This window comes from Calliopsis andreniformis, chromosome 3 (genome assembly GCF_051401765.1).
Source record: "Calliopsis andreniformis isolate RMS-2024a chromosome 3, iyCalAndr_principal, whole genome shotgun sequence".
NCBI lineage: Eukaryota > Metazoa > Arthropoda > Insecta > Hymenoptera > Andrenidae > Calliopsis > Calliopsis andreniformis.
The window spans coordinates 24,187,525-24,314,243 of record NC_135064.1 but is presented as its reverse complement, the minus strand read 5'-3'; the positions used below and the strand labels follow the sequence as shown (position 1 = coordinate 24,314,243).

The following is a 126,719-nucleotide window of genomic DNA, read 5'->3' as shown; positions in this document are numbered from 1 at the left end:
ATTGAAATAATAATAATATTAATAATATATATATTATATATATAAATATAAACATAAATAAATAAATATATTATATATATATATGGTGTCAGGAAAAGTCTGACGACAGTAAGAGGGATGATATTTTATCGAGGAGATTTAGATTTTGTATTTTTCGCGCGTTTCGTCGACGGGATGACGGGTGGTCGGGGACAGGTGCGCTCACGCCGACAAAGACAAAAAAGAAATAATTCTAAGGGAATCATGAGGAAAACGGAAAAAGAAGGAACGGTGGCGCTTACGAGAATCGGAAGCGTTTCAAACACGGCGAATCGCGGGTGCGCGAGCATCGCCTCTCGGATCCAGGACAAGGGAAAGGAACACGCAAGAACTTCTCCCTTCGGAGAGGAGAGAGAGAGAGACTTCTCCCGTAAAGCGTATTTCTTTGAACCGTAGAGTAATAATCGAGTGACGATTCGCTCTTTCAAAGATGGATTACGAACGATATATGATTGTGTATCGTTCCATGTGTAGGGATCGACGACCCGTGTATATTTAGCTTTTTCTTTCGAGAGTCGTAATTAATTGTATTCTCTATTATATTGCATTATTGTATCCGCATAGATGTGTATACCGGACGCTATACGAATACGTGTTACTCTACCACCTCCTCTTGAGGCAGCGTCGGGGGAGGAAGGACGACTCACGGTTTCCCTTTTTCTTTTCCTTTTTTTTTTTCTTCGTTTTACACGTCCCTCTGCTCTCTCGTCCTTCCTCGCGATCGTCCTCGCGGATGGGCCTCGCGATCTCAAGAGGACGAAATCTCGAGCCGCGACGCCTACCCCCTCGGCGCAAACGAGAGGGTGGCTGGTACGTCTCTATGTTCTGTGTTCCATTCGCTATATGTTTCTTTTCCCTTGATATTGTTTTGAAGCCGAAGAAATCTCATTATAGTTCGCGTAATCGCGTTTCGAAAGGGAAAACGAGCTGGACGAGCGACTCTTACCGAGCGTAACGAGCGCGTCGTCCCGCTGCTTCTTTTTTGGATCTGTACGGAAAGGAAAAGGCCGAGGAAACTATATACTAGTAGCTGTTAAGCGGGGAGCCATAGGGCCGTACAAGTTCGACGGTCCCAGCGCTCTCCAATTTTTTTTTTTTTTTATTATTTTATATATATGTATTTATGCTGACTTCGATTTCGATTCCCTATTTTTTTATTTCGACTCGTGTTCTTCGTCTATTCCCTCGTTTTCGTCCTTCGTTTCGTTTCCTTTTATCGTCGAAACTTCTTGTCAATCGTTGCCATTTTTAAACGAAGATATGCTCAAGTCGCAGCTCCGAACAAGTCGAGGTATATTACTAATACATATTACATATAAAAAAAAAATATATATATTATATATTATACGCGTCACCCGGCGTCAACGGGTGACGGGAGAGAAAGAGGATATTTTTTCGATCGTTCGAGCCGCAGCTCTGTATAGCGGGTGTCTCGGTAGTTTCTCACCCAGACTCACCCCCTTCGTTCTATATTTTTTAATATTTTTTTAAAATTTTTTATTAGTTTTGTTTAGGTGTTTTCGTTCGCCGTGCGTTTCGTTTCGAATGTTCCCCTATTCAACCCTCGTACCCCTGAATCCCTTGCCCCCCACCCCCATCTTCCCCCACCTCCCGTCGTGTCGTTCTCTTTGTTCGGAAATGGAAACTCTTCCTTCTTGTCGAAACGCGTTTTTATCGCAAGCTGCTAACCAGAGAAGAGAAAAAAAAAAAGACACAAACACACTCACATGCAAGGGATACATACACAGATGGACAGACAGACAGTCTCTCACGCATACATACGTTCATTTGCACGCACGATCGCGCGTGCATACGCGGGCTAAAATGAAAGAGACGCGCGACGATTACGCGCGAGTGTATATTAATATATATATATACATACATAATATATTATTTGTTACTGTATTGAAGCATCATTCATCTCGAAGAACACATACGCACGCATCGACACTTGCAACAAGGAACATAGACACACGATCATACGGGCAAGCTCAACAACAACCATCTGCGAACACGCGTGAACGTGAACACAACTCGCCATTCATGGCATAACACAAAATCACAAACACATCCGCACTAACACACACATACACACATGACTAAAAAATCGTATATTTATATAAATATATATATATATATATATATATATTATAATCAACGCTCGAGAGAGAAAGAGAGAGAGGTTTATTATATTTAAGTTCGAGGCAAAGTAAATTCTATATTTTTTCTATGTTAAGTATAAATTAGAGAGAAAGAGAGCGAGAGAGAGAGAAAGATGCGTAAAAGGTACGGTGATGACATAAACATATATATATATATATTATTATTATATTATTATATTATATTATATATATTATTATATTATTATTATATTATATTATTATATTATATTATATTCTATATATATACATATAAACTATATTTATAGGTATTCTCTTTAGCATCTACGTTCCGATATACGAGGACGCCACCGCGCAGATAGCGATAACGAAACAGGAAAGAGCAAAAGAGAGAAAGAATCTTTGGGAAAAGAAAGCACGCCAGGCGTGCGCGTACGTGCATATGTAGATCATGCCAGATAATCGTTCATCGCTGCATAAGTCTGATCTGATTCTCACGACTCGTGATCGGGGGGAGGGTTGGGACAGGCAATGAGAGGGAAAGATCGAAGGGGTTGTAGGTGACAGTGAAAAAAAAAAGGGCAGGGTGAAGTGGCCGCGAGTTTTCGCTCTTGTCGCATCATTCTTTCTTCTTCTTCTTCTTCTTCTTCTTCTTCTTCTTATTCTTCGTTTCTCCGGGACTCACGAACGAAACTCTTGCGACTGGAACCAGCGCCCAACACTCGCGGGTTCCTTCGTCGCGACGAGGTACAGAGACGGGGACGCTGACGATGCGTAGGCTGTAAGCTTGTATCCACGTGAAAACCTAGAGACCACATTCAGCCGAGGATCTCCCGCGAGGACATCGGCGGGAGAACGAAGAGTAGGGTGGGGGTTGCCAGAACTCGGGCCGATTCGCGAATACCAAACGAGCGAATCGGAACGCCTGTGTGTGCATGGAGTGTGAGCGCGTTTTCGACACCCGACGCCCCTTCAGCTCCCTGGACTCGAGCCACGGGGACGTCTTCCGGACCTTTGGACGACCCTCGGTCTCCGGAGGAATCGCGCTCGTCGACACGCAGTCTTCCCCTCCCCCGACGCGCTGCTTCCGGAAGACGATACCCAGTGGTCCGAGGATGGCCGAGGTGTCAGAGTTCGCGGGACACGAGGCAAGCTTGTCGAGAACCTCTGCTAGACTTCGGGGCAACTCTGCTAGATAATAACAGTTTAACTATCCCACGCGCGTCAGGCAGCCTTCACTTTGGCCGAGGTTCCGACACGTCGCGCAGAGTCGGCGTCATCGTTCCTCGCGGTCGTCATCTTCGTCGGACAGCTCACGCGTACGCTACGTGCTCGTTCCAGTTTACTCGCTCCCACCGATAACGCCGTGGTACCATTTTGGACTTCCGGTCGCGAGGACGCGCGGAAATGTCACCATCTCTTAGCGGGGATCTAGAGCAGCGCTGTGCAGGACTTCTATTCTCATTTTCATCGTCAGGGAGACCATGTGACACTGTAATAAATTACTGTCTATTGTTGAGATCCCAAACATTACCTAGTAGTTATTAACACCTTTGCTGCCGATCACGCGCTAGTGCGTGAGACATCTGTGTTCACTTAACGGCGAGCTGTGTAGCTGGCAGTTTTGATATGGTTCGACATTTCAGATCGGCAGCAAACGTGGTAGTAGATCAAAAGCAAAGTCGAAAGACTGAGAAAGTTGAAGCTGTTCAACTAAAGGGTTCCATCTATCTGCACAGCGCTGATCTAGAACCTCCTTCAGCAATCGATGATCATCCTTTCCGCGATCATTCTTCTCATCCAATCTGTAAACCATCGTAATCGACGCTTGGACTCGCGCGTACTCGCTAGAGGGAGGATTTGCCAGTGCCATACGTGAATCAAAAATTTCGCCTAGTTTACTTGGTACGAAGGGTAGCTGAGCGTCCGTGTTTTCTCTGATTCTTCATTCATCCTCGTTTCACGTTTGTCGTGTACGACGCAGCCGTCGCGCGCGCGAATCGATCGTCACGGTGACGCATTGACGAGGAGGAGACAACTCTGACTTCCGCGAATCGATCGCGGGGAAGGCTCGCCAGAAGCAATCGTGTGTATCGTCTTCCGGCAGCGTTCGCGAGTTCTTCTGTGCGCGAGGGCGCGGGCCACCGACGCGATGTCTGACCTTTTAGTTCCTTTCTTCACTTAACGCTGGGATCGGTCCAGTGGTGGCGGTCAACGATGTGTCAGACACAGGGTACTGTTAGCGAAAGGCTGCGACGCGATCTTTTTCTCCGATTGTCTTTCCACTTTGATATTCTGTGTTTTTTTTAAATCCCCTGTTTTTCCTCATTTTTACGTTGTTTATGCGCTTTCGTGAGAGAGTATGAGAGGAGGAAAGAGAGAGGGAGAGAGAGTTATTATATATAAGTAAATTATGTAAATGGATATATATTATATATATATTTTTATAAATATCGCAAAGTAGCGTACGTATATTATTGTATTGTTATTTAAACTATTTTTTTCGTTGTTTTATATATATGAACGTATTGAAGTCTTATTTTTTTATCGAGCAAAAAAAGGTGAAGTGTATTAAAAGTATATTGGAAAATTGATTATTGTTTTATTAATCGTTTCTCGCTGCGGAGCCCGACTTTTACCTTGTTTCGTTTTCTTTTCTCTCTTTTTCGTTGCTTTCTACGCTCGCCTGGGTTCTTCGCTGCAAACGAGTCACGCGGAAACAATAACATCGCGGATCGCTGGGAACTCGTAAGACCCGAGCCAATATAAACGCCGCGAACGTGTCGCGCGGTCCGAACGTTTCAATCTCGCAATTTCGCCTCGACCGATGCTTTACAACCGCGGCCACCCCCGCGAGGAAGGGGTGTCGGATCGATAAGGACGCGTGACAGTCTGACACATTTCGAAACTCGAAGCGAAACTCGTCGGTGGATCGTCCGCCCCCGCGACAGCCGCGACCAGATCGTCGATCCACGATCGATTCGCGATCCTTTCCTCCCCTGTCGACCAACAGAAGTCGAGGGATGGTCTCCCCTCCGCCTCGAGCTCAACGAACACGCGTACCGGCCCGAGCGGGCGAGCGAGCGAGCAGCAGCGTGCTGTGTATCCTCGTAGCGCGTTCATCTCCGTAGAAGGCATTTTTACCACTACTAAATAACGTATATAATGGATATAAATGCGTCTATAAGGTTAACTAATATCGTAATCGTATTAAAGCGTAATGTATTAATGATTATTGATATAGCCATTGGCTGTGACCGATAACTGCCATTTTCGTAAAACAAACGACGAGAGACAAGAGACACAGAGTTCATGAGCGCGCGTGTGTCGCACGGTATGTCACGAGTAGATTGCACGCGATGCACACACGCACCACACGATAACACGCATACAGACACGGACGGACACAACCACGTACTATTCGCGTCGCACAAGAAGTCCCCTGGAAAACATTAGAAACACTGCATTCTGGGGGACTTCTCGTGGTGCGCGAATAGCACACGCAGGTGGTTCGCCGCGGAGACGTTTCGCGACGCGGAGCGAGGAGGAACGGCGAAGAACGCGAAGGGTCCGGGCGCGCGAGCTCGAGGACGATTTCGGGTGATCGAGGCAGATCGGAGAGAGGATCGACAGAGGGAAAATGGGAGATCCTCCCCTTTGTCTCTGGGATTTGTTCGCTCCATCCACTTCGTGCTGAGAACTCGACAAGGGCGCGAAAATTCGAACAGTGGCGCCTGAGATCGACGGAGGCGAGGGTGAGACGGCACGCGAGAAATCGAGAGAGTAATTGCAAGAACGCGTACACCCACACGACGATACATATCTCAAAGAATAATAACTAAATGTTAAGGGAGAATTTATAGAAGTATAGTAGACGAGTAATAAGAACGTAATCTAAAGCGTATGAGGAGAGATAAGGGAGAGAGCAGATAAATGCAGATTAATAAATTAATAATAGGTATATCGAATCTTATATATATAAATATAGATGAATATATATTATATATACATAAAAATATATAAATATATAAATATATATATATATATTATAGAAAGAGAGAGAGAAATAGATGATCGTTGTTGCTTAATTTGTCTCTATTTACTATATTATTATATTCTATTAAATAACTATATTTGATTATTATTATTATGAATTATATTCTCATCATTATCATCATTGGGATTTATTATGATTATTATTGATCCACATGTAATATATACGTATCCATTATAATTCGCGTGTATTTCTGCCTGCGAGTAGCGGATCGCTGGATCAATTTCCGCTCCGTTTGCGTTCATATCGTTCGGTTCTAAAGTTACTTTCGTATTATTTCCCGTTTCGAGCGCTTCTTCACCCTCGCGGAAATTCGAGCTTCATCTTTGCGCCCTTCCTTCCCGGTCCTTTCGTAACTTACCCATGGCACGTTTCGTTTACGCACCCCCTTCACCTACACCCTGCCCCACGCAAGCACTGTCGACCGACAGGATGGATAGTGATTGGATATGAGTGAGACCGTTCGAATACATCTAATATATTGTACACATATTATATACACATACGTATAATTACTATAGATACTGTACCGTGCGTACGCGTGTTTGTATATGGCGAATGAGAGCCTTCGAGGGTGAACCGAGACTTGCTGTGTCAAACTAGGGTCTATTCGCAACAATTAACTGGACTGTTTACATGATGCATAAGGCTGGGTAAATGTTAGCAATTTTCAGCCTTTCTTACAGATTTCATCGTTTTATATAAGAAGACAAAGCCACAGAATTTGTAAGCAACTTCTCTGCAAAGGTTGCTGAGACGCGACTGACAATTGTTAGCGACTACCCAGCCTAATTGCTCAAGTCGCCGAGGTATATTAGTGATCTGCCAATAACTGTCTCTCACAAGACAGATCATCGCGTGCCTCGTACACAAAAATAATTGAAAAACGTGTTATGTAAACGCTTCGACTAATCACTGTGCATTGACCCTAGCGATCAATCGACAGATCGAATCGTCGCTTGGACGAGCTCTCGAACGTGCCACCGCATAATTACTTACTCGACTACTTATCTACCCACTACTTAATTCGCGATAGAGGACGAACGAGAAGCGGTAGCCGTCGTCGCGTCAGCTCCATCCAACGAGATTCGCGACGTCGAACCATCGAGGCTCGCTTCTTTCCAGCACCCAGTCTGGCTACCACCCCCTCGATCGAACCAGTTTGTGTTCGCGTGATCTCTGAACGCGTGAACGCCCTCGCGTTATCTTCGAATCGGATGGACGCTTGTAGGGTTTCCCATGGGAGCAGCTAGTGCTTCGAAGCTCGCGGTCGAACGAGGGACTCTTAGCATTTTTTAATGTTACGATATTACTCCGAGAGTAGAGACTTCGAGGTAGAGCGCAGATTCGATAGAGTAGCAGTCGAAGTAGAATAGAGACCTAGTGTCCAGTAATCGACGTGGATCCTTGGATTTGAAAGAACAGCTTCTCGACAGAACCTGATCGACAGAGATTCTCACTGTTTTATTGGATGCAGAGATGAATAAATGGATAGGGAACAAGGGTTCTTGAATGTGCACAAACAGTTTAGAAATAGGGATCTAGGACGGTCCGGTAGCCAATGAGATAGAGCCAGTATTGCGGGGTTTCGAAAGGTAGAAAGTCGACGGAACGCGGACGAATCGAGCCACTTCAGGATACGACTTCTTTCGAGCTTCGTCCTTCTTTTTTACCTTTTCTTACCTTCTTGAGTTCCTACGCCGCTGTTGCGACTTTGAGTTCATCCCCACCATTATCGCGCTGTTTTCAACCTCGGAATCATCATCTTCGTATCGCTTCTTTCATCGTCTTTTAATCGCAAGGCTATTTATGTTTCTTCTGAAATTTTAGAGTCAGACGTACGTTCATGGGCATCTGCAAGGGATGTCGTAGATGCAACGAGACACGGTTCTCCTTTTCGCAGGGGAGCGACTTTTAGGCAATAGGGGTGTGCGTGTGTGCAATGTGTAGCTACTTGCGTGCGTGTGTTCGCTCGAGGAAGGAGAACTTCCATTAAACGCGATGCGGTCCGAGGGAGGCAACCCCTCCGAGACTAGAGAATCAGTATTTCAAAAGAAACGTATATATTAATGAATGTAAATGTATATTATTAATATTAATATTATTACTACTAAACCGTCGTGTAACACTGGGCGTCGAAGAGGTGTATTTTCCTTGGTTCCCCGAGGAAAGGGTAAATGTAGGGATTTGGTGAAGTGAAAATGAAGGGTTGATTAACGCGGGAAGAAAAGTGTGACGACATTTACGACTGACAGACCGAAAAGACACGCGAATGATATCGAGTAAAATTGAAAAAGAAAGAAGAAGAAAGTGGGGGTTCGTGGGTGGGGTGGGGCGCGCGTGGGGATGGGATAGTGAGAAACGAACAGTACTACTGACACTGAAATTCTTCTAAGCTATTCTATTCAGCGATCATATTTACAGAGATGCATGTAACGTGTAAACGTATTATCATAGTTATCGCATTATTACAATTATAATTATATATTATAGATCTATATATATTGAATGTTGTGCTTAGTATTCTTTTGAGATCCCCCTGCGAGGCGACGAGCAAGGGGGCAAAGGGAGAGAGATAAAGAAGCAAAAAGAAAGGACTCAATTGCTAAACTGAGAATCTTAATATATGTAGCGAGGAGTATTTTATATTTATAGGATCTTGGATAAAAAAGGAAACGAACAGCAATGGGATACGAAATCACTAGTTCTTTTTAGTGCCATCGGTTCTAGTTGATCTATGGGGACTTCTAGATCCCACAATTGATCCTTCTGCGTTGACATTCAGTCTCGAATGTCTACCAGTATCTCATAAAATTGTTTTTTTAGTAGATAGTAGTACCCCTCGGGAACATTTCCATCACCCTTTTAGGTAATCTGTAACAAAATGATACTGTTGTTAAACTAGTTACTTTTGCGTTTACCGCCTGTTCAATAAACCAGGTGGTTTTAGCTTAGCACCAAGCTTTTATAAATATCTTTCCATTTCAAGGATTCTTTACATACATGAGAGAAAAATATCTCCACACTGGCTCATTTATGTAGTCCACAGTGCTAGAATGTCAGGAATGTTACAGTCAGTGTTATAATTGTTAGGAATGATTTGGTGAAATTGGTGACTTCGTCTCGTTAACCATATTGGTGTTATGTTGTACTCTTTCACGAGACAAACTAGGTATACAAGTATCGTACTATTCTGCCCACCAATGTGAGAAATTAGCTTTAACAATGTGGTAGGTAGACTACTCAGAAGATCTGAGATCGAATCTCGTTGCTGTTCGTTTCTTTTTTCATCCCGAGTCCTTCCAGGGATCCTTTGGGATGCATGCAGAAAAAGTGTCTACACACTGACTCATTTACATACGTAGTCCCCAATGCTAATGTTAGGAATAATTTGTTGAAATTGGTGATGTCTTCTTCGTAGCTATGCAGGTATTAGGTTGAACTCTTTTGTGAGACAAACTAGGTATATGAACACGAATCCCGCGATTATTGTTCTGGCATGACCCATTTGTTGCTATGTCCTCTCTTCTTATAATTAGTATCCATGCATGGTACTATCCGTACAACCTGCTCGTCTTAGAAAATAGGCAGACCACTTGGAAAATCTAAGTTCGAATCCCCGTTCTGACAACACACAATCATCGAGAAAAATGGATAGAAAGTGTCGTAGTCGCATTCTCAGGCTCGATTTCTAGTTCCTTCCTTCATTCTCCGACGACTGGATCGTCCCATCGTTTCCGTTCTTCTTTCTCCTGTCGTGATTACGTCCCTTCTTCAAGAAAACCTTGTTCGATCCATGAAATAGACTGAATTCGAACTCGTGACACCTTCGTTGGATCCGGAAATCATGTCACTGTGGTCATTGGTGAAACAACGAGGAAATCACGAATTTCTGTGTCGTTGCATTTCTCCTACCATATTCCTTGTTTCTTTGGCAGAAATTGTACTGTCGAGTGTCAACCATGTAGATGATCACTCTTTTCTTTTCTATCCAAACAGAATGATATAATTATTTTGTGGATCAGCATGATATAATGTATTCAAAATCATGATCAGTCAGCTGATCTTAGTACCTATGCCTAATTCTTCATTATATATTATCCACCACTTTAAATAACCTATAAATAAAATATTCAATAATAATTAGTCAGAGGAGAGAGCGAACAGAGGGTCGAGTAGTCGTACCCTTCGATGGAAACGAGTCAGTCTGGGCATTATGTTCTCGCGAGTCGAGGGCCTTTTTGGGCAGGGTCGCGCAAGGGAACGTGAAACATGATTGGTGTGTGTTTGACGAGGCGTCGAGGAGCATCGTGTCGCGTATTATCGGGCCAGGGCGATCGGTCGCATCGCTCCGATAACTGTAATTAATCTCATGACGACGTTAACTGAACCAGCAATAATCCATTCGCGAGCCGATACACCGAGTCTGAATTCGATCGATTAAGGGAGGATTCTGCTTCTGTCAGCGTGACACGATCGAAGCTTTTTTCGTCCCTAATGACTGGTTAACGCATGGCTCCCTTGTCATTTCTTCTTCGACGATAACGTTGCACGGTGTTCGTCGTCGCGCCCTCGTCAATGTTCTCGTCGGGGGGACAAACTCTTCGTCAACGACGTCAGGGTTCTGGTTACGAAACGCCGCGATCAAAATGAAATCGACAAGAAAGACGCATACACACACATACACACAGGGGCACACAAATGCATACAGATCTCACAGCAGCACGGGAGGACGAAAGCTCGAAGTACTGTACGTGTACATTAATGACGATTAATGCGATCGCTGTATTAACATCGGGATAATTGACGCGTAGCTCTGTAGTAGCGATTACAGGGCTGAGAGTGAGACAGAGAGGGAATGCGAGAGATGGAGAGGGAGGAGAAGTGATTCGGTTAAAATTATTTTTTAGGGTGAGACACGGCGAGACAGAGGGGGAGGGGGAGTTTCGGGGTGAGAGGGGAACAAAAAAATTAATCACGGGACGAGCGAGTGCGAGTGAGAAAGGGAGAGAATGAATGGAGACGAAAAAAAACGAACAACAAAAAGAAAGAGAATATAATAGAGAAGCTACGAGTTTATTATTTTCTATATTTTTTTATGTAATTTTACGGACATGCGATAATATATATTATTATTATTATTATTATTGATTATTATTGATTATTATTATTATTATTATTATTATTATTATTATTATTATTATTATTATTATTGATTATTATTATTATTATGGATATTCTAATATATAATATGATTTTCATACATCGTGTACTTATGTTCTCCCTGTGTTCTCGTCCGGTTGTTCAACGAAGCACTTTATGTTTAGTCGATTGGTTGTTAACATAATCGAAACGAAAGTTGTCGCAGCGAAGATAAAAATGATTAATCGAAAAGATGAAAAAAGAGATGACAGAGATTTATATATAAAATACGTATATTATATGTACATTATAACATACATTATGTATTACGCGTAGTCGTTTAGAGGACAATTTTCGCTCGGTTCTCGCGCGTTGATTCGTCTGCGGTTGATTGCGTTTCATTTCATTTTTTCTGATCATTTTCTGATCACGATCGAACCGAGAGAAAGTGCAAATAAGAAAAGAAAGAAATTACATATGTCAGATGCAACAACTCGACAGTCCTAATTTAATTATTAAATTGAACGAAATATTTTATGATTATAATTATCTTTATTATTATTATTATTATATTATTATTATTATCATCATCATCATTATTATTATTAATATTATTATTAAGTTTATCACTGTCATATATATATATATAGATACATATATATATATATATATACATATTATTGTCACTGATATTATAGTTGATACTATGCATATGATTAGCGCCTGCGAGAGCAATTAAACTATCGATAACGATTATTACTGTTCACGGTAAGAACCGAGCTACTTATCGAAAAATGCATATTTTATCCCGTAATATATTTTTGTCGGATGATTTTTTATATTTATATATAATATATATATACGATAATATATATGATTATTATTATTATATATAGATTGCGAAAGAGCATTCTCGATAATCTTTGTATGTCGCGCGAACAGCCCGAGACACGGCGGATGTCAATTTCGAAAGTGCATCGCCGACGTCCGTACCCCGTCGGCTGCAATCCTACTTCCAAAATCGTTTATTTTTATACAATGGCGACTAAGAAAACTTGTGTTCTCTCCTATTATTCATTTGATTCGATCGAGCGGCCGCGGATGAGAGCCGCGCGATTTTCATTTCTGTGAACGAAAGAAAATCGGTGGTCGACTGCGAAAAGAAAAACGATTTAATTCGCGATCTCTCTTAGACTCGAAAATACCAGAAAAAGAAACCGAGAAGGAAAAAAGAAATCGAATTTGTTGTGGTCTAATGTAAGAATTCCTACGAAGCGGTACCAAATATTTTATTAAAAAAGAAAGATACACACACACATACGCGCGAAGACTAGAAAAGACGTTGAAAAAGGAATATACAGCCAAGAATAGCAACACGTACACACCATGCATTACACCTATACTGGAAAACGAGTTTATAATAAAATGTTACGTGATTTTTATACATCGACTCTTAATTTTTCTCATTTTCGTTCTCTTTCGTGCGTTTCGCGTTTCCCGGACTCTATCATTTCTCTCCTCTCTCTCTCGCCGCTCTCTGTCCTCCACGATAGACCGCGTCGCGGGCATTGAAACGAACCCAAATGGGACACGAAAATTACGCCGCTTTCATTTGCGCATTCGTCCGCATTTCATTTCTCTTCGCCGTTTTTCCATCGAATCTTCTCCGGGTATCAAATTTCCATCGGACTCGAGGGGTCGACGGTTCCAGAACACGTCACAATCGCGCGTTTTTCATTTCTCGGCCGTTTTCATTCTTTCAATCACCGAACTTTCAATCGCATCGTTGCGAATCTTATTAATTATCCGTCTGCGCTCGCTCGGGAACGATTAATCATGCCGTGGAGGGTGTGGGAATTAGGACCACGTGGGTCTCGCGTTTCTCGACACGGTCCTGGTAATAGCGTGTCCGCATCGAATTAGAAAACCATGTTCTCCTTCCATCACTCTCATATCCCTAATTTTCGTACGTTCATATTATATTTTTTTTATGGAAAAAGTTTTTTTATTTGTTACTGAGTTTGGGGGTTGAAAACAAGCCTCTACTGAAACTACCTTTTCTATTAATTATAATTATAACTTTGAAAAGTAACTGTAACAATGTGGTTCGTAGACTCAACTAAGCGTGGAAGGGATATTTTATTATCATATATTGTTGATTTTTAATTGAAATTTCACAATCTCACTTATCTTTCTTCACTCAAAAAGGTCCATGATCCTACTTACTCAGATAGGGGTTCATACACAGGACACCATTTACTGTATTCCTTACTCTATACTAAACTACTTTAACCTGGAAACTCTATTAACAAGTTCGCTACCATGGCAGATTAAGAGAATTCATAAGACACAATATTTCTGTTTCCTTACAAAAAATCTTTATACTTCCGCTTATGTAAACATTAAAAAATAGCAGATTTCATTTATTCTTATAATTATAGAATAAAAAATTCGTATTATTACATAGATAATCCAAAAACAAATATAGAAATCAGACTTGATGTGTTCCACGTCTCTTACATCTGACGATGGTAGCAATCGTGTCAACGAACGGTCTAGAACCTCTATACAGCGTCGTTCTCGCTATAAGTTCGACAGATGCGAAGGAATTAGGACCACGTGGTTTTTGCATTGGTCGAGACGGTCCTGGGGGTCGCGTGTCTCCGCCGACCAATGACCGGACGCGCGGCACAGGAGCGTGCCCCGAAAATCTGTCCACGGCCCCCGGAGCGGCTCGGCCGCAAGGGCTGTTGCCCGTTGGGATGGCAACGTCGCATTGCAGCGTTGGGGCTGCGGTCGATGCCGTCGTCGTGATGGTGGCGCGGGTTAGGGTGCGAGGTTGCCGTTCCCCGATACGTCCGCGGCCTCTTGCCTCTCTTTGTCTCTCTCCTTCTCGCAGGGTTCCCGCGAAAATGTTCCCCCGCGAACTTCCCCAGCCGTGTCTCTTCTCGTGATGCCCTAATAGACCCATGATCAGAATAAACCATCATGAAAATCGAAAGTTATTAATAACCGTGCCTCGCGGCGGTGTGTTTGACCTCGTCGAGTTCGAAAGTGGGTGGCTTACACTCTGAAACGATGCCAAGGAGACTCGGTAGACTTTATTCGCCCCTTCGTAAAACGCTCGTTTTTGCGTTGGCAGAAGTTATGTCGGTGGCGAGGAAATTGGCAGGGGAAGTTTGGAACTTGCCTTGGCGAGACGGTCGCCCCAGAACAACTGCTAGATTCGCTAAAATCACTTACGTGGGATAGGGGAAAGAGGACTATAGTTGGGCCCAGTAATTCTTACATCGCATTCTGGACCACAGTGGAATCTCGATTAACTAAGCCTCGAATATTCAAAATTTCTACTATTTCGTGAGAGAACAGGAGGCCATCGATTAGGACTCCCACAGTGAAGTATTAGTATCTTGCTGAAGAAAATAAGGCCAGCCATCAAGAGAATTCTTCAACGTTCGATTTCGTGGTACTTCGCATAATCAAGGTCCTACTGTATTTAGCTTCTGCTTCGTCCCTCCCATAAGAAGCTTCAATTCTTAATTTCTCTTCAGGAGTATTATTAACACTGATCATGAGCAAGCCCCTCACCACCCACGCCACTGCATTGGGGCCAGCGGTGGCCCAATCGGGACCACGACGAGCATGGAAAACGGTGTCGAGTCGGGTGCAGCGATTTCCAACCACGCGGCACGACTCGGCGAGCATGACCAGCTCACCCCTTCGACCATCCCCCTTTCTCACTTTGCCACCCCCGAGCTTCGACTTTGTACTCTCCAGCAGCCTCCGTTGCTCCGCAGTAGATCGATAACGGCAACCGCGCTCTAGCTCTCGCACGATTCCGCTCTCTGATATATGTAGAAGCCAACACACGTTGCTGGAAAATCGCAGTGAACGCTCTCTCACCGTCGGCAGGGGTTGAAGGGAGAAGAGACTCAGATAGGGAACGGGGGAAGAGAAAGGAAGACGCATGGGTTCTAGTATCTCGAGGCCACTCTCAGGGCTGTAGGCGACTGTCTATCGTGCCCAGGACATTATTTTTTTTTTTCTGTCTCGCCTTTAATAACTTCGAATCGCTGTATCGGGGGTGGGAAGAGGGCTCGTTACGTAAGAGAGAAAAGAGACTGAAGCGTTATCTTCGATGTCTGGCGCGTTAGGGGCGCGGGGAGTTAATGTCGTTGACAAAGGATACGACACAGCACTTGCAATAATTCGATGCATGAGTGAGCCTCTCGAAACGAAGGCAATTGACGTATATAGCGTTTGTAGAATAAGAATTCTCGAATCATAGTGCTCGTAGATCTCCTTGTATATCGTAATGGTTCCCCGAACGTCGTCGTCGAAAGTTCAAATTTACCCTTTGAATATTTTCAATTCAATCTCGTCGCTCGATAAGTATTTCATAAAGGCTGATCCGCGGCGAACGACGGTACTTTACAGTAGCCCCGTCAGGAGGGCACCAAAACGCCTCTCTTCGAAAGGTTCAAGGCAAACAATCGAAGAGGGGCGTGGAGAAGATGTTTAAGATAAGAGGAAAAGTATATCTCGATGTCGTACAGTTTTTAGGATAGGTACTCGTACTCATAGGAATAAGATTCTAGAATCTCGATTTTTGATGTGGCAGGAGGCGTGGAAGGGTTCATCGATAATTCTAGGTTAGCTCTCTATTCCTCTTTTTCCCTCTGATGGTTTCCCACCGTCTCGTTAGAATGCAGCGCGTCACGGGAGTTTAAGCTCCGTTTTCAAGGTCCGTGAGGCGGGTCAGCGTCACGACGCGGTTCCGCGACGCTCGATCTGGATCGTGCGGCGATCCCAGGGAAGCCTTAAAACGACCACCGGTTCTCCACTGTGAAACCAGTAATCGCGATCTCACGGAGGCCTTACAGCTCGATACACTTTTATCTGCCACGCTTTATTGATAGAATTTATTTTTTGCCGAGGGGACGACGCTGTTCTCAACAACTCTGGCAAATCTCGAGTAGAATCGTTCTTAATTACTTTGCTAAATCTGGGTCTGTGCTTCTTCTTTAATATTTTCGTATTTCTAATCCTTTTCTGACTTATTTCTCACCTCTTCGGGGATAAACTTATATTATAAGAAATCAATCATCACTCATCACAATCACAAGTCTCCAAACTCCTAGTCAGCCCCTTTCAGTAACACTCCAATTACTCTAACGAGAAAACTATCCATTCCCATTACTCCTCTCTTCCCAGTGACCATAATTTAACCCTTTTTCAATTTCCAGGTTTCCATAAATTCGTCTCCCTCATTTTTCCTCTTGCCACCCATATTTTCGTCTCAGAGCTTCAATATCGACTACGATTCATCGCTAATAACCCCCAGCGATCGGCCATGGCTTATGGGTTCATCGAGAATCGATCCGTCTGTGTAACCCCCCTGCAGATTCTGTCGCGTTTTTTTTCCCTCGTTCTCCTTTAAGGGCACGGAATGCTCTCCGACGGTGGGCAGGGGGACGATGTAGGGCGTAACTGTTTTGCGAGACTAGTAAATGCTGCTCGTTCCTCCTCGCTCTTCTACGAGCACCGTTATTCCTCCCTTTCTTTTCTCCCTTCGGTTCCCCTATTTCTTCTGTTGCTGGCCCTCGGACGCCCTTCTCTCTCGGCGTCGACCCTCTCTTTCCCTCTTCCCTTTCGGTCGATAGCTCGTGGGGGTCGCGGAGACGCGGCGACGCCCTGTCCGACCACCCTCTTACAACTTGCCAGTGGCTCTCACTCGCTATCAGATAGACGATCGACGATTTGCGCAAATAAATGCATATTATTATCTCGCATGTCCTGTGTCTGTGTGCTCTCTTTGGTTTGAGATTGACGAAGGAAGGAACTCGTCTCTCGGTAGGCTCGTGACTATCAAGATGCTTGGGATTAGCTTCAGCCACTTTCAGCAGACATCTGCTTGTCGAGTGGTGCTCCTTTGGGCTTAACAGCGAGATGTTTTAGAGAAGTTGTTGCTGGAATTTAGACTTTGGTGGAAAACATGGAAGGTAATGCTATGTATCTGGAGTTCGCCAGTTGGCGAGGGAATGCTCGTCGCCCGCAGGGATTCTCAGCCACCGTTTGCTGGGGAATGCGTTTATCGGAATTAATAATACGTGCATCGATGATCCTCTGTAATTTTCGGAACTGGTTTCCGAGATTTATATTTCGAGGCGTGTAATTTACGTTATTGCTTCAATTTGAAACTTATTTTTTTGGGGGAATCGTTTCTTCTATTTTTTTTCTGTTCTCGTAGAGACATTACAGATTCGTTACTTGCGGAATGGATGAAGAAAAGAGTAGCTTGGAAAGAATGTCAGTAGCAGCGATCGTCTCGCTATTTCCGTAACGCGATTGCAGCAAATTTTCAAAGCTACTTTCGAGGTCCGAAGTCACGTAGTATTTACGTTGCTATGCGTTTTCGGTGCACAGTGTTTGCGGAGTAAACAGCCGGACATTTTATCGGCGCAGGTGCCACAGAGTGAACGAACCGACTGAGGGTTGCCCACCCCTAAGCCGCGTTCACCCCACCGAAAATAAATCGGGTTTTTCCTAGTTTGTCATAATTAATCATCGCGTCCACGCGAGCAAAGATTAATATATTGGTTCGTGTAGAGTAAGTCCACAATTTTTTTGATTCTACTCTTCGTTGAAAATATTCGAGATAATTATTTGAATCTCCCGTGTCTAAAAAATCGTTTGCTGAAACGAACAAATTCGATCGCTGTGAATTAGTACGAAACTGTTCGGAATATTTCGACTGCGTCATTGTCCAAATTTATGTGAAAAAGGGAGAATTGAAAAGTATATATTATATATACATAGAGGTATACATATATCTATAGAATAATAATTAAATCGGACAGAACGATGGGTCGGCGGTGATTGAAATCTTCCGACGATCTAGACTTTCGAGACATTCACGAGCATTACTAGATATTAGTTAGTGTTCCCGTGTAACGGCGGTTCGTTTTTAAGTCCGAGTGTAGAATTATGCAAGAAGTACGGAGCCAAGAGTGGTAAAAGAGAAAAGTAAGAAAAAGAAATTCGTAAACAGAGCTGGCAGCTATTCTGTCAGAGATATCTGAAAGGTGCGAGGAAAAAAAGAATAAAATTTAATATTAAGCAAGATACATAAATATATATATATATATATATTAATTAAAAATGAATATATATATATGAATATAAATATAAAACAAAAATTATATATATATATATTAAAAATTACATATTATGAATGTAAAATTATAAAACGCGTATTACATAGATATTTATATATATTATATATATATATTATGATTATTATTATTATTACATTATGAGTATGATTATGATTATGATTATTATTATAGCATAGAGCCGTGACCTCTGGTGAAAACGAGGTTTTTTCTATTTTATTATGATAACGATCCTAGGCGATAGAAAAACATTTTGTCCATGCGACGCGTTTTCGAGACGAAAAAAGAAACTGAGTAAAAATAAAAGAGAAAGGAAAGCGCGAAAGGAACGTATGCATATATTAAACGTAAAATGATTGTATTTGTCGAGTAAGGATTACGAGATGAAAGGACACACGAACTCGAGCGTAGGCGACGCGCAAAAGACATACACGCACGACACATGTACACAGAAACACGCGTATTCACACATTTATATGTAAAATGTATCGATTCAGAATGCATCTATACATACGTATACATAATTATACACTATATATATATTCTATATATATATATATATATATATATATATATAAATATTCGCATTAGTCGTGTTAAGAAAGAGGCGTCAACTTGGAAGTCGCGATCGTTCACGAACGTCGAATTAAGGGGGAAAAAAAGAAACGAACAAGGTATTCGAATTCGTTGAAATCGAGACTGATCGATGCTCGAATAGATTGGAAAAATCATTGATAAGGTGGGAAAATGGAGGAAAGGTACGCGGGAAAACGGAGCGCGTTGTTCGAACAGAGAGACTAATAATTATGAAAGTGTGGGAGAGAAAGGGGAGAGCGCGAGAGACAGAGAGAATGAGGTGACACGGAGCACGTGATAAAGAATAATTAATTTTATACTTTTTCGTGAACGGTGCGAAATGCTCAAACAAACAAACAAAAAAGAGAGAAAAAAGAATGAAGAGAGAAATCTTATTTATCGTAATTAATAAACTGGCGCGTGTGGCTCATTTAAACTTGGACACGTGATTCGCGTTGGGCTCAAATCGATCGGACGGGGTCGCCAGCGTTCGAGAAGCGTCTCGACGAACGACTCGAAATTGGAGCGAGACCTGGGCGAACCGAGGCCCTAATCCAGAACTTAGATTTCGAAATATACTTCGTTTATCAACAGCCACGTAGCGAAGTAACGAAGCGTTGAGATCTGTTGTAAAAAGGGTCCAAAGTTCGCGTTTGAAAGACTATGCCCGCGAATAAACATGGACAAAGTAAAGCAACGTAGATCATTGTGAAATGATGTGAAAAAAGAAGTAGCTAAATCGCGCGATATTCGAACTCCCTCGATCCAACAAACGCACAAGAATATTACAAATAAAAAGAATTGCTGATCGAGTATAGACGCGCGTGGGCGGGACACATTCGCAATGAGCCCGATGAAAGAACGATAACTTCGATAAAATGACGGTGTGATGAAAGAAGTGACATCGAGATGGACTTATTATCAGGGCGTTCGTCGATTCGCTGCCGTGCTGGTGATCCGAGATGGACAAGAGAACGAGAGCGAAGGAGGAAGAAAGTGAATGAGGGAAGGGAGATGCGAGAGAAATTAAAGGGAGAAGACATGGAATGGTCGATAGCTGGAAGGTGAAGGGAAAGGATGGAAAAGATGAGAAATTATTAATACAAAAATATTAATACCTAAATGCCCGGTTTATTTTTATATTTATTTTTCGATCTATGAAACGTTATAAAAGTTTAAAAGTAATATTTAAATCTAAATATATATGACGATAAATATTATATACTTACGCTCTGTGTATGATATATAAATATATATTATATTATTATATTGATAATAACGACGGATGAATTAAGTATTATCCAAAACCCGTATCGTAATCGGTACGATGCTATTACAGATTGATATTAATAATCGCGTAAACGTCCCCCACCCCTCCGAGCAACGTAAAAATTATATACCCCCCTCGTTTACCAACAATCCTTCGACGAGTCTACCACCCCCCCGCCCCCTAATTCGTAACATTTACCCCTTAAGTGCGAATTATACAGACATCGACCCGCTCGTATAACATTCCCGACGTAAAACTGTATTTGTAGATTAAACGATCCTAGTTGCTGTAAAACGAGTACCATACACACATATATACGCATACACACATACATATATATTTATATCAATGTAGTGTGGTTAATCTATCGAAGAGAAGAGCGCGTGTGACGTGGGGCACCGTAGGTTTTTAGTTAACGTCACTGCTGTTAGGGGACGTCCTTTCGGTCGTCGGTCAGCAGCGTCGCAAAGTAGACAGTGAAAGAGATTGGAAAAGAAAACGAGTGGGACGATCTGGGAACGTGAGAACTTTCTTTGAAATTTCCTATTTCTTTCAACAATTATTTTCTGTTCTATTACTAGTTTCTTCGCTCGTTCCTATCGTTCTAAATATAGTAGAACCTCCATTCATCGGCTTAACAGGAGACTTAAACCTGAAGTACTTTATTGATGATTAATTCTATTCTTTGTGGCTAGTGTTAAATTATAATCCAAGCCTCAATTGACATTTTCTTATTATCGTTATCCCAAATAGCAGTAGGTAACGTCTACTGCACCTCGATCCTCTCCCAGCTTCTTGACATTTCCTATCAATAATTAGTTTATTTTCCTCATTTGTTGCTTCCTGTACCAAAAGATCTCTCATCATCTTCATCGACACTTCAATTTCATTCCCCTCGAAATTGTAAATCCAGAAGGTACAAATCCAGCGTTTCGCTTGCAACCTTCACTCCAAAAATCGTTCCCAAAGATCGTCCCCGGAACAATTCTTCTCCAATCGCTGGAGCTGGTGGTCGTTAGTCGTCGCACGGTCGATCGGTCGGGTCTCGTGGCCGGTTTCGTCGAACAACGAGCGAAGCCAGCCGTGAAACGAACGGGGCTGGAACGGCTGGAATTCGTTTACCGATAAATCCGTTCGCCAGAACTGGATGACGGCGGACGAGTGGCGGGCAAACCGGGCCATCCACGGAATTCGGTACACACTCTTCCGCCACTCGACTCGATTTCCGCTTGATCCCCTTGGATCGACGCAACGCGACGTCAAAGAACGAAGGGAGAAGAGGACGAAGCTGGAGGAGCGAGCGAAGTGAAACAGATCTGTCCTCAAAGGGGAGGCGCAGTAAGGATGACTCCGATGACGGTGACCCACTTAAACGACAGATGACGCGACAAAGTGGAGAGCGTGCTGGAGGGAGCCGAGAGAGGAAGCACGAACTACTGCCCAATGCTCCTATAGTTACTTAAGATTACTTAAGAACGCGTGCTAGACGAACGACAGACGCGCGTCGACGTTTATGACTGATCCGTGGATAAAGGAGTCCTCAAACCAACGCAGGATCTTCGAGATAGAATCGAGAAGACTTGAGCCAAGAATTTGAGAAATTTGGTTTGAAATGTGAAATTTTCGCTGACGCTGGGAATGTTTCTCAATGGTCCCTTGCTTTTTCTATATGATCGATGGTCGAAATAACAATGGAATAAGAGTGTACTCATAGTCGGATGAAAAAGAGACACTTCTGTTCCTCATCTTGTTAGAAGAGCAAGAAAACGCCAATTTTATAATTGTTCCCTAGAACTCCTACAAGCTAAACCACTACACAAATTCTTATATCCTCTTGCAACTGCAATCTACTAATTTCTCCACGATTCTCCAGAAAGTTCTACAGAAAACCAGACGCCACAGCCTCGCAGTCGCAGCCAAAATTTGTCCCCTCAGTCCAACGCATACATTTGCCACGAACGTAATTGAATTGCGAATATTTCTGGCTGGTTTGGTGACTCCTCAACATGTCGCGTTCGCCGATCGACCGAGAGAAGACAGAGCGAGAGAAAATGTGGAGAATGTAGGGCATCGCGATGATCTTGCGTCGAGCAGCGAGCCATCTAGCCGGGGCTGGCCGGTTGGTAAACCAGCGAGGGATGAAAGCCCGAGGGGGAGAGGAAAGAAGGACGATCGAACCGGAGACGTTGAACCGGGGGATGAATGATATGGAGGGAGAGAACGAGGACGCTGCTGTCGGTGACGGGCAGGACGTTCAACCGAGAGGCGATCCGCGCCGCGGGCGGAACGCGAGCGCGGATCGGTCGCTCGCGCCCGCGTGAGACTCGCGTTTCATTCCCGGATCTCGCTCGCTCGCTCACTCATTTTCGCGTTCGGAAACTTACCTAAAGACGTAATGGCTAAACACGATCGATTTTCGCGCGGATTAAGGTGATATACACGTAAATACATAGTATATATATATTATATATGATATATATATTTAACGTTATCCTGTATATATATATTTATTTATTTATTTACAATACGTATATGATATATGGTACATTATTACGACGCATAGCTTTCGGACTGATTATCGTAACGATTCAAAACAAAGACACACGCGGACACGGTCAACACACAGGTACACTGGGGAGGGAGACACACACGATTGTACGAAATACGAGGACAAAAGGAACAGGGACAGAGGGAGGAGGCGCAGTGCATGCACACGGTCCTCTCGTACGAGTGGAACGCAAACAGAAGCACGCTTCATCATCCCCTAAGGTGGTATCTCGCGCGTCGGTGGCAGCGCGCGCGATCTACTCGCAGGATCGAGATCCTCGGTCGCCTCGAACGCGTCGATCCACGAGCAGAGACGGGAGCGAGCGTGGAATGCGCTCGAACCGAATTCTCGAGCGAAACGCGGGGAACCCAGTTCGCGAGGGGCTTCGCGTCGCGACCATCTCGCGATATTGATTTCCCGCGTAATGACGGAGCAGGGATCGTGTGAATCGGTTCGCGAGCGTGGGAGAAGGTTCTCGAACCAGGGTGGAAACTGGGTTTCGTGCTCGCTGGTGCCCTTTCGAAGTCGCGAGGTTTCGGGTAGCGATAAGGGAGGGAGGTAGATTTTTCTAGGGCAGTAGGGAGAAGTGTTAGTGGCTAATAATAAGGAAGTAATTATTAGAGATTTTGGAGGAATATTAGCTGCAGGTCGTTTTAGTTCGTAGGATACCTTAAGGATTCCGATTTCTCTTTTAGGATAACATATTCGATCGATAGACAGAGTTGTGACTAGACTTTTCTACTAAAGATTTTCATTGAGTCTAAAGGGGTTTTTACTAGAATACAAATTAGGGTAAAAATTTGATTGTCAGTATTAATCCCTTCGCTTGAACCGTAGTTTTCGACTAGCTTCGTAATTCAACTTTCGTAATAGTCCTTTAAGAATCACGGGCAGATTCACCCTCTCGAGCAACCTTTCGCTTCGTCGCGGTTCCACGCTCGACGATCAGCAACGAACGCAAAGTGGCGCGTCCGGACCAATGTCGAAGAGTATTACTTTAAATAATAGTTTCCACTGATCGAAGCGCTGAAGTAACAATAATATATATTTTTATAAATAAAACGGAGGAAAAGCAACCGATATAGGGTACACGTCAGACGATATTACCTTGAAAAAAAAAAAAGTATAATTACAAAGAATTCAGTGCAAAATGGCGCGAGACAGCACCAAGAGGTACGAAAGGGTTTTCCAGGGAGAGGAATGGTAAACGAAATGGGGGATCGGTATCGTTTCATCGGGTCTCGTTTATTCGCGATTCGCCCGTTCGATGGGACGTGTTACTGGCGATTTTCGTCGGGGACCGAATTTCCGCGATACGTCGACCAGTCGATGGGTGGATTGGTTGCCATTCGAGTGGCTCCAATTAGTCTCGCCGTTTAATGATCGACGCCGGGGACTCCGTTATTAATTGCCGGCGCGGCCGCTATGATTTCTGGTTATATATAGCAGGAGGGAGCCATCAGATTATATTTTTACGCGGGTAAACTCGTTACGCGACGAGGAGCGGTCCCGTTGCTCGCTGATCATCGCACGTTTAAATGCTTCGACCTTTCTGCCATAACATTATTACGTTCTTCAAACTTTAGGTAGATATGTGGTATCTAAACGAATAATAAAGTAGGATTTACTTTACTTACATTTTTAAAATTTGTCGAATTTTTGATTTCCTCTAAAGAGCCTTTGTTACGAAGATTTGTAGAATTTCGTAACCAATTGGCAAGCGTAAAGTCAATCTCAAACGCCAGCCTCAAATTCCTTTAAATCTCCGCCAGCGAAAGACTAAGAGGATTCCAGCTCGATATCTCTGCTCCGAGGCTCTAATACTATTATTTCTGCTACATACGAGAAAATCAGTAGGAAGATCCGACTCCGAAAATTCCAGGCTACAGTTTCCTCTCGTTTAATTCCTCGGACTCAGTGAACTGAAACACCTCTCCGCGAGTATTAATCTCGAAGCCCAGGTTCTCGCGTTTTTCATCAACGATTTTTTCTGCTTCGATAACCTCGAACGCGAGGAGACCTTGTTTAACAAGACGTCGCAATTTTCATCGCGAGTTGACGATACTGAAGGGTTTAGAGCCTCGTTTTTTGATACGCCAGCTCGAGAGTCGCGACTGCGTTCGATTTGAGAGATGTTCGTTAAGCCTCGCCGTGGGAAATCGTGGAACGGAGTCCCTGTGATGGATCTCTCAGTCAGAAAACTGGTCGACGCTCGCGAGAGGACGATGCAACCGAGGATCGACGAACTTTGCGTTTTCTACGCGACGACTCCGATCAAGGCCTAAAACGAACGAGCAACTGACGCGCGTGTGGACACTGACGCGTTGGGTGCAAGAAACGCGTGGGTACACGGCGAAAAAGACAATTAGAACAATAACAAGTACACGCGTAGACACGTATACCTCCACTCGACTCACGAAATATTCATAGGAGCACTGACACTGACATGTACACGGATGAACACACACAAATTATACACGAGTAAAAGTATAAAAAGTATATATGATAAAAGTATAAATATTAATGATATTTAATACGCTAATAATCTATCATTTTTACGTACGTTACATGGTGTCATCGTCTACTAATTATCTAACAGAGTTCCCCTCCCCCTGTGAATGTTACCCCGTTTCACCCCTCATTTCGCCCTCCATTCCCCAACCCCCTCGTGGAAAAGTGAGACTTTTCGACCCCCCCGCCTGTTACCCCCGCCGTCCTTTCCCCGCGCATCATTCTCCACGGTGTTTTCATTCTCGGCCGACGACACGGGTCGGCCGTATGCGTCTTCAATACGGAATTTCAAAGCAATAAAGTAAAGATGAAACTACGTTAAGGTTACGCGACGTGTGTGTGAATGCTATTTGAACGAGTAGAAAACGAGGACAAACGAAATCGAAGAATTTAGAGGGAAAAAATGGGATGAAGGAAAGGAGAGAGAAAAAAATATGAAAAAAAAAAATGATAGATAAAGTAGATACGAGAGATAGACTTCAGTTCGATGGTTGTTCTTTTAGTGGCGAGTGAATGATGCGTAACGTCGTGTCGACGATCTGTGAAAGGAGCTCCACGTTTTTCCCTCCACCCCTTTGTCGTTCTCCTCTCGTTTCCGTCGAGGCATCGAAATCGGCCCGATCTTCCACCCACCCTCTCCTGGCGCCCTACTCCTCACCCTCAGGATCACGGTTACTTGGAATCGAAACCGATCTCGAGGCGCAAGCTTAAGGGTAACTTCAGTCGACGCGCGGATTAAGGAGTCGAGATCTCGTGGAATTTAGATTGTGGAAGGGAATTTGTTATGGTGACAGAGAATGGGCCTGATCTCGAGATCGGATTAGTGGGAGTTTTGATTTCGATTTGGTACACAGATGTTTGGGGCACACTAGGCAATCTTTTTTTCAGTAAAATGTGGTCAATAGATTATTATGCCGTGTTCTTTTTGGAAAATAATTATTTTTTGATTTCTTATATCGAATATTATGTGAAATACTTGTGATTTGAATTTTCAAGTTCGTACGCTTATAGACTATATTCAGTACTTATGATTTTTTAAGTGAACTTTTTCAGTTCTTTTTTTGCGATAAATATAGTTAGTTATATACATAAAAAACGATATTTATTGTATCAAAAGATCAGTAAGGCGTTCTACTCAAATTTACATGTATCTATAATAACTCAATTTTTATTCAGAACTCTACTGACTATTTCTATTCTAATACCATTAAATTCCTAAAAAGTTACACCAAACTTATAAAAGTGTCTACAATTGACATCAAACCCCACTGCATTCTTGTAATAATCGAAGTCCACGTAGCCGTGATCAACCCCATCGCTATTCCCAGCGAAGGATGCTTCGTGGTGCATCCCCTCAACCCTGCCAATTTCCGGATGTATCGCGAGTAGCTCGGATACCCCTATCGCGCTCTCGGATCCTCTAATGCTTCTGACACTTCCCTCCGAGAAGCCTCTGTTCCCCTTTCGCAGTTTTAGAGGCAATAGAGAAGGAGAGAGAGAAAGAGAGAGAGAGAGAGAGAGAGAGAGAGAGAAAGTGAGAGAAAGAGAATCTCGACGGCTCGTCAGATTTCCTAGGCCGCAGCTAGAACGCGTCGATGAGAGACGTAAGGCGTTCTATATGCTGCTGCTGTTGGATACTTGAGAGAAGTGGATTGCGGCGTAGAGAGTGAGAGAGAGAGAGAGAGTGAGAGAGAGAGTGAGAGAGAGAGAAAGAGAGAGAGAGAGAGGGAGAAAGAGAGATCGCTACTCTATAGGATGTTTCCTGATTCGCGTATGAAAACTTGGTACTCGAAATCTCTTGGTATAGATTCGGGAAATAATTTGAAACGGAATTTTGATGTAAGTCCCATGATATTTGGAAGTTTTACGAGAAGGTATTCTACCCTCGAAAGTATTAGATTCTAGATTCTTTGAATTTCTTTGGTCAGAGTGTATGCACTTTCCTGTGAGGGGATTCAAGACAAATATTTTCTCCTTTCAACGAGACAATATTTTACAGAAATAAAAATCCATCTCAAGTGTCTCTAGTTTCGACTGAAGATTCTTCAAAATTTGGTATAAATTAATGTCTCTGTGACCGAGTGGTACGCGTTGTATGCGAGCCAGGAAACAGTTTGTAACAATAGAGAGGCGCGAGAGGACAGGGAGAAATGAAGTAGAAGCGGTTGGCGAACAGGTAGAAGGCTCACCACTGATCGGGGTGGACAGTGTCGTCAACGAACTGCTCGCTCCTCTCTCTTCACGAGTATATTTCTCGAACTCGATCGATTGTGTTTCTCGAAGCTTCCTGTTTTCGTCTTGACGATCCAATTGCACGCGCGCGATGCGTTTATAGACTGGAACAGATTATTATAATACATTGCCGTAATATTTTTATAATTTATCGGGAATAATGAACGAAAAAAAGAAAAATAACGAAAACGACAAAAAAAGAGAGAGAGAGGGAGAGAAAGAAAATAAAACGATGAAGCAGAGAAACGGCAAGAGCGGTTTAAAGTTAACAAAGAGAGAGAGAGAGAGAGAGAGAGAGTGAGAGAGAGAGATAAACAGAGTAAAGTGAAGAAATTGTACATTAGATGTGCGATGAACGTAATTTACGTAATAATTATATATGATGTATATTTAAACAAGGTATGCCGTTATAGCAGTCGAGAGCGTGGCATCGGGATATTTTGTAAAAATTTCTTAGTGATCGATTTTTCTCGCGGGAGAGTTTAAAGAAATAATATGGGAGAATGAGAGAGAGTGAGAGAGAGTGAATGGGAAGAGAAGAAGATAAACGAGTCGTCATAGGATACTTCGTAAAAGAAAAAAAAGTTGCATAAAATTGCATATCCTGCCTGTAATAACGTATATGTGTTAATTTGAATGATTGTGTCGTATATCGATTATATATTTATATATTGCTTTATGTATGTAGGATATATATATATATATAAAATATATGAAAAATAATATATTGAAAGAAAATATATATTATCTTCTACAATACGGTGTAAAGTTATTTTTCATTTCGTTTCGCCACGTTTAAACCGACGCAATCTATTTCTCTCAATACAATATGGAGCAGGACTCTTCTTCTTTTTTCGCCCAAGAGTTCGTCACGAGTCGAACATCGTTTCCTTAAGCTTAAACATTTCTTAAATGTACCAGACCACCAGAAATTCCTAGCGATTTTCAGCGCCCCTAGCTCTCGGTGTACCGTCGACTGTCACGCGTTCAGAATTCAAGACCGAACGTTTATTCCACCCCACCATACGCTCAAACGATCGGGAAACCAACTACGCGAGTGGTCGACGCGTTCATCGAAACGCGACCGTCTGCTCTGACTGCAACCGCAGCGAAATTATGCCTGGAATCGAAACGCAGCTCTGCCCGGCGATAAGAAAGGCAAATAGCTGGACGATAAGGCGGCCATCGATACGACAATACGCGACACGGACGGTGTAACACGTTCAGACAATTTCTTCCCTAAAGGAATTCCGTGGACGACCATATCAAACCTCTCTGTGATCAACGAAGACTGATCGTCCGTTTCCACTAAAAAAAGATCGGGACAGTGTAAAACGCGAGACAATGGACGCCGCGGCGATGCACCGTTTCCGTTATCATCATTCGATCCTGCGCTGCCAAGGTAGTCAGTGATAGGCGTTTATAAAGCGGCACTATAATGCACGTGAAAATAATACGATTTGTCTTCTTTTTTCTCTCGAATACGACTCGCTCGAACGATCTCGGATCCTGGTAAAAAATTAATCTTAAATCGTGGAAGCGAGAGGGTGAGGCAGAGGATGGATGGAAAACGAAAATTCGCTTCGTTCACGGAGCAATTTCTCTTTCGAATAGAATTATCGTATTATGATAAATAGACGACGTGTTTAACGAAAGCGCCAAAATTGAAATGGTTACGATTAAACGAAACTATACGACTCTATAAATATATGAATATAAATATAGATATATATGAAACGAGGAAATCGGATATACATATTATATATATTTATGGAGAAATATATCGTGAAATGATAAGACGAGTGATTCCTTTACGACGTAGTAGTTTATACACGAGCGTGTCTAAGTCAGTGTATAAATTCCTGCGATAATATACACGTATAGATCGTAGAAATCTTAAAACGTAACGTAGAATAAAGAATCTTCTATTTATCACTTTATTATGAAGACACTTGTAGAAGCCAGAGCAGAGTATCTTCCGTTTTGTTTTATGCGACATCAAAGTCGTTCCATGAATCGAAATAATTCTCCTCGGGACATCGAGTCGCAGAAGAATCGTTAGCTCGACAATTTCCAACTAGATTCTCCTTCGCAAAACCATAATAGCATCGTTCGTGGAACTTCTTCACGATCGCGGGGATAAGACGCAAAAAGATGGCGAGCACGCATAATTTCGATTCGAGGAACGCTGATCAAAGGTGCGTTCCAATTAAGATTCCCGTATGTTCATTAGAAATTAATCATTCTTCGCTATCGTGAATCGAATTTAAATGTTAATCACACGTTCTTCGAGTCGTCTACGCATCTGATTCCCCTCGGACTGTAATCTCGTCCAGCTTTTGTTCCTTCAACTATGCTTCCCTAGAATTACCTACTGGTAATTTTATGCTACTGTTCAAAAGCTTGGATACACGTGTTAATGCAAATGAAGCTCATATACCCTGGCGTAATGGAGTCAAATTAATGCAGTGTGGATTATATGAGATTTCCTATAGAATGTCTGTTCCGTCAGCATCCACTTCCCCTTTCTTGTTACTGCTTTCCACGGTGTTGATATTCTGATTTATATCTTAGAATTTTTGCACTATTTACCATATAATACTATTTAGAATATTTCATAGTCTCCTGAAACATTATTTTTCTGTCTTATCAAACAAGAAAAATCATTCTATACTTATACTATATACCTACATAATTTATAGGTACTACAAAATAAAGGTTCCTTAAAAACCACGTAGTTATTGCAGTAGAAAATTTCTTCTGGTTCAAGATGAACCATTACTACAATAATTGTAAACTTCTACATTCCAGTGTAATTAAAAACTAGTCGAACATAGTTGTGAGTAATTATCTAAACTTTCTTAGCCAGTAATTTACAAAATAATTTTATTTATAATCCATACTTTTATGATTTAATACAAAAAAAAATGACCAAGCTTTCGATCAGGAGCATATAACCCGCAACATGTCTCCCCTTCACCCTTTTCTCTCTCTTTCACTGTCTGGATCGTTTACGGAAACCAAAGTTCCTCCTTTGTGGCCTCGTTCGAATTGATTTCACCCGATCACCGTTGATTTCCCACCTATCGCCCACTACCTCGCTCGCCCCCTGTATCAGCACACATAAATCGCTCGAGAATCCTGCTGGACGACCACCCCCTTTCGTGGAGCCCCGCGTTGGATCCATCGCAATGAACGAGACGCATGAATCCTCCCTCTATTGGCCTATCTCGGCGAAACGGACGTTTCCCCTGATGTGTATCTCCGCCCTGTGTTATAATCCCGCGAAGAATTAGGGAGGGCGACGAGAAAATGGGAAAACAGATGTGTTTTGTAAATGACGAATATTTCGGAACGAAAATAAGCACGTACTTTACGCGTACATTATTCTAGAATTAAAATGAAAGTAGAAGCTTTAGATCACACCTTCTAAACGGGGTGTTTATGTACTTGGTAAGCCATAGAGGTAAAATCAAAACGAATTTTTTAACAGTTTTAAATGTATCTGTTCACGTAATATCTGTTTTTATTTTCAATAATCAAGCAACTTTATCAGTAGAATTGAGTGCATATTTTATGCTCAAATATATACATGACTACTTCTAATCGGCAGTTCCTCGATCCAATAGGGTAGGAAGGGAGAACGAGAGATGAAACGAGAGGTGATTAGACCCTTCGAGTGGGAGAGCAATGTACGCGGGTCTCGTTTCAAAGGTCTTTATCTGCTCGCTTTCCAACCCTTGGTCTACCCCGTTCATTCACTCCGCGTTTGTTAACTCATCGTTCATTATCGTTAACGAGAAGTTATCGCTCTCCTGCTCGCGATAAAGCCCTCGCGTTCGTATTTGTCGGTGCACGTTCGAGGATCTCGCGGAACGAAAAATCAAAAGCCACCGAGTGCTTTCCACGCTGGTCGGTATTCTATGTTTTCCTCCTTCTTTTTTAATCTTTTTCCCGTTAGATGGACACGAGCGCGGCCGCATTCGTCGCGCTTTCACCGCGACTTCAAACTGATTGGCCCCGAGCATTTTGTAAAGCGACTTTGTATCGTTGCAGCGCCGTCTCGTTTATTTATTTTCGCATCGTTGCCGAGTCTCGTTTCCTTCTCGGTTTATTTCATTGAACTTTGCCCAGTGCAACTAATTCCGCGATGCAGCTATAAAAATCGCTGGGTAAAAAGGAGAAAAAGAGCTAGGGGGTCGTTCACCTCTTTGGAGGTCTATTTCAATGAAAATAAGAAATAAAATTGGACGATGGTTTATAAAATCGTGTGACAGAGTAATCCGTGGTATTAAAATCAAAGAAATATTCTCGGAAACGTTAATTCGATTACCTTTTTCCAGGGATTGGATTATTCAAAGGGGATGCGAACTCTAGCGCACGAAATCGCAAAGTAGAAGGAATTCGTTAATGGAAGCGGTGGAGGGATGAATCCAGCAGGGGTGGGATGCGAAATGGTGCAAGAAGAACGCGCTGAAAAATTCATCGAACTACTTGTGTTCAGTTCTGAGCCTCGCGTGATTTGATAAATGCAAGCAATTTTATAAAAGTCTTCGCGTGAAAATTGTCGAGACCTTTGAAATGATTAAGAAGTGTCGTAGCAATAAAGTACTAGTTTCCTCTCGAACTAGGTACTAAGTAGAAGTTTAGGCTCATTTATGAACTCGTTCATAGTTGAACGATCTCTTTCGATGCTCTGGACCCATTGTCAAACTTGCGACAGCACTGGAGGGGAGTACAGAGTAGCTAAGAAAGAGATTTCTTGCATTCCTTGTCTTAAACGTAAAACTCGAAAGGCTTTACTCCGCGTTAATCGATTTTTGCTCACCGTTAGCGTCGATCGTAAAATGATCACGTGGAAAAATAGATGAAAGCAACGGGGGAGAGCACTCTCCCATATCTGATCGTCATTTATCGCCATTCATTAATTAACTAGGCGGGAGTTTTCTCTCGCGTTCGCGGCCGACTCACCCTCTTCCTGTCCCCCTTCGCCGTTTAGAAGGCTACCTATGTACAAGGTGGTTCGAGAAAAGGGCTGAAATATTCTGGAGTATACTACGTTTACAACTATTGACAATAGAAGTTCAATTTTAATTCAGCTACTGAAACACGTTACTAAAGTACTCTAAACATCCAAGTACTTTAAATAAATGAAACTAGTTCCTCTAAAAACAATAATTTGCTCCAACTCTAAATCGCATAAGACACAAGAAATTCTGCCATAAAATTTCACCATGTCTACCGTAACAAAACACCTTTCACTCGTTTTTATGAGTACTATATCTATCCAAATGCTTCGACCTTTTTCTGAAATCACCCTGTATATGCGCACATACACAGGTGTGTACCCACGTTTGTGAGTAAATGCAAGCAGAGAAGGTGGGAACGCGCTGTGAAACAAAGGTAATTAAATATCGGATTGACAGTAATGAAAATTGAAGGGACAGGGGGCAAAGGAGGGGAAAGGAGTGGGAGCAGGCAGAGGGAGAGAAAGGAAAACGCGTAAACGGATACTCGCAGAAATCGCAGTCACAAATTCGGTGCCAAACATTCTTAACGTTAAACGAAGCGCTACAAAGATTATCGTAGAGGCGGGGGAGGCACGTGCATCTTGTTCTTGAGAGATACGAATGAGACGCAACAATCATGAACACGCACATGCAAATGAGGCAGGATGCACGAGCACCTCGCTGTTATTCCGAGAATCAAACGAAATAAGAAGTCTGAGAGTAACGATGAGATAATTATTGTATCGAATCGGTCGAGGAGGAACGCTGGGCGATGCGTTTATTTTTTTCAGATCGTATCCGCCGCGTTGCTTTCGATAAACGGAGTATTTTATCGTCCAGAGTCACGACATGAAATTTCCGCCTTAAGAAATGATATTTTCTGGCCCCTTTATTTCATTTCGTATCATCACGCGTTCCTCCGCGGCTCGGGTATATTCGTAGCCTAAACTAAATCGATCGCCCTCGATTTAACTCATTTATTATAGTCGTCGATGTGCAATAATCAGAAGCTATTTATATCGGTCGAACAGGTCGTCGTGAATTCTGCAATATGTGTACACTTAAAAACGAACAGAAAATACATCTATATAAATCTCTCTATATATACATACATACATATACATAAATCTATGTGCATACACCATACTTTCGATACCTGTGTGTCCACGTTCTATCGTATCCGTTTTTCGTAAAAAAAAAAAAAAAAAATGAAACGCGTTTAATCATACACGAGTATGCATTCGCGTGCATCCATATTTCACAAGGTGCATACTCGAGTACTTGCGTGCATCTGTGTTTGAAAAACACATCGGCATAATTACATACATCGTACATGATAATTGTTATTATCTAATACGTAATTATTACATAAATATATATATTATATAGATCATATATATATTCTTATATATACATGTGGGTGTACATTCGTAAGAGCGTGCAAGGAAGAGGAAAAATACGAATGTCAGCGTGGCACGAATGTTTCCAGACAGAGTTCGTTTATTTTCACCGTGACCACGTTCGTCCCAGCCACTGACGAGGTCCCTCGACGTCGCCGACGATCACGTCGTCGGGAACGACGAGGCCGCGCACGGCGACGAACTGGGAATGCATCGTCCGCCGTAAGTGCATCTGTGGCCAGGCTCTGCTGCAATAATAATATCGACAGTGCCGGTGGCGCGTGCCGTGACCTCTGAACCAATGCCACGTGCCACCGACCTCCAGGTGCAATAGCACTTGCTCGCGACACTAAGCCGCGGTGCACCTGCCGGCCGATGCACCGAGCGCGCACACGTTGTGCAGGTCAGGTACGCCGCCGAAACGACGACGTCGGACGATTAAGGACATGCGACACGCGTCGATGGGAATTGGTTGGTTTGCTCCTTTTTGTGATAATCACACCTGTCTCTGCAGGTACGTAGGTTGTACAGGGTGCGTGCTGGTTAAAGTTTTTTGCAGAAAAATTGAATGTACAGGGTGTTCGAGGAGAGGTGTCGGGAATTTTGAGAGGTGATTCTATATGTTGATGTGGGACGAAAATTAAGAATGATAGAATTGCGTTTGACAATGTCTAAAGTTCGTATTAAGCGCGTCTGACTGGAGACTTATTCTACTGCGAGTGTGCATTAGCCAGGCTAGATACAGCGGTGCCAGTAGAATACGTCAGTAGAATAAGTCAAGTTAGACGCGCAGATTTTAAGCGTATCTTTAATAATTAATATCTTGGAAACGAAGTCTCAAGCACAGATTCATCATTTTTCATTTTCATCTTATTTTAATCTTTAGAATCATCATTTAAGATCTTTGACACCTATCGTCCAGCACCCTGTAGAGTGGTCAAATGTGGAAGGTTGAAGTAAAGTTAAATTAAAACTAGAAAAATTGTTTGCTCTTTGCTTTGGATAGAAAAGCTATTTCTTTATTTTATCGCTGCTGAGGTATACAGGTATAATGAACATATTATCGTCGTATAAAATAGTGTAACATGCATACGCATACGAAAGTGAATTTTTTAAGTAAAACTAGCTAGCTTTGATATAAGTTATCAAAGGTAGAACAAACTTTAAAAATAAATTGATCGTCATACAACACAAAAGCTAATAAAAAACTTCGCGTAGTAATTGAATTTCTATGGTATACCATTTCTCCAAAATTTATATTCGTATATACCGCAGCCAAAGCAAATGCAAACGTATCTCACCTGCAATATTAAACAAATTTCGCTCGAAGCGCAAGGAGAAACGAATCCATACAATTTCTACTACAGGGGAAACGAATTGCTCTGAGTTCGATGGTAAAAAAGATACGCGTAAAACAGAGGCAATAAGATGTTCCTTGTCACGCTATAAAAATATTTTCTACTGTAACAAACTTGTTTACGGTGTTGGCTGCCATAAACCAAGATATTCTCTTTTTAACAGCGACGACTTATCCCCAGTGACTAAGTCGACGATTGAACAACACAACCCCGTGACGCACTTTAATTTCAAGCTACGTTCATAAGACTAGCACTCCATGTGTATCCAAATGGAAGTCTTCGAATAAACGTTTCAGCTTGCTGTAGACGAGCGTCGAAGGCAACAAGGCTCGCAAACCGCTTCAAACGGATGCCTCGAGCCAACCAATTTCATTTGTCGGCGATATTCGCAATCTTCGTGATCTTTCGGTATCTTCCTTCTATGTGTGCGTGTGTGTGTGTGTGTGTGTGTGTCGTGTATATGGAAGATTGTACGCACGTCCAAGCAATTCAACGTGTTTTTATTAAAAATTAAGAATCCAAACTCAACGAGAAGGGAACTTATTGTCAGACTCGGTCGCTGCTCGAGGGTGATGAACACGGTGATCGATGTTTCTTGAAGGCTGACATTCACATCGCGAGTCGACACACTGGAAAAATCTATTTTTGCAATATTATCACCATTGTACTAGGCATCTCGGCGAAAGGAGGAAAACAAGGGTGACGATCCCCTTGAGAGAGAGGGCGGCGAGATGGTGTGCTCATCTCTGCAGCGAGCAGCGAGGGTCGGCGAAAAATGGAGAGAATGTGCTTTTAGCTTTATTGCGATTTCTATGATTTCGACGTGATCTGTATTGCGAAGGATGTGTCGGTCCATTTCAGACTTGGATTATACAAGTATTTCTTTGAATAAATAGATGTTTGAATAAATGTACGATGAAAACTGATTTCCTGCTATTTAATTGTAATAATATTAAGAACTTCGTTCATAAAGAAGTGCAAGTATAAAATCAAATATCTATAATCGCAGAGTCTATTTTGAAGAATAATATAATTTGTATCGTTAACGCGTAACGATTATTTTTTATATTTTTCCTGCTGACAATTTCTAAAATATATATGCCATTGCTTGCAGTTCTTCATAATATAAGAATATACTTCGGCTACGCTACTTGTTCTGTAATACAATCTTCTAATTAGATTTAACTTCGCTGATCCTATGTGTACACTTTAGGAATGGTGAAACGTTGATATATAACACGGCGATTCTGTTAATTTTAAGTAAAACGAAACTGTGATTGCTTAACGTTGAGTTGCCAGTCAGTTCCCAGGCCTGTCCAGACGCGCGAATCGTGCGAGCGTGGAGGCAGGTCAGTTACGTCGAGCAGCGCCCCGCTATCGATCATTTCCAGGGAGGAGGAAGAGCACTTGACTAGCTCGTTACGCGGCCAGCCTGATTCTTTAATCAGCTTTAATCACCTTTGACAGACTCTGCCGCCGAAAGAAATCATCATACATATCCCCTCGACCGAGAGCACACTTTGCCGCGCGATCGATCCAGACTACTATCGAAGTCACCCACGGACACGGGAATCGACGCGATGGCGTTTCATAAAATATCTCGAGCCTCGTCTGGTGTCTCCCCCATAATCGACCGAATTTGCATGCATGCTCATGGGGAATTCTGTATTTCGGCAAACGCGACACTCGCGACAGGGAATATCGGCGATCTTAATACTCCGCCTGATTCCTCGTTGGAAATTGGTAGTTTCTCGCTGCTCGACGCGCGATTCGCGAGCGATTGTCACGAAGAGAAACGATTCGTCGAGCCAAACGTGTTCCACGAGACGGCTGGTCGGTCGACCGCAGCCGTCGTTAAAAAAAATTGTTAATTAAGCGAGTTCGTGAGTGTGAGAATACGTATATGCGTGGATGCCGAAAGATGTAGTTTCGTGTGCGTAGTTCGAACAGTTCTTTTTTTAATTAGGTATATGGCGAAATGTATGGGGACAAGAGGAGGGGGAGAGTGTTATGCGTGGATGAGACGAAGAAGGGTGGTGAATTATTGAAAAGATTGTGTTTGTGTGCGGGGACGTGTGCAAAAAAGGATGAGAGAAAAGTGTGACGCAGCTAATCCCAATCTATCAGGGTTTCACGTATGTCTAACGATACGAAAGAAAATAAGATAGATATATGAATAAATATATAGACAAAAGATTATATAAATGAATGAAAATATATATACATACATACATACGTACGCACCCACTTATATATGTATATATATTACGAAATACATTATATTAATAAATAATATCATATCTGATGGACGTGTTATTCGTATCCCTCCTCAATTTTAATTTTTCTTGACATTTCCTTTGTTCTATACAATATTTTTTATTATTAGAATTGGATAGTGAATTTGATAGAAAGATATTTCAAAACAACCCTTATTAATCTAAAAAGTAATTTTTACGTACATATAATATTTAATGGCGAATAACAAAAAATAGAGGTCTCGGTTTTCATTTAATTATTTTCACAAAGTCTAAGTAACAATATTTATTTTTCTACCAGTATAAGATAGCAGTATCGTGAAAACGTAGTAACAGTTGCTTTCGGACTCGAAATACACCTCAAATCGACCGCATCCGTAGCTATCAGTCACTTAACAAGGATCCCAGCTGAGAACCGCTGTCGGGGGTGCAACAAACTCGTAGGTCGACGGGGTTGAAGCACTCGCTGCCGTCCCAGCGTCGATCGGAAAGCGGAGAACCGCTGGCCCGGCGGATTCGGTGCAACAAACGACCTGCCAGACAGCGGGGGTTGCAGGACGACCTAGGAGAGATGGTTGGAAGTACAGCGGGTAGTTTCGGAGGGATGAAGAGTGACTCAGTGTCTCTCTCGTTCCGGCCCTCGGACGTCTCCTTCACCATCTACCGTCCTCCTTTCTCTCCTCCTCTTTCAGCCTCCCTTAATACGAACTTCCCTCTCTCTCCCACCCCCAGTTCACCCTCCTCCTCGCTCCTGACTTTCTCTCGTTCCTTTCTGCGCCCTCCCTTCTGCTACTCTTTCCTTTTCATTCGGCGCACCTCTTCGTCCCACTTCCTCTTCCTATCTCCACCTCCTTCCAACTCACCCTCTCTAACTTTTCTGCTCGCTCTCCCTCTTTCCCTCTCTGCCTCTCTCTCTCTCTCTCTTTTCGCCCCTGCATTCGTGTACCCTCCGCTGTCGGTGAACGCGAATCTCTGTCTGGTCTGGTGGAGCGGAGGTTTCGTCGTCATGACAACGAACCCAGGAAACCCAGCCACTCTCTCACACCCTCTCCCGTATCTCCTGCTTCTCTCTCTCTTTCTCTCTCTGCCCCGTTTCGCCTCTCGTACCCACGACCTCCGCCACCCTCCTCACCTCCCCTCAGCTACGCCGATTCTCGTCTCCCACCCCCTCGCGGACCACCACCGTGCAGCCTTCTATTCCACGTTTTCTTTCCCTGTGTGCTCGAGAGACGTATTCGTGTTTCCGCGTGTCTCTGTCTCCTACGTACGCTCGCGTACGCGCGCGGGCGAGCCCGGCTCCGTGAATGCAAGAAGACGCTGCTCGCCGGCGTCTCGGCGCTGGTGGTCGTGCAACGCCGCTGTGCGCGTCGCCCTACCACCCCTCTGTTCCTTCTGTGTGGAGACCCGCGTGCGTGTGCGCGTAACTCTGCAGACTGCCGCCCGGTTCATCCACCTCCACATCCTGCTCCCAGGCTGCTGCACCCCCGCCCGACGAGTCTGGCGAGGGTGGCTGGTGCACGCAACCCTGCGCCACGCCGGGTCGAATGTGCGTGCTCGAGGAACGACACCGGCGTGTCTACGCCCGGCGGAATGGAAATGCCAGGCTGATTGCGATCGCAGGTGAAGCTTTTCGGTCGAAGACGAAAGCTGTGGATTTCTTGCGATTGGGTGGGATGGGGAAAAGGATTTTTGGGGGATGTTTGTGGATCCTGTTAGGGGGAGAATCTTAGATTTTTGCTGAGGAGTAGAGAAGGCTAGGTTAGTGCTTGTTGCAGAGTTGTTGCAAATGGGCTATGTGAACGTGACTGAATCCTCAGCTGGTGTGGTATTAGTATTCATTATGATGTGATCTAGTTGAGTCACTGGGTTCTTGTAATCAAAAATCTGTGACTATTTTTGCAATACTTATTTCAGAGCAGTAATAATTTTACACTAGGTAATTTTTATTTATTGAATATACCCATCTATTTTTTGCGATCTTTTCCTCAGGAATTTGATTTAGCTAGTTAAACAAACCAGTAGGTTATTTTTTACGTTACTGTTTTGTTCTCTCATAAAACCTCAGTCTCTATAAATACAACTTCGAGATCGTCGATATCCCAGATCCCTCCCTGGCTTCGCCGGGCCCTTGGGGTCCTTCGCTGGGTATCCCAAGGGTGCTCATTCAAGGAACAAGGGATTTGCCTTTACTTTTGTACTTTTTCCTTTTCCACTCCCCTGATATCCCCTGATCTCCTCTTAGCCTGGACCTAGGAAAGTTTCTGTCCTTATTCTTCCTCTTACTTACTATCCCCTCATCCTCTTTCAATCTTCTATTCCCTCCCTACTCTTACTACTATTCTCTCTCCTCTATGTTTCCTCTACAGCTCTCCTTCATCCCTCTACAACTCTGTCTTCAGTCCTTCAGTCTCTCCTCTTCGTCTGATTTCTTCTATCTACAGTTCTCAGTCCACTCTTCTGCACCTTTCCTCCTACCCCATCACAAAGTTCGTAAACTCAATAATTTTCTGCCTCTCAAACCTGCAAACTATTGAGGTGTACAAAATGAAAAAGTCGTTGTCGGCTTTTTACGAGAATAGAAGTGGAAGTAGAATTAGAATCAATTTTATGGAGAGCGCAATATGCGATGATATCACTGTCTGAAAATAGAGTTATTAAAATTATAATTGCTGTTTTATGAAGCCCAATACACTATCCTATTATACTCCCCAGTTTCTACTCTCTCCACCACCTACTAATATTCAAAATTAGTGAACAGAATTCCCATTGATAGCAACGAATCGACTCACTGAATGCGCTCCCGTTGATGATTATTAATTACTGCTGTCCTTCCGCGGCAAGGGTGGGGCGTCATGAATATAATGTCGCGGGCTGGTTATTTAATACGCTCGCCGATATAATGAAATCGCCGGTCAGTCTGCGGTAGCGCGCATCGGGAGAATTAATTTACATATCGACGGGATTCCTCCATCAACGGCCGCTCGGAAATATTAAGCCCGACAGCTCGAGCACGCCTTTCTTTAGGATCAAACGGAGAATGGCAGTTGTACGCGTTTCCCTGCCTAATTAACCGAGGTAACTGCGGTTGCGAAGTCGGCGAGCATCGCGCTTGGAAGGAGAGGGGAGGAGCCGACCGCATTAAATCGCAGTTACGATTACCGTCCCTTTTAACGGGGCGGATCTCGATTTCGTCGTATGCGTGAGCGCGCTAATTAATCTCAAACACACCTGAACCACCTCTGCTACGCTCGGGAGGGTCGAAATAATTCACGAGTCCCGATACAGAGAGCTCGAAACTGCACCCTCTGCACCCTGCCCACTTAACCCTTTCTCTTTTTCTCTTTTCGGCGCACAGGCCTCTCTTTCGGGGGGAGGTCACGACATGGAGGAACGCTTTTCAGGTAAAAGTGGGCTGGACGTGTAGAAGCCATCGAGCATTAAGAACTGGCAGAATATTAGCTTTTAATGATTAACCGTTCTGACGGAAAAAGGCATCAAATTTCAAAGCGTTTGATGGCTTTGGGGAAATTTAAGCAAGTTTTGAAGCTGTGTAGTGAAGGTAAATAAAGCTTTCTAGGTTACTAATTAGTGAAACAGTGGTTTCAGGAGAAATAGCTTTGCGCTTTCTTTTTTAATACACTATTAAACACTTACTAAAATTAACTCGCAATTTGGTAGCCGACAGTTATTAACCCATGAATTCATTCGTCTGTAAACGAGCTTATAAAAAGCAACCAGCCGCAGAAGTTTATTTCTCCACATCTTGCCCAGCCAACAGTATGTTAAAGTCGACCGAATTTCGAATCAGCCCCAAAATTAAAGTCCTATTTACTTCTAGGAAAAGATACTCCTCCAATTCCTGACCTTTCCTTCTACTTCTCCATATCTCCCTCCCCGAACCATAATCCAATCTCCCATCTCCACTCAATCTCTCGGATCCTTACTTCTCCCAAGCGATATTTACAAACAAATCGTCCAGTCGTTCGCATAGAAATCACCACTGATTCGCTACGTCTACGCTAAGCAACCTTTAGTCAGGCAACCAAGTGGATCAACCCAAAGTTAATCAAACTAGTCATTTCGACTTGCTTAAAACGGAATCCCCACAGACAACTTCCATCAATTTCAAGCCGATCAACTCGGTTACCCGACCAAAAGTTGCCTAATATAAACACAGCTTAATCGATACCGCGGCGTATGCAAAAGAGCGTCGAGGCTACTTGGCGCGTCGGCCAAAAGCCACATGCCTAATTGCCAGCGCGCACGTAGCACAGGGACACGCAAAACAAAAGACTAGGCGAAGAAGACATCGAGAGGATGCGAGGGAAGCGGAAGAATACGCGAGAAAGCAGGAGGACGGAGAAAAGGCAGCCAGGAGGTTGCATTCTGCCGCTCCCTCGCTTCTACCCCCGAACGACTGCGGTTTTCGGTGCGGATCCGCAAAATAGGACGGAGCCACCCTCTTTTCGAGAGGGCACTCGCCGACAGAGACGCACCGAGCGGGTTGGAAGGGGCGCGAGAGAGAGGGGTCAAGCGAGGAGGTGGATGAACCGCGCGGAGGTCGGTGAATGGCGAGCTCCAGGGGGGCGAGAGGTGGGGGGCGAGCATCGACGGCGGAAAAGGGGGCGAGGACGGGCGGAGAGCACGCGAAAGGGTGGCGCGGGATGCGAAAAGGGACGCGACGTCCTGGGACCGGAGTCTGAGCCGCGGGACGGACAATGCGAAACTTTCCCCGTGATTATTTCAATGGGCAGCGCGACGAAACGACAGAACGTAAATAAAAAGCCGGAATCCCGAACAATACCGATCCACCCCTCGTTCGCCGCGCCACCGAGACTGACGACTGTGTGTAAACAGGTTGTGGGGATGAAACGCCGGGGGAGATTCCGCCGGACCTGAGCAACCCTGAATCGTGTCTACGTCGCGGGGGTTGATTAGGTGGTGCTGGACTGGCTGATAGGGAAATTATATCTGTGGGTTTAAGGTATAAGTCGTGTTCCCAGAGAATTCAGTTTATGTCTTGACATTTATGCTTCTGCTCTTAATCCTATCTTATTTTTACTGGTGCCGATTGCAAACTCGGTTCATGTAATTTTTTATGTTTTAAAATATGTAAAAAAATTCTTAAGTGCTCTTCCAAGTTCCTGGAATATCATCCAGTAGGTTTTGTTTTATGTCACCTTACATTTTTGTAAATGAGACAGGAGAAAGTTGTAGAGTACAAATGGTTTACGTCGTAAATGACGCAGGTTGCAGATGGAGGGTTAAATGTTCCATAAGATAGGTCTTATGTTTTTGACAGAAGTTGATTACATTAAGTCTAATTATATCAAGCTGAGATCATTCAGAGTCTCAATTGAGATTTCGAACAATTGGAATTCAGAGAACTAAAAGTAATGTATCTGTGTATAATGCGACTTCCAAGTAAACTGAAGGTCTGAATATTCGAAAATTGCAAGAATTAGAAAGATGGGCTGTAAATTTGAAAACTTTTCGGATCAAGTGGTTCTGATTGCAATGGCTTTGCGATATCCAAGGAAACGTCTGGGGATAGTGGCCGGTTCAACGTATAGGTTACAGGATAATGCAGTATTTATTCCTCCGCTTGCGAAGGTACGAGATAAGGGAAACTTTAGACGATAAGGAAATAGGAGAGATGTAGGCGGGGTGGTGGCAAGAAGGGATATGAGAAGACAAGAGATAGGAGCGTGAATATTAGTTTTGCTGTGGAGGGTAAGGTGTTGCAAATGAAAGAGCCGAGGTGGGGTGACTTTTTTTATAAAAAAAAATGAAAGAAACGGGAAGTAAAGTTTCTCTGCGAAGAGCTATGGTTGGGGATATAAGTAGAAGTGCATGGGTAATGGACAGACACGTCATCCGAGTCAAAATCGATTATTCTGAAGACGTAGTCTAGAAGGCGAGCTTGCTTTTCACAAGCTTTTCTCATATAAAAAACTGTCCTTGTAATATAATTACTGAAACCAGAAGTAGAAGTTTCAGATATGAGAATTGTAATCGTGCTAAGAATAAAAGAAGCGGACTACCATACCCCATTCCACAAACCCGAAAGCACAGAATCTACAAATTCCACGCAGCCACCACCCCCAACACCTAACCCAGACCTACCAGCTTCAAAGGGATCAAATTTTCGTGGAGCATCCTCGAACCCAATCCCAAATCTCCGTACGCCTGAGCTTAATAGCCGGTGGTTCCCTTCTATTAACAAATTATTCCGCTCATCGAGCCCCGATCCTTCGTGCATTACATATACGACGCTCCCGTGCTGAGAAGGCAACGCAGTTCGCAAATATCACGTGATACAATACCCTTGTCGTGCATGGGCGAATGCGAGATGAACGCTCGCGGGAGCAGTTGTCGATATTATGTCTGCGAGAGGGAACAAGAGAGACAGGTGCATCGAACCAGGGGAGAAACGAAGACGAATCGGAGGCTGGAGAGAGTCGGACCACCGCGAAGAGGGAGGCAGAACGACTGTGGACGTAGAGAGCGAGGAGAGACAGGAGAGAGGAGGCCGAGCGGCAAGGAGAGAGAAGAGCCACTAGATGGAACACAGTGGCCACCACCGTGTCAGTATCCAGGCATTCGCTACCATCCCCTGGATCCCTTTGCATCCTCCTCCAGCGGCAGCCCCGTCTGTCCAACCCCTCCGCCAGCGACTTCTCCCGTTCCTCTTTCTCTGCTCCAGCCACATCGGCAGCGCCGCGCAGTGGTCCGGGTCGAACAATTTAGTGACATTTTCAGAAGAAATTTCATTTCGTTTCCTTATCGATATCTACTGTACTCCATTACATCTCAAATATTCATCAACCTCTAAAATAATAATACCCATAATCAAATTTAATAAATTGTTGAATGACCTGGAAACTATGTTTCTTATTCGATAAAAGTGCTCCTCTTCTACGACATGTCCTGATAATCTCAATAGTTTTATCTCCTTTTTTGGAAATGAAGAGTGTTCTTCCAAAGTCAGGTACACGCTACATTGAAGAAAGAATAAATAAAATGAAGACAATTTTTTCAAAAATCTTCAGAATCGACAAGGAATAGTTTCAAACTCTCATAGAATCCCGCGCGAGCAAGGGAGCTTTTATGATGCCATGCTGTGGCGGCCCTGGGTTTATGGCACGGCCGCCTATGAGCTGCATCGTCGCGCCGCGAGTACGACGAACTGTCGGCTCCGTGCCCTCGCTGCTCCAGGTGCAATATCGATCGTCGTTGCACCTTCGATCGCGACTACCGTTGCCTTCCTTCGCCCGCTGACACTGGAGAGCGCCACGCTGGAGCTGAGGTCGAGCGCGATCGAAAAGAGATTAGGAATCCGCCGATTTTCCGCTGACCCGCGGCCAATGGTAATCGAAAAGTAATGGCTCGATTTAGGGAGTCGTGATAATGAGAGGAGATGGTCGATCGTTGAAATTAACACGTCATTGGCGGGGTATTTTCAGCTGCGCAAGCTTGTTCGAAGAGAAATAAAATTTATATTAATAGAAATCTTGGATTTTGTGAGGTGAATGGTTTATAAGCACTTAGAATTATTGGAAAATTGTTTGAGATAATTGTTTTAAACAGAATTGCGATGTGGTGGATGTTATATGGATTTAATTGTGATCTAGGGAAAATGGTACTAGGGGATATTGATCAATATTTTGTTTGCAGGATTTAGTAAAATTGATACTGTGGAATTAATGGACATTTCCTGGGATTAATTAGAATTATGTTTCATATCATATTTTATTTTTAATTTTAGAATTCCCTGTTTAAAATTCATTTTAACAGTGATATCTCTGAGAATAATAAACCAATCTGATCAGAAATTATGCTTGAGGCAACCAGTACACTTAAAAATACTTTTCTGAATGAAACGCTTTGCTGCAATGTCACGCTTAATAATTAATTAATTGATATATTAATGTAGCGAAAGTACGATAATACAGCTACATGGAAACGAAGACAAATACAGTCTTTGGATTTGTAATCTCGGGTGCAACAGCATCTGAAGGGTACTCCAAGTTACCCTCGGTGCTTTGCCCGTAGCAGTCATAGGGTTCACCGTTTCCAAACTTCGGATTGACTTTCGAACTTTGAGTGGAAAATGAAACGTTTCTGCGTTTCGAAAACTCTCATAGCACTCGGCTGGAAACTTTCGTAGCACCCTTTGAACCCTTCTACTCACTATACCCATCTTCCATCTTTATAGCTTCTATATTATCCTAATAGACTCACATCTTCCTCAATTATTTCATACATGAAAATATTAACAGAGGAAGACGAGTGAGTTCATGATTTGGAACTCCCCGCAGACTGAAGAACACAAGTCTATTTGTCGATAAAAAAATAGTTCTAAGAAAAACGATACTCGCTACATCTAATATCAATTCATCTTTAATTATCCAACATATTAAGTGCAAGAAATTTCATCAAATCCTGCTCCTACGGTCTTAATTTCAAAATTATTTTCCATCAATCACTTCATCCATTCCGTACACCCTTCTCTATTCCACCACACTTTATTAAGGATACTTATTAATTTGATTTATAGTGTTGTGAAGTAATATTATTCATAGTTGTGCAAATGAAATTATCATTTATACATACACAGCTAACGTGCCACAGTATTGGATATACAACTCTAAATACATTGGCGGAGTTCCTCCCCAAGAAATGACTCGATTAACGGGTTAACTATAATACGGATGCAATTGAGGGTATTACATCTTTCCGGTCGTAAAGCCGATCGAAAATTGCCAACCGTGAAAGGTATTCTCGCAGGACGTGCTTCGCGGACAGTATTTACGACGAATCGAACATCACGTCTGTCAGCGGTGAAATATACTTGTGTCGGTTGCGTACGAGCCTGGACAGGTGCAATAAACGCACCCTTCTGCTTCAGCTGCGACGCGGATTCCCATCATTTCATGTGCCATGATCTTCAACACGGTTCGATCGCCGAGGATCCGTTTCGAGCTACCCTTGGACCAGCCTCGCTTCGCCACGCCGCCGATATTTCGCGATGATTTACGCTAATGCACTTGGTCTGTAGTTTGACAGTATCGTGTGCATACATACGTGTATAATCTATAGCTTTCTTAGTTTAAGGACGCTGATACTGCTTGGGGATTTCGCGGGATTAACCTCGAAACTTCGCTGAAGTAATTCATACCTTTCGGGTCATTTTATATATCTTCAAATTTTGCAACACTCTCAGCGTAATATGTATTTCTTCTTCCAGGAAGCTCATGATGTTGAAGATCTTGTAAAATGTATCTAAGTAATTTTGAGGTACAAGTGCGGTAGGAAATCTTCCTTAACTCGCAACGTAAAGCTCTTTTCGCGTTGGAAAATTCTGCAAAATTAATTTGCAAGCCTGGTGAACTTATGCTTGAGGATTCCATTTAGAATTATATTATAATACTTGGAAGTTCTGATTATTATAGAGTAATTACGGAGAAAGTGTTTAATCCATTCTCTCCATCAATTCGAATGCATTGCATATATCTTCGTCTTTGGAAAACAGAAATTTTCATTCGTAACGCTGCCCCCAGGGGTTCTTCTTCTATAATTAATTACAAAATGGTAGCTCGTCTGTCGACGTCAGACGCGTCGCTACAGAGTATTATCCCTTTTTCGTGTTTTCGCGACGTTTTTATTTATAGTCTGGTAATTAAGGAGTTCACAGGCTGGGGGCTGCAGTCACGTGAAGGGTAACACACTGTCTCTGACGGGGCATAATGTTCTCGCCCTCGTCTTCGTCGCCGACGTCGTTCTCTAAGGCCTGCGTTTCGTGGAACGTGGATCACCGCTAACCCTTGCGTTTTCAACCCTCCCCTGACGTTCCCCGTTCAAGGCCAGACTGCTGAATATTTCAAGGGGCAATTTCGACCCTCGGTCGGGGCGTTCTCCGCGACAAAGACAATGAAATTAATAGGCGCGCTCTCTCCCCCATGATCGTTTCGCCCTTCGATTCGGTTGCGAGTTTTCTGAACCTTCCTTTAGCTCGCTGGAGTTTGGAACCAATTTGGGGAACGATTCTTCCATCAGAACAGTTTTGCAGAGGTTTCGAAAATGAGTAGTTATGGAGGTTGAAAATCATTGAGGGTGATTCATTAGATGCGCGTAAATTGGATCTAGATATGCACAGTTATCGAAGCATAGGTTAAAGAGGAGAGAGAAGCAGCTTGATTCGATTCTTTGGACTATTCTTGAGGAACGTTCTACATCTGGTGAGAATTGAATGAATGCATTGAGGAACAATCACACAGAAAATAAATAGACTTAATACACTCTGACTCTAGGATCCAGATACATAAAATGCACAAAACTACACTTCTATTGGAATCCAGAAACTAGGAACGAGGAGAGACACTATTCGGATGAAATACCTCGAAATATGGTATTTGAACTTGTACTGCTCCTCGACTCACTGATTCAATTTAAATATAAGATTATCATTGGAAGGATTCAAAAGGTAAGTACCTACATAGTAGAGAGTTCTGATGTAAAGCAACTCTGTAGACAGACTAGATCGACTGCATAATCGAGGCTTTTCCCCAGGCATAAAGGGGCAACATAATTCGATCGATTCGCTACTTTTCTTCCGATGCGTTTGATCGCACGGAAACCACGTATTGCAGGCTGTATGTGTGCACAGAGTTGCGCATTGCTGACAGAAAGGCTGTTTAACGGTGGGCGGCGAGCGTACAGCGTTGACACAGCAAAGTGGCAATTAGTAAGTAGGTAAATAGACGGTAGACACACGGTAAGCAAAGGTACGCGCGTCTGGCGCCGTGTGCGCGATTCCTTCGCCTGGAATCGCAACTTTCCCGAGGAAATTTAATCAAAGCGTTCCGTGAATTCGGTTTTGAGCGCGGTAGAGTTTGTCCTTCCACGGCCGTTATCGCGCGAAACGTTGCAAAGAGAATATTGGCACAGAGATTGTCCCCTGACGGGGTCAACGCGACGAATTTTTAGCGAGTTAAAGAACGCTCCGCCGCGGTAATACTCCCTAAACTAATTACAACTTTCCAAATACAGCGTCTGCTGAAGTATCTACTTTTCTAATTAAGCTTCTCTTGAACGAGACAAGTGGGAGAATGTGAAGCAGAGGTATGTTAAATTTTAAAGATTGCTCCGTAGATTAAATAAGCATAAATGGTGGTAATTTACAAAAGAAGCATGAGAAGTCGATGATTTTGCATATGACCCTGGGAAAAATTGTGTTCGTGCTTAATGTATGCGATATCAGTCCGCAATGAAACGCGATACAAAGTAAGCGACTTCGTGAGTATCAGCGAAGGCCACGCAGACTTCGGAACCCTTGGTGGTTTAAAAAGTTGATCAAGAATTCATTTAAATTAAGGGTCTGAACTTATTGAATATAAATTTGCATCTGCAGTAATTTGCACCTTTCTTGGAAGGCCACAGTTGCAACACTTTTTTTAATCAGTTAAATTTATCTTGTTGAAGGTACTACTCGTATATAGGAGACCCACTTGCAATGAGTTTGAGAATATGCAAATGCATCTCTTTCTGTACTGTAGAAGTGAGCTATCTGTCTTCCTGACCCTTCACTTTTTCTTCTACAATTCTACCTTTTCTATCTTCTACAATAGAAGAGAGCAAAGAAAGAAGAAAAAGGAGAGGGAAGAGAAAAGAGAGAAAAAATTTAGGGGAAGAGAGATGCGAAGGAGGACCAAGGATAGAAGACTTCTGAGGTACGGGTCATGGACCAAGGTACGGCTCCCCTTGTGGGTGTATGGGAATGGTCCAGAAGACAGGGGGACAAGAGAACAAGGGAACAAGAGGACAAGGGGATCCCCTGACCCTTGAGTGAGTACTTCTCCCTCCCCAGGGACCCCAAGGGAGGTCCGTCCCTAGCGACGTCAGTGAGGGCTCTGAGGAATTGCAAGTCCCAAGTTCATATTTACAACCTTTCGATGGAACAACATAATGAAGTCAATTCGATTAATTGATTGATTGAACCAATCAAGAAATCTATCATAAAAAATGGATACTTTTTAGAGAATAGTAATTGAAATAAAATAGTTATCGACAATTCGAGCTAGCCATATTATTAATCGCAACTTTTCTATTATTAAACGATTTTATGGTGACCAGTGCGTTCACATACTGCAGTGCATGCTCCTGCATCCACACCAACGCGAACACCACTGACGAGCAATATTTGCCAACACTATTCACGAACAGTGTTCACAAAATTTGTTCGCGACGGAGTCGATCTGAGGTAAGAAAACAGGGAGGGAAAACGCGGCGTGAAATAACGCTAGCCGGCAGCGCAGGGAGGGTTGCAGAAAGGCCAGGGGTGCCGGTTGCAGCGAGGGGGTGGGGATAATAAGAAGCAGGTGGTGGCGCGTGCTCGTTTATACAGACGGCGTGGAAGCGATGGTGGGGACGGAAAGAAGAGGGTGTCGCGAGGGAGCAGAGGGGAGCGAGGCAACCGCGGGGCCGCCAAGACGAGCAGGAAACCGAGTGGAAGAAGAAACGACGGCTGTGCCGCCGTATAATGCACTTTTTCCTGCGTCGACCAACAAAATTGAGCCACGAGCCCGTCCAACGTCGAGCTTTCGCGTTTTCTTGCCCCCCATTTCTCTCTATCTCTCCTGCTTCTCGATCGTCTTGCATCGAAACCGTAGCTTTTGTGGACGAGGGGACAGATGGCGGCGAAAATTGGAATGTTTTTCCTCTGAGGTGAAGTTTTCAATAAAAGTTCATTCCGTTTGCAGTGGATAGAACTCTTTACAGATAAAAGTTTTATGGATAGTCGGTTGTCAATGCTGGCTAATGGTTTTCTTGAAAAATTCGCGACGTTGAGGCGTGTGCTGATAAGCACGTATAAGGCTCGCTTTGAATAATGGAAGCGGAGACCGTAAAAATGACGGCGAGACGAAGAGGATGATGTAAGGGAATTACTGCGACACCTGCTTTTTGCCCGCATGAGGAGCACCGTGTCGTCTTACCTGACAATGTGCTAAAGAAAAGAGCACGTGCAAAAGCTGAGGGGAATGGTTAGGGAGACGGCGTATCCTTCTTTCTGAGCGAGACACTTGACAACTCAGAATTTTGTTTATAAGGAAATATGAGCGTGATGCGTCGTATGGCTGAGGCTTATTCTACTGTGTGGTAAAAGGCTTATTCTACTGTGAGGAGAGAGTGATATTTTGCGTGTCTATTAATAATAGCTAGATACTTTATCTATCTGGCAATATTATAATGATACACTTCACTCTTAACTCTTAATTATAAAATATACTTAAACTTGAATTTAAATAAACCTTCTTTTTAGCATTAAGAGGGTGGTGGATGGATCAAAATGAACCATTTGCAATTTTCTAAAAATGAGTTTTCAAGGTAGAATAAATAAGAAAAATATATTGCTGGATTCAAATGACACAAATTTACTTTTCTGTAAAGAGAAACTTCAGTCCTTCTGGTGTTAATTACTAAATTATTCCATTAACTCTCAGAATATCAAGGCAGGCACACTCAAAGACCCCAATATTTCCACCCCACCACGATTCAATTCAAGTTTCCAGATTCTCACACCTTTATATTTCCAATTCTTTAAATCTTCGAATATTAAAATCTTCAACTTAATTCAATTTGTTCATTTTTCATTTTCTGAATTCCAATCCTTGAAAATCTGTATTTCAACTCTGACTAACTCTACTTTAATATATTAAGGATTAATCATAATGTCTTTCTTCTACTTAAATTTTCACCAAAAATTTCGTTCCCTTAACTCAACTTCGAAATAATACTCAACACTCCATACGACAATCGGTCCGTCAGTAATAAGAAATTAAAATCAATTACCAATCCCCATGAAATTAAAACTTCCTCCCTTGTTATCTACCTCAGACCAATTAATAACCCGTAATCTGATCGACTCCCCAAAACCCCAGTCCAAATCAGAACGAAAAAAGGTCCTCCAAGAAGCATCGTTCAGCCCCCCGTCTGAAAAGTCCCGTGGCAACATAGTTACACGGGCTCTCGACGCCAGCCGCTCGACGAAGGCTCGGCATCCGGTACATAGAAATAAAGCAAGACCACGCGTCAGCCGTGTCCCGTGCTGGCGAAGAAAAGCACACTAATAATAGTAATGAGAAGGAGATGGTGCAAGAAAAATGCAGCACCTGCCGCGCACCCGCATGCAGGAGGCAACGGTGCCGTCTCGCGGCGCTGCGAAAAAGAGAGGAGCGAGCTGGTCCGGTCCGAGAGGGAGACCCGTCGAGGAGATAGGCGAGGCCCCCTTTTCGGTTCTCGAAACGGGTCCTGTCCGTCCAAGAAGGAAGGAAGAAGAGCAGGTGTTGCGCCGCCTGGCAGCTGCCTCCCACCTGGGACTCATCGCTCGCCTCGATCTGGCTCCGCTGTTCCCATTGCTGTTGTTGCTGTTGCTGGTGCGTGTTGTTGTTGCCGCAGCGCGGCGCGTTCACGTGTTATGTGCGTTATGCACTCGGTACGTGGCCGTCGGGACGCGTTTGCGCAAACCTTGTAATTCGGGCGCCACCTGGCTGATGTCGGTGGCCTGCCTCGTCCTTAACCCTCCTCACGCACGAAATTTCTGCCTCGACCCGCCGACGAGAGGTCGATGCGATCGGAGTCGATGCACCGGGGAAGATATCGCTGGGATGATAGCCTGGGATCCTGTGTTTAGAGGGGCGTCTAGAAAATTATTTTCAAAGTGCTGGTATGGGCATCTACCTATCTAGCTGGAATCGATGGGAGTGATTCGGAAGATCGAAGGGTTGCAATTGACGAGAGATTATGATTTGTTGATTGAGGCGTGGTCTGCGGCTGTTTTCTTTATTTTCTGCTCAGATAGAGACTAGGTAAGGAGTGGAAGAGAATTGCATTCGAAGTCTATTAAAATTTTAGCTTAAGGAAGCTGAAGCTTCCGTCTCTTCCTCGATAAATGTAAATTACCAATTCCTACGAGGTATTCTCTTGAAACGAAGAAACTTGGCACCTCGATTTACAATTCTCTCTGCTCTCTCTCTCGCTCTCTCTCTCTTCCCTCTATAAGAAGACCATAAATCCATTTTAAAATCTCGTGTTGTTGCATTCTCATGCAAATCAACATCGATATTGTAGTGTACACGTCAGGGTACTTTACGCAACAATGTGCGTAAAATTCAGGATTGGTTATACCTGAGCGTTGCGAATCGATGCGCGATTTCAAGGTTCCCGCAATTTTTTTATCGAGTAATGGCTCGACGATGGTGGAGGATGGATCCGAAACAAGAATCGATGCAGCGAGGGGGCTCATTCGGTTGCTTTTCAGTATTCCGACGAGTGACCAAGACGATTTCACAAAATTTCGATGTTGTAGCGCGCGCAAAACCGCGGGCCAATAAGTGTGCCCGCGTCCCATCGAGCTCTCTATTCTCGCGTTCCCTCTTCCTCTGCTTCCGTTTGCGATTTTTGCCCAAAAATGGTGGATTTCTAATTTGCAGAGTAGCTGTGCAGCGGTTTCGCGGCTGGAATTTCGATCGATTTTGGGCACGCGTTTTAATGGTCGCGATCCTCGCCACGATTTCCAATTCGCCGTTTCTTTTCGATGGAAACCGCTGAAACGACACGCGACGATCCCAGGGAAAATTCGTTTGCCACGGGGCGAACGATGGACGTGAAATTGACGAGCTGTTCCTCGTTAGCGAGAAATTAGTGGGACGGGATTAGTCGTTAATGAAGGAGCCATGATTATCCGACATGTTTTATGGTGTTCAGTGGCATGGGACATCCGTGCAGGGGTTTTAAATGCATTGTGGATTCTGTGTAGAGCACACTCTGTCTGTGAGAATTTATAATCATATTAGTAGATATATATGGAGTGTGATGAAAATAGATAAGACTGGAAATTGATTCAATAAAGTAATTACAAATGTAGGTTCTCAATATTGAAACAGATCAAGTTGTTGAATTTTAATGTAGCCAAACTTTATGTCACTAAAATGTATTAGTTCAAATTCAGTATCTCACAAAATTGCAATTGTTAATATACATATATATATTACCACTTCTCAACGTAAAGCTAAGGCATAGACACACATTTATAAAAGTTCCTTTTTCCATTCGCAAAAAGATACTGAATCTAGAATTCAGCTATAGAAACGAGAGACATGTTGGACATGTAGAACACTTCGCCATTCATATTTCAGATCCAGTGTCAGTGAAAAAGAGTCTTCCATGACTTTTACATACATTTCATTCTTTTCTGACTTTAAACACAGGATTACTATTCCATTTAAAAATTGCAACCGCAGTAACCATTCAATGTTTCATTTATCGATATTCCGCCTGCGTCCTAAATAAAATATTCCACCAAAAACATCCACGGTGCATCCACGTATCCCTCATAGTTTATCAACAGCTTCACGCCAGAGGCGTGTCTGAAGACATCCAACATATTTAAATATTTGCCAGGCTTCTGCCATCCCCAGGGTTCCGTAATGCAGCGCGCACACCAGCATCCGAGGGAAGAGCTTTCCGATCGGAACGACATTCTAGCACAAGTGAGCCGACTGGTTTCCGCGATAGCGAACCGTCGTCACCCATCCCGTTAGACAATGACAGCGCTTCGAAACCGTCGGCTCGTTACAATGCATTTTCATCTTGGCGCGATACATTTTTCATCGGCGTTATCGCCTCGAAAATCCTGTCCCATTGTGAAGCGCCGTCTCGGTAGGCAGCAGCCACCCCCCGCGCTATGCATTCGTTCCGTTCCCCGCTATTATTCGTCGTCCATAAAACTGATGAAATCTCGCGACACAAGCCTCTCTTCCGCGTTGCGTTCCGCCGGAACGGCGAGGAGGACTCGGCTCGTTGAGAAATGACGATTAATCCCTTCGACTTCCTGGCCACGTGCTCCTGTCGCCGTTTCCCTCGCGACGCGCTCCAGCAGGACGTACGCGAGCAAGGCTTCGTTTGGATATTCGTAACGGACGGGAGGTGAACGAGGCTAAATATGCATACGCGGATATAGTGGTCCTTAATGTACTTTCAATGCTCCTTACATCGAGGAGAAAAGACGCCAGAAGGGCTTCCTCGTGGCGAATGTCTGAGGCTCTGGTTCTCAAACTGGGAGATGGGACTTGTGAGGGGCGTGGTGTTGAGGTGGTGTTCACTGAGGTGGAAGTTTTTAGAATTTCTTTTTAGAAGAGAAAATGAGGAGAGAAGTTGATTAGGTCTATAGAGGTAATTCTACATGTTAAAGTAAGATGAAAATCAAGAGTGATAACACTGGGCTTAAAGCTTCGTTTCGAAGTTATTTATTATTGAGAAAACGTCTCAGAATTTACGTGGAATGTGTCTGATTTAGGATTTATTCTACTGACTTCGCTGTGTCTGACCTGGCATTTCCTTGAAATCTCTGAAAATCTTCAAAAGATTCCCCAGTAGAAAAGTTTGAGAACCAGTGGTCTAAGGACTCCACGGTCTTGGCGCACGCGAACGGGACAGAGACGAAGGTTCATGGCGTTGAAATTCTCCCTTCGCTAGCCGTCGCCTGACCACGTGTATTTGCCTTATACGATCTTCATGTAAATACGGCTAGGTAATGAATAATATTTAGCGACTCTGGCGGATTATAAATATTCATGTTTACGCGTGGCTTATGTGTATCTATTTATGCGCGCGCGGCGTTTGATCGCGACTCCACGCGTGTACGTGTAATTATGATGGTGCATGACGTACGGCTCCCATCGAGTGTGGATCGATCTGTATGCGTACACCTCGAAATCAGCCGCGCGTGTGTGGACGCTGCACACACGAATTTGCAATGGCGATATCGGTGCACGCGCACGTGCTGTGTGTTCGCGCGTAGATTCGCTTGACTCGGCGCTCATTTGCGTGGCCATACGTTTACACGATCCCCACACGTGCGCACTGTGGTTCGTTTATGCGTGCTTCAGGGCATATGAATAATTCTTCTGACTTCTATGATTATTTGTAAACGATTTTGCGCGGGATTTGTTACTACGAGGGCTCGGGCAACGATTATGGTAATTCGTGTTTTCTAGTGTTGGACAACCTCTTTAACGACGATGGGTGCAGAATGTTAATGAGCATCGAAAATCGAGTTTATCTATTGTAGAAGGGAAGAGCTGCATGCGTACGAGCGCATTTCAAACATTTATTTTCCGTTTAAATAAACACTCGCGTATGTAGTGTTATTACAAACGTTATTTTTCCTGAATTATTGCAATATTTGGGTTGATGCTTGATTCTATAACCGATGGAGGTGAATAAACTCATTTATTGATTCCCTCGGAGAGAGAATTTAATGTTAGCGATCAATGGTAAGCGATAAAGTAATATTAACTCATCTGGGAATAATATCGAATTAATTATTATATAATCCATTACATAAACGTGAACCAAATTTATATATATATTAAGTTCTATTAGATAGACAAGCTTTAAAAATGCTTCCTCATAAAAAGCGCTAGTGACATCATACAGTGCATCTAAATATAGTTGCATTGCACTTTACAACGCTCAATGACGGATTCACCTTCCGTGATGTCCTCAGGTTCCGTTCTGCGAAACCTCGCGGCGTGTTCTTCGTCTGTAAGATAACAAACGACCAACGATAATGTAATAATTATTATCGCTCGAAGCCACGTAGAAAGCAGAAAGATGAGACGGCATCGGCTCGCTGCTTCCAGAAAGCAACGCGCGTAAATCTTCGGCGCGTGAACCACGACGCCTGGTCGTATTAATTATTTTGCGGAAACGATCCGCCTCTGTACCACACCGACCCTCGATTTATAGGAAACGGAGTAAGAGTGTTCCTATGTTTAGAATCTAATTAATGGGGGCTTGGTGTCGCGCTGGCCAAGTGAGGTAATTGCTCGATAGGATGCATATTCCGTTTGTGTACGCGATGGGGGCTGTCTTTTCACGCGTAATGCCCTTATTTAACTTGAATTTCTTGGAACTCTACAATTTTTATTCGCCTTGTGATCTTATAGAGAAGCTTTCGGTGAGAGGAATAAATATGTATCATAATTTATTTTTACGACCTGTTATGATTTTGTTTAGTAGCGGAGTTAACTAAAAAGGGGAAAAAAGTATTTCGAATATTATTAATATAGAATGAGAGTAGCTTTTTGTAATTCTGTAATTTTGCGTGGAAGAACGATGGTATTTCGTGAGTTTCTTGCTCTGTTATCGTTTTGGAAAGAACTTCGAATGGCTGATTGGAACGAGGGAACAGAAATGGGTCTCATGCTTCGCGAAATTCGAAGTTGTTGTTCAGAGAGAGCAGCTCTGGTTGCTTCATTGTTTCAGGATCGACGAAAGTACTGATTAACAGTCGTTTGATGAAGAAGCGAAACAGTCAAGTGCTGTAATAGCAGTGAAAAATGGGTTTTTCTCAAGATTTGGAGAAAATAGTGAAGCAAGCAATTTCCTTTTATTCTAATATTCTCACTTCACGAAGGCAGTTATTATTCAAAGAATTTACCTTAATTTTTCTCCATGAGCACTCATTATAAATTCCAAGAAATACTAAAAAATTGCATCAAGAGTAGAATATTAAAAGAGACTTTTTTAAATACTGCATAATTGTCTATCAGAATGCACTTACGACATATTTAAAAAAATATTTCAATGCACTGAAACAGTAATCAAAGGCTAGCAGTAAACAATTACGATTCCATTAGTCGACCAAAAAATGAAACGGCGTGCGAATGAAGAGCGAATTTCAGACTTCTCCAAGTTTGAATGCGGCACGAAGAAGATCGGCGCACTCCCCTTCGAGGCAAATGGCGAACAAAGGGAGCGAACGAAAACGATGCCCTCAGAAATTGTGGGTTCCTTCTTGTTGCTCGCTCGAGAAAGAGTCCGCCGCCACGGGAATCCTGTTCGAGCCTCCGGCGACGGAGTCCTGTGGCTAAGACAAGCCCGAAACTCACCAAGCCACGATTTTGCTCTCTACTTCGAGGTCCTCCGCCAAATCCCGCGCAAACACAGAAACGTGCCAGCCGATTGGGATTAAACAACGCGTCAACCGCAATTTTTCGGTTCTCACGTTGCTTTCATGGCTCCTTTAAGTGTATCCTCTTACTGGCGACATCATTAGAGGGTGTTTTTGCGCGTAAGACGACTTAACTGAAAGAGCCTTTGGAAAGAGTGTGATTGTTTCGATTGAAGGGATTTTATTCGGGCTTTCTTTTTCATTCAATTGTGGGTTTTGACTGAAGGTGCGTTTGTAACTGAAGCAAGTCGCGAAGCTGTTGTTAAATTGTACTCAGAGTGTTGTGAGACTGTTACTTGGTTGTTGCGAGATTAATGGACGACATTTTTGCAGCATTGTTTTGTAGAAGTGTGCAGGATATATGATAGTTGTGAGGGTCTAGGGACAGTTTAGCGATAAATAGCGCAATTTGTCCGCAGATACAACTTGTATAGTATCGCGCTTAAAATAGATAGTAAAGTATACAACGGTATATGAAAAAATGCATAAAATATGTAAAAGTGAATAAAAGACCTCAAAAGTAAAATATACGCTATAGTATTTATAAGCTGAAACGAAGATTTGAATTTCCATGAGCATGGGCAGTCTACAAATACAAAATATCAGTAAATTCAACTAACACTTAGCAAACAGAGATACCATCAAATTACAAAATTAAAACAAAACCAAAAACGTCAGCTTCCACCTATACCCCCATACAAGACACAAACTAATCCTCTAAATCCCTCAAAATAACAATCCCATAGCCCCCATAGCCACGTGCAAACGAAAAACAAATCCAAAGCTACGTCCACAACCGACGTCATAAAGGGCAGCCATCAGAAAAGTAGAAGTCAAAGTTCAAGACCACCGCCTACAGATAGAATCAAATCCGCCGACGAAGTTTCCAGGGAGCCTAATCGGTCGTCCTTGAAAATTCGCGTCTCAGATTCGTGGCCGACGCGCGCGAACGTCCTGGGCGTCGTTTTCTTTCTTATCGCGTGCGTGCATGCCGTTGCACGGGCGCGAAACGCACCAGCCAGGTCCGTCGAGCCAGTGGTTAGGTGTGGGTAGACGCGTGCACGGGCGAGGGTCTCCACCTGCACCACGCGCGTTTATTATCCCGTATCGATGCGTGTGCATGCGGGGATCGGGCGAGAAGCAGACGCACCGCTCGCTCGACGGAGAAAGAAAGGGGGGTAGAACGCAGCGGGAGCGAGAGAGAGGGTGAGTGGGGATTGGAGAGAGCGCACGGAAGGCTGGATCGTTCGCTGCCGGTAGCAACGACCCTGGATGCATCGACTCCTGGGGTTGTTGGGTGGCAAGGGTGGTGGACAGAGCAAGAGGGAAGCCGAGGGTTGAAACGAGAGGGAGGTGTCGTCGAGAGAGAAAGAGAGGCTGGAGGTAGCATAGACTAGGGGAGTCACCCTTTGTCTCCCGTCTTTCTCTGGCCCCCTCAGCCAACCCTGCTGTGTCCAGGATCCCTCTTCGTTCTACATCCCCCTCTGTCTCCCTCCCTCCCGCCCCTGCGCGCGTACACACAGTCTCTCGCCAATCTGTCTCCCTCTCTATCTCTCCCTCTGCGTCCGTCTCCCTCTCTGCCGGCTCTTCGACTCTCCACGCTATTGATCCCGCAGCATCCACCGCGAAATAACGACGTACGCCCCTGCTTCTCTTTCCATCCTCGTCCCTCTCCTTTTTCTTGCCCGTTCGACTGGCTGATTCCATCGGGAAACGAAACGGGATATCGTGTCCTCCCGCCGATTCCTTTCGCGACCAGGGGACAGAATTTTCGCGGGTCGCGTCAACTTTCCCGCGGTCCTCGCCGCGGGGGTTGCGCAGAGGGGTGAGAGGGGAGGGAGGTGGCCAGGGTGAACGGAACACATTGAACTCGACACGGTTCCCAGCCGTCTGCGGGAACGAGGAAAGTTCGAAACGTACGCTGGGTATTCCCGGTCGTCGACACGACCGACGGAGTCCCCGGGGATCGACGCTCCATAACCATGGTTCCGCGGGAAAGCTGCGCTTCTGATTTTAGACCGTAATTTGCTAGATCGGACAGTTTGCTCCGCCAACGAAATCTGCCGGAGTTGGAGCCAGCCGCGGGAGCAGATTAACATTTTCTGTTTCAAAAATAGGTTCATCAATACTGTCCGCTTGAAATACGTGACGGGAGGCGATTTCAGCTATAATGCGGTTTCTGTGTTCGTTGATCGAGCTCCATTGGTTTTTTGGTAGGTTTATAATAGGAGAGGGGTATCGAGGATTGTAAGTGCAGCTTTGTCAGTGAGGCAGAATGTGGAGGCTAAGTGTTTGTGATTTTTATTTGGGTAGTCTCTTCAGAGGTAAAGCTAAGGCAGTGTCTCTTAATTGCCTTCGTGAAATATAAACTTATAAGTGGAAGAGTGGATAGAGGAATTGATCAGTTTTGAATTTCTGTAAATGTGACATTTTTTACCCTGGAATTGTGGATATTTGATATTGAGGTTGGGGAAAGAGAGAACTTTAATTGGCTGTGAGTTGGAGAGGAGCATGATAGAGCTCTTACTCTATTTATAGAAGCTCTAAGGACACTGAATACTAACTTCAGATTTTGTAATAAGGTAAACTTAACGTGGGTGGTTCTAGGTTCTTGCAATTAAGTTTGATTGGATGACACTTTAGACGATCTTCTGTGTGCCCCGAGTAATCTCTGGAGAGAGAATAACACTTCTGTCTGGATACCTTTAGAAGCACCACGACCCTAAATCTAAGTGATCGAATGTTTCGCTAACGTTACCGATACCACCTGCGAACTGAATTCCCTGCACCTGTCAAATAGATAGAAGGAAATGAACTTTCACCGCAGATGTCGAAAAGCGTATCGTTAAATGCTGACCAACGACTCATGCCTCATTAACATAATGGGTACGGTGTTAAGTGATGGAGAAATAGATAGAAAATTACGGGTTTTTGGTTCAAGATACGTACTCAGAGAAAATGGATAGAAATATACCAATTTCGATTAAAAATACGTGTTATTCTTATTGAGAACTTTGGCTACTTTTTAGAAATGTTTTTTATCAAATTTGGTAATAATAAAAGCGAGCAGATTTATAGACATGGTCTCAGAAAAGATAGAAGAGATTTTTTATCTGATGATATTGGAATCTAAAAAGTTGTGACAGACTTATTTAATAATAAAAGATGGTATCTTTGATATTATTACATTACTCTTCCATCAAAATCGCTCTTTTAGGTTCTAACAAGATCTATCCACTTCATCTCAGATTAGATAACCGGATTATAATACGTAATAGTATTAGCCTTCTAAATATACAGTAGATAATGTTCTCGTCCAGTGAAGTTTTCATGCAAACCAAAAATACAACCACCTATTTATATCAAGTATCTCAGCACAAGTAACTCCAAAATAATATTCTCAAACACTATCAACGCTAAGCACATTACACCTAGCTTTTTCATCCAATACCGGAAGCGATCCCGCGAAAATACTTCCCATTTCCAAATCATCAAATGGCTTTCCCACGAGCGCTTCCGCGTGCCACGAATCACACCTTCGACGAGACGCATGCCCATCTCGATCGGCCAAGTATAAATCAGCAGATGCGTATCCTCTACCGTTTGCACAGTTTACTTTGTAAATAGTCTGGCGCGAGGAAACGCGATCGAGGACGATGGAATTCCGCGGCCACGTTCGCCAGCTCATTATCCTCTCCTCGACGGTGGATTCCTCGCGATATTTCTCGTTCGTTTCGCGTGGATGACGATAATCGCCGGTAATTTCTCCTTGACTGATCCCCCCGCCTCGTTTCGCTAGCCCTACGAAGGCGACGTTTTCACGAAGATGTATAGAGGCGAGTATTTCTTCGCCTATCCGCGCAGAGGAAGATGAATGTTGGGGAGGGCGAGGCGGCACGAATCTCGAGACAAGGGTCGAAGGGGAAAAGATGGAAGGAAAATGACTTTCTTGGCGCGTCGAGTCCTCGATGATCTCTGATTTTGTCTAGCCTTCTGCTATAGTCAGGAAGAAAGAAGGGAGGAGGATGGAGAGGAGGAAGAGAGTCAGCTGGGTGTAGAATAATTTTTGAACGCTAGCCGACCACCCTGGGCCCGACCGTTGACAAATTAGCATAACAGGGAATCGACCCAAGCGGCGGAGTCAACCCCCACTGGAAACCCCCTGGCGGCTCGTCTCGAGTGCTAGTTATATAGGCATCGGTGGAAGCCAACATCCGACATTTAACGTTCGAGACCGCGATAAGGGTTCCGTTTGCGTCAACGAGCAGCTCTGCTGCGCTCCAGACGGCGAATCGAATTATTTTAAGCGAGGATTTTGATCTTTGACGCTTGGAAGCTGATATCGAGCTGCGTGGGTGATAGTGGCTTGGCTTGGGGAGAGTCGAGAACATTCTGGATACTTTCGAGTTATACCTCTCGTATCTTTTCATTAGAAAATCGGAGTATCTATAATGATTCTGAGAAAAGTTGAACAGCTTGAGACAATCGAATGAATACTAAATGAATTTTAAATTTTGTGTACCCAGAAGTCTGTTCTACTAAGACAGTAAAGTAAAAAAAATGACATTCGAGGAGCAGACGCTTCTATCGTCTATTATTTCCCTTGCAGAATAAAACGACATCCCAGAAAGCGAGACCCACTTCTTTAGGGTACGATTCGACGTCACGCAGTTTTACTTTCTCATACGACTTTTTCGTGGTTATGACAAAAAGCAGATGTTTTCAGGGTCGAGGCAGAGCTGCTCCGCGAGGGTAGCGACCCGAGGGGTTGAAGCACCCGCGTGGACCACAGGGTCGACCGACGCTGCGCCAGATCTTAATCTCTCAATTAGCTGGACACTGGCAGGGTCGAAAATGAAATGAGCCGATGAAATAACTCACCCCACCTGAATGTACTCCAAACCTACACCCTCCAATTTTCCAGTTTTTCCATCGCAGCCTATGCGTCAGCGTTTGATTAGCGCCAACAGGATGGAAAGCAAAACTGCAATAAATGTAATTGAATCTCTGATAGCAAGTACCCTTCAATTTACAAGGAATGCACAATTTACCCGACCTCGGGGGTGCTTAATGAAAATTCTAACGAATCCCCGCGAAACCGAAAATTTCATTTCCCCGTTCGTTCACCTGCATCGAGTCCACAATTATTCAACCAGGGCTCCACTTTTATTACTGCCCACGTGAATGAATCCTCACCTGAATAAGCCTGGTAACGACACGAAAATCACTCTGGCTACCTCGCGATCGTTATTGAAACAACCACGTGGCGGCCATTACCGTTAATTACCAATGTATAATAAACGCCCCGACGCGTTTCCCTGCAGCCCCGCGTCCTAGGCCACCCTCTGCTCCTCTGACGCACCGATTGCCTATCCGCTGGCGCTTTATCAGGGACCCGCTGCTGGCCGCTATGCATCAAATCGTAGCGCGGCAAAGACGCGGCTCGCTGCGTGAACGGCGGTCCAGGTGATTTGTGAGAGGTGGATAATGGTTATCCCGGGCCGCGATGCTGCCGTACCCTCGTGGACGGGTAGCTGCGCCGATATCGGCAGCGACGCTGGTGGTGGAGCAATACAGCTAGAGGGGCGAGAGGGAGGCTCGGCGGCGGGAGGGAGTGAATCGTCGGAGGGCTGCAGGGACCGGCAGGCTCCTACGTATACCAGGGGTGTAGCCACCTCGGTGCACCGAGGGGTGGATTCTCCGGCTCGGGTCAGTGCCCTCCCGTAACATTGAACCACCCTGCGGTGCAGTCAGGGCCGAGGCAGGTACGCATGCGTGGCCAGAACGCCCCTCTGACAACGCAACGTGCACCACCCAGCCAACTTCCCGAGCACCCCTCAGCCCCGTCGCGCGTCCATCGCCCATCCACCATGCCGGCGTGCGAGCCGGCACGTCTCGGTGTTTTAATTTCTTCCACCGCCCTGGACACCCTGCACCCCGGTCCCCTCCCCGTCCTACCGCTCGCCCTCACGTTTTTTCCATGCGTTTCACCTTTCCCCCGCACCCCTCCCAGCCGTATGCTTCTCTATTTCTACTGTGTTTAGCTCGCGCCCCCTCCTCCCCCTCCTGCCCCTCTGCTCGTCTCTCGCACGCACCGGTAACGAGCGGCGGTTTTCTACGCGAGCATTGCCCACGCCTCCCCCCTCCCACGCTGCGCACTGGCAATCGAATCTCGGCGAATGTCCGGGGGCAGACTGGCCCGATCGAGACGCGCAGATTCGAACAGAAGTCACGCTCGGCCGTTGCACCTTGCCGCGTGACTGTTGCCCGTGGACACCTGTGCCCGTGTTTCATGGACAGGTGGACCGGTCGCAGGGTTCACCCGGGCCCGATAGAAATCCCCGGGGCTGATAAACAGCGGCCGCCGTCTCTGGCGAGGGGAAGCGGCGCGGCTCGGCGCGGCGGCGTGTCCCTGCACGGGCCGGGGGAGTTACGACGCGACGGAGGCATAAAAAATTCGTGGCGGCAGCGGCGCGCTCGGATAATCGATATTATCGGGGAACATGGGAGATGACCTGCAACTGAACACGCGGAAGTTTGTAAACAACGATGTCTTGGGGGGAGGCGGATGGAGGGGGTGAGACGGTGGGGGAGAGATGATGTAAGTTGGAGTTCGCGAAGCTGAGATGATGAGCTCTGAAAGAAGTCTCTTAGTTATCGATAATCCTGGGTGTATGTTACGAGACACCTGCGGGCTCGGCAGAAGTCACAGCAGGTGTTTTCTGAACAGCTTAAGATCTTACGTTGACGTTGCGTTTAATGGATGATTGTTGTGTTAGAATTTTCTTTGGTACTTTAGATGTTAATTGATTTCGTTGGTGCTGGGGATAAGGAACTCTTATTCCTGGGTTGATAATATTGAGAATTAAAAATCGAGGCACCTGCGACTACATAAGTCCACTTTCATAATTTACTGCTTACTAAAATGTCCCAGGAGCATGGTCAAATTTTCTGCTTTTATTGCTGACAGGTGTAGATATATTTAACGCAGAAAAAAGTAATCGTACGAGGAAAAGAGGAAGATGTAGCAGGTGATGCAAATGAAATGTAGAGCACATGTACAAATATACATATATCAGCAAGTGTCTTAAGAACAGCGGTTCATTAGTACCTACATCATTTTTTACAGTTTCAACTAATTTCTCTATTAATTTTGCTGTGACACTGTTACCAACTTAACTTAAGACAGATTTCACTTATTTATATACATATACTATACATTTAGAAGATCACTCACAGTATGACAAAAAATTCTTAAAAAAGAAAACAAAATTCCCTCTAAAACATAGTGTATTAATCTTGTACTTACAAATAAGTAAAAATCCCTTTACAATTTTCTATTACCACATATTTGATCATATACATATTTGTATCACACATTCATATCACAACCCTACAACATTCTAAGCACCGATTAAGCCTCAAGAAACGTTCTGCTCTCTTCGAAACGAATTTTCCGCGAAATGGTCGCGTTTGAAAAATCGAATCAGATGGCGCGTGATCGAAACGATTTGGATTCAGTTCCGGCGTCGATGGGAGCGCGCGGAACGATCGGATGCTGTCTTAATTATTGATTCAACGTGGTCGTCGAGGCTGCGATGTCTGGGAAATGAGCGCATGCGAATTATAGGCGGGGCTGCGGGGCCGGCCACAAGTTACGCCGACTGAAGCTAGCGGGGTTGAATTACGATTCGCGTAAATCATCGCGCAGCCGGTTTTCGGGGACCGTATTCGGGCCCGTACGCCACAGAGAAGAACATGTAAATACTTCTTGGTCATTAACAAGTCTCGTAATTTTTACACGCTCGCTAAAGGGACATAAGTTTCGGTAATGTTGCACTGTCGCGTGATCATGAAACTTGAACGAATGAGTAGTCCAACTACTCATCTTTTAAGGTAACACGTCCATTCTCTTCGTTTTTTATGATTAATTTGTATTCCTTATTCTTTAATTTTCTTTTTTTTATCTTTGAACAAAAATTGGTAATTGTTATTATTGCATGAAAAGCATTGTTTCATGTTTTATGTTTGTATATAGTAAACAATGATATTGAAATATTTTCCAAGAGAAAGATACACCTTAATAATTCGTTGATGGGAGATTACATCCTTGAATGCAACTGTTCCAACAGCGTAGCAACTGAGCAATTTAATACTAAAGATAAAGCGCTTAAACCTGGATAAGCCGTGCTATTAATTACCAAATCACTGGAACTCGAATTTACGTTTACGTTTCAAATTCAGCTGAGCGATCAGACGTTCTAATATACCTTTTCCTTGCTTAAATAGTCAAAGAGATAATAATTATATCTTATCGAGATTTACTGGAAACAGAAAATGAGATGATAATTCACTTATTACCAAAGCAGAAAATATACTAATTATTAATATAAAAATAGAAAAATTCTTCTACTAGCAGCTATCCACCCTCTTTTCAAACATTACCCTCCTCGCACTTTCAAATGTCACTCCTATATAACACCATCCACCCTTCAGAATGTCCACCCTCAAACGCGCACAGCACGCAAAAGCCTACAGCTACTTAGCGTCTCCCACACAAATCCCGAATCCTTATTTTCAAACACAGTAGCCACCCCTCGGCCTCGAGAAGCTCGTCCACCCCTAAAAGTGGTCACGGAATATTTCAGCGAGTTCGCGGGGGAGCCTGAAATTAGTCATTAAACGATGGAAAATAATTTTCAAACAACTTTCCCCGGTTCTATAAATTTTGTTATTCGATACATGGTAAACGATCGGCGGTTCGTTGGTTGCGCGTCGATCGAGCGTAACCGATGGGAAAGTTTTCCAGTGCAATGAACTCCTGGTCCTAGCGGAGCCCAGTGACGCGCCCCTAACTAGAGGCACGAGCCCAGGGTTCGTTCTCAACGACGTGACTAAAGTGGAGGCAATCACGCCACGTATAATACCGGTATATTTCAGTCGCGTAACCGTGCACAGAAATGAATTTGAATAGCTAATGATACACGAGCTCCAATTTGAGGGGTAAAACGGCAGGGCGTTGAGGGTGGCCGCGACGGGGGTTGAAACGACGAGGGACGGAGGGATTAGTATATACACCGACGGGGTGGTTCTCGCGTCTTATTTTCTTCCCTTTGCTTTTTATCGACTTAACGATCGGCCTCGTCCTTGGTTACGACCACCGCTGTCGGAAGTCACCGAGATTCCTCGACGCCTTTATATGTTTCCGTGTTTAGACGTTTACGAGTGGCGCTAAAAGTCTAGTAGGCCGATCATTTGCGGATAATAGCTGGCTTTTTACGTTCAATCATCGAAGGGGGCTGGAAGCTGTCCTCGATAATCGACCAGGGGCAGGGGGGATTAGCCAAGGTCTCTGGAAAATTTGCGTGACGGACCATCGTGGGTTCGTGATAGCGCGGTTCGACCTTTAACATGTTCAGCGTCGCGCGATATTTAAGGCTCGAGGTACTATTTCTGAAGCAGTCGGAAGATTACATCGTGACGTTCGAATTTTAAAAGGTAATCATGACAAATGATAAAGGTAAAGAAAAGATACGTTTGGAGGAGAAATTGCTTAATTGGTTCCATCACGGTACACAGAAATCCTCTCCAGTAAGATGCAAAAGTACTCGTTATGAGTGACCCTTATAATTGGACTGTAGACGATTATGCAAATTCATATTTTCTGCAAACTTAACTAATAAAATGGAACATGGAGATTTGTTTCTCCCTCGAAATAAGTATCATAATCAGAGCTTTGCTTTGAATATTTTGCATACTTTATATATCTTCATTTCCCTAGAAATTAAAATTTTCCATGAGTGCATAAACATCCGCAATCTACTTAGAACAGTGTAAAGTAGATGGAAAAAAAATACTGTTAAGTTTCTCTGTTAAAAACGATTATTTATTCTTCATTAGCAACGCAGGAAAAAACAGGACAGAATATAAACCCTGCTTCGGTAATAAATTTATAGTCACCCTAATGCAGGCTTCCAATACTTCACTCCTGCCAGTCCTGCGGCAAAACAACGCTAAAGCTCGCTCCCTAGAAACGTCCTTTGAAAGTCCAGCCGACAAGAAAGCCCTGAGCAGCCCTAATACTCCTCAAAGACGCGGTACAGAGAACCAACGACCCTCTAACACCGCTGAAAGAAGAAAAGATTTTCGCTGCGACACGGTCAGCCCAGAAACCTATTTCGGTGCGAAACGAGCTCTCGCGCGGTCCCGTTTCTTCGGGGCGGTCTCGAGAGATCGCGCGGCAGCGAGCGGGCCGCTGCTACGCGGCGGTGTCGTTGAGATTTCGCGGGGCCAAGTTTGCCCCCGAAAGCGTGAAACTTCGTTACGGTCAATTGATGCCTCGCGCGACAAATGCGCATCCGCCGGGAAGAGTTCGTGGAACTCCCCCGAGCCAGTGCACTGAACTCTCCCCCGATTGTTCTGCAAAAGCGTTGACGTATCTCCAAGTGGAAAAAGGGGGCGCATCGGTGACGAGAGGGGGGCCGAGGGGGGTGGACGCAGGGACGTCGGGGGAGCGAAATGGCCTCATTTCGCAGCTAGAACGACGTGCGTCGGTCCTTCCTCGTGGAAGTTTGATCCGCGCACTGCCACTGCGCAACGCTCGCCTCTTACCCGCTGGAAACTCTGCGAACCTGATAAGCAGCGGACTAACTGCGGTCTTCGGGGTTACGCGAGACGAAAACGGGGCGGAGGGACGGGGAGAATGGGGAGGATGCGCGAAGGTGGATTGTTGAGAACGTTCGAGAGGAAATGAATTTACGTTTTTTAGGGGTTTTTCAGAGAAGCAGTGGATGTACACTTGAAAATATTATGATATCTAGCACTTTTAATGAAGTTTCCCTTTGCCCTTTGCAATGTAAATTGAGAATATTGGATCGCGATTTTTTGCAAATATCACTGCAAATATACTTATATTTTAGGTACATTTACTGTACTCTAGCTATGTGGTTGTGAATAGATGAGTTATTTCTATCCTCTAGAGAGCTTTTTAAATTATGCAGAGTTAGTGAAAGAAAAGCTAGCGTTTAGGATTCCTAAAATTAAAAAAATAGTAATAAAAACACGAAACAGATACAGCTACATATACATGAAAGATATAAATATCATTGAATGTCCCTGGCGAAATATTTAACTTTTGATCAAGCAAGTGTGCTAACACTTTTGAACGTGAGTATACGTATCGCGTATACGTAAAGAGATAAATAGTGAGTAGGATTTTATATGAGAGAGTTATATAATCTTCTATAGAATCTTTTTATGAGAATTGCATCTATTTGCTGACATCACCGTCTTCTCATTCGAGGAACGCTGTATATATTCATATATCATCTAGGATCGTAAAAATGATAGCAATTTCAATGCAGAGCAGCGAAATTGTAGGAAACGTACGTTGAAATGTAGCTGACGGAAGAAACGTTATGAAAACATTGAATTTATCGGGGAATATTAATACGCGAGACGCACTAAAAATAGTGCAATTGTAATTACTTTAATTAAAATCGATAACACCGATCGGCTCAAGTTAAATTTCCTTGAAAGTTGAGCACTCACGGTACATGAATGTTTCATATTCGAGCGAAATTATCCAATGCCGATATAGAACCGGGAACTTTAACGCACTGGCGGTGAAATAATATCGAGTGTATCGATTCAATTGAATTAGTTACGGCGGAACGTACGGCTTAAAAATAACGAGCCAACGGGGTGCAACGAAAATCAATACACGCCAATGGTGGTGTCGGAGACGCGCGGTGTATTAACAATTCATGCGTAAATAATACGTAATCGCAAAAAGAAATACTCCGAATACGTAAACAGTGTCAAGTCATGTTCGCGTGCCTTTGCAATTGAAATAATTAAAGGAAATGTAATTTTGATTTCGGAACAATTCATGCTTTACGATTTTGAAAGTGATTTTATGGAGCAGCGTGAGAATATCGAACGCTCATCATGTGTAAGCAATATGTTGTAATATCAGTTTTTGCATCAGCTGGAAATTAGAAATTCGACTACTACTTATTAGTATGCTAGGTTCAGTGACTTGATGAGTAGAATACGATTTCAAATTTTTCTGAAAAATGAAAAATATATAAATGAAGATTTTCTGTTGCTTATCTCTACAGAAGTTTGTCGGTGATACTCTATGGGAGTTTAGCACCTCTGCAAACTGGAAACGTTTTTGCTTTCGAAAAATTGTAGTCATTATTACAAAGAGCGTAAAATAATATTTACTCTCAGTAAGAGTACCATAACTTTCAACTCTTCATTGAATAGCGCTATTATTCTACCCAAAAATAGTATTCACTATACTCGCGTAATGTTATACTAAACTCTATATTTTGACGAGCAACTGTATAACATGTGTTGTACCACAATGAGGAGTCTGGTTCTCACGCAGAAGTTTACGAGGAAGTATTAAAAAGTTCGACGCAGTTGAAATGTTTCTTCCCTGTCACGCCTGGAATATAACACTGGACATAAAATCTTCCTTGGGGAAGCACAATGCAAATTTCTCGGACTTAAGCCGCTAAGAATTGATTGCAGATCAATAACGAAGCAAATCTTGTATATGACACAAATTTTTGTAGAAGATTACTAAAAAATAAATTATGAATTCAAACAAAAATTCTTGAAAAATGTCTTTTCGATTTACATCCAAATAGATAGGTATAAATATCTTAAAAAATCTTCAAACTTAAAACATTTGACTCTACGCATTAATTAGAAAAGAACATATACTATAAAGCTTGTATTCACAACGAATACAATGAAAGAAAATGGATTTAGCGATAACTTACTGCTGTTAAATCTAACAAACAAGCTACTTCATTAATACTGATTAAAATTAAATATTCGCTCGCCCTGACGTGTGTATAATCACGTACACCAGCAGTCAGAATTACGCAACGAAAGAATCCATCATTAACACGACCCAGCCAAGCGCCCCGGCGAAACACAATGCACATTCACTACTGTATATCCCTTTAAAGAGCTACACCCATTTATAAACGTATAAATAAACACCGCCGTCGCGTTTCCTCTCAGCCCCCCAACAGAGCCGTCTCAAAGACGCACGAGGGAATATATCGGTACACCATGGCGAGCCGGGGGAGGGAGGGCAACCCATCGAACCCCACCCCCGTCGTCGACGTGTTTCACCCCCCTGCATATCTTTCTTTTCGCGCGCTCGTAATATTCTGTGGAAGCTGACGCGCACAATGTCTCGCAGACGGCGCTGGCATAATGTTTCGCGGCACGATAGCGATCCACCCTTCGAGGTGGAGAACACCGCGGGGTCGTTAAAAAGTCCGTTGGACCGCTGGTAACTGCCGAGAGCGGGAACGAGAAACTCAGGGCACGAAGAATGCACCGAGCCGAGGTGCACTTACTTACTTACGCGGCGTTGCACCCCTGCGCCGCCCTCTTTTTCTCTCTTTCACCCAGCTGACTTTCCCGCGTGAAGGGATGAAATCGTTAGCCGTCAGGGAGGCTGAACTGCCGCGACCTGCGCTGGGTAACACGCGCGAGGACGCATCGGTGCGTCCCTTTGACTCGCGCCACTCCTATAACTCAGTCGCAATGGTAAATGACTTTCTTTTGCCCGCCGTCCACGTCGTTTTACGCGCGATATTATTTTGTGGATATTAATGGGGACAAAGTTTCAGTCCTACACCATGGGCTCCTTCGCCTTTAGATAGCGGGTAGTTAAGATGATGCACGGGCGTCAGGGACTTGAAGGGAAACGCTTCTGCGATGGTTTGGGAAGCTGTTGGGAGGAGTGCTTGGGAGTCGAGACAAGGAGATGACTAATTTGGGATTGTAACGATGTGTAAGTGGATGTTAGAGTTAGTTTACATTTTTTGAAGGGGAGTGATTTGAGTAAGAAAAGAAGATACAGATGTTAATAATTGTTCTATGTACTGGAGAAATTTGTAGCTCCATAAAATTGCATGATTTTAAAATAGTCTGATGTATCCCACGTATCAGAATCTGAAAGTTCCTGTCACTTAATAGAAGTTTAAGCACACTTTGCAAGCCCCGTCAATATTTTTGATTTATTTTCATTATACCCCTTATAAAAGTTGCGCTAATAATTTTATACGACGTAGGGTGCTCCTAGCCGAAAGGATATCGTAACCACGCTGACGTGAAGCAGCTTCGATAAACTTCTCCTCGTAAAAACCATATCTCCTCTTAACGTTTACTATCACTGAAAATTGAAACGTACGATCCACTTCAATCAACAACATTCCCCCACAAATTGTCCCATTATCCTCATTCTGCGGGAATGACAACCTCCTATTGTCTCCTACTGAAGGAATCGCGTGACAGCATGGAATTCGCGAGAAAATATATGTCTGTGTCTAGCAGCTACTTTGTATCATTATTAAAGTTTTTCCTGGGTTGACAAGTCGTGAAGAGACGAGGTCGTGCTGCTATACGAACACGTGGAGCAACGTTCTGTCGGCAAATATACTGACCATTCCCCTAGACAGCCACGCTATAGATCGCACTAGGATTTTCAAAGCCACGTCGAAGCCTATAAGAGAAAGCATTCTACCGAAATAGCAGCGTATCAAGCATTCATGAGCTTTCGATGGCTGGAATGGTACGCAATCGAGCATTAAAATTCTTTCCCGTTGGCCGATCGATCGTTCCCCTCACCGCAGCATCAATATTTCAACATCAGAATTTTCGAGACAACGTGAAAGCAAGGAGGAGGATACGTCACTTTATCCCCTGAATTTTGTCCCGTAATTTTGCCCCAAGTCCCGGGAGCTGGTTTTGCTAACTTTGGATGGGGTGAACAACCTGCAGCAACGTGCTGTGTAATCGACACGGGGTCACCGCCGATGAAGCAACCTATCGCAGCTACCCTTATCCTGAAACCCCTTTCCCAAAACTGATTCAGTGGAAACCAAATATGTACCAGTAACTGTGAAACATTATCTCGAAATCTAAGCCCATACTAAACGTATCCAAACAGAGACACAAGTCAAACACACCATAACGGAACCAGAGGATCAAACTCGCGAAGGGGTGGCTACCAGGGTTGGTACCTCCAAGACAGGCCCAGCCCCCACGACTGCTTTTTTTCTAAGGTTACGAAGTTGGTTCCGTGGAAAATCCGCGAGTGTGACGAGCCTCCCAGGCAGAGAGTACTCAGGAGGGGGGCGGGGGTGAGGGTTGCCAACAGTGCAACGAATGGAGATCGATTCTGAGTCTGGGTCAGGCGAGGGCGTTCACCCCTCGGTGCAGCCCGGGAGACACGGAACCCAGGGTCGTAGCTAGGGTATCACAGGAGGGGTACTGACGAGCGGGGGGAGGAGGGCAGGGGTGGGTCGCACGGGACACTCCCTTCTGGTGAGTGCAACGTACGCTCCTCTGTCCGAAATCGTGGCGCGATCCTCTTCCTGGTCCGGTGCGAGCCGAGCAGGGGGTTGCCATGGCGGGATTCGCGCCGCGAATTTACCACGGGATTTCCTCGTGGCGAATTTTCCAGGCGATTGAAGCGTTTCGATGACGGAATCGCGTTTAGCCACTCGAGGTTAACGGCCGTCAGGGAGTTTAAGGTGCATTCCAGACTTTACGAGCTGCTTCTCGAGGACAGTGAGAGTGGGAGACAAGCTCCAGTCGCTTCCTCTTTGGGGATTAGCTCCCTTAGGATGTGGGACCCCCTCGCCCGTCCTGCCCGCGGGAGATTACGTCGCGACGGCTATCAGTCGTTACGTAATTTTTATGCGAGCCCCTCGCGCGATGCTCGACGTTTACGTAATTCCCGCGGTCACGAGATGGCGTCGGAACGCGAACGGGAAGCACGAAATTGACGCAATACGATAATTTATCGGTGCACGGTATATGACACTGGATACGCCGCTCGCGGGGCTCGGGCCACGTAACAGCAGGGTTCATTGTTTGCCGCGTTGCATTATTCCCGCGTCTTTGTCCGACGACGAGAATTTCGTGCTTGATCGTCCTCTCGCAGGGGCGAAACACGATATCGAAGTCCATCGAGCGGGCCTTTGTCGCTCGCCGGTTAATAGATACGTATTTGCTCGGAGGAAGAATGCGGGGAGTAAATCTTTCAGCGAGTATAAAGGCGATCTGAATTACAAAAGTATCGCCAGCACATGTCACGTTCCTTTTTTCCATCGTATTTTTAAAGACGGTGCGCTGTGGATGAATTTGTTGAAATGTGGGACAAAAGTGTAGAATTTTAAATCGGGGTACGATTTATGGACGATTCAAATCGCGAATTTCGTTTTGAAATATTAATATATCACGCTTTTGTGTAATACGTGGAGTCAAATGGATAATTTACGGATTGCACTGTGTACTGTTCACCTAAAATAAGTAGCATCGTGTAGACTAAATTTATGATTAACGTTTATATAATGTGTAATCATTTACAGGATAATAGATTCTTGTGTAGTTCAGGTAATACTTGAATTTCCCGGCGCATCGGCTATAAATTTTCCTGGTAATTTCATTTCTGGAATGCAACTCAATTAACAAGCGCGTGGTTTCATTACCTTCAAGAAGATAAGAATACAAAATCGTGAACTATTCTTCTCTTCCCTAGAAGAAATATAAATTCAAATTCAAAACTAAATTTAGAAGAAAATATATTTTCTCAAACTTCGACTCAAGGTAATAAAAACTGAATGAAATTATTTTTAAGATTAATTAAGTTTCGAATAATTTATGGTGTCTTCTATAGCGCCCACGAAAGGATTAGACTACAAGAAAGCGTAACACTTTTCGATCTAATACTGCAGAAATTGCCAAGCGACACTTTTATTCGCGGTTTCCTCGTTTTACGACTTTCCATGTTCGCATCTGAAGCACGCAAAGGTCCTTCATACCTTCCGCTTTAACCTGGCTACCAGGAGCGACTCCCAGGACGAGGTGAACGATCGACAGGGTGGTGGTACGTGACCTTTTGCTCGAAGGATAACGGTAGGGGTGAAGCGGGGACTTTGCCCCTCAGTAACGGGGGTGAATGCACGTACGACCCATCTGCCCCCACTCCTCTACAGCTGCGCCGAACTAGTCAAGTTCCCCTACCGAACTAATTAATAATCCTTCGAGTTGCTTCGATTCCTGTTATTTCCAGAGGCACACAGAGCCTGTAGAAAACGACAGATCATGCACGAACAATGATTTCATTCAGAGTTCTTAGGTTTGTCGCGTTTCGAGGCAGCCTATTTGTATGCAACCCGCCCTGGAGCGGTGCACCGAGCGCAGGATCGATCCGCGTTTCGAGGGCTTTTTCATCTTGACTCTGTTTCCTCGCGCAATGCATTCTAGCTGCTGGTTGAATAATAATATGCCTGGGGCTCGTTCCTTTTTTAAGGCTACTTAAGTTTCTTCTTTTGTAAACTTATATTTGTTAGAATAAATTTATGTTATCGTATGGTGGATTTAAATATTTGAAATATTATTTTTATAACAAATTGGAATATCTTTTGCATAATTTATGCAAATTATTCTGTTTTGTGGAATATTAGTAGTTTTATTATCATATTGGAATGTTAATTTCTAGACTATAGAAATTTTTATTATCTACAAATTGAATGTTATCCTTTGAGTAAGAAGGAAATCTTTCACGAAGTTTCCAAAGTGACCGTTCGGCGCCACGTATCAGGCATTAGATCACAAGAATTTGTCAGTAACTTCCTGTTGTTGCATTGATAAAGCACAGACATCACTGGAGTATAAAATAAATCTAATCATTCCATCTACTTTTCTGTCACACGTTCGTAGGACTCGTGAGTCACCTTACCGTTTTCCTCGCGCATGTATTACCATTATTGTATCATTTCCGATATTACCAACTGAGTCTAAAATGAGATTACAGTCATAGATAAATATACAGGATAGACTGGACAAGCAATGCTTTTTTTTGTACCACGATTTTGAGGTTCTAAAGCCCTTACCATTTTGCGTCACTGTCAACGTTAGCGGCTGTGCGTGAAATAAGAGTGCAGCGCTAGGAGGAATAAGAACTCAAATTATAATATCGACACGAAATTAAATACAAATAGCACAGCTGCTAACGTCGGGAGTGACACAAAAATGGTAAGGGGGCGTTAGAGCTTCAAAAGCGTGGGATGAAAAAGAACGTTGCCTTTCCAGTCTATACTCGTCTGTGAATTTGTTGATACCATTATGTTAAATTACACTTTGAAATACTCAGATACTGCAGTTTGATCATAAATATTTCTTGCAGTCACTGTATCATCTCAGATAAAAGATTTAATAAGCTTATTCATGATTTGACACTTATGTTTACTACACGTACTCTTCAGTCGGCTATCTGTTCCTTACCGGCATAGCAACGAATCTGATAACAAGTATAATAAGTTTAGAATTAATTGGTTGATGATAGTGTATTAATAAATTTAATAAATTGAGACATGAAACTGTACTTCAGCGATTAATGATAAACAGTTAGATGTATGAATTAAATTAGTTTTTAGTATACTGCTATGACAATGCCAACGATACTTCAAATAGTACTAGTGATTTCATTTTTCTTGCTTTGTGTTTTGTTTGCGAGATATTTCTGTGGACGAAGACGATTCAAAAGTGTGGCAAATAAGCATGTTGTTGTAAGTAAAAAAGATGTAACACAAACTTAACCTCTATAGAGGTTATTTTTCTGTCAAATTACTTTAAGAGGACATTTTTCTTAAAAAAAATCGTGAGAATCATGAATATTTACCATTATTATATTCGTTAGTGTGGGTGAAACTATTTAATTGTTTGTGTGGCAACTAATTTTGAAACATAATATTTAAATAAGCGAATGTTCCTCACTTATATAGACTTGCATTAATTACTTAACAAAGTTATTGTACCACTTCTCATTTTTATATTGTGTTTCTTCACATCTTTTCGTTTCTTTTTTTAGGTAACTGGTGGATCAAGTGGCATAGGAAAATGTGTAGCGATCATTGCTGCCAGACATGGAGCAAACGTTACAATAATCGCAAGAGATGTCCAAAAGCTAGAAGCTGCAAGGAATGAAATAGTTCATGCTTGCAAAAACAAGGATGTCCAGAAAGTTGAATATTTGTCTCTAGATATAGGCGAAGACTATAATATAGTTGAAAAAGCCTTAAATGATCTAGAAAGAACCATGGGCCCAATATATATGTTGGTAAACTGTGCCGGTACTGCAATCTGTGGTAAGATTGAAGATACCTCGGTGAGTGACTTGAAGAAAATGATCCATATCAATTTTCTGGGATCCTATTATTGTACCAAAGCCGTTGTCCAAAGAATGAAAACTTCGCAGGAAGGTATTATCGTTCTAACTTCTTCTCAGGCCGCATTATTAGGTATGCGTTCAAATAATGTTTCTACTAATACATTAGTGTACAATATATTTTATATTTATATCCCTTTTTCTAGGCATATTTGGTTATTCTGCATATTGCAGTACCAAATTTGCTCTTCGTGGCTTGGCTGAAAGTATAACCATGGAACTAGCGCCTTACAACATTTCTGTAACTCTCAGTTTACCACCAGATACTGACACTCCAGGATTTGCTGTGGAAGAGCTATCAAAGCCTCTTGAGACAAAGCTTATATCCGAAGCCAGTGCTTTAGTCAGTCCTGAAGTAGTGGCTGACAAACTCTTTCAGGATGCATTGGTTAGTAATATTCAAACTATGTGTATGCGATGGAAGATAAACAATTGCAAAAGTAACAAATTTTTCAGGCTGGAAAATTCTTCTCTACCGTCGGTACGGAAGGGTTTATGTTGACCACTCTGTGCGCTGGGATGTCACCTTTCAGTTCGATAACGGAACTGCTCAGGCAATCTATATTGATGGGTGTGTTTCGGCTTGTGAGTGCCTGTTATCTCATCCAGTTCCAAAGAATCATTCGAAACTGTATAAAAACTCGCGACAGAAACAAAAAGTCTGAATAAAATATTCACAGAAAGCAACATTGAATAAAACATTTCTTTCTACAGTGCAAGAGATACACTTCTTGTCCAATTTCTATGGCCTCATAATAAATGTATCATAAGTAAATCTTTGTGTATTCTTCTTTACATAATTCAATTAATTCTTTCATCATTGTTCTTTATCTTTTCCTCTTTAGTCGTCAGGATGCGGTAGCGTAGTTAGCAGGGAGGGAAAAGGACACGTTGAAATGTTAACGGTTTGGCTTACTTTTATTTAGTATCCCGTAAGTTCATAGTATAATGTTCTTCATTAAGCTTTATGGTTCTTACACACATAGAACGGGACAGTTCTCCTCGTCCCTCTTGTCATATTTTGAAAAAACGGAAACGCTGAGACTCGTGTGTAAACGTGTGTACCTCATGGACGATGCCGCCGCGTGGGTAAATAATAAACGCTCGCGTCTGGCATCCTCTCGATGCATTAAAAATATCCGTTGCACTGATGCCGGATGCCACGAACGATTCGTTAGCCTTTTCACGAACGAAAACAAAAAAGGACCCACGCAGAGCACCGGCCGATTCAGCTGCGATTTATGCTCAGCGTCCAGCGATCGAAACCGAGGCTGGACTCATACAGAGAAATGGCGGATAACGAAGATGTGTCTCTCGAAATTGCAAATCGGTAATGATCGGTTTAACATTGATTTATTATCTCATTCTCGCACCCCGTCATTTCTTCTCTCCCTCTTTTTCACGCGCACAAGCGAAGCACCCACGCACTTGCATTCGTATTCTCAGCCGTGCTCGTTCACGCGATCATTTACCCTCGGCATCATCTCGCGGATTCGTTAAAGTCTATTCTCGTTTATCCTACAGCACTCGAGGCGTACAGCTGAGAATCTGTGAGACGAGGCTCCCTTCGAGGGCACTTTTTCCTTCTTTTTTTAATGCTTTCATCTTTAAATTTATGTTAATTTTAGATCGATGTTCGCTGATTCGGCCGCTCGACAAACGCTTCCTCCACTTTCACCTCCCCTCTCTCTCCCTCGTTCCTAGTCGATTGTACGTTGCGCATGATTAATTACCACCAGCTTCGTCGAACGTTCGAACTGGCAAACGGCACGCGTTAACGATTAATTAGACCCATTGCTATGTGTGATCTGTCGCGCATTATAAACATAACGATTGTTTATGGCTATGTTCCTCGGAAACTGAAACGTTCGTGATAGGTTGTTTCGCCGATCGAGGCCCCTGATTTCCTGCACGTACTACCGATTTCTCGTCAAACGAAAGCGAGTGATGCACTTTTAATGAGAAATCGCCGATGGTAATCGAAAGCCAGAGGCCTCAATGGCTACGTTACCCGTCGTATATTATGGAAAGCGCGATGAATCGTACAGTAACATCGCCGATTACGAGGAATTGATGAAACTTTCGCCGTCCCAAAGGTTTCGATCGACGACTGTTCACCCTTTATTCATTTCTAACCCTCCACAGCTAAGATTCCCTTTTTCCTCACTGCTAAATGGCTCTAGCTTATATATAGATGTCTCTGTTGGAATCGAAGGACAAACTAACGCGTCGAGAGAGCACACAATTATAACGATGGATCTATAAACTCTAAAATAAAAGTACGATCGAATTATCAACGAAGAACGATAATGAAAATAACCGAGTGGTATGCAAGAAAAATGAAATCTATACATACTCGTTCCTCCCTTAACGGTTATCTATACGTATAAGGCGCCACGATATCCGTCGCAAATGTGCACCCTGTGGCACCTCGCATGGTAACGCAGACGATAAGCGGTAGAGGGTTAAAATCACAATAATCGTGCATGCACACTCCTCTCGGAATCAATACTCATCCTCTATTCCGCGGGCAAAATATGTTCGCGCCGCGACAGTATACAATTTTCTTCGATAAAGTTTGCATGCTCCCCGGGGAGATATCGTTTCACCGGCGACACAGTCTCCGCCGCCGATCGCGAGGCTCTCGCACGCGACGCACGCAGAGAACGAGGCTACCCTCGAGCGCTCTTCATCGGCGAAGCCGTATCGGCTCCGAGGAAGATCGCTTCCGGTTCGTTGATTCCGACTGTTGCCACACGGCGGAATCGCACCCGCCCTTCGTCATCACGTATTTACCTACTATCGAAAAAACTAGCTCGAGTATCTACGCGTAAGAGCACATCGACGAACTGTCAGGACGGTCAATCATCACACGAAAAAGGATCTTCACTCGATACTCGCGTACCGCGACTCTCGGGAACGGGCGCGTGTTTATCGCTGGGGCGGATTCTAAGTACTGTGGATCCTTTGGTTTGGCCATTGATTAAGTATATGAATATACTTCGTATACTTCGTCAATGGTTGGGGGGTTGAGTCGTACAATTAAGAGTTCGTTACGGTGTGTAGAGGACAGTATTGCCATACGACAGGACGAAATGTCTTCCAGTAACATCATAGAGTAGAAAAGTGGGGGTACTGCTCGGTATTTGATTATATTACGTGCAGCAACCCCACTCTTTTACTCCATGACGACATTAGAAGTCACTTTGTCCAGGAATATGGCAATACTGGTAGAGGGAGTTGAAATGATGAGAGTATAGGTGTTTGGTAAGGAGTAGGACAAATTATGATAATCAAGACCAATGTTTTCAAGATTAAGTAGAGAATTTCGTTTGTTAATTTGAAGAAATTTAGTAATTGATAATATCCTAAAACTTGGTAAATCGAAGTAATACCCTTTTGTATCCACGGCCTAAGTAATTCAAGTATTTTGAAGAGAGCAGATAAAGAAGCGTGATCACAAGTTCTTTAACATTATATTTGAAATAGCTTATGCTCTTAAATTTTCTCTTTCTTTATTTATAACGTATTGTAGATTTCTACTGAAATAGGATTCTATAGAAACAAAGCACTGCGGTAGCGTATAAAACTCAATTTTCAGAAAAATGGACTTGGGTTAGCCTGGCTCTGTCCGGGTTGAGAGTCATACAATCCCACCGCAGCTATAAATCACCCCTTAATTTCCCCCCAACCTGTACTCGGACACCCTCTATAGAGGAACCGTGGAGCAGTGTTTCTCAATCAGCGCTTCGCTTATAGAACCATTGATACGTCCATAAACAACATGGTCAATCAAGTGAAAGCTTAACTGAGTTCTAACCATATTCGAGAGCTAACATCCGCCCCGCGAGCCATCGACAAAACCGAGAATACATAAGTACGTACACAAGCCTGCACAGGCGGGCATCCTAAGAACAGAAAACTCCGCGACACTTAAGAGCTACTATAGACAATGGTACAAAAATCCAATGCTGTCTACGACGTTAGTATACCTTAGACGACGTTTTTTATTTAACCCATCATCATCGCCATCTTAATTGTCACCACTATCATTGTTGCCACCGTCTTCCGTCCCCTCTTTGTGATCTCAGTTCTAATAAAGGAGCGACGAGGACGAGCGCGCGGGAATTACGACTTTCTTCTTGCACCTCGCGAGGGGTGGCCCCAGTGTTCTCGCAGGAAAGAAAGGGCGCGCGAGTTTTAATTGTGTTCTCGAGGCACGAGCCCTATCTTTACCCCTCTTTCTTTACTTTTCGCCACGAGTGGCCTCGCGAGGCGCAGGAAGAAGAAAGGGAAGAAACGGTACAAGAAAGATTGTCCCCGGTCGCCCCTTTTTCTCATAAAGCGCGTCATTCGACCAACGTCTCGCGCGTCGGTCCAACGAACAACTCTTTTCTCTTCGCGTGCGCGTATATGTGTTCCTTTTCTCGCTTACCTCTCTCGCTCGCTGTCGCTCTCTATCTCTCTTTCTAGCTCTTTCTTTCTCTCGCGTCGCATCTTCTCCTCTTTGCCCTTGCTCATCCTTCCACGCATGCGTCACTCTCACACAAATCACCACCCTCGCCGTTTGCCGCACGGATTTCACGTATACTCCTGTACGTTCACACCTGGTTATTATGTCAGACAATATATCCTTCATTTTATATCCGTTAGTTCTTACACTAGGCGTTAATTAGTGTTACATCTAGTCGCGTGTGGCCGACCCGTGCTACCCAGGGACGCGTTGTCGCAGCTACGCTCCTTTTTCTTGCTTCGACGGACCGTCGCGCCAGAAAAAGCGTGCGCGACGGTGCTACCCTCTGACCCTTCTCGCGCGCACTAACCTCGATCTCTCGCTCGCTCCTGTTGCCCATTTTCCTGGCCTTTTATTCTCCCCTGTCGCGTTTGTTTTTGCGAACTGTCTCGCAGCGAACTCCCGAGGGTTTCCCCGACCAATTGGCGGTGATTTTGTGTACGTTTGGTCTGCTGAAAAATGTTGTGCAGTACTGTCGGAAATGCGATAGACTTCGACCAATCGCGGACACAGGTGGCGGTAAATTTAAAGTTGAATTAAATAAAGAGATGGATAGATGTAGCTTTTGCTTCCCTGCTGCAGATAGGATGGATTGAGTCTAGAGAGTATTATTGTTTTACATTGGGGATTGGAAAGACAATTTTTAAGTAAATAATTGACTACGGTATTTGTAATAATAGTGCACAGATATTTTTCAGTCGACTGTAGAAAATTGTAATGGGAGCCAATACGAACTGAAATGAATTCATTTTTATTTTATCGTAAGGAAAATACTAGAGAGAGCATTATTAATTTCATGTATTTTTTCTGCTATTTGATTATTACCAATGAGCTCCGAGTAATTAAATAATACTATACACAGAATTTCCTGTTTTTTCATTGAAACGCTACCTCGAGTCGAATAGCACGGGCGGCCAGACTCATTCGAATGCATTTACGATCCGAAAAATTACACAGTAACGTTATTTATTTATTTTTTTGTTTGTTTCTTTAGTGTAACACGTACGGCATATCGTTAATTAACGTTACGTTATTTATATACTATATATTTACAATCACATTAATCGTAGATATTCTCACGTATCGTTCGTCTCCTTTACCTACCGTCCTCTCACATCCTTTCTTGCGCAGCTTCCTCACACCCCTTTTTTCTTTCACTTTCTTCACAATTATTCACAGCAACGATTACGTTACGTCCTCGTTCAAGTACGCCCCGCAAAACGATTTTTCCTCGAATTTTTCTTAATTCTGTCGTTCCACACTGTTTTTCCCCGTATTATTTGTCCTGCCGCTAATTCACGTCGAGCTGAAACTTGTTCGATACTTCAACACCGTTGTGCAACGTATTTCTGCGCGTACACACATATACATATATATATATTTATCTGTTTCGCTTGTATATATATATATATTTATATATATAATATTATAAAAAACAGTATCTCCTAACGCTTGCGAGATAAAAGCAAATTACATGGGAGCGTCGGGCGGCTCCAAAAGCTGTCCGTCCGTATTGATTTACATAGCCGAACATGAAGAACGATAAAACGGCCTGGGTCGATAAACAAATTTACCTGCCACGCGATCATCGACTTCTGGCAGCTACATCGATCGACAAAATTTGAAAGACGACACGCGGAGTAGGTGAGAAGTTCGTAGCTCTACGAGTTTCATCGATCGATAGGGGTGGTTTAATGATTTGGAGGTATTGGAAGGTGTCTACCGATTAATGAGAGTATACAACAGGGTATCTCAACCTTTTTTGGCTTATGGCTCTCTTCCCCCTTTTTTTTCTGTGCCTATTTCTTTTCCTGTCCCCATTTTTTTACGTAGCCACGAAAATTTGGCGTTGGGACCACTACGAGGTCATGTCACGTCCATTGGGAAACTCTGATATAAAGGAATTATGCTACTGATAACGTGTTGAGTTTTTTGAATATTTTTGTTCAAATTTTGTGGTCTAAAATGCACTTTCTATTGTTATTATAATCAAGTTGAAGGTTACTCTCGCTAATGATTCATGACTTTGTGTTCACATGACCCATTCCGTTAGGTTGAATCCTGACACGCATGCATGGATATATAACACTTCTTATTGGGTTCGTGTCTATACTGAATACACTTCGAGTACCAAAATTTCAGTCACCGTGGATCGTCATCAGCCATTGGATACGTTTTACCTCTTTACCTTCGGTAAAAAAGATAGCAGTACCAAAAAGGAGAAATATTTCATTGAATTAGTATATAGAAATAGAATAGAGTATAATAAGTCTCAATGTAAAATACAGGCAGTGATATTTTCATTCGTGACGTTAATGGTGTAAGTGGCAGTCAAAATATTGCGAGAATTGATATGGAAGGTTCGACCTTGTCGTTTGATATGAATAGATCTATAATAAGTAAAAAACAATCTTAAAATGGTATTTTCACATTTAAAACATCCGATTCCTCGAACCAGGCCAACCAAGGGCCCTCCCACAGTCTTTAAATAGGAAGGAAACGATTTTCTATAAATAAATCTACTGCATCTGCGAGACAACCACGAACATCGTACGTGAGAGGCGGTATTATCACTGTGACAAATCGAGGCGTCGTTTCAAAAAAGTAACAAACCTTTTTGCGTTCATTTTGAATGTCACTTGGGAAATTCGTTTCCTGTCCTGTCGCAACTTTCCTGCACGATACAGAAACTTTTCTTTATTCTTCAGTCAATATGCGCAGTCACGAATGCATTTGTGCTCTTGTAGTATCAAAAAAGAAGGAAAGAAACTAGGAAGATATTCCTTTGCATGTATTCCATACAGATCATTTCCATAAATAGTCTAATTAAAATGTATCAAAATGTAGCCACTGACACGAGACGATCCCAAACGCGTATGATAGACGATCGAGTATAGACACGCGTCGCTAATCGTTTCCTAATCGAATATAGTTAATCACATCTCTCTCAAAAATTTAATCGAACAAGTTTCAATTCTGACCAAGCGGCGTTTTTTTTCCACTTTCATTTTCTAATACCCGATACAAACCCCTTCCCTACACCCCCGTCCTCGCCTCGTCCAGAATCATTCACATGTTGTCGAGTGAAATCTCGATGCGAAAGAAACTACGAAACCCTCCCGATGTCCTCGACAGAATCTCGCGATCGATCACGGAGACTTCGTTACTGTTTGGCTTCCTGCGAGAAAGACACGAAGATCGCGAAACACCTTCGACGATGATGAATAATGAATAAGGAAGGGGAACTTGTTTCGAGCTCGCGTCCCACCCCTGTCACAGGGGTCACTTCTGGCGCGTTCCGTTTCGATGGCGTCGTTAGGGCGAATATGTACAATGACCTCGTGCGATGTTCAACGATTATTAAAATGATCGATTTCAAACGATGAGAATACAAAAGAGTCTATCGTAGGTTCGAGTCCCTGGAAGATCATATTTTAGCATCGCGATTCCTATAAAAACTTACACTCGTCTTTCCTTCCTCGAAGGGGAGGGATAAGCATTCGCAAGCTTCGTGTCGTTCGTACTTCCCGCGTCTCGACCGCGCGAAGAACTGTCGCCGATTGAAACGAGAACTCCCGAGAATTAATTAAACCCTAATTACTAACGGCCGGATCACGTTGTCTCGACACGCGAGTCGCGTTCTATTTCCCCCTCGCCGAGTCTTTCATAATGTATTACAGAGAGATTCTCCCTCGTCGCGATTCCATCGCGTTTTATTTCTCAATTTCAAGGGGGAACTCGACACTTCGTTGTGAACGTTTCTCCCCGATGTTTCGAAGCATCGGGCATCGAAGAAAATGCTATCGGCGATCACCGCTGTCGATTCGTTAAAACAAGATAAATCACGATAAAATTCCGCTTGTCTAAACTTTTCCGACAATCGACTGGAATTTCAACCCTCTTTCGCGCTCGACGTACCTGGAGAACGTAAAAGCCTAGCTGTTGGCCGAAAAGGAACGACGCTCGACCATGTTTGTTTGAACGTCTCGCCGCGTATTCTTCTCGCGGTTTTCCCCCTGTTGCCCGGCCATCTTCTTCCCTTCCTCGCTCATGAAGTCAATTTCTGAAGAAGCCACCCCCTCTGCTTTTGTTTTTCACTTGTCCCGTCTGCTGGAGCGTTCTTCGAGGCGCTTCCCGAGTCTCGTAGATAATCGATCATCCTTGCGACACCGTCCTCCTCTCGTTCCTGATTATCGTTCCGGCGCGAAGTACGATGGATTCTTCGAGTAAAGGACCATGAGAATCAGTAGGACGAGGACGAACAGTCGGCTGCCGTGACTCGAATAAAGCGTCACGACGCCCGCCAACCACCACAGCGTTGGACAGCCACCTGGCGCCGAGTTCATCCCTCTTTGAATCGCGGCAGGATTGTCACCTGCGCCACAAAATTCATGTACGTCAGAGCGTCGCTTTATAATCGAGAAATTCGTAATTTAATTTACGGGAATGTGTCCTGCTAAATCAGGTTATCCTGAATTGCAATCGTTTGAAGCCACTTCCATGATTATGAATCACGTTAGACATAAATCTGACTTTACGATAGCTCGAGCTTTCCATTAGAGCTTCTGATAGATGGCATGGAGAAACAGGAGATGAAGCGGTGCGGGGAGGGGAGATTTGTAGGAAGAGGGGGTTGTGGATTCTATATTCATGCTTGAATTTGAACTAAGATATATTGTTGGAGAAGAAACTAACAGGAGCTACAACTGGTCGATGGTATAATGGGATATTCAAAAATCATATTTGTCATTTTATAAATTAACACTCTAGAAAGTAATTTCATGCTCGTTATGAAACTGGGTCTAAATTAGAATAAAGATTTTAGGTCGCATTCACTTAAGGAAATATTTTCGTTCATTTCAAGAGCCGTCGGTGGTGGCACATATATCTTCGCGTTGAAACTCGGCAGAGATTTATGTTAATGGAATGCGAAAACGCTTACCATTCAACACGTGAAGCTGCACGCTCGCGCTGTCTAAACTGCTCGGGCTGCAGGTGTAATTACCCGAGTCTTCCCGCCTCGCGTTGTGGATCACGAGACTGCTGACCGTGTCGTGATCGATCCTCTTCGTCTGGATGTCGATTTTGGCTTTTTGGTAGTCCAGAACACGGTCACCTTCGTGATACCAGAACACGTAAAATGGTCCCTCCAGGGACTGTTTGATCACGCATCGTATAGCGACAGTGCTTCCGGTTTTCACGTACATGTCACGATCGCCTATGATCTCGATCTTTGGCACTGAAACATTCACACTTCCATTCTGTCTCTCCTCATACCATTGCATCGAAGAAGATGCATATATTTTATGAGAAATAATAATAAGTAGAAGTTTGTATGTTCATGCAGATATTTTTTGTGTGAAAATAATTATGTACCTATTAAATAAGTAAATAGTCAGTAAAAAAGAATTGAATTTATTGATAGATGTTCACTATTTCTCTGCCAAACACGTATACTAGTACAAAGTCGTAGGAGTACTAAAAAATTCTCTTGCTGTAGAGTCTTGGTTCTTACTGTCAGTATTAAAATGAATTAAAATTATAATAGGTCTATTTTCTAAAAAATATTTTTTTAAGATCACTTTTTTTTAGTGAAAAAGTAATTTTCACGTAATCTCACCGACGATGTTGAGCTTGATGATGTGACTCTTCTTAGGATCGGTCGAGATTTGGCACTCGTACTCGCCTTCGTCGCGTGCCTGGACGTACTTAACCTGTAGGGTCCAGGTGTCCAGCGTGTCCGCGAAAAGCGCCTGGAACCTTTCGTCCGGGATAAACATGGTTCTATCTACCGAGAGGATATGCGAGTCCCTTCTTCTGACCCACGATACCTTTTGCAATTCGAGAACAAACAAATAAAAAACGATAAGAATCCATAAATGTTCTATCTCATCACAGATATTTTCAAATATCTCTAAACTCTTGCTAAGCAATTTCACATTCAATAAAACATTCAATCACGGAGCTGCATTTGATAATACCTTTCTCATACCACAGCATTTTACGGAAAATTAGAACCGTCCGCCATAATGGAATCGTTCGTTTTATAGCAGCAAAGAAACTGTAAGTAGTTCCACAGGATGCAGAGGAAAATAAAATTGAATCTCTATCGGAAATTCCTCAAATTACATCGATATGCAAGTGCTTAAACCTCTCGCCGCAAAAAGGGTTTTCGATTTTCAATAAAACGAACCACCGTGAACGATCATTGGAACCAACAAGATTGAGGAAAAACCAGCGCTCGTTCCCAGTTCGTATACTTTTCCCATCAGTCTCCGCGAGGAAACTCAATTCGACGCTTTCCCCGAGCAAGAACGCATCACAGAGGATTATTAATCTTTTCTCTTATACGTCCCGACCCATTGTTACATTTTTTCGCCGGTCCGCGGTCGCTTCCTCGAGGAACGCTGCGGCGAAATAAAGCAATAGAGACCGTGTCTGGTGATGAAGTGAAATTCAACCGTGTCTGGCGAATTCCGCGGGGCTCCGACGAATGAATACGGACAGAGGAGCTTGGGGCGGAAAAAGCGCGGAAAAAGCACAGTCTATAAAAAAAGAGCGAAACGAGCCCGGTCTCGACTTTCCGATCTCGCACGATCAATCTTCTTCCCCTTGTCTACGGTTAATTTATCGTGCTTCGATCGGCTTCGAGCGCGTTCTTTCGTTGCACGGACTCGAGACGGAGGTGCGCGCGCGTTCACAGGAAACCATATTAGGAGTACATTCAATTTATTCGCGAGATAAGTATCGTGGACGCCGGGTCGATTCAGTACGCGCCACCCCGCTGAAAGTGTTTCTCCATTGTGACGAGGAGTTATGGTAGGGTGGAAGTTGCAGTCGACGAAGGTAAACGTTTTTCTGTACCAGCCGAGGGAACCAGGTGACGCGAAAAGGTTGCAGTTTATCTCGGAGGAAATTTGTGTCATGTTGACATCGATATTCATCCAATGTAATTTCGTTGTTGTCCGCTGAGCTGCAATTATTGTGGGGAAACTCAGCGCTAAGTGATATCGGTTTTCCTTGGTAGATATAGTTTATTGGAATTACGGGGCAAAGCTGTCTTAAGCTTTCCGATAATTGTTGTTGGAATATTATTCTGCGGGATTGTTGTTGGAATATTGTATATCAGTTAAGGAGGTGAAGGTTGTATTGGGCCATTGGCTTCTACTAACTGTTTAATAGGTAGATTTAGGAAATCGAGGGGGGTGGCTCTTATCATGAGTACTGCCAGATGGTTGCTATTTGTAGTGGTATAGACTGTTACCAGTTGTAAGGAATAGTTTTGTATAGTAGAAAAGGATAGAAACGGAGTAATAAACTGGTATATAATTGAACTTTAGTTGAACGAGTTCTACTGCAATTTCTGAAGTTTCTTGGGGAGCGTATTCTACATGGAATATTCTACACCTATTTTAATCTGATACAGTTAATAAAGGAAGATCAAAAAGAGACTTAAACCGTGACAGAAGCTAACAGTAAAATCTATTCAATCTTCGATCCCTAAAATTATTATGTCCCGATAAAAGAACTTGCTAGACAAATAAACAAACACAACTTTTCCAATTACTTTAGATTCCTTTCAAAATTCCTGTCGAGCTTTCAATCCCGAGAGTAATTCCCAGAAAGAGGAATTCCAATTCCTACCATTGCCCGCGCTCTTTGGCTCCAACAAAAGAAATTAATTTCACAAACACCATCCCCAAAGATCTTTTACTTTGAGCTCTATCTTTCATCGAAACCAATTCAGAATTCCAGGAACACGAAATTACGGTTTCATTCTCCAGCAAACGCGGAATGAACTTATATCCCCGAACGAAACACGAGAACGCAAAGAGGGTGAGTCGTCGAGTGTGTTCCGCGTAGTGGTGTGTTAAAGAACAATCGGTTTCAATCGTGTTCCGCATGTGGCGAGGCAATACAATGGTCGGTGACAGAAAGTCAGCGGTAAAAGTACGTTTAATTCTACGCGTGATAAGTATCGACGGTGTGAAGGGGTCGCGGCGACAACGCTGGGGGATGGTTCGCGACCCCTAGGTACGCGACCGGACGATTATACAGGGGTCGCGTGTCACCAGACACTTAGCCGTGGCTCTTTCGACGCACAACTTTTGGTGTATACACAGGGGGGTGGAATGCTCGCTAACGAGTGATACGGGCCGTCTACGAAAACTTTTACTGTCCCCCACGCACCGTCTGAGTTGCTTTTAGAGGGGAGGTCTTAAGGGGATCCACAATTAGCGACGGCTGTTCGAAATTCTTGCTTGAAAAATCTCTCCGACGTTTGAGATTCTTGAAATTTATTTTCGAGCCACTCTCCTTTCTGCCTGATATTTCTTCCTGATTCCTATAAAGGAATAGCTGGAAGGGAAAAGGGAGAGACAAGGGGATACTGAAAGTGAGGATAAGGAGAAAGGAGCACTGGGGATGCAGGGATTTCTCTTCTTCTCTCTTGTTCATACGCAGAACGTACTAAAGACTAGAGGGAAGCGAGAAGGGATGAGGAAAAGGGGTCAGGGATAGTTCCTCGGGGGTTTCAAGAAGTTTAACCACCCACCCCTGACACATGCCCCAAGGGTTGTCTTTATCTCTACCTAATATTCTATAGATAGCAATAGAGCTTTGTACAATATAATCCTCTAAATCACGACACAACTTGAATGTTTCTTTTGTCACTTATATAAGTACAGAAAACGGCAGTTTTTTAATAGTTTTTTAGGTCAAAATTATTAGAACACCTATTTTCCATGGACTTTCATTTCGCAACGTGAATCGTGAATATTAAATCCTCTTGTTTTAAACTTCAGTTTTCGAAAACTCTAGATATTTTAGAAAAATAATAAAAGTATATAACATAATAGCAAACCAAATATTACTTTTTATTTGTACCTGAACACTAATAATTATATTTATCATGTAGTGACACATTAAAAAAAAGTGTCATCTCCCTAGGAACTGTCTTAGATGAAATAAAACAAAATGGTAGAAAACAGAATACTTAAACATAGTGAAATCATTAATATTATCCCAACTTTCTCCAGCTATTTATCCTATTAAAGCAAGTGCCTGATACTTTTCAGTAGAACTGGCATATTATACAGCCGCCATGTCCAAGATTACGACTCCCGACTAGCTGTCTCAAGAGAAGCGATTCCGTTTCGCGTCATCGGTGGATGTGTGTTCTTCGGAGGTGTGTTCCTAGCAGGAGACCCGTCTCCCGCGAATCGTAAAATTCCCGCAGCTCGTATAATCCCCGTTCCCCCATCGCCGCGAATCCACGCAGATTAGACTTTTATAGTTGGCGTAAATTTCGGCGGAGATACACCGGTTGCATGTATCGCGTTATCGTAGCCATTCCGATTATTGTAATAGCTTCTCCTGCGAAATATCGACGGACTTGGAGGCCCGATAGCGGAACTTTCCGATGGCGGATCGGCGGACGGTTCATGGAAGCCGACGAGTGAGCGGCGCGATACGATCGACGTCGGGTCGCAGAAAACTGGTTACTCGCGTGCAAATAAATCTGCTTTATCTGGGCGTAAGCGGCGGCGGCGGTATCCGGCCGTGCTTTTTGCGGGGAACGGCCGCGAGATAACAGTTCTAGAAGTTCGCGAATATTTCACCATCGACCGGAGGAAATTAAGGTATCCGCAATTTGTCCGCCGGGGCACGTGCGTCTTTGAAGTCGTGCGATATCTTCATCTATTCTTCATACGGGCTGCTTCACACCGGAATCTGCTTTATTAGAGTGCCAGAGATGCCATCTGCGTATTCCACGGGCCAATTTAAGGGAGCGAGCTCGCGTAAATGGAGGATTTTCCGAAGTTGTTGTAAAATTTTAATAATTCAGAAGGGTGTCTTGTTTCGAGCGAGAATGCACGAACTTTGGGGGAAGATAAGGGGAGCCTCAGAGACCTCGAAGAGGTATTCCTTGATCTAATTTTATACGAATTCTTGTTCTTGTTCGGCGGAACGCTCTCTGCATGTTACGTTTAGAAAGTTTGAGGATGAGAGGATGGAGAAGAATTTTGGTGAACGGGAAAGCGTGCTGCTTTGTTAGTCTAAAATTAGGACGGGTTAGGCAAAAGTGACGGACTTACCGATTTATTACCAAGCTGCCGCACTTTGCACGGCAAGTAAGCATGACCTCCCAACTGAGCCGTGATATTCGTCGGGGTGTTTGAATCAAAGTACGGCCCCGTGTAAATCCCGTCGAACCTCTTCACCAAAGAGTGGGATCTTGTGCTCACCCCTGGAACATGCAGTTTATTTTTAGAGAATTTTCCGTGTCTTGAAGTTCGTTTGTAGTAGGGTTTTCACTTAAAAGAGTTTCAAAATGGTTGAACGTAATTCTACAAGTCAATTAAAGATTGAAAACCTTCACCTAAAATGAACGTAACATGTGTCTGAATAGACATATTCTACTGACTCATTTTACTGACATTGCTATGCCTGGTCTCATTAGTGCGCGCTGAAAGTAGAATAAGTTCAAAGTCAGACACATTTCACGCGAATTTTAGACACTATTGCACTAATTAATGGTTGTAAAATAAAACCTTCAAACGGAATTTCATGATTTCCTATTTCCATCCTATTATAGCACGTGGAATTGCCTCATAAAATTTTCGACCCTCATCGAACATTCTGTACATCAACTACAGAAGCGGTAATAAAAATTCAGAAGCGGTGACATTAAAATACTTTTAGGCAGAGGGAATTTTATAGCCAGAGATATGTTTCAAAAACACTAAGGCATTAAAAATGATAATATCTGAAAATTTTACACATCGTGTCCATAACAGGTGTCAGCTGCAGTTCCTCGAAATCAATACCTGCCATCGTCAAGGACCGTCAATCAAGTTTCTTTTGAGTTCCTACATATATTTAAATATATTCTAATATAATACACATACTCATTCAGATGAATTATTAAACTGCAATACCTGCAAAAACCGCAACCAATTAAATCACAGCCTTAGATAATTTCCCTGCACCACGAATCAGAAATTTAACATGATTCTAAAATTACCGCTCGATACAGAAGTTCATTCCGCGACTCTCGACAGAAACGTGATACCATCGTTTCACGAATTCTCAGAAAGGTGTTAGAAACACGACACGCTCTCACATTTCCGTGCGCCAAGCACCAGCACGAAACGACTCATTGTGACTTAAATCTCCTTTAAAGTAGTACCTTCAAGATTAGCCTTAGACATCGGTCGCATCTCGGAAGAATACATTAACGTGGATTTCTGACCGCGCTGACTTGCTACCGCAAAGCGCATTTACATTGGACGGATACTGGCAGCGCTACCACGATGGAATAATAAAAGGATCGCGGTAATATAGCGTATCTCGCATTTGTGACGGCCGTGCACGCGGCTTCCCTCGGTTCCTAGTTCAACCCTTGCCTCTCAGGCTAAATCCTATCAGAGCTTCTGCCAACCCATCGTGCCTTGGGGAAATGGATACTAATCCTGAGGATTTCGATTCGAGGGATCCGAGGGCGGATCAGCATTCGGTCCGAAAAGCAACGCGGGCTTCGTTCCAACGACCTTGAGGACCCACATCCGGTCTACCAGAGAATAGAGAGGGTGCATGCACTTGTTCGTGCATTCCCCTTGCACTTTACACGATATCGTGCACGTCACCGCATACATTTCGCTTTTTATTTTGATAACGGCTTATGCTGCGTCGCGACTTCCTCTGTTTTATGCTGCCCACTTTGTGCATTCTATCTAAATTGTTACTAATTTAATGCAATAAAGTGCTAACTGTTATTTGAATTTGCATAGTTTTGCGTTTACGAGCAGGCGTTACTTTAGATTATTTCTAAGCTGTTAAGCTGGAGTGTTTTCTGGATAAAAATGTTTCCAGTGTTTGTAAAGTAAAGAATTATTAAGAGTTTATGTTCACAGTAGTCGCAGGAGTATTTATATTCTGTTTTTTTTTTTTCAAGAATTTACTCATTCTCAGGTTACAAATTAACTTACTCTAGGTTGAATTCTATTTACCTTTATCCTACCCTTATTCTAATTTCCTTTTTTTTCTTCCTCAGAGTTCTCATATATTCTCACTCCTTCGTTTCCCTAATCACACTCTCCATTCCTATTTCCCCTTAACCTAATTACTCTCCATTTACTTCTATTTCCTTACCCCAGTCTTCGTCTTCCCTTCCCCAGCCTTTTCCAGCTACTAACCCTCTGTACGATTCCTCCAATCATTCCCACCCCATTCCTGTATCACCTAAAATTTCTTTAACTCTCTCTCCAGTTCTCCGTCTGTTCCCCACCCCCGCGTCTGTCTCGCACATGCTCCAATATGCTCCTGTTTCCTTCGCTGATACCCGTTTATCTTTTCCTTTTTCAATTCAGGGGAGACATTGCAGGAAGATCGACGCGTGCTCGGATATTACCATCATCGCGATACGAGTGCCGCGGAGGCGTCTATCGCGTCGCTTGTCGTTCGCGCGGATGCAAATGGTGAACGATAGCGTAAGACGCAAAAATCTGCGTCTCCGTTGTCTGCTGGTATCGAAAGAAGGGCCGATTTATCGTCGATGCACCTCGAGTTCGTAAGTTTCCGCGAGACTGTGGGAATACGCGAAAAGCGGCCGAGAAGAAGAGCTCGATAAAACAGCTATTCGAGGAAACTTTTTACACTTCGCTAGCTATCGTTGGCAACTCGTCGCGCGCGTTATTTAACTTCGCTCGCTTCCGACGCGCACTTCGGCCAACGACTTTCAATCCACTTTCGAAGCCGCGTCACGCGGATTTTCGAATTCTTCGACGGACTTCGAGGAGCGTATTAAAGGACTGACGGTCTCCTTTCTTGCCCTTACTTATTCCGTGAGACGTGCGCTGTGAACTTGGGCTGCACGTGCGCGAGAGCAGTGTCATGAAACTCGAATGGGAGGAAAAAGACCTGGAGGATGTGTACGGGTAGAAAGGTATGATTGATTAAAACCAGGAAATCGCGATAGAGAAACGAAGAAAAATGAGTGAGACTGTAAAATGGTAGGAAATGAAGATTCGAAAACCAACGATAACTGCTGGATACATCATTCATATATCTGAATGTACGATTCATCGAAAAATGAATGAAAGACCAGTCACGAAGCGCCAGTAATAATGAAGCTGCAAACAAGAATGAATTATGGAACAATAAACACCGCATGGAAAAAGTGTTGATTGATTATTATGACAGAAACAATAACAGAAACGTTGCTATAAATCAGGTCATCCTTTTTTTGCAATACCTATATTTTTTGCATTCCGAAAAGCTCCACGTTTACGACAAAGTGTATAGTACCATTGTAAACACATTGTTTACTATTTGCCTCTCGAAGAGTAGTTTCCCGTACCATGATTTCAAACCTGATTCTTCTATTCAGAGAGCCGTGTACTATATTTCCCTGTTTACCCCAATATTCGAAAAATGTCTGGCATTCTGTCCCCTTTATTCCAGCATTATTTTTAATCTACCTTAATAACAGCTGTGCCGAGTTCTGCCTCTTCACCCTAGTGTCATCTCGTACTCATTTTTCTGATTACATCACCGCCTTCCTTTGTTTCCCCTTTCCACAGTTCCCCACCCTCGCTTTAGCACAACACGATAAAGACGCCGTCGGTTAATTAATTAATTAATGAATTCATTAATTAATTAACAATACGGAACGAACGACGCAGTCAAAAACAACAGGGTAACCGTTTCTTCGGTCGCCCTCTCCGCACTCACAAGGAAAATAACGCCAGTCATTACTGCAGCGCAAACAAAAAGTACTTTGCCAGTGACGTCATTGCAGCGAGCGTGTTAAGGGAGTATAAGGGGAACGCATTAGCGGTATTGCTGTATAATTCAACATATTTTAAGGCGACAAGGGTGGGAAGGAGACCAATACCGAGGGAAAGTGATATCGCATAGGGGTTCTGACAGCCACGAGTGGAACAGGAACGTATTATGACAGACGAGCAAGTGGACGAGGAAGTTCATTAACGGGCGGGAAATTGTAGTCGACCGTGGCTAACGAATAGGTATTTGGCGTTATTACCTCGCAGCTTCTACATCGACGCTTCCACGAAATCGACACTTTTCCTCCCCCCCCCATGCAATTTCTATTGGTATATGCTGATAATGATTGGAATACGACACTGGAAACGTAATCGCAATTAAAAACGAGGGAGAGGTATTCAGCCATTTCGTTGTTTATTCGAAGGAAGGGAACCGATGGTAATTCCGAAATGGTACTTAATTAATGATGTTTACAGAATTATCGAAAAGTCCGCAGTATTCGATCGATCCAGCCTGCTTTGTAGCGTCGACAAAAATCGAACATCCGCATTGGCAAATAATATCCGGCCAGATAAATCCGCGGCCTTTCAATAATACCAGTATTCATAACATTTAGAGTGGCTGGATTATTGCGTTATTGGCGTCGACCGATCGCGGAAAGACACTCGAACATCGTTGTGTCTCCGTTTGCACGGCGAGGCTCGCGCGAGCGCGCCACGGGGTTATATCGAATCCCGGGGATATCCGCAATTGTCCTCGGTGTAATTACACCCCCGCATTACGCGTATACACGGCACCGTATTCTATCTGGTGTAATGCCGTCCCAGCATTATTCAACTCCATTTCGAAGGCAGGCTCAGCTACTCGTTTCGAACGCGGCTTCGACTCGAGCACTTTCAGGCTTTTTAACAGCGCCGTCGAGTGCGCCGGCGAAGTGACTGCCGTCGTCGACGATACTAAATACTTCGCAATTATGCTTGCCATTCTCCCCTCGTCCAGCCTGCCACTCTCTGTTTACGAGCATCTGTAAGCGTGCTAATACAGGAAGAACAAAAGGGTGAACGAGGTTTATGATACTTTCTCCCGCCATTTGGAATCGAATCAAACGGAGGCTGGTCGGGGTCTGGGGGAGCAGACCGCCGCGGAGATAAGATTCCATTGAGACGGTCAGGGGAGCGAGAGGACCTTGACGACGAAAATACCAAAACCGCTTCGAGCTGTTCTCGAGGGCCGCGAGAAAGGGGGCAAGGAACTGGTGACGGTGTCGCGGGACGATCGATTAACAAACGTTTCCAGTCGATCGTATCCCGCTAATTCCCGTGGTCCAAGCCGATATCCTTTTAGTCGTATCTCGGGCAATCGTTCCACGCTCGATGAATCGATTTGCCGACGCGTTTCCGTTCAGACGGCGCGAATTGGATTGGCAATCAGTGCGCGCCGACCCGGTATCGCGTGCACCAGGGGACGTGGACGACCAATCAAAGCCCGTCCTCCCAGGACACTCGATCCTACGCTGGGAAGATCCTTCAGGGATGCAAAATATCGAGCACGAGCGACACGCTGGGCCCAGCCGTGACTTCGCCGTCGAACGAGCGTAATCACTGTCGATGCGTTTGTCTGGACAGTTAGGTTCAATGCGTTGAGAAATGGGATGGCGAATGGTGTGATGTGTGGTGCAGTAGTGGAGAAGGTAACAAGGTTGCGAATGGTTCTGCCGTTTCAATTTGGGTGAAGGTGTTTTAGTGATTTCATCACTGTTGTATCGTACGTCAGGGTGAGGTTATTTGGACACTGCAATATATAGGGTTTCAGGAATTGGAAAGCAAAAATAAATAATATCTACATAAAAAGACTTGAAATGTTTAAAAATTTGAAAATGTGACAGTTGAAAATTTGAAAATTTGAATATTTCAATATTTCAATATTTGAAAATTTTTAAATTTGAATATTTGAATATTTGTATTTTGAATACTGAAAAATTTGAAATTTTGAAAATCAAAGATGAAGAATTGGGTTAACAGAAATGTTGCAAATGTGTCATGCCAGCTATGGGTTAGGCAGCGGTTTCAGTGGATGCGTTTTCTGACGAATATGTCCGAACTATTTATCGTACGAGAGAAACAAATTCAGACAGTCGTCAGAACGTCAGTTCGTCAGAAATCGTATCTAGTATAGCCATAGCCTTAATCATGGATTCGCGTGAAACTAAGATAGTAACTCAATCAATAAATTACCTTGTTTTTCAAATTTCACATGCTACCATCAATAAAACCAGGTTAAAACTTATCTACTCTCAACGATATTTGTCACATGTCCCATCATAGTTACCACAACAGAAAAATTGAAATGTTCATTATACATGAAGAAATGAAATATATAGAATAAGATTTGTTCACATCACCATAATTCTGAAGAAAATTTGTTGAACTATACCCCAGTAATAAAGTAAAGTACAACTCTAGCCGAGGGGAACCTTCTACTTCACAATAGATGGAGTCCATGGTCAGACAATTCGCATTCCCCTTATCTTCCGCGCCCCGAAGCGCCTAAACTCGTACTTCCACGCACTCGAATCTCGTCAATATTCAAATTCAATTTTCAGGGAACCGAAGCGCGCAATCAAAAAATTTCATTCCATAGTTTCGATTTATCTTTTTATATAAAAAAGAAACCACTCTTCTGCTTCCACAATGGATTCCAGGTATTCTCGAATATGCATTTGGTATTAAGTTCGCATGCGTAGTCTAGACTGGCTTACGTTTGTAGTATCATCTGGCTTAAGGTCTGCCAGCGTTCCTAGTCTCTATCGGACGAGGCTTAAATTATTCCGTCGTGTTCGCGATTACCATCCACAACATTCCTGGAACTCGTGGTCGGTGAGGCGATTACCGAGCAACGACGGGGCGGAGAGCGTGACGAAGAGAAAGGGCGCCGAAGGGAGCAGATGGGCGGTCGGTGTAATGCGTTGTTTATGACCGATTTCAGGGTGAGATATCGTTCAGTAAATTTCAGGGCGAAGGAATCGGGCACGAAGGCAAACAGAAAGGGGCTGAACGATGCGATATTAATCCTGAGATCTGTTCGCAGTCTGACTTGTGAACAATGCATGCCCGAGATTTTTTCCTGGTTTTAAGGAAAAATTTTAGTATCTGGTCGCAGCAGCGTATTACGGGTGCCAGACACGGAGACAAAAGCTATGGCCGACGGTTCTGGATATCTTAATGCGTTAAGACGGTGTGATAAGGGTTGTATATTACAAACGTATATAGTACCCAGATATAAACTGTAGGCGTTCATTGTTCTATGAACCGTAAAGGGAGTAAAAGTCCTCCAGGCTTTTGTAAGTCGCAATCCCGTGGCTAGACCTTCGAGGGAATTCTTTGAAAAATGATTTCGATACTTTGTCGCTGTGCCAGCCAGCTTCACAGAAATCTGGAGAGGTGCTTAATACGGTAGAACACTCGGTTCAGCCATCAATTAACCAGGTTTGAATTATTTTAGTTGTTTCAGTAGAAAGTCTGAAAAAACTGCATTTCATTTACAAGCTAATAAATCACCCTTCTCGCGTCCAACTCGTTGCTTTTCGTCGAATAAAAAGCGAAGTGCGCTTCCCACTTAAAGTGTACCTCGGAAAAGGGGTTAAACTTCCGTGGGTGAAATTTCTCTATTTTAATTTCCCTAGATTTGAAATAGCGCACCTAAGGATCACCTCAAAAGTCATAACCATTTATCCCGACAGACTCGGCACACATAGCTCGCACACGCGCACAGTCGAACGCCCAGGAATTAATGCTTCGATATTCGCAGCGTTTTCAAACTCGAGCAATTCTAATCACGAAGAGAGAGATCGTGTCGGGCTCAAAATTATCTCGGTACGCGATTCTGGGACCGTATTTCCGATTAAGCACGGCACCGTGTGCTACGAAGTCGCGCGGAAGCGTAGGTTAATTAGCAATATACAGAATTCTAGCGGGAACTCGGCGCAGACAGGAGCAGGCCAATTATAATTCGATTTGAAGTAATCGCGGATTGATAAAGTTGCGGGGTTAAATGTAACGCGTAATCGAAATATGTTGGCTGGCGTCCTATCCTCGGCCTACTCCACGGTACCCTGGTTATCGTTAATGCGTTTATCGTGCGTTCGAGCGCAACGGGAGCCATGTACCTGTAGATCATTAACCGCGAATAATTACGTGTAAACGAGAAGCGGGGGAGTCTGTTTCGGTGAGGGAATGACAGGGCGCAATCAGATGAAATCGGCCGTGACGAAAACGCTGAGGAGAGGAAAAAAAAAAAGAGCGAGAGGGAAGCGTAATCCAGGGCAGAAACGGGTGAAAGTAGAAATAAATTTCTTGGAAACGGACAGAAGGATTTCTGACGTATATATTTCCCAAGGGGACACTGTGGCGTCGGTCGATGCGGAAAGTCGAGCGTCGGCGGGGAAAACGCGTTTTTCTATCCCGCTTTATTAGACCAGCACGTACGGGTATTCGATGTAATTTTACGACGCCATCGGACGCTAAATTCCGACATAAATCTGGATTTTCAGTCTTCGATCCCCCCTACTGGCACAAGAGCGCTTTCCTTCGCGCCCCCAGCAGGTTAACTCGATTTTCTGTCTTACCAGTTCATCAAACATTTACGTCCGACTACTTCCACCGCGCACTCCTGAGATTCCACGACCGTTTCACGGATACCGTTACATTTTCGTTTCATCGAGCCTGATTAAGGGAATAATTATTCATGCGTCTGCTAGATGAGGTACTTGTCACTTGGACGAAGACACCGTCGAGGAGTGGAACGTTTAATCGCGTTATTCGGTTGATACGGTTCCGTATGGGTCTCCTACGCTCCATTCCTACGGACTTTTTGCTCGTCTTGTATGCTCAGTAAAGTCTCACGAGTATACCCAATTCCCTGAGGCGACTAGACATTCTATTTAAATCTTACAAGTTTGTAGGGAGGTCAAGAAAATTTTTTATTCACACTTGACATATATGTGAAACGGTTGAATTAATGGTGTAAGAGATTACGTAGGGACTGATAAACTGAACTAGGACCTAGTTTCTGGATATTTCATCCTTTCTTATAATGAAATCACGGCGACCTCGTTACACCCTGGCTGAGGGTTGAGGCTTTAGAATCAATGACCCGACAACTATCCCTCCCAGTTCCTCTGCGTAGTTCTCGAAAGCTGCGCGAAAAATATCTCTAATTAAGAGTAATAATAGAATTAAGTACCGAAACAATTCGTGGGTCAAATATAAAAGTGGATAAATGTGGTCCTACAAGTTAATTAAAGACTAAGGCCTTTACCCAAAGCGCACGTAACATACGTCCGACTCGACTTATTCTACTGACTTATTCTACTGACACTGTTCAATCTGACCTGGCTAGTGTACGCTGGAAGTAGAACGAATCCCAAGTGAGACATACATATATCACGACTACTTGATACGTTTCTATAGCAATGATTAATTTTCATTTAATTATAGGAATTATTCTATAATTATTTAATTACAGAAATGAATTATAGGAACATCTATTTGAATTTTTACTCATTGTTGAACATTCTGTATATCCACCTCAGAAGTGGTAATAAAAATTCTACACGAGAAGTGTTTGTAATTAAGGATATTAACGGAATTAAGTAGCGAAACAATTCATGAGCTAAATATAGATCTCGCACGAGCAGTTTTCAGGCTGAGGGTAGCACGATAAGTGGTAGTCGAGACCAAGGGATTAGTGGAACTAATATCGTTAACGATTCGGCCACGATACACGTCAGATAGGCAAGGCGCATCCTCGAAAGCGATTTTCCATAAACGGCGGTCGTTGGAACGCCGAAACCTCCATTCTGAGGTAACTACGTTGGTCGGTTAATCAGCACGAGGTATAATCAGCGGCTGGCGCCGCGATTATGTTACCGGCTCGAAAACGCATAATGCATCGCGTCGATGCAGAAATTGTTTTCGTGTTACGGATTCGAACCCAGCCGGCCGCGCAGTTCATACCAATTAAGAGCGTGTTCTGGAATCACTGTGCCAGAATTCGGTAAATTATTTAACAAAATTACCGTCTGCCCCTCTGTTAGCTGCGTCTAATGGCATCGACTCGTGTTCCGTCGAAAGTTCTACGAGTGTCGTTTAGTTTGCGGTTTGGCATCACCTCGTGTGTATACAAACTGTTGCGAGGTTTGCGTGGAAAATTGACTGGCTGATGGGATCCGCACAAAGCAGCGAAAACATCTTAGGGGATGTGTGGGCGGTTCGGAGTTTCGGTGGAAAGGTTTTCTTAACCCTTTGTGCCCTGCGAACGCGTATATGCGTTTAGGCGATCGATACGGTGCGTTGAAAGCCTATTGGCGTTGGCAAATATGGTCCATAGATGGGAGCAGAAAACTCACACGTCGAGCGTCAAAAAATTCTATTCCCGTGTTCAAAGGGTTGAAGACTCTTAGTATAAATAAATACTAATGTAAATAATAGAATATAATGAGTTCCTTAAAACTGAAGAATGTAAACAAAACTAATCTATAATAAGATTAATTATGCATTCAATAGTTAGCTCGCGAAGAGCCATTAATCTGGGTTTAGGATCGTGGATTTTATTAACTTGCAAACTGCATAACTGAATATTTTAAAAGAAGTCATTTGCATGCCTACCTTTCCTAGAACAATTTCGCTCCTCCTTATAAAACTTATCGTTTAATTAAGCTTAAACCTACAACTCGTAAACACCTTGTTCTGCCTTCCGGTGAACACGGCCGATAACAGCGGCGCAAAGTGCCAAGAATGGAAAGAATAAAGCGATCGACACCGATAACCAACAGCTTGATTGACAGAGGGTTGATGTCTACTTTGCATACCGAAATGTTTTCCTCGATACTGGCGTCGATCGATAAAGGAAAGCGCTGTCGGATACAGGCGAAGTTAATAAATCCTTTTTACTGGCTTCATTTCTGCCCGGCGAGAGGAGTGTTCTAAGAGTGCTCCAACAGAAAGGAGAAATTATTGGCGAACGGATAAGGGCGCTAACAGCCCCTGTATCGAGAGGAAACAGTATCCTGAGAAGATCGCCGCGATAAAGTGTGCCGCGACGGCAGGGAACCGTGAATTAACGTAGCCCTGATTGAATCAGCAAAAAGTTGCCAGGGCGGAGAAAGGGTAATTGCCGCGCTCATAGCGTCCTTAACGGAAATTCCAACAAGGCTCCCGTGTGTGAGTCCTTGAAATTGACGGTTCATTACAGGAAGACGCCGGTAATTGGTCCGCTATCGCATCGCGAGCCGCTCAGGCGAGCAACCATTATCTATATTCTTCTCCTACCCGCGAAGCACCATAAATGGGGAGGCAGTAAAAGCGTATAGCTCGGCTGGCGTTTTAACTGATATAATTAAGTGCAAAGTCGTCGTCGTGAAAATCGAGAGAGAGAGAGAGAGAGAGAGAGAGCGAGAGAGAGAGTGGGGTAGCAATGAAACGCGACCAGAAGAGGACCCAGCCTGCCGGTAACTCTCTCCTGGCACTTCCCGCGGTGCTGTCGACTAGCCGACGACACACATCCATCGAGGATGTTTGAAAAAGCTAACCGTATCATCGAGGGTACAGACAGGAGAGATGAAATCGATAGACACGTCCCTGAACGACGTCAGAACGAAGATGAGGGAACACACGCTGCCCTTTTGCTTACATCGCCGCTACCGCGCGCGTCCCTGATGACAGAATCATCGGGTCGGCGTGGTGACCCGACAAAGACAGCGAAGTGAAAAGAGGAGACGAGATCGGTGGCGAGGGGACGACGAGGAGGAGAATCGGGAAAATACAATGCCGTCGGCGCGACAAACAAGGGTAGCGCTAGATACAGCCCTGGACCGGGTCTGGAGCCTGCCCCCTCTCCCCCAACACCCCACGATGGTACCACCTTCTGCCTACGAGTCCTCCTTTTTCCCTCCACTCCCGCGTATCTCGATCCTCCCCCCGTCGATCGATCGGGGGTCTACGCGATCAGCTGGCGAATTCTACGGACGGGCAAGCAGGCGCCGTGCTTTGCACGCGTGCAAATTCACGTACGACGCACAGTTACACCCCAAAATCTGATCGATCCATCCGCAGTACAAGTATCCACAGCCCCGCCTCCCCCCCTACCCCTTATCACGTCACTTGCCCCCCTTTCGGCTCGAACAGAAGCGTCGGCAGTCCAGCGGGAACCTGGACCTAGAGCACACGGTAGAGATTCACGGCTGGGCACCGACAGCACCACCTTTCCTTCTGCCACGACAAGCCACGCGTGCACTTTCCCGCGGGACTCCCTCCCCTGATGATCGATCAACGATCGACGATAGATCTGTCGCACCGTCGGCAGGTCGTAACATATGTCACGCGGTCGGGTTGCTCTTACCGGTGATGCCTAGGAGAATCCAGCACACGAGGCACAAGACGTAGTAGTTCACGTAAGAGGATCTCCTCATGATGACGAGGACAGTGACGAAGATGACGAGAACGACGACGACGCGGTTGCGTTCGACGGGTCCGCTGACATCTCAGGAACGGGGGGCCAGCACACCAGCGAAGGTGCACCCTGTCGGTTCCTAGACCCCCGTCATCACGTTGCTCATCCTCCTCGGCTCGACGCTACCAGACCTCGTGCATAGCACCCTCTCCACCGGTGTCCCTCGCTCCTCGCGCTCGTGCACGTTTTCCTACCACCACCCGTGTCGTTGTCGCACTGATGTCACATCATCTCCCCGCATCAAGATCGTCCACCTACTCACAGCGTGCTCCTTCTCTCCCTACGGAACGTTCCTCGCGACGTGCGGGTACTATCTCTCTCTTTCAGCTCTCCCGGCAGCGCGTGTTCGCTGCCTACGCGCGTGTCCCTCCGGCTGGACGACACGAAAAACGACGGCACGCGAGAAAGTCGTCTCACCAGGGGCTCGTATCGTCGCGTGGTTCTCGCCCCCTTCACCGACGGTCGTCCGACACGGCTAACTACGACCGAGTTTTGCGTACGGGTCGTCTGTGGTTCGTCGTCCCGGGCGAAGCTCTGAAACCGCCGGGCCTCCAGTGGCACTGCCCGCGCCCGCCCGGGGATTCCGCGCAGGCGTGCTCTTTCTCCTCTACTCTGCCGATCAGTCAGCCTCCTCCTTCCTCCAGGCCTCTGACTCTCGCTCCATCCTCCTCCGATCTTACCCCTTTCTCCTTCTCGGTCTTCTTCCTCGATTACTACCACTAGCACACCCTCTACCACTACCGACGCGCGTCGGTGTCGTTGTCGTCGTCACCACTACCGTCGACTCCGCTGCTGCCTGCTGCTGCTGCTGCTGCTGCTGCTGCTGCTGCTGCTGCTGCTGCCGCTGCTGCTGCTGCTCACTGTGCTACTACCACCGATGACGCGGTTGCTGCTGCTACTGCCAGCGCTCTCGTTGCCTCTACGTCTCCTACGCCTCTTGCTCTTTCAGCCCGCGACGTCTTTCGTCCACCCCCTGAACAAATTTTACGCTTCTCACGACGTTAACCTTCGTATCCCCCCGTCACAGGTTTGTCCGCGACGGGATACTCGGCTGGAAAATAGCAGAGCGGCTCTTCTTCCTTGCCTTTCTTTCTGGATCCTCTTCGAAGAGGATTTGTAAATTTGCGGTCCGTCGATTAACGAGGAGTGGTTTAATTAACCGGAGCTCTCTTGGCTTAAACGAATTCGGGACGATTGGAATCGACGAAGACCAGTACACCGTCTCCTCGAGCGGGCTCTTTTAATCAGCTTTCGCTTTGGCTCCGGTCTCCTTCGGTGTTTACGATTCTTGATACAGCCGCCTGATTACTGTTCCCGGTGCTTTTAATACCGCCACCGGTTACCCCCTCCAGCCTCGACCTCCCCGCCACCCTTCGGCTCGCCTTCGTTTCCGGGAAGTCCACAATTTCTTCCGTTTACTCGCGTTTCCTCGTTTCGTATCGGTTTAAGTTTGCATTAGGGAGCTCGAAATTGCGGTCGGACGGCGCGGAGCACTTGGAATTCTATTTCTCGAAAAAATAACGTACGTCTACCGCAGGCTGTCGGTCTCCTCGCGGTTTTCCTTTTTTCGCCTTCCTTCTCCCTTATCACTTCCTCCATAGATTATCTGGCGGACGACCTTCGCGGCGGAGCGTAACGAATCCTCCTTAGGACTCTTTCGACCTATTTTCGCTGCCGCGCGCTATCGCTTCACCTTTTTCTTCCGTCTTCCTCTTCGTCTTCCGTGATTACCATTAAAGCCTCTCTCCTGTTATTTTTCCACCGTCGTTTTCGGGTCGCTTACGATTATTGCATTTTTTTCCACCCCCGCTGACTTCGCTGCAGCCCGATAGCGTGCCCGGCGGCCGTAGATTCCACGGGGCGCAGTGCCGCGACGTTAATCTTATTCAACGAGAACCGGATTCGGCCGACGGAATTAGAGATACCTCGCTAACGGAATTAATTGATCTTCATCGATTAGAATTCGAGGGTACATACGTTTAAGTCGGTCGTGATTGATGGCGAGGTCTCTCGCTGGAGAATGGGATTTCGAATTAATTTCGTCGTAATAAAGGCCGGACTTTGTTCTCCCACCCTTTCGACTTCAATTACGCGCAGACTCTTGTTCAATCTTTTCCCTTCGCTTTTTTTTTTTTTTATACCTTTTTCCACCCACCTCTGGCCGCCTCTCGTCCCCCCTCCCAACTGTTCGCTGTACATTATCTGTGCGAGTCGGTTCGCACCGAAGGCTTTTCCTCGAAAGCGAACCGAGAGAGGGAAGTTCATCGGTGGCTCGGACTGATCACTCTGCTATGAGGTCCCAAGGCTTATTTAGTCCCTGGTTTAATTATGACAAACATTACTTGAGAGTTCAGCATGTTGAGCACTTCTCTTTACCCGTGGCTTTTTTCCCTTCCCCTAAGCCCAGATTTTCTTTTTTGTCACGGACAAATTGTGTGTCCTTTACGGCGTTAACCTTATTCTCGGGAGACCGAACTGCTACGGGCTCATATTTCCTCGTGAAAGAAGTACTCTCCCTCTCCTTCCTCCCTTTTTCTTCGGCTCTTTCCATCTCTTGTCCTTTGCCCGACGAAACATATTTTAAAACGTCTCCCGTAAAGCAACGCTGACGCGTATTCTCGCGGGGATGAAATATGTAACACTGTATTACATTCCAGTCGTTACAGTGCCGCGATACGTGGAATCGCGTTAATTGCTGGTCGCTGGACAGTGTGATTTCGAATATCTTCATCGCATACAAGCTAACGTGAAAGAGGAAAGATACAAAGTCTTCTATTCCGTGGTAGCTTTTCTTTTTCGCGCCCTCTCGCTTAAATTCCTCTTTTCGTGGCCATCCTTTGTCCCCAAGATAATTCTATGTACTCCATGCGGTTAACTTTATCCGAATATCTGCCCTGAAAACTTCCTTATCCCGAAAGATAAACATCTGCTGGAGCCTTCTATAAAAGCGACGCAGGTACGAGAGGGCCGACGTTAATCTGACTGACAAGAGAGCGGGTCCCGGCTAGGTTCATGGCTTGAAAAAAAGGAGCCAACCCCATTTCTTCAAACTTTCTTCTTCGCTCTCATTGTCGCCGCCCGGACACCCCTTTATTTTTTATCTCCACCCTCGCTCGCGCGCCGCTGTCCGTCTTACCCTTTCAGGCAATCCGCGATCCTTTGTAGCGCAGCGAAATTTTACACCTCTTTCATCTCTGTCGAGCCTGGTTGCAATTATTCGCCGAAGAAAATAGTCGGCGGCCCTTTTTGCAGATTAACGTGTGATACATCGCATGGTAGATTAAGTCTATCTTCTAAGAGACCATTTTTATGGCGATCTCTGCTTCTGCCTTTGAGCTTGGCTTAAAAGTATTCACAATGGTATCGCGGGTGTATTTTAATCTCCACCATGTCTTGCCGTGTCCCATGTTTTTAGGGGATGCGTCAGAAAAAGAGGCAAGCACAGAAAATGTGATTTTTATCGTTTGTTTTAAATCATCTTTTATTAGTGCGATTGGGTGCAGAGCTAGATTAAGGTTTTGTGAGGCCTGGAGTTGAGAGAGTAGTATACTAAAATATTTTCTACTTTTGGAGAAAAATTTATACAGGATAACTACTTCACTTTCAATCCATGAACCAAAGTAAATGCCAAAATTCTACAATAAATGTGACTTTTGTAAAAAACCATTACTAAATCGAAGAGAATTTTTTTCTTAAGTATTTGCAAAATGAGAAAGCAATATAGTCTTTCTCTAGCCTTCCCTTTAATCCAGCCTTGACAGAGTGTTTGCTTACGACTGCATTGGTTGAGGAAATTTATCAACCCTTACGCTAAGCTTATGATAGTACACGAATCCTTGTGCTCTCGTACTCACGCAACAAAGCGAACCTCCGATTTGTCCCAAGGCAGATGGCAAACATTTCGGCAAAAATGGATCAATCAACATTTACCTTCAGATCAGTCCTCGCCGCGCTAAGGATGGCTCAGGCTGCGTTCACCCTTCGAGAGGGGTAGTCTGGCGGCGACATTAACTTTCTAGCTACGACGGAGACTGTTCGATCAGAATTCGTAATTTTGAATAATCGACGACGAGAGGAGAGGTCCTCTGTTCGTCCCGGGAAAATTTAGAGCGGGTGTCCCGAATATGTAAGCTCTTTCGCCCCGTTTCCTTCGACGCGGCCCGTCGAGATTAACCTTCATCGTCGGAAGTAAGTTTTCGAATCTCGGTTAAGTTTCCGGCGGCGAGGAATTTGCATGGTGCGGTAGACTGGCATTTGGTAAATTACAGAACTTTTCTCCTCCGTCGATCTGCCGCTATCTACGTCTAGCACCCTACGCCCGCTTATCCGTTCCCCTTATCGACCCCCGTTCGCCACCCTTTTCTTCGGACGCCATCCTTCCTTTCATTCTCCCTCCCTTTTCTTTTTCACTTTCCGTCCCCCATCTTTTTCGCGTTCTTCATTTCCCGACCGATCCCCCGCCTTTTCTTTTTTCATCAACACTACCCCGATCCACGCTCCCCCGCCATAGTTCTCATTTCGTTTCAATTCCGAGATAGCGGCTCGTTTATTTTCAATAGACAGAGTCAGTCAACATTCAAGGGAGCGCAACTTTCGCCGCGATAGCGTCTGTCCCGCAGACTTGAGCGAATTTAGTTTCAAGAATGTTGGCAAGCACTTTCTCCGATCCTTGCTGGGGCTGTTTATTACCGTAACTCCCAATTTTGGGGATCGATCTTCAAAGTTTCGCTAAACTCAACGCCACCGTGTCCTGCCACCCCGAGGCTCCGTGACAATTGGCCTCGACGACTCTTTGCGAAACCGCGGTTGGTCTTCCTCGTCCACTCGATGGTCACGCGCGACCCTGAAGCGATCTCGCAAACCCTGAAAGTCGCTTCTCTCCGCGCTCCTCTGCGTCCCATCTTTCCCCGCTCATCAGCATTCCGACGTCGCTCTTCATTTCTCAGTCCACTCGCCTTTTTTTCCATACGCGCCTTCTTCAGCCCTCCTCCGTCGTTCGTGCAATTTACGTTATTCCAAGCGGGGAATTCGTTCTCCCAGGAGAGACGCGACGACGTCGCTAACCTTATGGGAAGATCGAGCACCCAGAGGATTCTTCTGGCGAGCAAGCGCCGCGGAAAAAGAAGAAGCGAAGCGGGCCATTCGCATCGGCTCGTCTGCACCGTCTCTTCACCTCCAGACGACCTACGGGTGCGTCGCCGCTCCGCTGGAAAATCTTTCGCTTTTCACGACGGCTCGAGCCCGCAGACGCGTTAAACCAACGACTAGAAGATTCCGCGGCGGGAGGCTCGCCACCATCCGCATCGATAGAGATAAAGTTTGCCAGACGATAAAGTTCCGCCGTGACAAAAAGCCTCCCGCTACCCCTCGGTCGAGCTATTCATTCTCGCTGCGAGGGTTCCCGCATGGGCTTTTTAATGCACGAGGGGCGCGTCCTCTTAGTGTCTCGCGCTCGACGTTGAAAATATTAATATCGCTGGATTGGAAGCGCGCAGTATGCGGATTTATTAACGTAGATTGTTGTATTATTTTATTGCAGAGGTGTTTGATTAATGAGACGATTCGCTTTGCGCTTGGAAATATGTAACTTGCTGGAGTTCCTTTCGTGTTGTGAAATTTAGGTGGGAAGATTCAGGTTCTTTAATTTCATAACGTGGTATTTTTATGGCGTTACTGTATTAGGTGGGATTAATCATAGAGTTTGCTAATTATACTTTACTGGCGCGTTTGTGCAAATTTTTTCATTAGCTTTGTGCTCCAGTGAGGTTTTGAACCGCCGTGCACGGATTTAATTACTCATAGATTAGTTAATAAAATAGAGTTAGTTGTATAAATGTATAAATAGGGTGGCACTGGTAATGAACCTCATTTAATTCATTATTGATTATAGTGGTGTAATACTGAGAATTTATAATTATTATTATTACTCCTTCGTATGTATTCAGAATAAAATGAATACGATGAATAATTAATAGCGTTAGATAATTGCACAATCCAGCGCGGTATATTTTTCTTTTCATTTGTCTCATTTCCCGCTTTTACGTTTGACTCTCGCCGACCTCTCTTAATTTAAACGAAAATGCGAAATATCTTCAGCATTTGAAACACCGTATTTAATAATCCTCTGTGAACAAATTCCAGAGCCACTGCGTATATGTAAAACATCCCTTTCTGCATTAGTTTTATAAACTCCACTAGTCCCAGAATATTAAAATCGCAATTCTGTATTAAAAACATTCACGATAAAAAAGTATAATAGGAAAGTGACTTATTATGCAAGTCGTCGGAGGATAGACTATAATTTCATTCTAATGAAAGAGAAACAGAAAACTATTTTCATTGTTTTCGGATGGAGGTGAACGATAAAAAAGGAAAGCGGAAGGAAATTCATAATCAGAAAGGGGATTGGAATCCCAACACCCCGCCCTTTCATTTAACCAACCAGCGAATGCAAATTTCACTCGACATTGTAGCACATCGTTGAACGCCCACCCCGAAATTCTATCCTTCGGCGTGCGTCGGTAAATTCTGAAACAACAGCATCGTTTCGGTGGAACCCAATATTCACTGCGCGGTTTCGCGGGTTCTCCCCCTATGCGGTGGCTGCGCGTAAACGATTTCCCAGCCTGCCATTATATGCGCGCGGCAAGGGAAGAAATACCGTCGCCACTCAATGACGTGGATATTCTATTTCGTCGGAGGAAACTTCTGTTTGAATACTCGTAACGCAGCGTTCAGCCGGAGAGTTCTTAAGTGCGGATGAAAACTACCCTCTCGCTCTCCCTCTTCCCCATTTTTCTGTTGCTGAACCGGGGGGATGCAGGGGACGAACAGAGCGATGGGACGAGGAGAGAGAGAGAGAGAGAGAGAGAGAGAGAGAGAGGGGGGGAAAAAATGGATTCTCGCGATGGCGAAGAGTATAAACGTCGCACGCAGCTGCAGGTGCATCAGACTTCTTTCTCGTCGCGTACCCTCCAAGCTGGGAGAGGGGTAGGAGAGAAAACGAGTCTCTCCCGCTTACTTTCCGCGCGTCTGCCTCGCCACTCCGACTCGCTGAATTTCTTCCGCTCCTAGGAACGTCTCGTCGATTGATAACACCGTCTCTCGCGACGGAAATATTCTTGTACGTTTATGACTCATGCATATGTAAAATTTCAATGTCGCGTTGCGTCCCCTCGAACCCTCACGCCCTCCGCCCCACTCCTTGGCCGTGAGAATATATCCGCCTCGTAAAAACTGTCCGTCTGTTTTTACTATTGCGTTCTTGTAAAAAGGGCACGCTCGCAGAATTTACATCATAAATAAGGCGTCCTCAATGGCAAAGAATTTTTATATTTTCCTTCGTGGTCGTAAAATTGTCCGGATGATGGTCGGACGAGCAACGAATGGGATCGTCTTTTTGTCCTCGGTTACCACTGTCCCAGCGACCGAATCCTTTATGATAATTCGCTGCTGAATAAGCGGACTGTCACTGCTCTTGTCTGGCTGCTTGTTTTCGCTGCTGCTGTTAATTCCTCGATCGATACGGTGATCGCTGTATTCTTGCCGCAAGGACTGTCACCGCTGTTCTTATTTATTGAAGACCGTCGGGGCAATAACTGGCGAGGAATTGACAGGTGTATTCGTTTCCACTATCGATCAGTGTAAGACTGATTGTAGGAAATATGAAATCTGGATGGTATTGTCTGGACGGGAATTTCAATTTCGTGTTAATTTGCGTAGGATGGAAATATAGTTTACCTCTGTCAGCTGGCATTACTCGTTACGATGCGACGGGACAGACGTCTGGAGATAAGGTAACGCCATTTCGTTATATTGCCTGGACCAAATGGATTCTGGCTTTTCGCGTTAATGTCGCGTCAAGATCAACTTGCCACGAATTCAGACGCCAACAAATTAAGCGACGTCACGGAAGGGAATGGAACAGAACGAAAACACTGACCTTTATAGATGCGATCGAGCAGAAGAATTAGTTGGAAGCTATTTAGATTGCTGATATTCAAATGGTACGGCCATTAAGCCATTTTCAAATATTTTCAGCTGTCAGTGGAAGAGATCGTTCGCGGAAGAATATGCATTTCATGAAACTGCACATTTCTCTGACGTTAACCTGCGGATATACAGCGGCTCGTGAATTTACTCGCGAAGAATTATTACATTCACATATTTAAATTTTAAAAGTATTCCACTTTTTTCATTGAAATTCAGGACAGCGAATAAGTGACACGTAAAAGCTAGAAATGAGGTAGACGAAGGAAAAAATTCGCCACAGTAAATTTCACAATTGGTTAACGATTTCGCTACACGTGAACGATTCCGCGAGTCATCGTACTTATTCCGAGAAACTTTTTCAGAAAACGAGCCCCACGTTACAAAAATAGCATGGTTGCAAATTACTCTGGCTCACCATTCTATCGCCACGCTTCGCATCAGCGACTGACGACGCATCAGATTTGTCTATTGAATTATCGAGATAAAAAAAAGGGCCCTCGAATAAAAGACACGATGATAGATTGCCGCCATCATGGGCAATGACTAAGCGTTTAACGAAATTTTCATAGAAAATCTGCTGGTTCAACGCAGAGCCGATAAGGCGATCGCGAAAGGGTTTTCAGCGGAATATTTCTCCCCCTCGGAGAAGTGCAAATCCGAAGATTCATTCCGAGATAATCGTCGGGGGGTCCCGTCGAGAGCAAACAGCTCCTCTCAGCGTATTGCCAATATTTAAATAACGAAATCGTGTTCCCAGGGGCCGCTTGGTAAAAATTGAATTACGGACGATACGAAAGCAACGAGTCCCGTGGAAAAGCCGAGGATCCATCGTCAGTGTAAAAGTGAGCCGCGGCGAGGCCGGTAATCGCTGGGTTAAACTCGATAATTCAATAGGACGAGCAATTTTCGTGCCGTTTATGACGGCTGGGTCTACACTTTTCGAGGCGAATCGTCGCGGAAGCTCGTCCGTTCCGGGGACGGATAATTAAGAACGTTACGGGACGTACGTGATTCCACGGTAATTGGATGCCGCGTGACAGCCTGAATGTTTTGATGCAGTCGTTCCCCGCCTCCGTTCTCCAACCCCCGTTTCACCCTCGCGACTGCCAGCGTCCCGCTACGTCGCCTATCCATTTCCGTGGAAAGTTAATTTGTAGAAAGCTGGTGAAACACGTAGAATAAATACGCCCTTCCGCTTAACGTGCCGGTCATGCAGGCAGGCTATATCAGTCTCGTTTGTCATGCACGAAGCAACACCAACGACGTTATCGCGCTCGCGATTAATATCCCACGACAAATCGGGCCTCGAGTGGGGGGAGGAGATGAAAGAAGGGGGAGGACTGGCTTGGGGCGGAGGAGAGATTCGGGGGGTAGATTGTTGTTTCGTCCTTGTTCGATTATTGATGGAGAAAAATCAGGGAAGTTCGTGATGTACCGCCTTTTGTCCTTGGGCAACATTATCGACAGATTCGGGCTGTGCTCCTTTTTTCCCTTTATCGATTTTGTAATTATTGCGGGGTTTTATCATACGATTAGCGGCTCATGATTGTGGGCATGTTTGATAAGCAAATTTTTGTGGGGTACGAGGGATCTTTCGGTATTAGAGGATACTTTAGATGGGAGACCCAGCTGGTCTGGTTCTCCCCGTGAAATTATTAGGTCACTTCATAAATAATGTCGCTGAAGATTATCTTACTTCCAAGAAACTTGAAATTTAGAGTTGTATTTAATTATTTGTACGAAGAGAATCGAATTCTGAGATAAATTTGTATATTCCTCCTAATTATTTTAATAGTTTATCAAATATTTCTAGTTCCTTGAAGCAGGTATAATTACTTAGGAGATGAAGCGGTAGAAATACATAGTATATGAGAGAAATAAGTAGCAATATAGTTTTAACTCATGTCATTCCATTGATATGGATATCAGAACCACGAACCACCTATTGCATAATTTCGAGGTTATTGGAAAACTTTGTTCAGCACAGTATGATATAATACCAATCATACGTATAATTGGCCAAGAACATGTCGCACTCTAATAGCAATAGTAACATAATTTATGATTAATCCTATACATTTATTCGAATTTTACGATGCGTTTATATTATCCTGCAAAACCTTCCCCTGTCGTTTGCATCTAATAAAATAACCTCCGTGCGATAGAAAATTGAATAACAGTCTCGAATTTCCTATTCACCGGCAAAGTCCACTCGAAAGAGACAAGTAGAACTACACATTTCTCTTTCAATTACTCCACCACGTTCATAATCACGTTCCCCGTCGTCCAGCGCCGAATAAGATAATTTAATACTCTTCAAAAGAACGGTATGCACATTGGCCCCGAGTAATCTTCATTCAAAGTTTCCTAGAACCGACGCGGCGGTGCCGAGATCCCGGTGAACGGGGTTGGAATAATTGTTTAACCGAGGCATTCGCCGGTACTTCCGAAACGTCACAAAAGAGACTCGAAACGCGGTATCCTCGAAGTTGCGGCCCGGCAATCGTTCGGTCGGTGGCAAGAGGCAGCGCACGTACCGTGTTCGAATTCAATCGATTCGACACACCCGCCGCTCCTTCATTTCCCCGTTCGGCGCTCAATCAAAAAGCACTCTATCAGAATTCTCTTTGCCCGGGTGAATTCCTCGTGGCCGCGGCGGCTCGACAATTAACACACAGTCGTTAGAAAGCAGCCCGTTGGCCTCGATATCCGACTTTCCGTGCTGTTTCTCCAGCGTTGCTCCGCGCCACGCCACCGCCACCCCCCGTCGTCGCCCTCGACGACCCCGTCGCGTTCCATTGTAGTTATTTTTCCAGCGCTGAAAATGTCGCTGGTATAGCTGGTAAAGCAAACAATCGGGTCACTGTTACGACGCGTTTGTCGACGAGGGACAAGCGGCAGAAACAAGCAGAGGAAGAAAGGATGCGCAGGAAGCGAGCAAAGAGGAGGTCGCGGGGAAATGGCGAGAAGAGAAAAGCAGCGACGGGAGAAAGTCGACAGAGGGGGAGGAGGGGGAGGAGGAGGAGGAGGAGGCAGAGACCTGGCAGTCAAGGCAGAAAAGGAGGAGGGAGGGCAGCGAGCGAGAGGAAGCAAAGATTCAAAGCAGTCGGAGCCTTTCGGTAGAACCATTCTAATTGGGGCAGATGTTAATTAAGGCGCGCTTAGGCGAAGACGAGACGGCGACGACGTGGACGGGACTTTGTTCGCGAAAATAATGATCTTCCCATTATCCGCCACTGCCGTCCGTCCTTCCTTAACCATTGTCCTCTTCATCGTCCGCGTTATCGTCTTTATTGTTCCCTTCGACGCGACCTCTCTCTCTCCTCTCCCCGTTTCTTTCATTCGCCCTATCAGGAGAATGAGCTCGCGGGGGTAAACGGGGGCCATTCGAGGTGGAGGATTTATCGGGGCACGCGCGATCCTAATTTTTTAATTCCCCAGCGAAATTAAGAAGTCCGAGTAATTTAAGTTCGATCCGAGTTTCGGAGCCGATTCAGCCGAATGAAATGACCCGCATGGGGGGCCGAAATGGGACATACGTTCATGTGAACTGATTTCGTGACTTTTCGCTGCTCCACGTACCGCCACTAATCTTTCACCCCGTTCTTATTGCATCTGTGTTCTACAAGGTGTAACTGTTACCGCGGAACCGTGTAACATCCCCCGTAACGACACATCGCAGCAAGCCCCAGCGCCTCTAACAGATACTTCCCGATGTTTGCATCCATTCGTCAAGGGAACAAAGCCCAGAAACCAGGACCGTGTATCATCTTGGTGGGCGGAAACGAAATTACCAAGCGGCCCGTCCGAGGTGTACATACACCTGCGTCGCAGCCGCCCGTCCCGACTGTAAACCGTGTCGGCATTTGTCCTCGCGGCCTTGCTACCCCGCATTACCGTAAATTAATTTACAACTTCCCTTCGGCTTGGTTAATATCCACGATGGGCCTGCGTGCGATAGACCGATAAAGTCGCCGGTAATTGGATGACGTACAAACGCGCACTTCAACAAGTGTCATCCGATCTAAAACAGCTCGGACGAGCGGAGGTAGCGTCGTCGACGTCGACGTGTCGTCGTTGCGCCCATCTGTCATCGGGATAATACGATTCGATTAGAAATATCGCTAACGACGTCGCGAGCCTCGCAACGAGAGTCCGCGTCGCGGGGGATGATTAATGAAACCTCGGCCTGGCCCCCCACCACCAACGGCCACCAACCGTCGCTCTTACCTCCTTTGATGGATGAAACTTCTCGACCTGCGTGGAAAATACAATTTCAGTGTTCGCGCTCTCGTGATATCTGGCGATTTAACGAGACGTCCGGGCGGGCTTGCGTTCCTCCCTTTTTTCTCTCCCCTTCTCGCTCCTAGCCACAGGTCTCAACGCCATCATCATTAACGCCCTCTCGCGCGTGTACACACTGAATCGCGTGTGCGTGGTGCAGCACGGGTCCCGAGACAGACGACGCGATATTATATGCAGTGTAATTAACGAGAGCCCGACGCTTGCCCTACGATTCCGTTTGTCCTCTTTCCAGCGCTCCGTCTTTTCGCGTTTCGTGTGTATCCTCGTTTCCTGTGTCGCCGTTTCACGAATACCCTCTTTCCCCCCGCCTGCCCCTCGTCCAGGTCCCTTTGCTAGGCCGTTTTTCTCATCGTGTAGCCCGGTTTTCGGCCCCTGGGAATACTCGCGATTTTCTTTTCGCGCGCCGCTTGTCGAGTGCCCCGTAATTGAACGCGATAGCGATGTATTTTCCTCGATATCGATTACCGCCCCGGGTGACTTTAGAATTTATCCTTGAACCAGTTCCTGCCCCTCCTCTGTTCCACGTGTTCGCGTTAATGAGCGCCTTTCCCCGGTGATGCGCGACGCGTTCGATCCGAACGAGTGATACGCTGTCATGGTTGCTCGCCGTAACCCCCTTTGCGCATCGTAGACTTCAAAGATAATGATCCAAGCGATAAGCTTGCGCTCGCCGTGTGACGAATAAGCGGTTCACAAGGGCCGCCTCGGTGACTCGAAAATCCAAGGATTTCTTGACACTCTTCTTCACACCTCGGTTGCTTCCTAAACGTATTAAGGCTTCGGTTGTTCGATGATGATATGAATCAGGAATTGAGGTTACAATTTCTTGGGAATTGTATGTTTCAGGATCTTTTATCGAGAGCCTGAGGATTGTGAGATACGAGAAATTGTGAATTATAAGAGGAAATACGAATTTTCTGCATTTTGGTATTTATGAATAACGGGTAATACTAGAGTAGTTATTTGTCATGATGGTGTCACTGGTTTATCCTGCGAGATCTCCTGACACCGCGTAATGGAAGCTGCGATACGATTCTTTGCTGTCAGATGACGATACATTTCCTTTCGATGCAAATGTAGAAATAAGACATCAACATTTATAATAATTAGGATTTATGAGTTTAGATAAGTAGGTGTATAGATATACAGATATATGACTCTACTTGAATTGGAATCCAGGAATTTGAATGAATACAAAGCCTGAGAATTTAACAAAATTTGAACAGTCACGAACATTTGAAGTTATGATTTTAAGGTTTTCGTAGCTCGAACTTTTGCAGTTATTGCTGTTTGAGGCGTTTGAGAGTATGTCATGTCCAATAGGAATTTCATTCCAACGATTCGCCAACATTGCAATTTGTTTCATTGCAGGTCATATGATAGTATCGGTGTACTATTAGCGAAACGTGGAAATAGAATTCGAATTCCTATTGGACAGTTACACTGAAACAGTATCTAACTGTCGAATATTTGAAACCTTCAAAATCCAAAACCTTAAAAATTTGAAAAACTTTTAAATTACAAAATTTTGAGTATTTCAGCATTTTTTAATTTAAAAATACAGAAGATGAAGGGAGTAATGAAACATTAAGTGCAAGGGTAACTGAACTCTCGTTGAAACACATAATCACTACACACTATTTATATCATTCGAAGACGTAATATTATTTTTAAAGCGACACAAATGTAAAAGTCTCCCGATACTTATACCGCAAATTCGAAGAATTCATACAACAGTTCCATCGTCAGATTCTGGATTAAGTGTTGGAAATGTTCAATCGAATTTGTGCTGTCAGTTCTGATTTACTCATCGACAACCAGTTCCTTCCAGGAAACTATCACATTATCGACGACACTTTCAACTACAGAACGATCTCCTTTTTCAAGGAAGACGGTACTTACATTCAATGACAGTTAATAGAACTTTCTATTCCATTACATGGTAAAAACATTATTATACTAAATCTATCTTTTCATGTATTGTAAACTCCATTATCTACTGTTCTATCGACAACGTTCTGCGCTATAATAATTATCGTGGTTAAATTATGTAATTACACATATTACACTTAATGGCAGTCCAGCTGTGTCCTGCCTTCACATCCCTGCTTTAGGTAAGCTTATTACAAGCACCAAAGCTATCAACAATTAATGTAACAGCTGACCATAAACCGAAGTAGATTTCACGAGACTCTAAATAATGAAAATGCTAATTGACTGAAAAACTAATTACATAATTGAACACTTTAACACTTCTTTATATTTATATTAATTTTACGCAGCATCCATAACATTTTTCAAAATCAGAATTCACTGCTTGCCGAGTTCCAATATCAATGCATATACATTAGAACTTCCATTATCCATACTTTGATTACTTATATTCTGTGTTATTCAGAGTTTCCATTAGTCGCTGTATATAATACCTATTTCAATCGAAGTAGATACTTTACTCGTTTCATGCTTTAATTATCGCATACTAAAGAGTTTATGCCCGTATAATGAACGAAATAAAAAGAAAATCATACGTTATTTCCAAATTCAGTCCGAAGCCCCTTAATCGGTTCTCCTGCGCCATTATTAAAATTCCCCAAGTGAAGTGACCGTACCCGTCCGTGAGACAGAAAAACGACTACTCCCCGTATCGCCGAGATTTAAATTCTTTTACCCCGGACAGATTTAAAGAACCGTGACTCGCTCGCACCCTTCCCGCCACTCTGTTCCGCAAATTAAGTCGCGCGCTCATTCAAATTCCTCCGTCGCGATCAAATCGTCGGTTTTTCACCGTCATAGAGCAGACCCCATTTACTGACGGGACTATTTCCCTATTTATCTGCGCTCACGTTCATCTTCCTCTGGCCTCTGTCACGCTTCCGTTCGCCGTCCCCCGGCGCATCGTCGACGCGCGTTTGCACAAGTACTTTACACGCTTCGGGGGCAGAGTCGAGTAACCGCGGGACAGGGACGCGGGACAGGGACGCGGGACAGGGACGCGGGACAGGGACGCGGGGCTGGGCGAGAGCGTGTAGAACTTTCTCGCGGGACTGGAAGGAAGAGGGCAGGCAAGGGGGGGGAGGATAGAGGCGGTGATAAATTTCGCGGCTGTCAGGGCAGGGGTGCGTGATTAATCGCGGCATATCGCGACGTAACCGGGCGTCCGCGTCGAGAGGGATGATCGCGGGGCTTTCCGACTTTTCGGATTCGTTTGTCGTTCCGCTCGAGCTCGGCCGCGCCGATTATTCGACGTGGCTCTTAATTATACCGAGGCACGCGAGCCTCTCGTTACGACCACGTGCTCTCGAGCATGCAGACGGAACTGCCGTGTCCCGTAGACACGCCGCTGCCCCTTGCCCAACGATGGCTCACCTTGTCGTCATGGACGTCGTTAAAATTCGTGCCGATGCCTGCAAAGACCGCACTTAAACACCGTGAAAGATTAAACCCGTTTACTCGCGGCCGACCGCTTTCGCGATGACTGTTATCGGTCAGCTCCTGGCAGCTGTGCGTGCCAAAGTTTTCCAGGCTTTGTTGCGGTATCGATGTTCGCGGCCCATTGAAACGCGAAAGTCGACCGAGCTCGATAAGAGACCCGCGCCGCTCACGATTTAACATTTATTGTTGCGCTGAATGGGAAAGATCCCGCTGGTTACGCGTCGCGGCGAGGAAAATAAAAAATTCAAACGATGGCTTGGGAAGAGACCATTTCCTGCGGTATCGCAGTATACTCCGCTCTTTTGTAGCATTAAGTTGATCGGAAATTTTGTCGGGACTTTTTGCTCAAAGAGCTATCTGTTGTCATTAAAGCTGGATTAATTGTGTTGCCTCCTGGGGAACGTCAGGTCATTTTTTGTGACTGAAAGATTACTATTAAATAATTTTGTTATACTGCGTTTCACAAATCGTATTGATATCACAAGCTTGCTAGGAAAAAACACCTCAAGCTTATGGAATATGTATACACTGTTCAGAAAAGTTGTAGTATAGAAAAATTTTGGGAAAAAATTGACTAGCTTTGACTAACGATAGCTTCTCAAAAAATCGTAGTGAGATCATGACTTTTTTTTAATATTAGAACTTTAAATCTTTACTTGAAGCAATTATATCTCAATTTTAGGTTCATTGCACCTCTGCTACTGTAGCCCTTTAAATTTAAGGGCATGTTTGTCATATTTAAAATTCCAAGTTTGACGCAATACACAGACTTGCTAAAATTTTGTTCAGGCATGCCATTTGCAGGAACACAAAATTCAAACTTTCCCCTTTAATTAAAAAAAAAGAGCAAGCTAGTGTGATTTTTTCCCGCTAAGTTATAGCATTTTAAAGCAGTCCTTGCATTTGTACAACACATCGGGTAGTACCATAATGTAAGGGCTACTTTAAAGTGCTGTAACTTAGCGAGAAAAAATCGCAGCGATTTGCTCTTTTTTTTAAATTAAAGGGGAAGGTGCGAATTTTATGCTGCTGCAGACGGTATCCCTGAAAAAAATTTTTGTAAGTCTGTGTATCCCGTCAAACTTTGCGATTTTTAATATGACAAGCATCCCCTCAGATTTAAGGAGTTCTGGTGGTATAAGTGCACTAAACTGAAAATAAGGTACAGTATCCTAAAGTTAAAATTTCAGGCTTTAATTTAAAAAAAGGATCATGATCCTAGAACGATTTGTCGCGAAATGATTATTAGTCAAAGTTGACTAATTTTCGGCCAAAATTTTTTTTCAGCATTCCAAATATAGAAATATTTTTTTTGCCAGTGGACCAATTTTTTGTCACATTATGCTGCTTTCGTTACTAGTCTACTAGTCTCCAAAGTTTCCTCTGACAGCGTCCATTAGTACTCAAGAAATAATTGATTATTTTACATAACAAAAATAACTACTAGAATTCTCTAGTCAAGCTAATATTTTATTTATCTGCTATTTCACTGAATTCCTTGAAGCTAGATTAACTTTAAAACACCTAATAGCAACCAGTGTAATCACTAAATAGAATGGATCCTACCGGCAAACTAGGGCAAATTAGAAATAAAATGTGAAAATTGGATAATGAGAACAAGAAGAGCGTCTGCATCATCTTCCTCGCTTCCACTTTTTCCTCTGCCCTGTTACGTCCTTTGTCTTAGTAGCTCGAATGAAATTCAAAGTGTCATCGTTAGCAGCATCCTTAATTCACGGCTGATCATCGCTGAAAAGGGTGTAGAGGCGTGATCGGTAGACAAAGAGCGGCAGCATCGACCGATTACTTTCATTCTATTTTTACCGCCGGGGACACGTCGCAATTATGTCGATTTCGTTAAAACATTGATCGAGCCGCGGAGCAGTCAGTCACCGCGGCGAATTGAAAATAACGAACAGGGAGACCAATTCACATCGTGACAACGACACACGCGAAACTGAACGAATCCCGTGGAGCCAGCGAATCGAGCCGCGGCTGAAACGCTCAACTTTTTCTTCGTTGGTCAGAGTTACATTGTATCGTGTATTACGCGAAACACTCGAAAAGTCGCGGTCCCGTGACGCACATCGAAATCGCTCGACGAGTTTATTCGAGCATCCCGACTTCGTCGATTTCATCGGTTTTCGGTTTCACCTGGCGGCGGCCGTTATTTAAATCCGTCGCTCAAAACGCCTACGGCAAATGGAAGTTATGGACGATTAAGTGGGGGCGTATTGTTTTGATTTAATTGACGACTGAACATGTTTGCCGATGCGTGGAAAACAGTTAACGCGTCAAAATCAGGCCGGTGCTTGATGTTGCACGAACGGAATACAATACGTTATTACACGTTTGCTCGATCCCACCAGCAGTCAAAGTTCGTGCCAATGCTACCTCGCTTTTCAAGAATTCGTTATTTTATATTATAATATACCCGTAGAGAGCGCTTTCCAGGGGCACGTTCGCGTGAAGTGCAGCGAGTTACAGAGGGCAAGTAGTGTAAATCACGAATGGTCAGACATGCGTGCCGCACGAAAGAGCGTGCTACGCTACATCGTAATTAGGTCGTGCTTAGTATTTGTTAATGCGCCACTTTACACCGTACGATTTAAAATCCTGCGATTTCAATTTGAAAGCTGACCAGACACACATCCAGCTCCGCGTTAACAGAAGTTCGCGCGCATAAAAATCCATAATTCCACGGCGAAAGCAATTTCATCAAATAATTGATTTCCTTCGTTTTTTAATTTCCTCGTCATACATGCGTGAACTTCCATCCGATAACAGGATTCCTATGGCCGTGTGTGCATTTTGACGGACGACGATTAAATTACGTAAACGCCGATTGAATTTACAACAGGAGAGAACTGATCATTATTGGTTCTCTGGGCAACTCGGTTGCGGTATCGAAAAGGTTTTGGGAGAACGAGAAACGTTTTTCTTCGACGATAAAAACAGCGAGCTAGCCTCGTTTAATGCGTATTAATGAGGCTTCAAAGGGTCTATAAACTATTGTAGGTAATGGCCCGCGGCACAGTTACATCTGCTGGGATCTATATTACGCAGCTACAATAATAGACGACGTATGGAGTAGGAGGTGAGCGGTCTACGCTATGTATTGAGGTCGACAGTAAGGGGTTAAAGTCATTTCGGTGGTATTCCTGTATCCACAATTCAATCGAGTGTTCATATATCTCAAGATCATATGCATAAATACTTAAGGGGACACGTATATTTATGTAAGAGCACGGATGTACTTCGACCATAGGTATTCGAACCATTCTGAACAGTATCAATTTAAACCGTTCATTGGGACAAAATGTGCACTCTAAACTACTACTACTACTTATCGATTGCGGCTGTGGGTGGAGACCGAGAGGAATCCTAGACTTGCAGGAACTGGTAGAAATTGCTATGGAACAGCAGGGCTCGACATGGTTTTGGATTCTACACTGACGAGTGATTTATGGGCGAACGATTGAAATACGTGTGATCCGAAGTTGTATCTACAATTTAAGATATTCGGGGTCTTAAGGGTTTCTAATCCCGCGCAACCATAAGGTCTCGGATCTTGATGAATCGTCAAGACTTTCAGGGTCCTTGAGGTTCTGGAAATGTCCAGAATTTCCAAAGCGTCAAGGAGCGCTGCTAGGAGGATGATTCCACAGAAGATCCGCAGGTCTCAGGAGAATAGAGGATTGTATGGGGATCTCTTACGCTACAGAGTTCTCTCGGTTTCTTGGTTTCAATCGTCAGGACTGAAATCCCAGGAAACCCTCTAATATTGTTGGGATTTTACGCAACTTGTTAGGTCTCTTGTTTACCGAGACCTTTTAAAATCTCTTGGACTCGAAAACTCCTAGAACCATTAAACAGAACAATTTTGAAGCTCAAGGAAGTCATTTCTGTCTCTTAGAATCTGTTCTTAGTTATAAGCATTTTTACTGGCAAGTCAGAACGATAAAGATTGAGTCTTATACGAGCTCTATTATCCTTATCTCGTACGACGAGCTCGAAATTATCTATATTGAAAGCTGCAGTCTCAAGTTCATCCATCTCGAGCCCCTAGAGGGCAGGCCGACTTATTCACTTTAGAAATCACATGAATAATTCTTTCTATTTCACCCAAGGGACTGTGTATGTGCCCGACGCTCGTTATATAACGCGATGTTACAGGCAATTGAGAACAAATGTACCGTTTTTGATTTAACGGATCGTAAATCGTGTTTACCTGCCCGGTCAATAGTTCTAAGTCCAGAGAGCCGACGAGATACATCTACCACGTTTTACTTGGCCGCCTCAGGGACCGTTTCTTTTAAGAAATTAAACACAAGGTGCCGCAGCTTTAACCCCCACGAGTTTAGTCAGGTAGAAAATAGTGTCCTTAAACTTCTAAACTTTTCGACAAACTTTCGTACTAATGCTATAATCTTCATAATCTTATCCTTAAAAATACAGTGTCTCGCAGTTGTTATCTGATCCTCTGAAAACGTAAACCAAATTAAAATATCTCTCCTCTGTTCAACAATAATAAAGTTACTTAATATATGCATATGAGAATAGTTCTACCGCGAGTAGAATTATAAATAAAATTCTGTTATCAAGAAACACAAACTTCTGTAATTTAAAATAAATAGAAAAGTTGGTAGTTAAAAATTCCATTATTTCTACTCCCCAGCTCACGCACTTAATTTTATGTTTAAAAAGAACGAAAAACTTTTGAACGCACCAGAACTGTAAATATTCGAAATGTTAGAAAATCACTTTGACGAAATTGCCCATAAGAATCCTCCAGTATCGATGTCATTACGTTTTCATGCTCCCAGCCTAAATAAAATTCCCATGCACGAAACGTTTCATCCCCCGCGCTCCCGAAATCTTGTACGCTCCAGTATTCGAAGTTCACCGTGGCAATTGTGCTCGTGACGCAGACAGCTCGTGCAAAGCGTTCATGGCAGTCGTTCGCCCGAAAATCACCTACGTACCGTACTATAATTTGCTCGCGGTTCTTGGCTGGTTGAATCGGCGAAACTGTAAATTACTTCGAAAACAGGCTGAAACGCGGAACACCGAATTCTCGGTTCGTCCCTCCCCCGGTCCCCTGTTGCGGGTCGGTCGGGAGCAGGCAGGCGGCCGCGATGCAAATATTTCTAAGTGTTTGAACGGCGCGATAAGTAAAAGTAAATCGGATTACACAGAGGCGCTCGCGAATGTTAGCCGCCCCCTGGGCGACCTGAATTCCCTAACTAACATCGCATGTAACGCGGCGTCATTTATACACCGACCGCCCCCTGCTTCGCCTCGATCTGTACCGAGATAAATGTCGTTGTAAATGTCGGATCTATCCGACGATACGGTGATTTAATTAAAATCTTTATTAATTACACGGTTTTACGGGACCTATCCCGCGGCTCGGCGTTATTTTCATATCGCGTGATCTTCGCGCAACCGTCGTTGTTCGACTTCGTTTCGCGTTTCACGGCGGGAAACGGAACCACCGGTTTTACGATTCCGGCTACCGGAAGTTTTACGGTTCCAGGCAAATAGAAACGAATCGCGCGCTCGTAATAATCAACGGATGAAAAATTGCGACTGAATTTTTTCCTTTCGGTTCGTAGAGGGGAGAATGGAAATTCAGTTGCTGGAAATTATTGAGAATTCAGCAGTCAACAAATGGGTAGCAAATTTTTGCTGCAATTATGGTAATAGGTATGAGAAACGTGGAAACGCGATTCAGAGAATTCGCGGGAGTGCAAGAAAAGGATTTGCCGAGGCCGTGTGACAGAACGTAATAGCATTCAAAGGAGGAATAACGTTCACCGTACAAAAGACTTTTGTTATGAGGCCGCGTTCGCTAGTTTTTCCGGAAATCTACTTCAGTTTTATTCGTTTCGATTGTGCAGCGAACCAGAAGACGGCACGCATGATTCCTGTGCCGTGATATTCATGCATTCCTTTTCGCGACGTAATTTTCTTCCTGCGTCGTCTTCCCTATTCAGTCGCGTTCAATCATCTGCCACGGTGGAATCGCAGTTCGATGAGATATGAAATTATTATGGGACAGTTATTTGAATGGCAATATGTCGACGAGAATAGAAATTTAATACCTAATATTCCATCGCAAAGAAGGATGCTGATAAATAAATGAAAATTACTGTAAGAAAGATATTTTTAACACATTCACCTGTTGTGTCTTTCTTCTGTGCTGGCGTAAGCTCATGTATGCACGCTATTTTATGCGATCAAATTAAATAATTAAATATTCCGACGGAAATCGCTGTTTTTCTTTCGCGGTGAAACAAAACACGGCTTTATGAAACTTCAAATTGAAATCACGGACGATCGTATTGGACATGCGACGTTTTTACTTTCAAATTTTGCACGGTGTTTGAATAAAAACTGAATAACAATTTTCCGAAATCTGATTAACACCGTTGACTGGCGCGCGACAGTGCTCGTGATTGTCCCTACACCGTGACAACAGTTCCAAATTCAACGTAGGTGCGAATCATGTAAAAAAATCATTTCCCCCATATTTTTTTGTCCAAATGCTCTTCATGCGCGTGAAAACAAATATATATGAGCCTCTTCGAATCTCTCGTTTATGAACCTGTCACTACAGATAATTTCAGTCAACATGTGTCATACTATAAAGTGGATAGATCTACTTTAGCGATAACACGTGTCACAAGCAACCCTGCAAAAGATCAAAATGATGAATTAAGACCAGCCAAGAGACACTCCCAGATTTCATCTCCCTGAAGACAGGTCCTCTGAACCGAAATTAGCATAGCAGAAAAGCACGTACAGTATCTAATTCATAAGTGTGCAAGTGGCCTTGAACAACCAGTTGATCTCGCTCCAACCCTACATTCAGAGTGACTGCTATTCACAGCAAAAACGCGGAAAACCCTGGATTGAAAGCGAAAGGCAGCAGCGCCCCGAAGCTGAATCAACCCGAAAGCCCGCGGAACATCGAATTCTGAAGCGTCGCTTCGAAGGACCTCAGCCATGGAAAATTCAAAACCGAACGCTGACAGAAAGACACATGTAGGAGAGTATCGAAACCGAAACTGACAAGAATCGAAAGACGTTCACCAGCGTCGCTGTAAGAGACATCAGCCACGATATCGATTCCGTCTGTTTTCGTCTGCTCCTCAATGAGACGCGGTTCCGTCTGTTTATACGCGAAGGTACACACG

General features: G+C 44.1%; 2 protein-coding genes across 2 annotated transcripts; one reads left to right on the top strand and one right to left on the bottom strand.

Annotated features, from left to right (window-relative positions):
* Window positions 1-75,846: 75,846 nt before the first annotated feature.
* On the top strand, window positions 75,847-77,754 carry Kdsr (3-ketodihydrosphingosine reductase). Its single transcript, XM_076393579.1, has 4 exons — window positions 75,847-76,320; window positions 76,623-77,052; window positions 77,126-77,367; window positions 77,436-77,754. Exons 1-4 carry the CDS (start codon window positions 76,198-76,200, stop codon window positions 77,646-77,648), a joined length of 1,008 nt encoding a protein of 335 aa, XP_076249694.1. The 5' UTR covers window positions 75,847-76,197; the 3' UTR covers window positions 77,649-77,754.
* Window positions 77,755-83,958: 6,204 nt separating this feature from the next.
* On the bottom strand, window positions 83,959-103,806 carry LOC143188952 (neurotrimin). The gene is made up of 5 exons (XM_076393513.1): window positions 103,678-103,806; window positions 91,590-91,741; window positions 87,113-87,323; window positions 86,435-86,731; window positions 83,959-85,867 (listed from the first exon to the last, which is right to left on the bottom strand). The coding sequence occupies exons 1-5, from the start codon at window positions 103,745-103,747 to the stop codon at window positions 85,683-85,685; spliced, it is 915 nt and encodes a 304-aa protein (XP_076249628.1). The 5' UTR covers window positions 103,748-103,806; the 3' UTR covers window positions 83,959-85,682.
* Between the last annotated feature and the right edge of the window lie 22,913 nt (window positions 103,807-126,719).

Coding starts and splice junctions, on each gene's coding strand:
- Kdsr (XM_076393579.1), top strand. CDS start 76,198: ATGACAATGCCAACGATACTTCAAATAGTACTAGTGATTTCATTTTTC. Junction 76,321..76,622: donor TGGCAAATAAGCATGTTGTT/GTAAGTAAAAAA, acceptor TTCTTTTTTTAG/GTAACTGGTGGATCAAGTGG. Junction 77,053..77,125: donor TTCTCAGGCCGCATTATTAG/GTATGCGTTCAA, acceptor CCCTTTTTCTAG/GCATATTTGGTTATTCTGCA.
- LOC143188952 (XM_076393513.1), bottom strand. CDS start 103,747: ATGAGGAGATCCTCTTACGTGAACTACTACGTCTTGTGCCTCGTGTGC. Junction 86,732..87,112: donor CATCAAGCTCAACATCGTCG/GTGAGATTACGT, acceptor TGAATGTTTCAG/TGCCAAAGATCGAGATCATA. Junction 85,868..86,434: donor GCAGCTTCACGTGTTGAATG/GTAAGCGTTTTC, acceptor TTTGTGGCGCAG/GTGACAATCCTGCCGCGATT.